Here is a 144,179-nt window from a genome sequence, read left to right on the forward strand (position 1 = left end):
TTTATGAGAGGTGGGATGGGAGAATGTGAGCATGCACTGCTATGGTATGTGTGCTTAAGTCAACTTGTAGGAGTTGATGTCAGCTCTCTGGTGACCCAGCACAGGCCACCAGGCTTCATGACAATCGCCTTTGCTGGCTGAGTCCCCTTGCCAACCTAACAACATACATTTTCTTCATTTCTGTCTTCATTCCACATTTTCCTGTTTTCCTTATATTGTTATACTAAGAACTTCTAATTCGGTGTCTTTTTATTTGCCATTCTAAGAGATTGTACTTAGAATTAAAATTAAATTTAGGTGTAATTTAAGGTGTGACTGGAGAGGCCTACAGGCAAAAGTATCTGCAATTCAACACAAATGGAAAGAAATGATGTCAGCAGGTATACAACAGACGCAGACAATTTAAGGGACCAAATTCCCATCTGTTTAAGGCAGCTGGCCCAACAAGACTGGGACATAAAAATCAAAAGGAAAGAGCTTCAGACATACAGTATAAATCTTCTTTAAACTGGGGAACTCTAGCCAGAAGCTTTTAGCAGGGTGTTTAGGAAGCAGCTGCGGTACAGAGGCTGCAGAAGATACCATAATTATACTATTAGAGACTCTTACCTTTTTAAATGTGTGGTATAAACAATTAAGATGATTAAGTGGTAATTGTTTCAGCTTTCTAACCAGAAAGATGACTTTGGCTCCAAAGGTCAGTGAAATGATTATGGACTTAGTACTGATTTTTCACATCAGCTTGAAAAGCCCTGCTGGAGTTAATGTCTGATCTCGAGCTGTGTGATAGGAAAACTGTTCACCCATATTCCAACAATCAGCAGAAAGAATTAGGGTCCTTTCTACCTTCCCTTCCCTCTGTCCACTTCTCCTCCCTCCACCTTACTTATATTTTATTCTCTCTCTCTCTCTCTCTCTCTCTCTCTCTCTCTCTCTCTCTCTCTCTCTCTCTCTCTCTCTCTCTTTCTCTCCCCCCTCCTCTTTTTTTTTTTTTTTTTCTTTTGAAACAGGGTTTCACTGTATAGAGTCCTGTTTAGCCTGGAACTCTCTCTCTATATATATAGACCAGGCTAACTTTGAACTCACAGAGACCCATCTGCCTCTGTTTCCTATGTTCTGGAATTAAAGACCTGTACTAACATAGTTGACTGATTTTTCTTTCTTTTTTTCTTCTTTTATTTCCTTTCTTCCTTACTTTCTTTCCCTGTGTGTGTGTGTGTGTGTGTGTGTGTGTGTGTGTGTGTGATAGCATCACATTAGTTAACCCAGGACAGCACTGAGTTTGAGCTCCTCCTGCCTCAGCCTCCCAAGGGCTCAAGTATAGCTGTACGTCTCTTTACTTGGTTATAGACAGATTTCTTATTATATGTGGTGGCCATATGGGCTGACAAAGCCAGAGTTATCACTATTAATTTTATTCTCAATGAAATCTTTTATATCGGCCCAGATGAATATAATTTTGTTTTATTTGATTTATTTATCTAACATAGTTTACCAGTTGTTGTAGTTACTTTTCTATTGCTGTGATAAGAAGCCATGATTAAGGCAACTTATAAAAGAATTTATTTGGGTCTTATAGTTTCAGAGGGTGATTTCATAGCCACAATGGCCCGGAGCATGGCAGCAAGCAGACAGATGTGCAATAGAGCAGTAGCTAGAAGCTCACACCTCGATCCATAGGCATGAGGCCGAGAGAGCTAACTGGAAATGGTGGGGAGTTTGAAACCTCCCATCTCAGCCCCAGTGACATACCTCCTCCAACAAAGTCATACTTCCTAGTATTCCCCAAACTGACCTACCGACTGATGACCAAGCAGTAGCATTTGAGTCTACGGGAATTTTTCCCATTTAAACCCTAGCACTGGAGCATCTTCATGACATTTATTTGAAAACCAAATTTACATTACTAATAAAAACTTTAAAGGGAGTAAATGATTTTCAGGCACTCTACAGGATTTGTTCATTTAAATGTCATTGGCTATTTTGCTTACCAAATTGTTATTTTTTTTTTTTTTTACATTTGAAAATATATGTATATTCTGCCAAGAATGAACATGTTTTTCCCATTAGTTAATTTCTCACTCTCCATCCAGATCACAGTCCCCATCTTCTCTCAGCCTTCTCCCTAACTCTTCATCCCATCATCCCTCTCCTTCACCTCTGAGAATGAGGAGGTCCCCCTCTGGATTTTTCTTTTATAAAGTAACTTGTAGCAGACAGTTATGTCCTATGTCCATTTCTCGTGTCAGTTTACTTTTAGTGGAACCCATTTGTGTATGCTTAATAAAAAATGCTCAGTACTATTGGGAATAAATATTAAAAGGCCAATATTCTGTTTAGCAGCCTAAAACTGTTCCTGGTGTTAGTATATTTCAGAAGAGGGTGTCAGATCCCCTGGAACTAGAGTAACAGTCAATTGAGAGCCCCTGTGTGGGTGCTGGGAATGATATCAGGGTCCTTTGGGAGAACACTCATTGCTCTTAACTGACAAACCGTCTCTCAAGTCTCATACAGATATTTTTTAATATAGGAAAGATTTTAACAGTACCGTGGCGTGCCTAAGGATTGTGAAGCTTCAGAGTGGCAGAAGTTAATGCATTGTGAGTTAGTGAAGGGAGACTTAGAAGAGGCTGTCTGTCATAGGGATAATGTTGTGGTCTGGATTATTAAATGTTTCCTGACACTTAGTGTGTTGAAAGCCTTATCCATAACACAAAGACTAAATCAATCAATCAACTAATAAATGAATCCATTCATGAATTCCTAAATTTTTTTCTGTCTTACAACTTTATTTTAAAAAAAGAGGGATACATATACAGATTTTTAAAGGCATTTTGGCATAATGCTATATAAATATTTTTGTCAGTACTTAATTCTTTTAGAGGTTTGATAGCATGTATTGAAATCCCACTACTTACCATAAGCATAAAGTACATGTAGGACAGAGAGAAACATGGAAACAGTTTTCTTGGTGAGTATAGATTAAGCATAATGATCTTTGGATACCAAAAATTGCCACAATGAATTCCTAATTTGATGGTATTGGGAAGTGGTAAAAGCTTGGATGTGGATCTGGGGTGCAGGAAGGAGATAACTGGGTTCAGGTCTCTGAAGGTTATGTCTTGTTTCCAAGCCCTTCCTATGGCTCTCTGCTTTCGGACCACCACGCACTGACCCACTTTGCTCCAAGAGTGCTTGAACACCGCGGTGCTCAGCCTTAGCATGTACAGCAGTAAAGCAAGTTCCTACAGATTAAACCCTGTGAAACCAGGAGCAGAAAGAAGTAAGTCTCCTTCTAAGCTGCTTTTTTGAGTTATTTTGTCACCTGACTAGTAACTAACTACACACAGAAAAGTTTCTCACAAATGTCTGTACCTCCAGTGCCAGGAGATCTGATGTGTTTTCTGAACTTTAAGAGATCCTGACATACCTGGTGCACCTACATATATAACGACAATGCAGGGGATTTTTCTGAAATTATTTTCAATTACTAATTCTGATTTTGTTGTCAGAAACGCAGGTGGACAAGTTTATGTCACTTTATAATTTATTTAACAATAACAATAATAATGATAATGATAATAATAATAATAATAATAATAATAATTTCACAGGTAACATTGAATTTGTTGGCTCCAATATGTTAAGTAACCCTGAATTCAATTGATAGTCTAGCTATTGGCAATTATAGCTACTTCCTTTTTTCCATTTATTTATTCACTTTACATCCCAACTGTAGCCCCTGATCAACCCACTCCTCCCAATCCCATCCTCAAAAATCCATTTTCCTATTACCCCTCTCCCTTTCTTCTCAGAGAAGGGGAATCCTACCTTGGGTACCACTCTGCCTTGGGACATCAAGTCGTAGCAGGACTAAGCATATCCTTTCCCTCTAAGGCCTGGCCAGCAAGTCCAGCTAGGGAAAAGAGATACAATGGAAGGCAACAGTCAGGGACAGCCCTGGCTTCCATTGTTAGGGGACCCACATGAAGACCAAGCTGTACATCTGTAATAAATGTGTAGGCGACCTAGGCCCAGCCCATGCATGCTCTTCTGGTTGCCCACGGTCTCTGTGAGCTCTCATGGCCCAGGTTGGTTGATTTTGTAGTTCTTCTTGTGGTGTCCTTGACCCCTCTGGCTTGTTCAATCTTATTCTCAACTTCCCCAAGCTCTGCCAAATATTGACTGCCTCTGTTTCCACCCACTGCTGGATGAAGACTCTCAGGAGACAGTTATGCTAGGTTCCTGTCTGCGAGCATAACAAAGTATAATTAATAGTGCCAGGGATTGGCTCTCTCTCACGAGATGAGCCTCAACTTGGGTCAGTCATTGGTTGGCCATTTCGTCAATCTTTGTTTCATCTTTATCCCTGTACATCTTGTAGGCAGGAAAAAAAATTGGAAGGTTTGTGCATGGATTGATGTCTCCTTCCCTCTACTAGTAGTCCCACTGGGCTACAAGAGGTGGCCATGTCCACCTCCAAATCCCCAGTTTCTGGGGCTCTCAACTATAGGTTCACCCCCTTTGACACCCAGAGCCCTCCCCCTCCCCCATCCCAAGTATGCCCACCACCAATTTCCCTTCTTCCTCTTAGCCCTCTCCCTACCACCACCACCCCTCCCCACACCTAATTCCTATTCCAGATCTCCTCCTCACCCCTCCTCTAACCCAGTTTCTCTCTCCATCCACCTCTGATGACTATTTTATTTCCCTTTCTGTATGAGATTCTTGAATTCTCCCTTGGGCCCTCCTTATCATTTAGTTTCTTTGGACCTGTAGATTGTAGCTTGATATCCTGTACTTCATAGTTAATGTTCACTTATAAGTGTGAGTATATAACACACATGTATTACTGGATCTGTGTTACCTCACTCAGAGTGATATTTTCTAGTTCCTTACATTTGCCTGCAAATTTCATGATGCCTTTGTTTTTAATAGCTGAATAGTAGTCCATTGCAGAGAAGTAGCACATTTTCTTTATCCATTCTTCAGTTGAGGGACATCTAGGTTGTTTCCAGTTTCTATTATGAATAAAGCTGCTATGAACACAGTTAAGCTAGTGTCCTGTGGTACAATGGGGCATCTTTTGGGTATATGCCCAGTTGTGGTAAAGCTAGGTCTTGGGGTAGATCTAGTCCCAAGGTTCTGAGAAACCACCAAATTGATTACCAAAGTAGTTGTACAAGTTTGCACTCCCACCAGCAATGGAAGTGTATTCCTCTCACTCTACACCCTACATCCTCTTCAACAAGTGCTGTCACTACTGAAGTTTTTTTTTATCTTAGCCATTATGACAGGTGTAAGATGGAATCTCAGAGTCATTTTGATTTGCATTCCTCTGATGACTAAGGGTGTTGAACATTTGTTTAAGTGTTTCTTAGCCATTAGAGATTACTTTGCTGACAATTCTCTGTTTGGCTATGTACTCCATTTTTAAATTGGATTATTTGGGTGCAATGTTCCGTAGATATCTGTTAGGTCCATTTGACTCACATACCCTGTTAGTTTCATTATTTCTCTTTTTGGTTTCTGACTCAAGAACCTGTCTATTGGTGAGAGTGGGGTGTTGAAATCCCCCACTATTAATGTGTGGAATGCGTGACTTAAGTTTTAGTAGTGTTTCTTTTATAAATGTGGGTATAGATGTTCAGAATTGAGACATAGTCTTGGTGGATTTTTCCTTTGATGAGAATGAAATGTCCTTCTCTATCTCTTTTGATTAAATTTGGTTGAAAGTCTATTTTATGAGATATTAGAATGGCTACTCCAGCTTGCTTCTTGGGTCTGCTTGTTTGGAAAACCTTTTCTAGACCTTTGCTCTGAGTAATGTTTATCTTTGTTGCTGAAGTTTGTCTCTCATATGCAACAGAATGAAACATTCTGTTTTTTACATCTATTTCTATTAGCCTGAGTCTTTTTATTGGGGAATCGAGTCCACTGATGTTGAAGATATTAATGTCCAATAATTGTTAATTCCTGTTATTTTGATGTTGTTGTTGGTTGTGGTGGTGGTGGTGGTGGTGGTGGTGGTGATGGTGGTGGTGGTGGTGGTGGTGTGTGTGTGTGTGTGTGTGAGTGTGTGTGTGTTGGTTTGATGGTGAGGGTTTATAGGGTTTATTTATTTCTTGTGTTTTCTTGGGTATAGTTAGTCTCCTTTAGTTGGAGTTTTTCTTCTAGTTTCTTCTATAGAGCTGGACTTGTGGATAGATGTTGTTTAAATCTGGTTTTGTCATAAAATATTTTGTTTTCTCTATCTGATTATTGAAAAATTTGCTGGTTATAGAAGTCTGGACTGACATCTGTGGTTTCTTAGGGTCTATAAGATATCTACCCAGGTCCTTCTGGCTTCTAGTTTCTGTTAAGAAGTTGTGTGCAATTCTGATAGGTCTGTCTTTATTTGTTACTTGGCCGTTTCCCTTGTAATTTTTAATATTTTTCTTTGTACTGTACATTTAATGTTTTAATTATGTGGCAGGAGAATTTTCTTTTCTTTTCCAAACTATTTAGTGTTCTATAAGCTTCTGTATGTATATGGGTATATCTTTCTTTAGGTTTGGGGAAATTTTCTTTTATGATTTTTGTTGAAAATATTTTCTGGGCCTAGGAGCTGGGAATCTTCTTCTTTCTCTATTCTTATTATTCTTAGGTTTGGACTTTTCATAGATTTTCTTGGATGTTTCAGGTTATGAACTTTTTAGATTTAATATTTTCTCTGACCGCTGTATTGATTTCCTCAACCACATCTTCTACACCTGAGATTCACTTTTTCATCTCTTATATTCTGTTGGTGATGCTTACATCTGTAGTTCCTGCTTTCTGCCCAAGATTCCCTTAGTTTGCTTTTTCTTTATTGCTTCTATTTCCATTTTCAGTTCTTGTACAGTTTTCTTCACTTTTGTCACCTGTTTGTATTTTCCTGTATTTCTTTAAGGGATTTATGAAGTGGAAACTTAAGGGTTCTTTGGAAAGTCAGTTGTGTCAGATGGTGTTTTGCTGGGGTAAACATGTAAAAGGAATGTTTTCCTGAAGCAGACACAGGTGAAAGGATGTTCTGCAAAAGCAAGCATGTGAAAGGCCACTTGATGCATAATTCTCTGCTAAGAGCACATGTATTGGTCCACCTTACATTGCATAGTTGAGCTCCATTTGTCAGGACTCCATAGAGAGAAACACACCAAATAAGCTCTGGTGGTGTGCTGTAGCTTCTTCCTGTTTCTCGGACTCCATCAGATTGGCAGAGTGTTGTCAGCTGAGACAGACTCACGTGGAGTGTTGCTAAGACAGACTTACTTGCTGAGGCAAGACATATGGTGAGGCAAAGCCCATGGAGGCCGTGTGATGTTTGGAGGGAGTATAAATAGGACTCAGTGAATTGTGGGAGGCTTGCTGGTAGAGCTAGCTGTGCAACACTTCTTGGTCTTGAGTATTTGCTGATCTTCACTTCTTTGAGAGAGGCACAGCCAAGAATTTCTGGCCTTCCTGGTGATTCTGATCCCTCCTGCTGACTCCTGTTGAATCCACTGAGACCAGGCTGTTCCTGCTAGGTCATGCCTGCCACTGCTGCTGGTGTATCCATGAAGTGTTTGCAAGTAGATCGAGTAGTTCAGCGCTGACCTGTGAACTGAACTGCTGATTTCCTAACAACACAGATGGGATTTCCTCCAGAGAACAATTTCTAAACAGGTCCATTTTCCCTGTATTCTTTCTACTACTTCTGGTGGGTGGCGAGCAAGAAGGGAGGTTAGAGTTTAAGAACCATCATTAAAAGTACACTTAGAAAAAAAGAAACCTACAGATGTATTCATTTCCTCTTTAAAAGCCTCTATCATTTTATAAGATTGGATTTAAAGTTATTTTCTTGTGCTTCAGCTATATTAGGATACCCAAGACTTGCTGTAGCAGGACATCTGTCTGAGCTCTGGTAGTGCCATGGTTCCATATTGCTACTGTGTTCAAAGAGGCTGTACTGAAGGCAGAGGCAGAGAGCTGAAGAGAAGCAAAGGAAAGTATCAAAAGTATCAATAGATAGCGAGATATAAAAGCAAGGCAGGGAGTTGTTAGGAGGTGAAGAACTGGTTTAAAGCTCAAGGTAAAGTCAGGCAAGACCTGAGGCACAGGGCTGCAGGGACACCTGGGTATGGGCATATGGCAGTGTGAATGGCACATTCAGTCAAGGTCACCATGCTGAGCTATAGCCTCAGGACAGAGGTGAGAGCTCTGGCCACCTGTCAGTCTGATAGCACATGTACTAGATGGTCTGATGTCAGCATATCCTAGTTTAAGGGGTTGCTGCTTTTATATGGTTCAAGCTGAAGAACTTTCGTGAGTCTGGTATGTCTGAAAAATTTGCTAGCCTATTTTTCTGATGTGTGTATAGGTGCGCGCGCGCGTGCGTGCGCACACACACACACACACACACTCATTTATGTATAGAGTTATGCATTTATTTCAAACACATTTCACACACACAAAAAAATGATGCTTCTAAAAACATGGTCTATGTGTAATGAGGAAGCAAGAATGTTGGCCAGCCAGTGCTATTGACTTACCTTTCCAAGATACTGTTTTTTTTTTTTTTTTTTTTCTGAAAATGTAGTAGAAAATAACCAATGCACAGTTCTGTGCTGAGGGCACACGTGGCTTATTGGGTTTTATTGACTGGCAACTTTGAAGATTCATTTATGTATCTCTGAATTATGTGTATGTGTGTATCTGTGTGTGGGTATATGTCCCTGTGAGTACAGGTGCCCTCAAAAGCTGAGGTGTCAGATCCCCCGGAGCTGGAGCTACAGGAGTCTCTGACCTGCATACTGGCATTCGAGTGCTGAGAACCAAACTCTGGTCCTCTGCAAGAGCACAGCATGTTCTTAATCACCATCTCCCCATCCCTAGTCATCTTTTAAAAATGTTCCATCTTTGGCGCTGGTGAGATAGCTGAGCAGGTAAATGCGTTCACAAGTATCCTCTGGCCTCCATACATATATTATAATATGCATATATCACCCAATAAGACAGATAAAATGTTTTAAAAATTAAAATGTTATGCCTTTGGCCTTCTTTCTCAGAAATGACAGAGATTCAGTTTAAGTAGAACTGATTTTTTTTAATGAACAGAAGTCTAGCTGCTATTTAAAACAGACAGAATGACAATATAGCATCCTCCCAATAGTCACATGCCCAAAAATTGCATCAATACAAAGGCCTAAGCCCATCTTAAGGAGGCAGATTTATAGCTAGAATATCTTGCAAAGATTTCATTTTAGCAAGAACAATACAGGTAAAATAAATAACATAACATTAAATACTGAACTACATGACCATGATTTTTACAAATTCTACAATTTCATAAATAATTGTGCTTTATTTTGGTTTAGTTTTTGTTTGCTTGTTTTGTTTTAAGATGGGGTCTCATGCAGCCCAGGCTTGTTTCAGACTCACTGTGTATGTATGTTAGTTGAGGATAACCTTGATCTCCTGATGCTCCTGCCTCCTAGAGTTCCTCTCTCCGCTGGATGTCCCATCTTACCATAGTCTTTTGCTATAGATCATAGGCTTTTTATTCTAACCACTTAGAAGGTACCTTAGGCAGGCAAGGAAGGACAGAGACACATCTTCACACCATGAACAAAATCATTACCTCAACAGACATCTATCTCTTTTGCCTACTTAGCATTCAACACCCCCTTTTACTTATAACAGAAGCCCCCTGCTAGTCAGTAGAGTAGGCAGGGATTAACTCATGAGGGCCAATTGTTAAGATATCTTGGGAATTTGGATACTCCATTGTCACATTGTCATTCTTTTTTAACTTTAAATTCTGTGTGTCTCAGGGCTTATTGCTGTGAAGAGACACCATGACCAAGGCAACTCTTATAAGGGTAAATATTTAACTGGGGCTGGCTTACAGTTTCAGAGGTTCAGCTCATTATCATCATGGTAATAAGCATGGTAGTGTGCAGGCAGGCATGGTGGTAGAGGAACCAAGAGTTCTATATCTTGATCCAAAGGCATCAGAAAGGGACTGGCTTTGCAGGCAGTCAGGAGGAGGCTCTCTTCCATACTGGGCTAAGCGTGAGCATAGGAGCCTCAAATTCTATCCTTACAGTGACACACTTCCTTCAATAAGGCCACACCTACTCCAATAAGACCACATCTCCTAATAGTGCCACTCTCTGGGCTAAGTATATTCAAACCACCACAGCGTATCTAAACCTATTTTTTAAGACAGGCATGGCACCATATACCCATAATCTCAGCCCTTGGGAGGCAGTAAAGCTGCAGTGAGTTCAATATAGTATGTTAAAAATAAAAGTTATAGGGCCTGAGCTGGGTTGGTAGGATGCTCACCTGTTAGGCACAAAGATCTGTTTTGATCCTCAGCAGGGCATAAACTGTGCATAAAAGCACATGCCTGTAATCTCATTTGAGAGGTAGAGGCAGAGGATCAGGAGATCAAAGATGTTTTCAGCTGTATACAGCGTTTGAGGCCACTCTGGGCTATATGAAAAACCCTGTCTCCAAAAAATTTAAAAAAGAAAAAAGAAAAAGGAAAGGCTAATTTATACTCAAAAGCCATCGCTTTCTAATTATTCTTCTACATTTTCTGATTTCCCATGGTCTCAAAGCTGTAGAAATTTATCAGTAAGCTAGAGCCATAGCAGGGCACACATCCTCTCGGCTCACAAACTACACTGGTAACTTGAAACCTGCCCCCAGTGAAAGTTTACAAGGAAGTTGGCAAACTACAAATGAGGATCTGGTTCCACGGGTTGTTTTAACACATGTCAACATTCCAACAGGCATTTCCCACCACACACTTCTGAGGCCATATGGTTCAGTTTGACCACACGTAACAATTTCAGGGTACACTCATGACCCCTCTGAGGTTGATGTAAGTGTGCAGCTGGTGGTAGTCTTTTTATCATCACAATTCAATGGGTGGCTGGAGATGGAAGCTAAACAGAAGGAAGCAATGTGAACAGATGGAAGCAGACCCTTAATGATGTCACTTAACGTCTACATCCAAACTTGTCTGAAACTATTGTGCCCTAAACTTTTCTGTAAAATGAATTGATCACTTGTCATCTATGTGTGGTTGGTCTATCACTAAAAACGAAAAGATATTTTCTACAATTGAAAGAAAACCGGAGTTGTTATTAAGTGATAAAGAGAATAACAAAGCAATGGATAGCTGGGTGTGGTAAGTGATGCTTATCATCCCAAGGATCTAGAGGCAAGTGGATCTTGGTGAGGACCAGCCTGTCTACATAGTGAGACACTGTCTTAGACAATACTAAAATCAACGACACAAACTTGGAGTGATGGTCTAATAGTTTCCTTGTGGAGCCAAATCCATACACTAAGAAGATTGCTAAATTTATAGGTTTTCCTGATAGTCTTGGCTAGCCGAATCCTTGATTTGATGTCTTTGTTGACGTCTGTGCTTTGTCTGGCATCATCCTAACCCTGTAGGCATGCCAGGAGAAGCCCAAGCTCCCTGGGAAACATCCTTTATGGGAGCACAAGCTGTCACACAAGGTCAGTGTCAAATGTCCTTTAAAAACAATAAGGCTTGAGGCTGAAAGAATACACGAAGTTTGTGTAAGGAGTAGAAGATCAAAGATTGGCTTCCTAACCCAATTTTCCCCATGATTTTGAATTAAGTGCTTTACTTCCACAGATGTCAGTATTCTAGAAAGTAAGGAGGTGATGCTAAATGATATCATGGCTGTTTATTACCATCTCAATGTCTGTAGTTCTGCTCTAGGCTTTTAAATTACACATTCTCCAACATTCAAAGCTTTTCTCTCAAGGAAAATGAAATGGTTGGGTAAATCACTGCATTTCCTCAAGAAAAAAGGGGGGGCTCATTTTCAGTTTTTTCTCCCTCAAAACAGGGTAGCTATGTAGGTAGCACTGCATATTATGTAACTTACTATGTAGATCAGGCTGGCCCTGAACTCACAGAAGTCCTACTACCACACAGGGCACACATCCTCCCCGACCCACGTCCCACCCAGTGCTAGGATTAAGGGTGTGAACTTCATTTTCACCTTGTTAATCTCAGAAGAAGAAGTAACCATGACAAATGACTTCAGGATTGGAGTGGTAAGGGAGGGGAGACTTTTGTAGTCTGTGTTTGGCTTCTCTTGTGTCTGGGATCCAAGGTGCTAATTAAATTAATAAAAAGGCATTTTGTTAAAACAAGTGCCTCACACCTGCTGTGTCACCAGGCACAGGTGAGATGGAACAGTTTCACTACCTAACAAAGAAGGCATACAGAAAGTCACAGCTAACAGGACACAACCAGTATGTTCCTGACTTATTTTTCCTAACAAATGTCTATTAATTTGTGGTGACGTGTCTAGGAAAGTAGACATTTTGGATTTAACATTTTCAACTACTTGGGACATGACAACGTTGCTTAATAGTTATTATCAGTACAAGAAACGACATCTTTCCCTCGACCAGTTAAGAACAAGGATGATGAGCTGAGATGTCACAGCTTTAGACAAAAATGAGGAAGATGCTGCCTTCCCATGAGAATGCTTTTGCTAAATGGACTAGGGGGTAATTTCTGGAATTATCTTATTACTTAATTTGTTTTCTAAAGTTTTGTACATAGCTGAAAACAACTTTATTTCAGTCTTATTCTTTAAAAATATTTTCATTTATTCTTTGACATTTTAGTACATGTAATACAATGTATCTTGACTGTATCTACCTCAACTCTTCCACCTCACTCCCGGTACCCACCCACCCCCACCCCTGAAAAAGTTGCCTCTCCTACCTTCACATTTTTTTTATTAGCCCACTGAGTTAATTAGTGTTACCTATATGATCATGGACAACTTACCAGTGACCACATACTCACTAACACTTTATCATGCTTTAGACACAGGACATGTCTTCAGAAAAGCTAAAAAACTTCTCTCTTCTACATGAAGTATAGAATTAGAGTCAATAAGCCTTTTTTTTTTTCCAAAAAGGACCAGCTGGCAATAGTTTATGCTTTGTGTTTTCTGCCTCTGAATGAACTCACTCTGCTACTGTGGTGGGGGAAGTACTTATGGGCAATAGTTAGTACATCTGACTGTGTTTCAATAAAACTTTATTCATTACAACAGATATTGGGCTGGTAAACCATTTTTCTTTACCTAGTCCTCCATTGGTGGGTAGGTAGGTTGGTCCTGTATCTTATCTGTTGTGACTACAGCAGCAGAAATGACTTTCTCTCTAATAATACATACAATCAGAAAATTTTAAATGTTTTAAGTACATGGAAATGCTAACTAGCTGGTTTGATTATTATATGTATTTAATTATCACATTATAGCCTATCAACTTGTACAAATGAAATAATAATAAAAAGGGAAGTGGATGGGTAAAGAAGACACAAAGGATACCTAGTTGCTTTTGCTACAAATACGATATAAACAGTAGATGGGATGTGGAGATGGCTCAGCGGGTACAGATGCTGACTGTGTAAGCCTGTTGACTGAGTTCAGTCTTTAGAGCCCATGCCCACAGCCAGCACCCCTACTGCAAGATGGGAGGCAGAGACAGAGAGTTGCTCAGAGGCTTGAGGGCCAGCTGGTCTGGCATATGCAGCAAAGCAGCAAAAACAAGAGAGACACTTCCTCAACAAGGTGAAGAATGGCTCTCAGAGTTGTCTTCTGACCACACACACATCTTGTGCCAGTCCTACACACACACACACACACACACACACAGAGAGAGAGAGAGAGAGAGAGAGAGAGAGAGAGTTTACAAAAATGAAAGACTTCACTAGTAGTAATCATTCCTTCTTTATTATAAACGTATCAATAGAAAATCCCAGTAAAGTGATGAGGTAGAAATTTGTCTAAGGCTCTTGAAAGACTAGTAAGTGACTTTCAGTTGTGTTTTGTTTGTCCTGCAGGCCTTTAGTTTGTTCATGTAAATTCTCCTGTCTTGCCTGACCTTGGTGAGACAACGCTGGAAGTTCCATTTATTCTGTAGAGAAGAAATAATCATGTGCTCTCCTCCCCCTTGTCGGCAGTGTGGTACAAGGTTGCAGTATGTTATTGAACTGTAAGACTTTCCCTTTCTTCTTGGTGGACAGGGAGATAGGAAATAGGATTAAACCAGAGGGCAGCCATGAGCAAAATAAACCCTGTGGGAAAATAAGAAATGTGTAGTGGGAGTTTATGTACATTTCCCTTTTTGTGTACATTTATGTATGTCACTAATTTTATGTACGTTTTCCTTTTGAGTGTGAAAGTGGCATATGGTTTCACACATCAAATGCAAAAGAAAAGTAAAGAAACGAGTTTTCCATAATCCATCTTTTTCTCTCTCGCCTAGATTTTATCTTCCTATCCCAACAGAATCTGTGCTGGGGGGACTGCTAGCATAGTTTCTGTTGCTTCCAGACCTCTTAAGTAAGATAAGCTAGTCTGCAAATGGCTTCTCTATTCCACTTCTTCTGCTAAGATTCAGCTAGTAAAAGGATATTACCTGCAAGATCCTGTTTCAAAGGATATTGACTACTGTTAGATCTACTTTTGGATTACCCAGACTCCTATTTTTGTATGTACTAGAAAAGGTATTTAACTTTAATTAAACTTTCAAACATTTTTACTACATGGAATAGACTGGAACTTCAGTGATCTTCTTACATCCACATCTGTAAAAGGGGACTAAGAAATTTAGAAAGCAACCATGGAACTGACAGGAGCTTAGAGATGACTTCATTCAAACCCCTTAGTTAACAAGTGAGGAATCAAGGGGGCTCAGAAAAAGAAAGAGACGTGTAGCTAATTAATTGTACAGCTTGGTAGAAATCCAGGCCTTCTGGTCCATAGAAACACAGCACCCCACATTCCTCATGAGGAGTGACTCAGCCAGGTGTAAGCCTGCTGGCAGCAGGGTGCCCTGGCCTCTTCTGGGAAGGTCACCTGTCCTCTAAGACAAGAGCACAGCACAGTTACCATATAGAGATCTGCCTGGGACATGCAAAAAGCTGGCCTTCAGCAGGATATGTGGGTCTGCTGCTGTCAAATTCTGAGGTGCTTCAATGACGTGTATATATTAATATGTATATTATGTGATATTTTATGTGTGACAGTAGTCGTGAATGTGACATGCATACCTATATATAGTTGTATGCACTCACATTTATCTTTGGAAATTTTATCTACTTATAAAGACAACCTCGGAAGTTAGTAAGAAATATTTTAGAGCTTATTATAAGTATGTATATGTATACACATACATATCTAGATTATATATAAATATGTGAAAATCCTTCTCCATATGTGAAGATACTGTGAGGTTCCTCTTCTCTTTGTGTGTATATCTGTACATACTGTATACTCTTCTTTCCCTTTATTTTTATTTTCTTTACCACTGAGAAGTTTTGGAGGAAAAAGAAATGGGAAGGGGGCAAAGAGCATAACCAGATGGTCCAAAAACTACACAAAAAGGGCTGAAGGCATAGCACAGTGGTGGAGGGCAGCCTAGCATGGATGGGGCTCTGGGTTTGATTCAGAACATCACCCAAGAAAGCCAGAACACCACCCAAGAAAGCCAGAACATTAGTATGAAAAGAATAAATGCTTAATTATGGTGATGCTTTTTGGAATCACATATGTTTTGGATGAAGACAAGTTATTTGGAAAGATAAATGTAATGTAGAAGAAGTGCTTTTTCTTTTTAAATTTTTATTTCATTTTTTGTTGTATGTATATGTTTTTTTTTCTTTCTGCAAGTGTTCGTGTATTATCTGCATGACATACCCATGGTGGTCAAAAATGTACATTAGATACCCGATAGCTGGAGTTACAGAATGTTGTAAGCCACTGTTCAGATGCCGAAATAAAAATCCAGAGCCTCTGCAAAATCATCAAGCATTTTAACTGTTACATCTTTTCTCCAGCCCTCCTTTTTTCTTACTTTCTAAAACCACTGGTATCTATAACACACTGAAAGCTATCATAGCAAAAGCATCAGGAAGGAAGGGTCACTTAATGTCAGAGCTGTCATTAACTTTCTAACTGCTTACTTGAAACTTATAAATAATTTTAAGTGGAAAGAGTTGTCAGATATGATTAAGATCAGAGTCTCATATTTGTGCAACACATGGGTTGTCTGGTAGCCACAAAAAGAAGTCAGGGTCCTCCACTTGAAGAGTCTCAACAGCCTGTTCCATAGAGTTTCCTGAAATAGGGACTCTGGCATGGAAGTCATCCAATAAGAGAAAGCATGAATCTCAAGATGAGAGTCACCGAGAAAAGACAGGAGACATGATTTTAAGATACACTGGGTGTTTGGTTTAAAAAATGAATTGCATTATTTTCTGCTACCTAAAAACACAGACATGTATTCTGAGGAGGAAAGCATGACATCATTAAATTCAGCCAGGAAATATCACTGAACACCTCCCATATTCCAGCTGGTCTTCAAGGTTCTTGGGGGATATAGTGGGGAACCAGAAGTCCCTTCTCCAAAGACCCCCTCTCCCGGTGTGGAGACAGGCAATAAAGCACAAAGCAAAACCATTCTAAAAGAAAGCAGGACCCATCTCTGCAGCAGGAAATGAAGAAGCCTTGATAGGAGCCGAGTGGTATGTGCCGTAAAGGATGGACATTATCCACGAAACCCACTGTTCTCCAGCAGATGAGACTGAGGACTGAAGAATGAGGAGGATGGAGACAGCTTAGGAGCGACAGTTTGAAAACTCAAGGGAAGAGGTGCCTCTGGTCTCAGAAGAGAAACAGCGGGGTGTATACTAGGAATTAAACCAGAAATGAGTAGTGTGGCTTAGGAAGGGATTTAGGAGAGAGGGGAGATCAGTAAGGGAAGTGAAAGGGAGGGGGGATCATGAGAGCTGATTATGTTAGGTCTTATAACCAGAACTTTATTTTAAGAGCAACAGGAGACCATTGGTACATTTTAGAAAGCAAACGACATGGTCAGATTTTACTAAAAAAGGACTTTTTAATGGTAGTGTGAGAACTAGGTTAGAGTTGGGACAAGATCACGCGCAGAGATCATCTTAGAGGTTCTGCAGTGAAGTGGAAACTTAAGGGTTCTTTGGAAAGTTGGTTGGGTGGTGTTTTGCTGGGGCAAACACGTGAAGGAATGTTTAGCTGAAGTGGACACACGTGAGAAGCTAAGCAGACTCTTGAGAGAATGTTTCACTGAAGCAGACACAGAGGAGGAGGTTCTGCTAAAGCAAGCAAGTGACAGGACTCTGCTAACAACCGGCATGTGTTGATTCCCCTTACATTGCATAGAGGAGCTGCATTTGTTGGGATGCCATAGAGAGAAACACACACACACACACACACACACACACACACACAACACAAAACTTCTGGTGGTGTGCTATAGTTTCCTGCTGCTTCCACAGACTTGGGCTGATTGGAAGAGTGATGTCAGCTAAGACAGAATCACATGCTGAGAGAAGACACATGCTGAAGCAAGATATGTGGAGGACATGTCACATTTGCAGGGTATAAATAGGACTCGATGGACAGTGAAGGAGGCTGAGCTAGGTTTGTTGATAGAGGAGCTAGCTGTGCAGTGCTTGTGGGTCTCACATCTTGGCTGATCTTTGCTTCCCTGAGAGAAGCACAGCCAAGAACTTCTGGCATTCCTCTTGGTCCCTTCTCCTAACTCAAGGCAATACTGAGGCCTGGCCGTCTCTGCTGGGTGGTACCACCGCCGCTAATTCCTGTTTGCTATCCCGACACTACCGAACTGGACTGCTGATTTATCTGTGACATGCTTGCAAGTGGATTGAGCTGCCGCTGCTGACCTGTGAACGGAACTGCCGATTTCCAGACAACACAGATGGGAGCTGCTCCAAAGATCATTTCTAAACAGGTCCATTTCCCCCTGCCCCATATCCTTTCTTTTCCACTACCTCTGATGTATGGTGGGTTAGAAGGGAGTTTTAAAAAGCATTTAAGATCAATCATTAAAAATAAGGTTTGAAAAAAATAGTTACACTGTAGGATCGTGGGAAAGAAATGGTGGATGGTGTAGTGGTAGCTACAGGACTGTTGGCTTAAATGGAAACCAACATGCCACAGTGCAGAATGCTCTTTGGGAAATTTTTTGATTGTTTTAGTTTTTTTGTTTTGTTTTTTGTTTTTTGTTTTTTTGTTTTTTGTTTTTTTGTTTTTTGGTTTTTTTTTTTTTTTTTGTTTTTTTTTTTTTTTTTTTTTTTGAGGCAGGTTTGTGCTAAGTAACCCAGACTGGGCATAAAATTGATATCTTCTTGTCTCAGCCTCCCAAGGGCTGGTGCTTTTGACATTCATGAATTCAGAGAAGGCTAGTATCCACATGAGGAAGGTTCTATTATCACCTCTTACATTTTACCAAAGAAGAATTGAGAGAAATGCTAAGCTACTTGGTTTGCCCAAAGGTTTATCTGGGATTAAAACATTAGTGTCTGACTATAAGCTTCACTTTGAGAGTCTTGACATAGAAGAAGAGGTGTGGCTAAAGACTGGCTAGTGGTGCTGCCTTTCCTTGGGAGAAGATAGAGTTTTGTTTTGATTTTAGGAGATTAGAGATGTCACCTGAAGATGCCCAAAAGAATTACAGATCTGTTCTAAAGCTGGTCAAGACTTGAAAAGCAGATTTGAGGACATCCATGTAGATTGTAACTAGAGCCAAGAATGGATGAAATTGCCCAGAGAAATCATTTAGGGTGATTAGGGAAGCGAGACCAATACTCCCAAGGGACATTGATATTTTAAGAGTGGGTATGAGAAAAGCTGCTTGAAACTGAGTCTGACAGGATATGGCTAGAGACTTTAAAGTCACAGAATTCAAGAGAGGGGATTCGTCCATTAAGAGAAAATCTGCAGGTCAGGTCAACTGCTGCCCAGCAAGTCAGGGTTGAGAGGTTTATGTTAGGCTTAGCACCAGCCTCTGAGATGACAGTCAGATTTACATGGGGACTGTGAACAAGGGGGCCATTGACTCACAGTGGGACGAGATGGGAAGGAGGTGGTTGTGGGAAGCAAGTTTGTTTGACTTTAAAGTTATAAGAATAACGTGTCTGTGGAGCTGAGGAGATGGCTTGGTCAATAAAGTTCTTTTGGCGCAAGCATGAGGACCTGAGTTTGAAAGCCCAAGATGCAGGCCCAGGATGCAGGTAGGCCAGGTGTGGTGTCTTGTATCCTTAATCCCAGTGCTGAGGAGGCAGGGACAGGAGAATTCCTGAAAAGACCAGCCAGTTTTAATGAATCAGCTCCATATTCACTGAGAGACACTATCTCAAAAATTAAGAGAGAAAGCGATACAAGAAAATACCTGACATTGACCTCTGACATCTGCCACTCTGATGATGTATGTATGAACAATCTACCACACCCCTCACACAAGTAAAGAATCACATATATGTATCTATTCGAGTGCTGCAGCTGATCAAATCCATGAGGAGATCTAGAAGAAGGAGCAGAGAGAAGGGAAATTTTTTTCCTTTGGAAAAGTGATGGAATTCGGGGCACAGGTGGAGGAATGAGCTTTAGGAAGGATCTGTCCACGGTGAGTGGATGAGGGTTTTATTTAGGTTTGTTGGTGGGAATCTGCATTTCTCATCAAAGGACTTCACTTTAAGGGAGAAGCAGTGGAGCAGAGTTTGAAGAGAGAGGATGAGTTTGTGAAGTAACTAGAGAGGGTATTTAGAGAGCCAGTATAGAGAAGTCATGGAGGGCTGGCATTACCAAGGGTCCAAGCAAAGGGCAGCTATGAACGTGCATGTGGCAGCACCAATCTGTGAGGCTGTCCTTTGATCCCAGAGATTCCAGTCTAGGTGGACAATGTCTGGGAGAGTAGACAGTAGAGACAATAGAACAAGAGAATTGAGGTTCTGCAAGGGATGAGGTAAAAGAGTGGACCACGAATTTCTGCTCGATGGGGAGAGATAGAGACAGCAGATTTACTCAGCCTCTTTCCCATGGCCTCTTTCTTCTCGGCAGATTGCCCTGGGCTTTGTGTTTTCTCTTCATTTGTAAGGAAGCATGTTGGATAGATTCTGATTAACATCCTTTCCAGTTCTCAAATTTCATGGTTCAATTTGGCAAAAGATTAATACTCTCAGGATATAAGTGAGGGACATTGCCAACTTCTAGTCACTAGGACAAAACAACCTTCATTCTGCTGAGGAAGCATAGTCCATTGATCTTCCCAGACCATTGATGAAATTCTTTAATTTTTTCACAGCCATATGCAAAATGTTCAAAGCTCTGCCCAGAAATCAAAAATAAACTTGTAGCTGTCAGTAATCCAACCCTGCCGGAAGTTTCCCAATCTGAACTGGTTCAATCCAACTCAAAACAAGATTATATTACTGTCTGCTTTCTATAAGTTACTGTGATGGCAGTTGTAGGAGATGCAGAGACAAGAGAATGACAGTCTCTGTTCTCTTCAAGCTTAGCCAGAAGGAGAATAGTGGTGCAGAAGTTGGCGTGCAAGGGGTAGAAATCTTTGTATTCAAGCCAGGTAAGAAAGAATAATCTCAGCTTCACAAGCATTTTGCGGGCTGCATCTCCATTAGTGGTGATGGGAATTGAGCAGCTGGCAAGCTAACCAAGGCTTTGTGGAGGAAGCAAATCCAGTGGGAATCTGAGCCATCAGAGCCACCATCATGCCTGTGGGCATGAGCAGCAAGATGCTGCTTTTATTGATTTCCGGATGAAATGCATCCTGCAAGATGGCCGGATCTTCACTGGGACCTTCAAAGCTTTTGACAAACATATGAATTTGATCCTCCGTGACTATGATGGGTTCAGGAAGATTAAACCAAAGAACTCCAAACAGCAGAGAGGAATAGAAGTGAGTCCTTGATCTGGTGTTGCTTCAAGGGTAGACCCTGGTCTCTGTGACACTAGACAGACCTCCTCCTGCACTTACTGGCAGTGCCTGAGTCCCACTTGTTAGGGGCCAGGTATCTGCAGAGCTGCTGGCAGAGGAATCTCAGCTCGTGTTTCCATACTTGAGGCCAGTCCCTGAGGTTGGAAGCCCATCCCAAGCAGTTGGTGGTTCTCTAAGGAAGAGGCACTGTTGCAGCTGCTGCAGCTAGCTGCAATCACAGCCAGTATTGCATGAATCTGAACTCAGTACCCATCTGGTTGTGAGGGTCTTCCTCCAGGTATGACAGACCTGCCTCTTGGCATGGAGGCCTCCTATGGGTCCCCCAGTGGGGATATTTCTGGCTGAAGAACTCCAATGGGCATGCTCCCTCCCAGGATGCAACCTTCTTCTCCAGGGATGTGAGGCCAGCTTTGATCCTTGCACAGCATTGTGGTAGTAGATCCACGGAGGCCTAGGCCCTAGTGCCCAGGGCTGACTTAACACAGACCTGGTTCTTTGTTATGTTTTTCATGGAGTCTCACTGGATTATCTGGTTTGCCTTTCAGTTCCCCTCCCTGGGGAAGGTGCCCTCCAAGGCATGAGGCTCATCTTGGTCCTCTTCTGCTCCTCGCCATTTCCCTAAAGGCTGTACATAGTCCTTTTTAGCTGGTTTATAATAGACTCTTAAGAGACTGTTATGCACACACACACACACACACACACACACACACACACACACACAGAGAGAGAGAGAGAGAGAGAGAGAGAGAGAGAGAGAGAGTTATTCTAGTTCCTTTAATAACATAATGTCTGTTTTTTCAAGCCCTACATTTATTAAATTGAAATGAACTCACTAGGTTTCCCCACCACTTTAGGGGGTGTCATTTCTAATTCTAGGGACTTACATTATCTGAAAGCATTAGGGGATGGCATCCTTCTGATCCTGCTTACCTAGGCACCCCTAACCCACTCCCTGCTCTCTTTCCCTTTATCAGCACATGCAGGCACATGTGGCAGTAAGCTGATCAGTCTAACAGTGTCTGTCAGGGTTGTAACTTTAATTTTTTCAAATTCTATTTTTAATAATGATTCTTAAATGATTTAATCTTCCTTGTAACCCATCACCCATCAGAGGTAGTGGAAAAGGAAGGATGGGGGCGGGGGGGAAGTGGACCTGTTTAGAAAGGTTCTTTGGAGCAACTCCAATTTGGGTTGTCTGGAAATCTGCAGTTCAGTTCACAGGTTAGCAGACAGAATCAGCTCAGTCGACTTGCAAACACTTCACAGATATACCAGCAGTTCTCTTCGGTAGAATCAAGTTAGCAACAGCGGTGACATGACCTAGCAAAGACAGACAGGCCCTAGTCTAGGCTCCAGTCAGCAGAAGGGACCCTGAGGGACTGCAGGAGTTCTTGGCTGTGCCTCTCTCAGGGAAGCAAAGATGTGAGACCCACAAGAATTGCACAGCTAGCTGTACCAGTAAGCCAATCTCTGTCTTTGTCACTCCATCGAGTCCTATCTTTACCCTCCAAACATCACTTGTTGTCCACATGCCTTGCCTCAGCACAGGTCTTGCCTCATGTATCTAATCAGCTTGAGTTCTTGAAAGTGGCAAGGAACTGCAGTAGACCACCACAAGCTTTTTGGTGCATTTTTCTCTATGGAGTTCAGATACATGCAGCTCACCTACACAATGTTAGGTGGACCAATACATGCATGTTGTAGGAAAGAATCTTTCATCACGTGTCCTTCCACATGCTTGCTTTAGCAGAATATCCTCTCTCCTGTGTCTGCTTCAGTGATGTTCCTCCACACATTGGCCTTAGCCTTTCCCACCTGTGTCCACTTTAACCAAATGGTTCCTCACATGTTTGTCCCAGCAAAACTCCATCCAATCAACTTTCTAAAGATCCCTTAAGTTTCCACTTCACAGGGTCTACCCTTTCATTTTCTCAGCTATATTTAACCTTTAGGGGGTGCACGTTAATCAGCCTGCCTCTTCCCCTTTCGCTTAAACACACCACACATTGGTTTATGATTATCATTTTTTAATGAGGTCTTGCTCCCATCTTAAAATTACACCATGGCAAATGCATCTTCCTTTCAGGACCAAGTGGCATTTTAGCTTTTTGCATTTGTTTACATATTTCTTTTTTATGTATCATCTTAGAGCCTCTGGTTTGGGGAACATGGGCATGTGCTATTACAGAGAGTCCTATTACAAATGATGCCTGATGCCCTGTCCTTTATGCCTTGCTGTGAGCTATTTCTTTATTTTAGCAGGAAGCTTCTCTCTCTCTCTCTCTCTCTCTCTCTCTCTCTCTCTCTCTCTCTCTCTCTCTCTCTCTCTCTCATATTCCTCATATTCTTCTTATATAACACACTTCTTATATAACTTCTTACTTGTGAAGAAGTCAATGCAGGGAGGGAGTATGAGGTGTCTGGGGAAAGAATGTGGAAGGAAAGAAAGCCTGGAAGTCATGGCATCTAGGTAGGAACAGGATGTTAAGAGATAAACTTTGCGCTTTGCAGGTTCAAAGTCTATAAATGAAGATGGTTGGATTTACAGAAAGCCGTTTCATTTAAGTCATTTGAGAAGCAACAGGCATACCGAAAGTCTTCTAGGAAGCTCACTGATAAAGAAGAGGAGATGAACTGTGCTTGAGAAGTACAGGAACCAGAGCAGCAGTGGCCGTTGCAGGGAAGAACTCAAGCCATCAGAGACAAAGTGATTAGTGGGTCCGGTCTCACTATCGCCTGCTCTAGTGTGTTTATACACAGCAGTAAGACCTCAGAAGAGAGGCCCAGATCATTTGGATGGGGATCATGTGACTGTACTGGTGGGCAGGCTTTCTGTCCCTAAGAGCTTCGATGAATAGATGCACAATGCAAAGACGATGTTCTCCCAAGGCAAAGGAACATGGTAATGTAGAAAAGGAATGAGGACATGAGTCCCATCAAGGAAACAGGGCAGGTTTGAAAAAGAGGGCAGGCATGAAGGACTTATAAAGGCTGGAGGGTTCTTATGAAAAGAGAAAAGAGAAAGACAGGGAAAGGAATGGGTGCTCCAAGCAGGACCAGGTAGAGCAATGGCTCAGACATAGGAAATATGGTGCTGTTTCAGGAACTGACTGAGAGAAGCTTTTCTGGAGCCTGATTCACAAGAAAAGATATGAGGCAAGACTGATGACAGGACTGACAATCAGACCATAGTAATGAATTAGAATAAAAAATTTTATGGAATAAATTGTATTCCTCCTTGACTTATAAACTGAATTAGTGACCCCTAAGAACTTCAGAATGTGACTACATGTAGGCCTCAGTGTTGATGTGTCCAACCTTTTGACATTGGGACCTGATGCTGTTGTCTACAAGGTCCGTGTCTGAATGTACTGTGCATTCAAGTTACAAAATAATTGCAAAAAAAACCAAAACCAAAAACAAAAACCCCAGCATCATGCTTTACATAAGTCTATGGCTTTTGTTCTCATTCACAGATATGTGGGTGGCTATGGCCTGTGGACAGCAGGTTGGATCCACATGGAGAGTATATAAAGGGGTAATTAAGTTAAACTGATCAGGGTGGGCACAATCAATTACCAGAAGGGAACACTGGGACACATATAGGGATAAGGACCATATGAGAAAGCAGGGCATTGAGACCCCAGAGGGGTCATGCTCCACCGAGGAGCTGTGACACTGAACATAGCTGTCACTTAGGTCATCGACAAATAAGGTTCGGCATCATCCATATATGACTTCCAACAAAAGTGGGCATTTAATTTTACATTTACAAAGATTTATTTTAAATTACATGTATGTATGTTTGTGTGTGGGTGTGTGACTCCACTATCTTCAGAGACCAGAGGTGTGAGATTCCTTGGAGCTGGAGTTACAAATGGCTGTGAGTTGCTGAGTATGGATGCTGGGAACCAAACTTAGGTTCTTTGCGAGAGCAGTAAGTGGTCTTAACCACTGAACCATCTCATCTGTCTAGTACCACATGATTTTTTTTTTTTAAACACAGGACAGCTGGTTAAAAACAAAAACACCACAGGTTAAACTGTATGAGAGCTGGGTATACAAGACAGAAATGAACCTATAATCATTATTTTGCTAAATGGATGTATTATCAAGCTGCCCTCTGAATTAATATCTCTATACCCCCAAATTAATAAAGCTCTCAGATCCCCTTATAGACATTTTTTGTCAGTTAATGCAGACACTCGAAACTGGTGAAAGTGTGTAGAATAATATCTGTGGAGTGACCAGCCACAAATGGCACGTTCGTATCACAGCCCTCTTCCCAAATCTCAGGGACCATGCTGGAAGAGGGGATGCGTATTAATTATTGTTATGTATTAACTATTGCTATGAAGAGACCCCATGAACCAAGGCAACTGTAAAAGAAAGCATTTTACTGGGGCTTGCTTACAGTTTCAAGGAGTTAGTTCATGGTCATCACAATGGGGCTCATTGCAGCTGGCTAGCAGGCACGGCACTGCAGTAGTAACTGAAAGCCACAAGGTAGAAGGAAGGCAGAGGGGTTGGGGAGGAAGAGGGAGGAAGAGGGAGACATGGTGACCGAGCCTGGTATAGACTTAAAATCTCAAAACCCACCTCCAGGCCACACCTCCTAGCCTTTTCCCAAAGTCCCACAAACTATGAACTAAGCATTCAGATATAGGTGGTGGGCAATATTCTCATTCAAACCACTCTAGGGTGGAAATCGTGAGAGAGACAGAGGGTATGGCCCCTGGTAGGTTGTTTCTTAGGGTAGCTCCATACTCTTGAGTATCTGGACAGTTTGCATTCAGTGAGTTATAAACACTAGCAACAGTAGAGACTAGGACACTGGGAGGGAGAAAGGAGATGGGTAGATTTGGGAGGAGTAAGGGGAAACATGGGAATGAGTACGATCAAAATACACCAGGTGTGTGAACGAAATTCTCAAAGAGTTAACAAAAATATTATATCAGACATTGTTAGGCAAAGCAGACCCATGTGCTAAGTTGCCAGTTGATGACTTGAGCTGGGGATTAGAGGAGTTCAGTTCCGAAAGCTTTGCTGGGGAAAGTGTTTTTGTGGCTGTGCTACCAGAGCTGAGTCCATAGACAAGACATGACTCAAGGGATTCCTGGCAAAGCTCTACATTTTAAAAATTTATTTATCTTATGTGTATGGGTATTTGCCTGCATGTCTGTCTGTCTGTGTACCACACAGACAGACATGCAGGTGCCTTCAGAAGCCAGAGGAGAACATTAGATCCTTTAGAACTGCAATTATAACCATTGGGGTGCTGGGGATCTAACCTGGGTCCTCTGAAAGAACAGCCAGTGAAAAGATTTCAAGACATCTACTTGAGGTGAATGGAGATGCCGTTCTGACAGAGAGCATCAGGCCAAGGGGGAAAAGCTGCTAATGGAGGAAGAATTCCTGCCAGAAGGCTCCCTTCTGGCTCTTTCATGCAGAGATAGGATTCAAGCTTGCTGAGGGTGCCCCTCCCTGAGCTAGCTAGTCAGCTCTGGTTGCTAGGATAAGGCAGGATTTCAGGAAAAGGATTGTGGCTTGGATTGATATAAGCAGGAGATACTTGGGGATTTTTTTCTTTCCTTTTTTAAGACAGGAACTCATGTAGGCTAGGTTGGATTTACCAAGTAACTGAGGGATAACTTGAACGTCTCATCCTCTTTGCCCCAACTCCCTAAGCATGTGATTACAGTTGAGTGTCACCATGCCTGGTTTATGCAGTACCAACGATTGAACTCAGGACTTACTCCTGTCCTAGACAAGCTCTCTATTAACTGAACTACATGCCCACCCTTTGTTGCTTCTGAGTCCTGTGCTCCTATTTATACTCATGTTTGTCTTTGCTTTGAAAACACCAACAGCTATGATCCCTGCAGGGCCCCATGCTAGCATCCAATTATTATATCTGCTTTAGGGGGTTCCAACTGTCACAGGCCTGAAAATCAGGGCAGCTCCGGTGCGTTGGCAAAGAGCATCCCTTAACCTTCTATCGCTTGCATCTTAGTTTCCTATAACGTTTTAGGTAGATTTGGAAAACCCTAGCGATTGACATCCTGTCCTTTTCAGAATGAGAAATACTGTGAATCTGGACTAAAATAGTATAGTGTCGCGCGCCCCACGTCCCGCCGGCAGGAATAGGCATGCAACAACAAGATTCTTCTGCGAACAACCTTTATTGTCCAGCACTCTGAGCAGGGGACTCCCTGAGCAGGAGAGTTCTCCTGAGTAGGGGACTTCTCCACGTGGGATTTCCCTCCAGCAGGGGTCTTCTCTTCTGCAGGGGTCTTCTCCTGAGCAGGGGACTTCTCCACATGGGACTTCCCTCCAGCAGGGGTCTTCTCTTCTGCAGGGGTCTTCTCCACGTGGGAGAGAAATGCACTGCTTATATATGCCTAAGAGACTTGTGTTGCTACCTGATTGGTGCATCCTCCAGTAGCTCATTAGTGTGCCCCGAGAGTGGGCTATGACGTATGTGGTGCATGTGCTCTAAGTCTCTTGGCTGGGCAACAGCTCTGTTTGCTGAGTCCTCGGCGGGAAGCCGGCGCCATGTATTGGCACCAACGGCTCCCTACAGTATAGAACTGGAAACATGGTGTTGCACATATGGCTCATACCACAGAATCTCATTCATCCAACCTTTTTTTTTTTTTTTTCTCACTGTGCTGGTTAGATTTATGTCAATTTGACATTAGGTAGATTCATATGAGAGGAGGGGACCTCAATTGAAAAATTGTCTATGTGACAAGATTGGGCTGTGGATATTCTTGTAGGGCATTGTCTTAGTTAGTGATTAATGGGAGAGGGCTGGTGGTCCTGGGTGCTAAAAGAAAGCAGGCTGAGTGATCCAAAAGGAATAAGCCAGCAAGCAGCACCCCTCCATAGTCTCTGCATCCGTTCCTGCCTCCAGGTTCCTTCTCTGAGTTCCTGCCCTGACTTCCTTCAATGATGAACAGTTTAAGTACTGTAGAAGTTTAAAGCCAAATAAATCTTTTCCTTCCCAAGTTGTTTTTTTGGTCATAGTGTTTCATCACAGTAATAGTAACCCTAACTAAGACACCTACTATGTACAATGCAATCCTGCCAGACCTTGTTGGATGTGAATTTGGCAAGAACAATATGTATCCACACTTCAGATTTAGAATTGAGGAATCAGAGAAAAGGATCAACAGAATCTGATGATCAACTCTCTCCCAACTGTCATATCAACTGTGCACATTTGTGGATGCACAGTTCAATGTAGAGAATAGCAGGTAAACAGCTATGCTTGCAATAATGTGGGAAAAGCACTAGGGGAGCAGAAGAGAAAGTAGCTACATTCGACCTGATCTGAAGAGGATTTGTGGAGATATACCATGCTGGGAGAATCTCTATTGATGACCAGAGGGTTGTAGTTCTGGGAAGGAGTTTTGTATGACTTTTCCTGGGGAGTCTACTTCTGTTTACTCCAGACAGAGATCTAGCAGACAGTTCCATCCAGGACCAGCTTGGTGAACCATGGGTGAGGGGTCACTTACATGAATAACTTGGGCAGCTACATCATGGAAAAGCCCCACCCTAACGTGGATGTTAACTCATGAAAACAGCATTATCTGGAGTCTATGACCATCGTGGTTGGGAGCATGGCAGCAGGCAGACAGGTGTGCCACCAGAACAGAAAAGGAGAGCTTACCTCTTGGCCCACAAGCATCCTCTGGAAGAATGTCCTTCTAGCAATTGCTGACCTCTTATATAGTGCCAGCCCTTTTGACCCTTCTCTATCATGCTGGTGACCACGGCTGATTAAAGAGAGCAATAATCACACCTACCCCACCCCCAAGGAAACATTGACAATGGTAAATATGTTTTCTATGTAGAAGGCACAGCATATGCAAAACTCAGAGGCACAAAGAACCCCTGAGTGTGACAAGTACAGAGAATGAGGAAACAGATATGACAAATTCCTCTAGAGAAGTTAAACACAAGTGCTACACAGCTCACCTTTTCCTCGTGTCCTGCTGTTCCAGGAACCAGACTGGATGAGCATCGTAGGCACGGCAAACTTTCCAGGAGTGTCTCACCCCGTCGGTGTACACAGGTCTTTCTTTGCACTCAGACTGGAAAGAAACTTTCAATGCTGCACAGGCTTGAGGATAATACAGCAATGCATACAAACTTCTAAGTATTTATTTCCCAGCCCATATTAAAATTTTTATTATATCTTTACATTTTATTTATATGTATGTTTGCACGTGTGGCACTTGCATGACCACATGTGCCATTGCCTCATGACACATGAGGAGGTTAGAGGACAACTTACTGCACTGATTATCTCCTTCTACAAATGGGTTCAGGAGATTGCACTCTGGTCATCAGGCTTGGCATTAAGCGTCCTCATTGGATGAGGAGATGTGATGTTTTGAAGTATTGCTTATAGTCAGCATTGTAATAATCCATCCTCAGAAAGTGGCCACTGTTAGAGCGGAGCTGCTGAATTTTCTTCATCAGTTGGTGGAGCTGTGTTTTAAATAGGGATTCTCTGTCACCTGTTTACAATGAATTCTGCCATCCATGCAACTATGGCTATTTATAGTATACACAACCAGCTGTATGATTGTGTCAAAAAGAGACGGTGCATTTTACACTTGGCTCAGAGGTATCTATGCCCCTTATGATACCCTAATCTATGAACTCTCTTCCAAGGAAAGCTCTGCTTTCTTTCTTAGCGGACACATATAGAAAAACAGTGCCATTATTCTCTGATGGGTCTCAGGTTGGTGCCCAGGGCTTCCTAGTATGAAGATCATGAACCATGGGCCAGATGACTTGTTTTTACTTAATTGATACTAGTGTGTCTTCCATTAATTACATTATTAACTAGGGGATTTTGCATTTCAAGTTTAGACAAGGTCTTACTGTGTAGCTCTGAGTGGCCTGGAACTTGCTATATAGACAAAGCTGGCCTCCAACTCACAGAAGCTAACTGCCATTGCCTCCTGAGTTCTGAGTTTAAAACCGTGCACTATTATGTAAGAAAATGATTCATTTATTCTTATTCTATATGTGCAAGGTTTTGTCTGCACATATATATCTATACTATGTGTGTGTCTGGTGCATATGGAATCTAGTAAAGGATGTTGAGTTCCCTGGTACTGGAGTTATGGCTGACTATGAGCCACCATATGTTGTTGGGAGCTGAACCTGGGTCCTCTGAAAGAACAGCAAGTGCTCCTAATCACTGAGCAATCTCTCCAGACCCTGGTAATGACAATAATTTAATTTAAATATTATCTGCTTATAGACAAAATATTATACATGAAATCTGTTTAATTGATTCCCTTGGACTTTTGCAAATATGGGATGCCAAGTGTGGTATCAATGTGACTGACAACTGTGGTTTGTGTGTTTGGAGTGTGAATCCCAAAGGTCTTTGTGTTGAGGTGTAATCCCTGTAGTAAGGTAGTAAGAAGGCAGACACTTAATCCAACTATAGTGTTTGGAGACGGGGTTTGGGGATAATTGATTAGATATGTCACCAGAGAGAAGGTGCTATGATTGAATCTGACAGCTTTGTAAGAAGAGGGAGAGAGACCTGGGGACACATTTGTGGTCCCCTATGTCTTGCCAATGAGATGTTCTTTCTGTACTACCTTGGGCTCTGCCAGAAGAAAGCCCATATGCAGACATTCAGCCTTCATTTTCAGAATTATGAGCTATAATAATATTTTTTTCTGGGATAGAGAGATGGTTCTGCCGTTAAGAGCCTCTATTGCTCTTGAGGAGGACCCAGGTTTGATTACCAGCACTCACAAGTTGGTTCACAACCATTTGTAACTTCAGTTCCAAAATATCTGATGCACTCTTCTGCTTCTTTGACTAGCAGGCAGGCATGTGGTACACAGAAGCACATGAAGGCAAAACACCCATGCACATAAAAAAAGTAAATCTTAAAAAAAGTGCCCAGATAAATTTCTCTTTACAAAACATTCTGCTTCTGGTATTTTCTTACAGTTATGGAAAAGAACCAAGTCTCTGATTCACCCCAGTTTTAGCACTGAAAGCCTTGTGCTTCAGGGCTTTAAACCACAAAGTAATTCTGCCTCCAGAATTCCACACTGGTCTTTTTGGGTTGCCATCTGCACCCTGAGTTAATGTTAAGAACTGAATATCCAACTGAAAAAATGCTTGAGTGTTTGTAAAAGACTTACAGTAAGGTCAGTGTGCAACCAAATCCATCAGAGACATGTGACCTTCTAATGCCCCACCCCTCCCTGTCCTAGATGACTCCCTACACCCTCTTTAAGGGGCTATTCTAACTACACATTTTCCTGTATAGCATTTTAATATTTCTATATGCAATGCCCTTTAGTGACCTTTTCCTAAATTACTTGTAATGAAAATTTTAAAGATACAGAAAGTTGAGGGAATGTTGCAGAGAACACCAGTGTGCTAAGACTGGGCAGGTCAGAGTTTCCTATCATGGCTTGTTCTATGTCATTTGTCTCTCTATCTTATATTTTTATATTTTGGATACCTGCTAAAGCAAATTGCTTAGGCCCTAAAGACCCAAACGCTGCCCCCATTGTTAAAATTTACAGACAATAAAATGTAAGTGATCTTAACTATATTTTTTTCAACTAATTCTAACAGAAAAACCCATGCCTGTGACTAAAATTCTCATCAAGTCCTTGAAAAAAAAAAAGCCCCTCATGCCTCCCTTCTACTTAATCTGTACACTACCCACAGTTCCTTCCTGTCATTTATGCAGGGAATGACTATTCTGACCTCTGCCCCCTTATAACAAATTGGTTACATTTGTCTTCCTCTAATGCTTGCTTGGCTGAGTTGGCTGGCCAGCAAACTCCTGGGATTGCCTCTCTCTGGACCTGCCACAAACTTTTGGGTTTATAGGGAATCCACCACATCTGGCTTTGACAGGAATTGTGTGGACCTGAACTCAGTTCCTCCTGCTTGTACAGAAAGGTCTTTATGCACTGAGTCACATCCCCAGACCACTGTACACTCTTTTACATCTGGTTTCTCTCCTGACTCAGCACAATGTCTGTTCATACATTTGATGTGTTGCTGATCAGTCTTTCACTGGACTGAGAATGTTTACTTTATCACCTTTCCTTCTTAGACATATCTGATCTATTTCCAACTTTTAAGCACTATGCAGAAAGTTTTTCTGGACAACTGTTTGAGTGTTCTGTGAGTGAATTTCCATTTCTCTGGGGCAAATGACTAGAATCAAAGAGACTTTGTATCATAGGATGGTGGTATCACCACAGCTCATGTATCCCCCTCCCCACCCAAGTGTTATCTTCTTATCTTTTTCTCTAGTTTCTTCCCTTCATCCATGACTTTCTTTTGTGAGCTATTTATCACTTTTCTCTCCTGACAGGGCTCGAAGTTTTCTTGGCACGGTCTCACTCTCCGAAGCTCCTTCTCGTGAGAGGCAGAATGAGGAGTCCTGGGTCCTGAGACAACATTCCAGTCACGGCAACAGCACCCTGTGGGTTGGAAGACAGGCCTACGGAGTTCCTTTATGCGCTACCATTCTGTGTCATTCTGTGACCCATGCCTTCTGTCAGGAAGCTAAGAGATGAGGAGGGCAGGAGATGGTGACCTTAGGATGAACACGGATAGGGCAAAGCAGAAAGGGAAACGAACAAACGAACTTCTACCCAGCTGCTTGGCTGGCTACACATTGCCAGCGTTTTCCTAGAGTGGGCCAGTTCCACCATGCCTCTGGTTCTTTCCTCACTCATGGTCTCGTGATCGGGTTTTTCACATGGCCTAGGCTCATCCTCCTCTGCTGCTAACATTTACAGTGTGAGATTCCTCCATGTTACTTTCTGTCTCCCCTTTAATCTATTTCTATGCTTCTCAAGTCTTTCAAGATAAGAAGAGGACACCTCAAGAGGACTCTTGTTGCTTAGGTACGTCTTTTGCTATTAATAAGGGCTTTATGGACACCACCTTCTATGTGATCTTTAATGTGATCAAGAAGGAGAGTAAAGATAAGCGTGTTAGGTCCATTCAAAATTTTGTCCAGAATGAAGCCTTAAAAGCCAACCAGAGCCTAGTCCCATAGCGCCCCCGGCATACCTAATTGCAACTGTACTACTTAATCTTCCCATCTCTAATGTGTCTCTGTATTCAAAATGCACTCATATTTCACAACAAATTAATTGTAGTTCAAAAGGAGCAGAGGTAGGCTTCCCATACAGGCTCTAAGCAATCATATAAGTGATTATTTTGTGTCTCTACTATACCAATTAAGCTTATTGGACTTGAGCTAATTAAGTTATTTAACTCAAAGATAAGGGAATTTAATTGTAACAGACTCCAAAGATGGTTTGGGCTCTAGCTTTTAAATGATTGTTTCTCTGAGGTTGGAGTGTTTAGTTTCCTATGCTATGCCAGTATATTGGCTCTCTTGAGTTGAATAAGCTGTTAAGTTATTCTGAGACTGTCAGCTCTAATTAGACTCTGGAGTGTAAGTGTTGTGATTTTAAGGCCACAGGGCATGCACCTGTGGGAGCTGGACCACACAGAAGCTTTGAAGAGAGACCCTGCCACAGATGAATGATATGAACCTCTTAAATCTGTCTTCCAAAAATCCTCTGCCATTGAGGGAGGGAGGACCCTACACTACATTCAGTGTTTAACTCCTGAGAAGAAAGGCTTCGGAAGACACAGCAAAAAAGCAGATCCCAAGTTTGCCAACTGCAGCAACAGTGAGATTCAAGATTCAATAAGTTAGATTAAAGCCAAACCTTTGAATTCTGCTAGGGTAGAAAGGGGGAGGTAGGCAAATATCTTGGGTTGAGGCCAAGATGGAGTGAGCTGCAGATGTAGATTAAAAAGTTAACAAGGGACTGGAGAGATGATGGAGAGCCATTAAGAATACTCACTGCTCTTCCAGAGGACAGGGGCTGATACTCGGCATACACATGGCGGTGTACAAAGGCTGAAACTCCAGTTCCTGGTTGATCTGATGCCTTCTTCTAGTTGATCAGGGCACTGCACATGTGTAGTGTGAAAAAATATGCAAGCAAAACATCCACACCTAAACATGGTTTTCATCTCAAAAATAAAATGAAAAGGCCTAACAGCAACTGGTCCTGTGGATTTCCAATTCAAGCCTGGGTGTATCGTAACACCGCCTAGCCTCCTAGCACACCTCCTAGCACACCTCCTAGCACACCCACTCTAGTTAGTGTCCTCACATCCTTGACAATTTTGAGTCCATTCAGAACTATAGTTGAAAGGGGATTCTTTTAGTTTATTGGAATGATGGGCTTTTAGGTTTTAAAGGTGGTAGTTTCCTCTGACTGACAGCAGTTTCCATAGAAGAGTAAGACTGGAAGCCCTCTGTAGTTGGTATTTTCAGGAGCTGGAGGGAGACACATTTGTCCTGAGTACCACAGTATCTGTTACAGTCTGTCTTTGGAACTGCTCAACTCCAGTTACTCCTTAGAGGAAGTTTTCAGGATTCTGGTTGGTGGTATTTGGGAGAAGTTAAGCAGATGGCCTTCTGATAGTGTAACTGGTCTTCAGGTTAATTCTGGGCATCCACTTCACTCTGTACTTTTCATGTTGGATTTCTTTCCCCTGGTTAGCATTCCTGCTGACCTAAGAGGTTTCACTAATTCAATAATTTGACCCAACTCTCTTGAAAAACACAAGCTTATAGAAACTTTGATCTTAGCCCATGTCCATTCATTTCAAAACTGGCACAGGAGTATTGGTATATACCCATGTGTTTTCTAACTGCCAGACATAGGCCACATACCTTTCACACCAGAACTACCCACTTACTTCCTACTGACAGTTAGAGACAAAGTTAGCCATCTTCCTTATCTGCTGGCCTCTTAGAGTCACTGGTGGCAATAATGGCTTAGCGTTTCAGGTAGAGCCATTGTGTCTTTAGCTGGAAGGTGCTTCCACCTCTGAAATAGGGACTGTGCATCGATAGTGATGAAGTTTTGAAGTAGGAAGCATACATTCTCCTGATCAGTGACTAGAGGTGATAGCAAGTGGATTACTCCTATTTCCAGTCCTTGACCCCTAGAACCATGAATCCCATCTACTGAGAATACAGTGCTATAATGGTGTATGTTTGGGGTACTTTACTACACAGATGACGATTCCTCATGGTGAGTCCCATGAAGATCTCACCCACATCCTTAACAGACTTCTATTGCTCCTCAAGGAAACAGCTTTTGATGAGATGGTATGCATCCACTGATACAGCATCTTTGCAATGAAGTACATCCTTTGGTTCTGCTTTGTGATCCAGAACTGTACTTTGGTGGGTAAGACCCCTTAGACTAAATGTATAAGAGTGCTCCCTGGAGACTGGGGGGACTGAGCATTCATTCAGTTGTCATTCTAACTATGGATGACTTGGGACCAAGCAAATCCTCAAGGCCCTGCTACTGTGACTTCTTCACCATGGTGGACCGTACCTTAAACTGCTAGCTAAAATAAAGTTTAAGTTGCTTTTCTCGGGGTATTTTTTCATGGCAACATGAAAGGACACTAAGACAGTGATTGCTATCAAAGGGGTGGTTGTTACTGAAATCATCATGTTGGGCTTAGGCCTTCAGAGCCAGTTTGTCAGAGGAAATAAAGAAGCTAGGTATGTGACTCAGTGGTGTAAGAGTCTAGATTCTACCCCAGTACCTCCAGAAGCAAATAAGTTCCCCAAGTACTTTCTGTAAAGCATATATGTGTGTATTCTTTAGAGCTATGTTTTGAAGGCACTTGGTGGTAAATCAGTAGTTTGTACTTAATATTGTTTTAAAACCATGCTATTGTTTTTACTCCTTTTAGGTGGGGATACTTTGGGGCCTCAGTTCTCAGCCTAGATTTCAACTCCTTTGAAGGTTTTCCTCCATCTTATTTTTACATGCTATGGATTTGCTATTCAGTGTCCCTATCACAGTGAACCAGAATTACTTGCCTTTTTCCTTCTGAATTCTGTAAGAACATAGACTATATTTAATTTTCTTTATTTTTTGTAACCTTTAAACTTTATTTTATGCATATGGGTGTTTTGCCTGCGTGTGTGCCATGTGAGTGCCCGGTGCCTATAGAGGGCAGAAGAGGGCATTGGATTCTTTGGAACTGGAGTTGCAGATGGTTGTGAGTTACTATGTGGATGTTGGAAACTAAACCAGGGTCTTCTGCAAGAGCAGCCAATACTCTTAATTGGTGAGCCATCTCTCTAGACCCACTTTGTTTAACTTGTATGGTTATAATCACATGGAATTTGCTATTTAAACAAGAATGATGGCATTCGTTAGCAAGTGTATTTCTTGCAGCTCTTTCTTTTGGGGACTGTAGTAATAGTACCTATTGGTGCATGACTGGGTCTCTATCTTATATTAACTGCTCTTGGTCCCTTTGCTAATATTTTCAAAATCCTATTTTTTTTTTTAAACCAATAGGTACCTGTTGCTGAAGAGTTCCTGGGTGTGGCAGAATGTCTGTGCAGATAGAGCCGCATGCACTTCATATGCTTCTTAGCTACTGTATTAGTCAGGGTTCTCTAGAGAAAGTGTGTGTGTGTGTGTGTGTGTGTGTGTGTGTGAGAGAGAGAGAGAGAGAGAGAGAGAGAGAGAGAGAGAGAGAGAGAGAGATTTATTAGAAAGGTTTACAGGCTACGATCCAGCTAACCCAACAATGGCTGCCTATGAACAGAAAATTCAAGAATTCAGAAGTCTCTCAGTCCACAAAGCCCTCAGCTGGTCTTCAGTTCATGCTAAAGTACCATTGAACTATTGAAGTAGGCTCTAACGCCAGTGAACGAATGCACTTGCCAGCAAGGCAGAGCAAGCAGGCAAAGGGCAAAAGCTTCCTTTATCCATATCCTTATATAGGCTTTCAGCAGAAGGTGTGGCTCAGAATAAAGGTGTGTCTTCCTGCCTCTAGATCCTGGGCAAGAGTGTGTCTTTCTACCTCAGAGGTCTGGACTAGAAGTAGATTTACCCACTTTAAACAAGACAAAAAAAAATATCCATTACATTAATGTGCCCCATTAATTCCAAATGTCATCAAGTTGACAACCAAGAATAGCCACCACAGCTAAATCACACCTTTAAAGTGCCATTCAGGAATTCCCTGCCTACTTTGTTATTAGATTGACCCCAAAATAATCTCTGGTTTGGGGGCTTGTCCTGGTTTGAACTTGATGTATCTGGCTATTCATTTTCAGACCTCCACCCATCCTTGAATCTGCTTTTCTGACTTTTTTGCCTGGCTTTTGGCATCTTGAAGCAACTGACCTCAGTTCAACCTGCCTTTGGCTTTGTTTCCCTGCTTGACAGGATGTGAAGGAACTGAGTTCTTCTGAGGAGAGACGGCCCAGCGCAGTTCGCCTGAGGGAAAGCTGGCATCATGGCAGGGAGTAGAACAGGTGTGCTGTATTTTATAAATGTGTATTTTAACCCTACACAGGGTGATGCTTTTGTCAACTTTTACTGTAAAATGTTCCTTTTGCCAAAGTTGAATGAATTGTTCAGGAAATAAGAAAGAAAATGGTTCTCTGTCAGTAATTAAGATCTATTTTGTTTTTAGTGTTTTTTTTTTCTAACTTCCTGTTCAAAGAGAAGACCGTTTTACTGTACAATCTGGAGAAAACCTGTATAGACCGTGCTGTGCTGGTTCTCTTAATTCTGGTTTGTACCTGCTCTCTGTGCTGCCCAGAACACTGTTTGTACCCTACTATCTTTTAACTAATACAGTCGTCAGATATTTGCATAAATTACAGCAATCCTGGCTCTAGATCACTGGAAAGTAGCCATCTTTTCAAACAACCAATGCTAATTGCTAGCTTGTCAATAATGTAGATTTTAGGCCAGTGATTTCTTAGAAAGCCTTCAGGGTGTATGTTGTACAAAATGAAACTAGCCATCCATCCGGAAGGCTTCTTTAGGACTGTCTAGTGACTTTTAAAACATCAGTTTGTTTTGTTTTGTTTTGTTTTCTTGTTATTTTCATACCTATTAGTTGGGAGGGTACGGGATTGTCACCCCACTACTGTTGCTGTAATTCCACACACGCAGACAAAGCTGCAGGACACCCAGCCTTACAGCCTGAGCTGGCTGGCACAGGATCAGATGTGCTGATTCCTCATACTCGGGGAAGTTGGCCTGGCCCAAATAACCACGAAGGGGAACAGATTTCAGACAGGCGGTTTTACAGTTTCCCTTTGTTATTTTTGCCAACTCCTAACCACTTCTTTCTCTAGGACCCAGCAAAAGAGACAAACAAGCTTTCTTAAATGGGCTGAATATACAGGCCAGGGGCTTCTCTCAGTGACCTTTAATCTTCTGTATATCAATTTACCTTGCCACATGCACCCACCCAATTTACATTTAAATAAAGCCTTCAAATTCATTGTGAACTATAAAAATACGCTATTTAGGGAAAGAAGGCTGTTTTAAAAATGGGCTGTCTTTCTTTTTTAAAAAAGCCTTCCCCCCCATCTTTATAAGACTGAAACAACCAGCTTTTTCAAGGCAAACAGCCCTGCTCCTTCTAGCCACAGTCAGTCCTGATTTTTTGTTTTAGAAGCACTCTGATACAACATACCAACTGTACATAATTTGTTTTATGTGATTTTTAAATGAAATAATCTTTTTGCTCTTCTCTTATTTGCTCTACTACAAAACCTGCCTGGAGAGAGTGACCATTCTTTTTCATTAATTTTATCTCTCCTCTGACTGGCTCTGTTTTCCTAGAGCCCATTTGTCAATATAGCCCTGACTCCATACGCTTAGCAAGGACCAGTCTCTCTGCACGGGGACCAGAGAGAGCAGGCTATGGGGACCAGAGAGAGCAGGCTATGGGGACCAGAGAGAGCAGGCTATGGGGACCAGAGAGAGCAGGCTATGGGGACCAGAGAGAGCAGGCTATGGGGCCCAGAGAGAGCAGGCTATGGGGCCCAGAGAGAGCAGGCTATGGGGCCCAGAGAGAGCAGGCTATGGGGACCAGAGAGAGCAGGCTATGGGGCCCAGAGAGAGCAGGCTATGGGGCCCAGAGAGAGCAGGCTATGGGGCCCAGAGAGAGCAGGCTATGGGGACCAGAGAGAGCAGGCTATGGGGACCAGAGAGAGCAGGCTATGGGGACCAGAGAGAGCAGGCTATGGGGACCAGAGAGAGCAGGCTATGGGGCCCAGAGAGAGCAGGCTATGGGGACCAGAGAGAGCAGGCTATGGGGCCCAGAGAGAGCAGGCTATGGGGACCAGAGAGAGCAGGCTATTCCAGTCCCTGCCCAGCTTTGTGAGGAATCAATGTAACACTCTGCAGACCCATGCTGAGGGCTGGAGTCACAATGTTACACACGGATTCATTCCTGAACTGTTTCTTTTGGGTTTTGCTAAGAATTTTTTTTTTTTTTTTTTTTTTTTTTTTGCAGTACTAAACATCATAACACCTGTAGAAAACAGTAATATGTATCACACTTAATATTTCTGTTACGAGGAAAATCTTGTGCTAATGTTATTACTTTAATGAAATAAAATTTTTGTGCGTGTTACTGTGGTGTGTGTGTGTGTGTGTTTGTGTTTGTGTGTGTGTGTGTGTGTGTGTGTGTGTGTGTACATGTGTGGTGTGCATGTGTATTCACATGTGTGTGTAGGCCTCCAAGGGCAATCAATGCCTTAGGTGGTACATATTAATTCATTCAGGTACACACACACACATACACAAACCCTGCCCCCCCCAAAAAAAAAGAAAGAAGAGGAGGAAGGGAAAGAGGATGAGGAGGATGGTATACCAAGTAGGCCCTACCTCTTAATGGTTCCATCATCTCCCAATAGTACCAAACTTAGTGTCAAACCTTCAATACATAGGCCTTTGGGGAACATTCCAGATCCAAATTACAGCAAAGACAAACCCACAAATGTTTTATTTAATGTTGCTTGATTTTTTTGTCATAATTTTTGTGTTAATTAATTTTCTTACTGTGTGACAAAATGTATAGCAAAAGCAACACAAAGAAGGAAAAATTCACTGGGGATAGTACTTTGAGGATACAGTCTATTTTGGCAGGGAAGGTGTGGTGATGAGATAGGCTTTAGCTAGGGTGGCACTAGGCAGCTGGTCACAAAGTAACTACTATCAGAAAGCAAAGGGTGACAAATGTTGGTGCCCAACTGGCTTCTTCCTTTTATTCAGTTTGGGACTCCAGCCTGTGGGATAGTGCTGCCTATATTCCCTGCTCAGTTAAATCTCGAAACAGATAAAAGATACACTAGTGTCTCCTAGGTGACTTCAAATCTATTCAAGTCAACAGGGAAGATTAACTATCATAGCCAAGATGAGATGCCCTTCCCCACTCTAAAGAATTTTATATTTTTCTCTCATTACTTTTACAGTATTTTCCTCCCTCTATGTCTCTTCTCTCTTCTCTCTTCTCTCTTCTTCTTCTTCTTCTTCTTCTTCTTCTTCTTCTTCTTCTTCTTCTTCTTCTTTCATTTCTCTCTTCCCTTTCTTTCTTTCTACTCCGGAATCTTTGTAGCCCAGCATTTAGGAAAGGAGACAGACTGCTCACGGGAGCTCACTGTACAGACAGACTAGTTAAAATGGCTGCTATACATTCACCGAGATACCCTGTCTTAATAAAATGAAGAACAATAGCAAAAGACACAGGATACACTTCTCTGGCCTTTGCCTGTGTATACCTGGGCACACATATGAACCATTTCTTAAACAACAGACAATTGTCATTTCTTTTATTTAACACAATAGTTTTAGTTCAACTACCCTTTGATTGAATCTTCTTAAAGGCTGCAGTGAGTTTCATAAATGTTACCCAATGGAGTTCTAGAATAGTTCCCTATGGCAGCAACCCAAATTGCTGAAGTCAGGGTTGAAGATTACTACTAAAGAAATGATAGAGAGCATTATATCTGAATACCAGGGAGGAAATGAGAACTCAAATCCAAGAAGCAGCCACAAAAAGTATAAGGTAAGCAAAGGGTAAAATGAAGGTGAGGGGGGAGATTAAGAACTGAACCTGAAACCAAGAATGGTGGCACATTTTAAATCCCAGAACTTGAGAGATAGAGGCAAATTGATTTCTGTGAGTTTGAGACTATTCTGGTCTACATAATGAGTTCTAGGTCTGCTGGGGCTACATTGTGAGGTTCTGTTTCAAAACAAAAAGCCAAAATTAAGTGCTGAGTATATTTGAAAGCCCAATGACTGTGTTATATATAGGGCTAGCTTACAGAAGCTGTTCAGGACTGGGTAGTTCTGGTTCTGAGAATTGAACCAGGGCCTCATTCATGTTCCATATATGTTCTACCACTGAACTACAGTCCCAGCTACTGGATAACAGCTAAAATTTGAGAGTAACTAGATGTGTACAACTTGAGAAAATTCTGAGAATAAGGTAGATTCTACCCCTCCCACATTTTTAGCCTTTCTGTTACACCAGCTTCCTGATCTTCTAAGACACAAGTTCTCAAGCCTATCAGACAGAGGGAGCTGACTGTACAGTCATCCAAGATCTAGATTTGTTTTGTTTAGATGTAGTATCTTGGTCTTGGTAAGTATCTGGTCTTAAACCCATGTTCCTCCTGCCTTGGCTTCCCGGGGAATAGTTCTATTTGAGTAAAATGGGTTGGATGTCAGAGGTGAGATTCATGAGGGAAGGTTGTTGAATGTAGGACTAGCTGGTCATAATCTTCTCAGCAATGTTCCTTTAGACAACTAAGGTCCTGGTCATCCTAACAGCTACAGTGCCTTCCTTTCAGCAGGTGACTTTAGAGAAACAAATACATCAGAGAGATATTAGCAAAAAACTCTTAACAAATCCAGCTTTATATGTAATGTAAATGGAGAGTATTCTTTCCTCCCTTCCTTAGCTGCCTCCTTGTCTGCCTTGCCAGGGCACCTGTTCCCAGAATATTAGCAGAAACAGCAATTGTCAGTAACCTGTTATTATATGAGCATATACAGTTAGTGAGTTAAAAATATAACATTCTTATTGTGTCTCCCCTAAATTCATATATTGAAGTCTTTATCCCTAGAACCTCAGGGCTCAACCGTTGTCTGAATCGAGAGTCTATAAAGAAGTAATTAGGTTAAAATGACTTCCCTAAGGTGGACCCAAGTCTGGTGTGACTGATACCCTCCAGGAAGAGGTTATTGAGACATAGATACTCACAGAGGGAAACCCCTGTAAAGATGGATGAGGAGATGGCTGTCTGTAAGGAGAGAGGCCCCAGAGTCAGCCCTGCTGATACACTGATCTGATCTTAGACTTCCATCCTATGGAACCAAGTAGAAATAAATGTCTATAGGTGAAGCCTTGAAGTTGGGGGACTTTATTATTTTTTTTATTAGCACATGTGCATTTTTCCTACATGCCTGTGTACCACTTGCACGCACAGAAGAGGGTGTTGGATCCTTTGGAACTGGAGTTACAAGCAATTATGAACAGTAATGTGAGTACTGAGACATCATTGGAGCTCTAAGGAACTTTAAAAAATATTTCTAGTAATATGTATGTGCGTGGTATTGGGGGTGGGAGGGCAAGATCCGTGCATGTGAATGTTGGTGGTCTTGGAGGTCAGAGGCACTGGGTTCACTGGACTTGGAGCTGTAGGTGTCTGTGAGCCACCTAGCATGGGTGCTGGGAACCGAGCACAGGTTCTTTGCAAGAGCAGTATACACTTTTAACCACTGAAGCATCTCTCCAGCCCCAGGAGTTGGGAACCTGGACACAGTAAGCCCAAGCAAGCGGATTCAATGTAGTAAAGGAAAAGATACAAAGGCCAAAGTGACGTGGGCCTGATTTAGCAAGCAGGAGCCAGGCATTGTTTTGTTCATTCAACATGCTTCTAAGGAAGGGAAAGGGAATGGTCTACACAGTGTGCTTCAAGAAATTTGTCATCACAGCCGTGTGGAAGCAAAGAAATAAACAAACAAAACCAAAACAGTTCCCAGCGTGATGGCCTCTCGGGCAAGCCTTGTGGGGACTGGTGTCAATTTGAGTTCTCATTATGTAGTTGCCAGTGGGGGTATTTTTGAAGAGCGAACTGGGAAAGCACAGTTTCAGGGTCTTTTTTTGTCCTATGAACACACAGAATCTCCCTTTGGGGGAATTCTTACAAGGTTATATCCCATGTAGAAACTTTAGGACAGATTTTGTTTCTCTGCCCTTTCCAAATTCTAGAAGTCTCTTTTATGTGGCTCAGCTTATGGTCCCTTAGCAACAGTTGACATCTTCAAGTGCCACTATAAAATCTTCTTACACTTCCTTTCACATTAAAAGAATTACATTTATGTATTAGTGTATGTGTGTGGGTCCAAGTATGGACAACATCATGGTCTAACTTGTGTTTTGTAAGGACAAGGTCTCATGTAGCCCAGGCTGGCATCAAAGTCACTGTGTAGCCAAGGACAATGAGAATGACTTTGAATTCCTGATCTTCCTGCCTCAGCCTCCCAAGTATTGCGATTACAGGCAAAACAAATTACTTTTTGTTTGGGTTCAGATATCACCTCACAAACCACATGAACACCAATTTCAATTAGATAGGGATGGTTTATTGAATGTACAGCCAGAGACTGGTCAATCAAGGTCCAGCTTAGACTTAGGAGCTAAGGCTGGACCTCAGTCTTTTTTCAGGAACAACTTATAAAGACCCAACCCACAAAAATCAAAATGAACTCATATGCAGGGGCAGGAAGCACTGGCTGGTGGTCGGCTTTGAATCAAGCTATTTTAGACATAATAGCTCATATTGACCTTTGATTTGATAGTTCCTATGTAAAGCTTTGTGGAATTTCTTAAGATTAGCAAACCTCAGAACGTATAGAACATAATACTATGTGGTCAGCATGACTCTGCTCTGAATCAAGTTATTTTCTGTGTCAGTGACTGGTAGGTATGTTACAGAAACATGACAGGCATGAACAAAATGGATATGCTAGAGGAGCAGGCCTTAACACTTTAAGTGAACTATCTAGTGTGGCATTTAATATATTTATCATATTGCTCAACTACTCACTGTTTTTCTCCAAACTTTTCCTTTACCCTATAAAGAAAACTCATGCCTAAAAGGCAGTTGTTCCCCCACTTCTTTTCATTCTTAGACCTAGTAAACATCAGCCTGTGTTCTGTCTGAATGGATTAACCCACTCCATGTAGTTCACATGAATGGAATCACACAATGCAGGCATTGCTAAAAATAAGCATGTGTGGTGGTTAATGTCAGTTTGACAGGATCTAGAATCAACTAGGTTCTGAGCATGCCCGTGAGGAATTATCTATACTAGGTTAGCCTCTGAGCATTCCTATTAGGGATTATCTAGACTAGTCTAGCCTCAGGGCATACCATGCTATTGAGGGATTATTATTTAGATTAGGTTTGTTGAAGGTATCATCCATGGGCTGAGATCCAAGAAAATAACCTAACCCTAACCCTAACCCTAACCCTAACCCTAACCCTAACCCTAACCTTAACCCTAACCCTAACCCTAACCCTACTGTCAAAAAAATAAGCAGTGTGGCACCAGCAGCAGCTTCACCTGCCTTGCTTATTGCATCTCTTAATTGTCTCTAGACATGTAGAGTGATGGATTTAGGGCCTCTAGGATTGTGCAATAGTCTCTCGGGTGTTTACATAAAGATATAAACTCATGAATCACACATTTTTCAGAACCAACCTCATCTCTGAGTATCTAAGAGAGGGATAATTGGAACACATAGAAATTTCATCCCAATTTTATTGTTTAGGAATCTATTAAAATTATAAATTCTTATTAAATTTGCCTCATTCATCTTTATTTTCGGTTTTATCAAAGTACAGTTGCTAAATAAAAGCTGTTCATATTGGGTTGGGAGTTGTAGGTCAGTGGGAGACTGTCTACTTTGTGGACAGCCCTGGAATTGAATCCCAGAACAGCAAGGACAAAGTTGTAGATATTTCCATTGTGCGATGAGACATTTTGAAATATTTACCCACGGTTGAAATGGTTATCTCAAACAATATTATTAATATATCTATTATCTTTCTTTTCTTTAATTGAAGAAGTGATACACATATTAAAAATCCAAATGAGATAAAGAGGGCACAGGAAAAGGATCTCTCCTGCCCCTGTCATTCTGGCTGCTAGTTTCCCTCTCAGAAGCACTTACTGGCTCCGGGGAGTGAGGAGGTCTCTTCCACGCATTTTTTACGTGCATACAAATATCTGTTACCCTTCTCAGGCTTGCACAACATGGAGTGAGGACACTGTTGGGTGTGCATTCTGTTCTGCTAGGAGACAGGCATCTGCGTCATGGTCTGAAGTTAAGGGAGTGCATTGCTTTTCTCACTTCTGTAACCATGTATTAGACAAAAAGAAGGATTTATTTTATTTTGCCTTACCGTTTAAGAAGGGACACAGTTCACCATGCCAGGGAAAGCATAGTGGCAGGAGCATAGGAAGCTGGTCACACTGAGTCTGTAATCAGGAAGGGGAATGCGGCCAGAAGATTCAAACCTCAAGGCAAGCCTCCAGTGAGGTTCAACACACGCACACACACACACACACACACACACACACACACACACACATCATAAATATACTTAAAACATAAGATTCTTTACTCAATTAAAAAATAGTGCCCCCCCCCCAATAAAAACCTTTATCATGTGGTTCATGAGAGTAGTCGTTATAGGGATAATATGTCACCGTGTCAGATGGCTGGGCATATCTGAATCTTTAAACGGTTTAACAGCTCTTCAAAACAGTGTCACCCATCATGGAGACAATTTTACACTCAAAGGATGTACATGGAACAGCTGGAGAGTGTGTGGCTAGGGGTGGGGTCCATTTTCTTGCCGCTTTATTTACCTATTCAGTCCCTGTTGGATCAGAGGTTTCTCTGAATGTTGGACTTGTGGCTTCTGTCCTGCCCTCTGGGAGTGTTGAGAGAGTGGTTCAGCAGTACATGATTGAGCTTTGGAATGCTACAGTTCAGGAAGCACCGCATTCATCTGTTGTCAAATGGGTTGTTTAATGCATTGCTTTGTAGCTGAAGAGCAACATGGAAATTACAGAGGTCATTTATGGTTAGAAAAGCCTCCTTTCTCCAGGAATCTCAAGCCTTTGCCCAACATATTTATTGCTGCTAACCCTTCAAAAGCAGGGCTTTTATTCTTTATGCATTCTTTACACATCTCCTGAAAGTATCTTGGCTCTTAGGTGATGCTTACATTTGTGATGTAGTTAAATGATGTTTACATTACCAATTCCTTTATGCCTCCTGAGGACACAATGAGGTTTCAGGTACACAGATCTGTAAAGGATGGATTCACAGTCTTGTCCTGATGAGAGAAGCAGAACTTAGCTGTAGGGTAATACAGAGTAAAATCTCCCATATTAAATATGAGGTCTTCTTTTCTTAATGAAAGACCCTTTTTCAGAAACACCCAAACCAAGAGAAAAGGCAGAATTCATGTACTTTGCATGATGTGACTTTGGTGGGAGAAACAGGTGTTATTAACCAACATGTTATAATGGATTAAATCTTCCCTCCTGAAAAACCAGTTGCCCATCTTCATTTTCCTTCTTGGAAAAGGCACAAGCATCATCTTCGTGGGAGGAGCCAGATATCTTGGCAGGTACTCCAGATTCTTCTGTCTGGCCTATGTCCAAGTCACACATGTTGTATATCATCAAGGACCTTAAACTCATCTTCCCCTTAAAATTGTTCCTGCTCTGGCTCATGATAATACCATGCTTCTTTTCCTTTAACTATGAATTAATGTCTAGACATGGCCCTGCCCTGTGGTTCCTTTGCGTATCCAGGGCCACTGAGGATCTTATGCAGGAGGAAGTTTGAGACATAGTGTCTCACCTTCTCTGCCAGCATTAAGATCATGGTGTTAGAGGAGTTTCTTGTTTGACAGTCTGACAACGGGGCTGAGAAGGCCTTAGATCTTGTCTGTGCCTTTGCAGCATTCTTTTAATTAATCCCATCCATCTCTGAAGAAATGCTTCTCATACATAATGATGAGATCATATGGTACAGAAACAGTAGAAATACAACCAAGCTCCATATTACAAATAAGCAAGGCTGAGGTGAGCTGGCATTGACGAAAATTGACCAGGCTACTCACTTAAAGGGAACAATAGGTTTTTATGGATTTTTTTTTAGGGTGGACCATCTGATAACATCTGTGATTTCCATTGTTTCAAAAGATTTTTGGAGGGAGACATGAACATGTTGAACTTACATATGGTGGATTCAATCATGTGGACCAATGTATTGGTTCCTTTCTATTTTCAACTTGACTCTAACTGGGAAGAAAGAAGCTCAATTGAGGAATTACCTCCATTGGATTAGCCTATGGACCTGTTTGTGGGGAATTGTTTCCACAGATGATTAGGAAGGCCCAGCTCACTGTGGATGGCAGGAATCCTAGGCTGTATAAGAAAGCTAGCTGGCATGGGTGTGGGGAAAATGGCTCCACCACTCACAGAGGTTGTATGAGTTTGTCCCATCTCTAACTGGCTGCAGAACTTAGGAGAACAGACAATGCGCCTCTCTTGGGCAGTGAGATAGAGCTGACCCTGGTGGCATGGGTGTGGAAAAACCGGCTCTGACGGTGTGAGAACAAGAAAATTGGTCCCTAGTTTGGACAGTGCCGAAGAGTTGGCCTTAGTGGCTTGGGTAAGGGAGAGCTGATGGCATAATCGAGGTAGAACCAATCAGGTCTCTTGCCAGCTGCCACAAATGGGGAGAGCTGGCCCCACCCCTCCCCTAGGAAAGGAGGAGAGCTGGCCCTGATGGTGTAGACAAAAGAGAACTGGTGGGCTGAACAACACAGTCACCACCTAGGCTCAGATTCAGGGCCCTGAGTTGATCCACTCCAACATCTACCTCATCTGTAAACTGCTGGAACACAAGAAGGGGTTGGTCCTGCAGAAACAAAGCTGCATCTCCATGGCACAGAACAACACAGGATATCCTAGAGTAGCCCTGGTAAGAATCCAGTATTGATAGTGTGATAGAAGCTAGAGGCTTTGCAAGTAAAGATGTGTGGACAAAAGAGTGTACTATAGGACATGCTGTAAAACACTATAGCTTCCACAACAAGTTGTGTGTGTTTCTTTTTCCTGTGTCATTTTCTCTCTTTGTTTTTATTTTTATTTTTTGTTTTCTTGGGGGAAGGCATTTCAAAGGTAAAGACCTGATATGGAGGGATGGGGAGATGAGTGAGATTGGGTGCATGATGTGAAATTCAGGAAGAATCAATAAAATGTTAAAAAAAGAAAGCTAGCTGAGAATGACACACACACACACACACACACACACACAGAGAGAGAAAGAGAGAGAGAGAGAGAGAGAGAGAGAGAGAGACAGACAGACAGACAGACAGACAGACAGAGAGGCAGAGACAGAGACAGAGACAGAGGGACAGAGAATATGAATTGTTAAGCAACATCCTCATGGTCTTTCTTCCGTTCTTGCTTCTAGGTTTTTGCCCTGATATCTTAGTGATAGATTGTTACCTGGAAGTGTAAGATGAAATAAACTCTTTCCCCTATAAGTTGCTTGTGATCACGTTTAAGCAATGACAACAGACCAGGTCGATTAGGAACTACTGAGTTTCTTCTGTTGATGTCATCCTCTTGCATAACCATCCTCAGTCCAAGGTCTGGTCTGGTCCTGATGATTGGGTTGAGGAACTGTAAGTGCTTGTGCTACTGAGAAAGCAGAGATCTCTGGTCACCATGCTCAGGTAGGGCAAATGTGAGGACTTGTTGAGTCTTTCAAAGCCAGGTCTCTGCTGGCTCCACTCTTTGATACCCAAAGCAGATGGAGGCATTGGAAAAGAAAACTACAGGTCTGCATGGGAGGTTTATTATGAAAATAACTTGAGATGAAGTAAGACATTTATGGTCAAGAAATGGTAAGAGCTGCTGACTCCTTTCTGTGGCTGACCCATGGAGACCTCTGTAGGTCAGATATCAGAAAGGATGTCTTTCCAAAATAGATGAGATCTCATTTCTCATGTACTTCAAAACAATGCCTTTCTAATGTTTAAACCCTTAGTCTGCCTTCTGCCAACCTTGGAGAACTGGCTTCTCATGTTTTGTTGCCTGCCCCCCCCCCCCAACTCCACTCTGCTCCCAGAACACCGATACTGGCCATTCCCACTCAGATCCATAACCCTTTCTCCTTTCTATGGTCCGGAGTCATGTCACTTCAGTCAGGGGCTCTTGTTTCTGGCCTCAGCAGCCTCAGCTGAGGGAAGGACAGACCTGACCTAGTGAGCAGGAAGAAAGCCCGATGGATGCTGTCTGTGTCAATGTGAGCTTTTCAAATATTCTCTGTCTAGTTGCAGACCCACATTTCTAAAATATTGCCTTCACTTTTTAGAGGAGATTTAGATTTGCCACAAATTGAACATAAGAATGTGTGATAATCCTTAACCATATGCCATTTATAAACCTTTTTAGTGTGCATATATGTTTTACTTGCATTTATGTCTGTGTGATACATGTATGTTATGTAGCTCAGGATGTCAGATCATGTGGAATTAAAGTTATAGAAAGACTAGATGAATATGAGCTATCACATGGGTGTTGGAGGACAGAACCCAGGTACTTTGCAAGAGTAAAAAGTGCTCTTAACCACTGAGGCATCTCTCCAACCTACACACACCATTTCTAAATGGGTCTTTAGAAAATTGAGAAAGAATTGATTAAGAACAATTACATTTAATGGCCTGTCTCAATAAATTATTAAGGTAGACATACCAGATTTGACAAAATGTGCAGGTAACTAACAGTGTGGTTCGGATGTAAACTCACATGTTTCTGGAGATGCACACAGCAAAGACAGGCCAGCATAGCATTCTTACCTAGTCCTGCCGTGGCCAAGATTCCCTTGGAGTCTGTGTCTTTCTACTTTTCTAGGCCTGAAACAGGTTGAATTCTGCCATATCTGACCCTTGGGTTCATGTGAAACTGGGCTCATCTTTGAAGAAAGGTCACTGTGCAACTCTTTTCTCACATTTTGAATTTTATGCTTATATGTGAAGGGGTGTGGTGAAGAAGCTGCTACCATGACTACTCCATGATATTGCTGAAGTTTTTTTTTTTTTTTTTTTTTTTTTTTTTTTAAGCAGCTCTTTCCATTTTAAGGAGATTAAAAGAGAGAAAAAGAGGCATCTGGAAGACTCATGGACAGCAGGTTACATGGCCAGGGTTATCTATGAGAGAGGGAGAGTAGTGGGGAGGGAGGATAGCACAGACAGTGAGAGAGGCAAGAGCAGAGAATAGTGAGAATAGCCAGGCCACAAGAAGCCTGTGAGCTGGAGTGAGTTTAGGATACAGGAGGAGTTAAGAAGGGCCGGGATGCTGCCTGGACTTTGAAATGAGTAGCAGGTACTTGTGATACTGAGGGAACCTGCAAGCCAGCATGCACTTTGATGATAGGTGTCATAGGAAGTCATATGTCCCAGAGGTAAGGGAAATGATTCCTTTTGGCAGATGGGAGCTGGTTTCACAAGTTCCTGAGGAATGCTGGCTTTTACCTTACTGCCAGAAATCCTTCTGTGGTCCTGGTTGAGTTCATTTCTAGTCTAGATATTTAAACTGCTTTTTTGGAATTTGGGGAATTTGAGTTAACTTTGGATTTGACAATATCTAGCTTAAAAAATATTTGTTTTATGTGTGTGGTGTTTTGCCTGTATGTGTGTATGTGTGTCTGTGCACCGTGTGTGTAGTGTGCCTATGAAGATGGAGATGGAGGTGGAGGGTTCTCCCTGGAACGAGAGTAGTAAACAGTTTCTAATTCCATGTGGGTGCTGGAAATTAAAAGGTGAAAGAATTGCAGCTTATAACTCTTGGGGAAGTTGTTTTTCTTTTTGCTTATGAATTGTGCCAAATATTTAAGGAAGAAATAATGTTCACTCTAACCCCAAAAGGCTTCTAGAAAATAAAAATTAAAGAGAAGACTCTTTCATTTTCTTTGAGAGCATTGGCACTCTTTGAAAACAGCATTTACTCTGATACCCAAAGCAGATGGAGGCATTGGAAAAGAAAACTACAGGTCTGCATGGGAGGTTTATTATGAAAATAACTTGAGATGAAGTAAGACATTTATGGTCAAGAAATGGTAAGAGCTTACAAAGAAGTCCTGGGATAGCCTCAGTTGACAAGAGTCTCTGTCAGTCACTAGGAAGCAGATGAGATGCTCAAATGCTCTAACTAGAAAGGAGGTTGGTTGATCAGGGAGTGACTACATAAAGGTGTCAACAATGAGAAGATAACCAGGAAGGGATGAGTTTGGGAACTGCTTCCATGGGGAGAGGGGAGGGAATTCTTGGGAACTGGCCTTGAGTGGAAGAAAGTGTTTACTGCTTAGAGCTGCAGTCTGGCAAGGAGGAAACTAGGTCAATGCCTCCTGAAGTCTTCCCTCCTGTTCTTTGAGGGCCTACCTGAACCCAAGAATGGAGGTTTGGGGTTCTGGAGCTTATCCTTGCTCTTTGTCTTAAGAATGTGAAGATGGTTTATGCCAGAGAGATCTGTCAATCATGAAACACTATGTTTCCTTTCCCTAGAGCCAAGACTCTGGACCTTGGAAGTATTCGCTGTAATGTCTAGGATTGTTCTCATGTGGGTCCTGCCTTTGTTGATTACATTGGCTCAGAGTTTTCTCTTTTAATCTCCTTAAATTGTTAAAGAAGTTTTCCTTTATACATAATTCCTTCACCCCTTTACTTCTTAAAGGTAGAACAAGTCTTACACTCAGACTCCAGAGTGAATCACCATCAATATTTGTTAAGGCAAAGTCATGTTTACGGGCAGAAGGTCCGATTTACCACAATGGGAGGAATTAATGCTAGTAAACAGATCAGTCCCTTCTTTTGCTTCCCCCACCCCCTGCAATTTAGATGGGAAGTGAGAACCAGTTCTTGTGTAAATGAAAAAGGCCACCAATCAAGTTATCACTGGGGGTTGGGCTAGTCCCTGAGAGAATTTCTAGTAACTTTGTTTTTGTTGTTTTACTTTTCTCTATCTCCAAACAGCAATGGACAGAAAGTTTTTGCCAGACATTAAGCAAGTGAGAGATTGTAACATGCATCAGAAGTAAAAGCAAGGGCTAAGGAATAGAAAAAGAAGTCATTCTCAGTTTACGAGGAAAGCAAGAGGATGAAGAGGTTAGGAGCCAGAGAAGGAGAAAGGAAAGCATTAAGAAAGAGTTCAGGAGCAGGACAGCCAAAGAGGGAGATCACTGGGGTCTGGTCAGTGAACCACATTCAAAACCTGAAGGTGTTTACCTGGCAACAGACAGGAAAAAAAGTTATTGGTGGTTCCTAAGTGGAAATGTCTTGCAGAATTTTTTGAGAAGGCAGGCAAGTACTGAGTGATTCACAAACCCCAGAAAGGAGGTTTCTCTAGTTTTATTTGTCTGCAAGCAGTAGTGTTCAGGTTAGTTAGACAATGAATGTTTCTTGTTTAAAAATCAAACAGGAAAGATTTATTCAAAGTCCTACAGTTTCATAAAACTGATCTCTAAAGGAGCTCTTTTGTCTGAGTCTTTTTTTAAAACCCTGTAAATATGCACCCTCTTGAAAATGACTGTTTCTTTCCAACTTGTGTGGGGACCAGTATGTGCCTGTACTGCAGGAAGGACTGCTGGGATGAGGGTAGTTAAGAAACAGCCCAGGGTGCTCTGTCCTCTTCCAACTTGCTCCAAAGCAGGACATACATTGGCGGAGACACAGGGGACCTACCACTCAGCCAGGAAAGCACCATCTGATAAAGGGGGCAGCTAAAGACCTTCATGGGCCCAGAGATGAAACCTGAAGGACCTGCATCACTTGCTTTTGTTGGACACTTATTTAGCTCTCTCATACTTTGCCTCCTAACCTTTGGATTTTGTCCTATGACTCCATTTTTTGAGGTACTTGGGCCTTTCTCACTAAGACCCTGGGAGGACTGAGAAAAAGCAGTTTTTGCCTATATCATACATCCATCTCTTTGTTTCCATGTTTTTCAAAGTGATAGGGGGGCTATGAGAACTATTAATGTTTGTTTAGATGTATACATCCTGAAGCTTTATGCTGGAATTGTAGGACCCCCTTTCGGGAAACTCCCACTCGAGTCTTGGGACATGGGGTTACCCAATGAAACTCAAGAGACCTTCTTGCTGCAAAAGCACGAGGTAGTTTAATGGCGGAGCTCCGGGCCGATAAGTATCTCATGAAGGAGATAGAGGTACCGACCATGAGACTCGAAAGCTGGGGTTTTTATAGGGAGGGGGTTGGGAGAGAGGGTCAGGGGCTGGGAAGAATTAGTACAAAGTTCACCCAACATCCATAGCTTACATGCAGTTAGGAAGTCAGAAGACTGGTGGAGCGGATGCTTATCTAAGTCTGGATACATGAGGTTAACATCTAATTTACTTTTGAATAGACTCAGGAGGGGCTCATTTGACTGACAACTCAGTAGTAAAAGACAGCCTGGACCAGCTTCTGCATTCCTATCTTATCTTTAAGGTCAGTTAACCTAGCCTCAGGGATGTTTTAACAATGGGTTTAGCTGGGCAAGCCAGGATTTGTTTTACAACGTTCTCAGTCCTAGGCCTTTGAGCTTACAGACTACCCCTTTTTGCCCCAACTTACATGAGTTTTTTAGACCTTGAATTTAATTTCCTTTCAGAATGATCCAGACTTTCTAGCCTCAGAGTATTTTAAACAGTATCCAGATTTAAAAAGTAAAAAAGATTCTAATATTGCTCTAGACTTCAGCTTCCTTCCTTCTTCCCTTCCTCCTTCCTTCTTTCTTTCTTTCTTCTGTTCTTTCTTTCTTTCTTTTGTTCTTTCTCTCTTCATTTTTAAGGAGGTTTTTTTTTTTTTTTTTTAAAGATGTACTTATTTAATGTGTATGAGTGTTAGTTGGTGGGGTTGGGGGTTTTCCATCTGTTCTGCCACAGGTCACAACTACTCCGGGAGCCAGGACTCAGGAAGTTTGACTTCGCTTCCCAGCTGGGTGTTGGGCTGGAGGGAATCTCCCCCCCCCACACTGCTCCTGGGATGGGAAAACACAGTCTGAGGCAAGGGACAGCTGCTGGAGTTGGCTAGGGGCGTCCCCTTGCCTGTGACTAGGCCAGAGCTATCTGGTTCTCAGGCTCTTGGACATTTAGGCACTGATGGATGCCCTGGAGAGCTAAGAATGGAGATGGGGGCTGCAGGCTGGTCCCACAGGGAGAGTCCTCTGCTTGACTGCAGGCTTGGCTAGAGCTTAGTGGTGGTCGTGGCTGAAAGTGCAGAGAGGCTTTGTACAGGAGGTTAGACAGCAGCTCTACAGGCAAAAGCCATTTTCGTGGCTCCCACCGGCAGATCCCAGTGAGGCAGTCCATGGTTTTAAGGCATTTATTGTTATGGTGGAAAGTGGATGTATAAAACTGTACCCCACTTTTCAGGGTGTGCCTGAGGTTAAAGTCCTTTTGCAGAGAGGAATGTCTGGGAAGAAAATCTTATTGGCTAAGCCCTCCAGGCCTTTAGGTACCTCATTAGTATGGAGATCTGTCTTGAGCCTATGTGACCACAGGTCATGTCCTCTACATGTGGAGGGGTTTGGGGAATTGCCCTTACATGACTGATGGCCACAAATCCATGGGGGGGGGGCTATGGCTGGTGACAAGGGGCCTGGTGCCTGGGAGGAAGCAAAGTTCCTACCAACCCTTCTGGGTCTCCAGAGCTTCTAGCCCTAGCTCAACCAGGGACCAGGCTACCTTACATGGTCCACATTTGCCTGCATGTATGTACATGTGTGCCATGCCTGCAGAGGCCAGAAGAGTATTGGATCCTCTGGAACTGGAGTTACAGTCAGTTTGGGAGCTGTTTGCTTTGTGAGGATGCTGGTAACCAAGTGGGGTCTTCTGTATGAGCAGTCATTGCTCTTAAGCACCAAGCCATCTTTTCAGTCCCAACTTTAGGCTTTCTGAAATAAGATTTGCATGTCATGTATTTTTTTGTTCTTTTCTAATACTTAGCATATAGAAGATAAACAGCTATTTGAGGGACGAGTAAAAAAGTGAAAGTATCTATACTCTGGGTTTCAAAGTCTCTTCTAGGCCTGTCCCTGCCCTCACAGAGTAAGCCTTTCCTGTTCTCCCTTAACCCTCTGCATCTTGGGAGTCAGGATCCGGTAGTTACATGGGTGCTGGAGGCCTTAGTTGATCAGGCAAGGCAAGTTGGACCATGAATCACCTGTTTCAGACTCAGCCATGTTCAGACTACAAGTGTATCATTATGCCTTATGTTTTACATGGGCACTCACAACCGCATGCTTAGAAAGCACTTTACTGTCTGAGCTGCCTCCCTCACCCAGTGGCCGAGTTTTATAACTTAGTACCTGGAGTGGGGAGAGACAAACTGTGGGCTAGAAAAAGTATGTAGATAATGCTGCTTATATGAAGTTAAAAACCTAAAAAAATACTGTGTTGTTTAGGAATATGTAAGCAACAAAAGTAAGATATGCAAAGGGAAGGAACAGATTCAGAATGACAACTATTTTCAGGGAGGAAGAAAGACTGAGAAATACTATGCAAATCTGCTGGGTGGTGAACACTGACACACTTGTTATTCCTAATGCTGTTTTGATTGAAATAACTTAAAAATATTTAGAAAATATTTCATCTTCAATTTTTTTATTAAAATTATTTTATTATCATATAATCTGACAAACTTGCTTTTGATATTTACCCAAACGAATTGTGGATGTGTGCCCCCACTAACTCTTCAAATGGACATATATTCATAATTGCCCAACTTTGAATAGTTATGGCATCTTTAGTAGGTAACTAAGGATAGGTGGGTAGATGAACTGTACCTCTTACTATAGAATATTATTCTGTGCTAAAAAGAGATGAGCTATTGAGCCATGGAAAGACCTGGAGGAGACATCACTGCATACTACAAATCAAAGAAACCAATCTGAAAAGGCCTGTGTGATCTCAAGTGTATGTGTCTCAGTTCTTCAGAGGGAAGGACTAATAGAATAGTGGAGGAAAGACACAAACACATGAAAAAAGAATTAACACACAGCATTATGGAGGCTGAGAAGTCTTATGACCTACAAGCTAGAGACTCTGGGATGCTGGCAACATATGAGGCCTCAGATCCAGGGAAGCCAATGCTGTAATTCTTATTTTAGAGGCTGATGGTGTGAGTCCTGGGGTCCAAAAGCTAGAGAGTCTGGGGTTCTAATATTCCTGGGCAAGATAAAAACAGTGTCTGAGTAATAGAAGAGAGCCCTTACCTTCATATGCTATGTGGACCCTCAGCTGATTGGATGCAGCCCCTCCTCATGAAGGGCCAATCTTCCCCACTCAGTCCACAGACTCATGTACTATCCTCTTGAGAAACGCCTGAAGACACACCCATAAATAGCTAAGTCCTCTCTGGAGTGCTTAATTCAGTCAAGTTGACCCATAAAATTAACCATGTTGTACAAATCCTATTATAATCTGAAAAAGGCAAAACCGTAGAATCAGAAAAAACAAACAAACAAACAACAACAACAAAAACACAGTAGAAGTGAGGGAGGAGGGGGAAGGGCCTAAATATGTGGGAAATGGAAGAGTTTTAGGTTGTGGAAACTATTCTGCATGTTTGCTAACAGCACATGCCATTAGGCATTTGTCTAACCCAGAGGTCATAAACACCAGGAGTAAAGCCTATGGTAGTACTCTGCAGTCCTTGGGGAACAATGATAACACTAGTGTTGGTTTACTGCTTGTATCAAATGTACCACCCAGGGCCGGATGGGGCTGGAGGGAAAGCTATACATGTAATGAAGGAAGTGACTGAAGCTTAATACCTTCTACTCAGATTTGATATGAACCTAAGATCGTTCTAAAAATGAAACTTGTTAATATATTGTGATGGGTGTTCTTGGTTGTCAACTTGACTACATCTGGAATAAACTAAAACCCAAATGTGTGGGCACACCTATAAAGAATTTTCTCCTTATTAAACCTTTTGAAGTAGGAAGACCTCCTTTTAATCAGGATCTTTGAGGCAGGAAGATCCACCTTTAATCTAAGCCACACCTTCTGCTGGAAGCCTTTGTAAGGACATAGATAAAGGAAGCTCTCTTTGCCTGCTTGCTTTTGCTGGCGAGTCTATTCCTTCACTTTCATTAGAGCCTCTGTCTTCAGGACTCCAGAATATACTGGAGACCAGCTAAGGCTCCCAGCTTGGTGGACTGAACAACTACTGGATTCTTGGATTTTCTGTTGGTGGACTAGCTGTGCCACAGCTTGTAAGCCATTCTTATAAATCCTCTAGAGAACCTGATTACTACCAGAAGTGGTTCTAGAGCAAGCCAGTAAGCAGCATGGCCTCTGTATCAGCTCCTGCCCTGTCTTTGAGTTTCCATCCTGACTTTCTTCAGTGATGAATGATGATGTGGAAGAATAAGTCAAATATACTCTTTTCATTCCCAAGTTTCTTTGGTGTTTTGCCACAACAACAGTTACCCTAAGATTATGTGTGTGTGTGTGTGTGTGTGTGTGTGTGTGTGTGTGTGTGTGTGTGAACAATGGTTTTCTTTCCCAGGTTTCTGAGTGCTTGGACTACAGGGCAGTCTGAAATGATAGATGTTAATATAGGAACTAGAGAGATTGCTCAGTGGTTAAAGCACATACTGCTCTTGCTTCTTAGAGTCCTACATGCTTGGTCCTGGGGCAAAACAGTATACAGATGGAAAAGCTTTCTAGTTGCTCATGGTTATCTCACATGAATAGGTATGACCATGATGGAGGCTGCCCTTGTCATTTAGGTTCTGGAACCATAAAGTTGCACAGATGCCATCCATGTTTTGAATATGAGATGAGTGATTTTCAGCAGTTGCATGCTACCCCGACTGCTACGGTAGGTTATGGTTTGCTCCCTCAAAGTTCATGTACTGGAATCTTGGAAACTAAAGCCTCTAAGACAGTGGTTCTCAATCTTTCTAATGCTGTGATGACCCCTAACCATAAAATTACCTTTGTTGCTACTTCTTATGTATTTTTGTAATTATGTAATTATGTAATTACAAAATTATGTAATTTTGCTACTCTTATGTATCATAATATAAATATCTGTGTTTTCTGATGATTTAGGAGAAACCTGTGATAGGTTGAGAACTGCTGTTCTATGAAGTGGGACAGAGTAGAAGATAGTAAGGTTAGGGGACCTCATCTTCATAAGTAGATGAGTTCAGATCTTGGAGTGAGGGTTTGTGTCTGATAGGAATGGACTGGTTCCTGTGACAGTGGGTTGGAATGAAATGAGGCAATCTGTCTCTCCCATTCCCAACTACCATTGCTCCAGTCTCACCAGGTAATCTCAACGGTATGAACTCTTGTCATTGGGATATCATCTTTCTTTTCTACTGTTCCATGGTCAATGTATTAGACACTGAGCTAGAGAAGAAATACTTCATTTAGTTTTAAGTTAACATTTTAAATAAAAATAACAAAGTTTTTTTATTATGAAGGCAATGTAATCTCTATTTTTGAAAATCCCAGAATGTTCTAGATTAAAAAAACTCATAGTGCTACCTCAAATCAAGGACTCTGAAGATTGGTCTATACTGTAGAACCGGCTACAGTCATTTAATATGAATCCCACCAGCACATACTCCACTTGTTTACCTTTAAAAGGTGGTTTTAGGCAGTGATAATCTTTTTTTACTTTCTTTTAAATAGAGAGGCATCATGAATTATTATTGGTATCCATATATCAAAGTTCTCTTGCATAGGAGCTATAATCTTTATAGTCTTTGCAAGATGAGTAGGCTACCCCGAAACAAAGAGTAGATTAGAGCTTACCTGCAGCTGAGTTCTTGTCACAGGCAGATCTTACCTTCTTGCTAGTTCAAAACTATATGTGCAATTATGTGGTTCCATGAAAAATACATACTGGAGACCAGAAACAAAGTTAACTCATTGGAGGAAGTGTAGGTAGTTCGGTTTGGTAAAACTTAAGGGATGAGTGGGTATCAAAGGTCAAAGATAAGCAATGAGTTGAAGAGCTGGGGTTTTAATAGGAAATGAGGACCAGGCTGAACATAAGAAACAGTATAGGGTCTACTATAGTAAAGGTTGACCAGATGGAGGCTACATAGAGAAGCCTAATGTCCTATATAAAGTATAGTATAGAATAAGATAACTTCTACTTTGGTGGATAAAATTAAACTGTGTGTGTTGTGTGTTTACATGTCTATATGCATGTGTGTGTGTGTTCATGTGTTTGTGGGTATGCATACTTGTGTAGATGCAACATGCCCTTAAACCTTAACACAGTTTACCATGAAAGAATTACCGTTCAGGCCTTGAAACACAGCACATAGGCAGTGGCACTCACCAAAATGAGAACAAAGACGTAATTTCACCAAGGTCCACAGTTCTGGGAAAATGCACTAACCTTGCTTTTTGGCTTCTGTTCTTGGAGGAATGTCAACCCAGGATGTGATTTTTCTGCTTAAAGACTCATCCTGAGAAGAGCTCAGGATCGCACTAAGGTCATGTGAAAGACCCTCGTCCAGAGGACCTTTATCTGAGGGGACCCCAGGACCCAAGAATCAGCCGAGACCACTGGCTGCAATCAGCATGAGGGTTTATTTGATCAAAGTACACAGGTACCTGCGGGCACACAGTCTCTTGGAGGACTTGCGCGCCGGACAAAGGGGCAGTCCCCTTTTTATAGGGCTTAGGGGGCAGAAGCAAGGTACAGAAGCAGAAGCATAGCAACAGGGTTCTAATTGGTTAGTTTAAGTGTGGCCAGGGAGTGAGCCCAAGGACATGGCTCCAAAGAAACAGCTCCTGGTACCAGCAGCTCCCGAGAATAGTTGCCTTGGGCTTATCTAGGTGTGGGAACTATGGCAGAAATATGGCTCCAAGGACACAACTCCTGGTACCAGCCAGGGCTGCAGCTTTCGAGGATAGCTGCTTTGGGCTCTTCTGAGAGCAGCTGCCTTATAGGGCTTGTTTAGGAGCTTTCTGTTTTCTGTCTGTTGCAAGCTAGCTGCCCACTGACTTGTTTGGCCACCTGGGTCCCTGACCTGGCCCGCGCAGCCTTACAGAAATGGCATTTATTGTTGCTAAGTGGGGGTCTTTCAATGAACACCCCGTGTAATTGCTGGCCAGCTAATAAAGACTCTATTGGCTTGAACCTGTGTTAGAGCGGTCTTCTCTGGTGGATACCTCACAGCCAGAGGTCAAACTTGTCTGTCATTCTCCAGGAGCCATCCACCTTGGTTTTATTTATTTATTTTATTTTTTTTAAGATTTATTTATTTCATTTTGTGAGTACACTGTCTTCAGACACACCAGAAGAGGGCATCAGATCCCATTACAGATGGTTGTGAGCCACCGTGTGGTTGCTGGGAATTGAACTCAGGACCTCTGGAAGAGCAGCCAGTGCTCTTAACCACTGAGCCATCTCAGTGAGGTTCATGGCTCTCTGGGTTAGGTTGACAAGTGAGCTCTGGGGATCCTCTGTGTCTGCCTTCCCAGAGCTGGGATTACAAGTGTATGTTCCTACAAGTAGCTTTTTAGGATGAGTGTTAGGGGGAGAAGGCAGGTCCTCATGTTTGCTTGGCAAGCATTTTGCTGACTGAGCTATCTATCACTTCAGTTCCCCAACTATACTATTTTTAAGCTGGAAAATTCCAAGTCAGTGTGACTCAGGTTGAGCACAAGCATACTGAGGAGGTTTCCCACAAGGACTTGTCTCTCCAAGGGAGAATGTCAGTTTCTTGGAGGTTATGGACCCTTTTCTATCTAACCTCCTCTTCTTTTAAATGTTCTCAAGCCTGGTTCTCTGACACACACACTAGATAGCCAAAACAAGGTGAATAAGTGAATAGATTCTCAAGAGAACTGATTGACTAAAATAGAAGTTGGTCTGTTTTAAAAGTCTTAATTTACCTCGTCTTCCTGCGATGTGTGATATTTGAAGTTCACCTCACTGCCTTGGGATAGACCCAGACATCACAGCCCTCCCACACAGGCAAAGCTTGCTAGATACTTTTTTCTACCAAGCAGGAGGGCCTCTCATTTCCATTCATAATCTGAATATTTCTGGGGACGTTCTTCAGGGCTGAGACTTGTGAGCACCCTCATGCATCTTGGAAAGTCAATTACCTTCCCTGGATGCTGAGGAGAACAACTCACTAGTAATCAGTAAAACTAGATCACACATATCCCCAGAGGCAGCAGCAGCATTCAGAACCAGGAAGGAGGCTCATTGCTGACCACCAGATTGGCATGCCTGCCAGTGAGGTCACAGCTAAGTATAAAATGCCTGGAGCAAATTGGAGGTGAGAGAGGGGCCAGGCAGCAGGGTAATGAGCAGCTCCCCTCAGCCCTTCATTATCCCCACCTGCTCTGGTCCATCCGGAATGGAATCCTTATTGACTGCAGGATTTCAGCTGGGGCATGTTCTCATTGTAATTCAGATCACATTTCCTGCAGCTCCTGGAAACTCAAATAAACAGAAGGACAGATATTAGTACTAAAAATGCAATTAAGGCATCCATTGTAAAGCAAAAATGAATTACTTCACCCTCACCATATGGTCACAACTGATTAACACCTAGAAGAAATTGTCTAAAGCCTGTGAAATCAGGATTATCATCTTAGATCATTGTGACAGACTTTCTGGAGGGTGGGGGTGGGGAGAAGAAGTGGCTGGAAGTTTACTAGCCGTCCAAAAAAATCTCATTCAGATCAGGTGAAAGAGACTGTCAATTACTGTGAGCTATATTACAGAGTTGTTGAGTTGGGTGATTATTTCCATTGCTTTTTTTTGTTGTAATTATGAGGAATTAACAAGAGATTCTCCACTAAGAGAGGCAGTTTTCAACCATACTTGGGAATGGACTTAGTCCATGGGGGGGGGATCCTTTTTTTTTTTCATAAGTTATTTGTTGTACAGCTGTTCCTTGGGTGGGAGATCATTCTGTGTGACCTACTCTGCTCCCTTAGGGGTAGTTAAACTGGTGGGAATCTGTGACTTCCTGAGCTGGAGCTAAACAGGTTATTGTCACGAAGGAGTCTAGAAAGATGCAGATTCATTGAGAAGACAGGTTTGCTGTTGAAGATGCCACAAAGAGGAAGGAGCTGTGGAATATGCAGGACTGTTTCTGACATTTGATGAGCATGTGTCTTGCTGTGTGCAGAAGCATACAGAATTGAATTGGGGTCACCTGTCCTCTCAGAATTTCCTAGATGACTTTGTGTAGGGCTGAAGAAAGTTTAATTAGCTCAGTGCTACCCTAAATTCCTCCCTTGTTTCCCTTATAGATGCTTCCATGGGTGGTGGGGACATGGTTACTTGCCAATGGGAGGAGTGGTCGTCACTTCAGAGGGGAAGGCTGAACCTGTGGCCTTTGGTGTGTGTTGCTGGGCAGTCTCATTTCTTCAGCTGTTTCTCAGACAGTCTGAGACACTAAGTTAGGGACATCCTGTCATTTGGACCAAGACTAGGTGAGAGTGAAATAGAATTCCCAGGGTGGAAGCTTATTTCAAGGCAAGGAAGCCTGGATTGGGCTGAGGAGCCAGCTGGCCACCCTGAGGGCAAACAGTATGCTGGGTATAAGGTCAACTGTAGTTTTCTGAATCTCAAGCTGGAGTCAGAGACCATACACAGCTGTTGTCAGTATGGGGACACAGAATCCCTCATGGCATAGTTGAGAGAGGGACTGCTTACAGGTTGACCCCTTAGGGAAAAATGACATGCCTGCCTCTGGAACAGAAAAGTCTGTGTTTTTCTTCTTTTCCTGATTCTGAACTCAGAGAGATCTTTTACCCCCCCCCCCCCACACTCCCTGGACAATTTCTATAAGGTTGTACTAATTGTGGTGACACATGGTCTCATCTGGGAACAGTATTTATTAGTCTCAAAATTGGTTCAGTCACAAAGCCCTATTAGAGACCTTATGAAATCCATAAACAAAGAGAGGGATCCCCCTACACTGTCATTTAAAATGCCTGGCACTGTCACTTCTGTTTTGTGACAGATGGCCCCACTTTCAGTGTGACCCTATCAGTGGCCCTCAGCAGGCCACTGCCTCTGTTTGAAAAATTTAAATATCTGAACAATGAGGAAGGATGCTCGTGAGGTTACACTTTTAATCCTGAGCTAATCAGATTTTAGTTGTCCTGGGACAGACATGGCAGTAAATGGTTTTATTTATAGAGGATGTTTGGGGTTCCCTAGGTTCTTTAGCTACAGAATGCATGGGACTGAGCTGTGAGTGGGGGCAGAGTGGAAACATCACTTCTACCAGGAAGTGACATATTCCCTGTGCACAGTAAAAAGATGGAAGTGAAGGCAGAGACCAAGACTGTGCAGAGAGGAGCCGAGGCTGGGAAAAGTGCTTTCTCCCTCTGAGAGAGGTCAGGACAAGCTATTAAAAAGAAGTTTATTTTTTTTACAGAAGTCTTGCTATTTGATATGGGAGGCTACAAGAAAAAAGCCACATTTCAGCTGGTAGTTAATACTGAACCCTATAGTCAGCACTGGAGTCGCTTGGTGTCCAAAATCCATCTAATAAGCACAGTGCTGAGAACTCTCCAGATTGCTACTTCTGCAAATCTGAAGCTTCATGAAAGGAGCAGGGCCACATGATGACTGCCCATCATGGAGAGAAGGATTGGGGATGGTTTAGATGTCAGGATGCTATTACTTGTGAGATCAGATGTGCTTTAAGTGTTTATACAAAGACACTATTGTAACTGAGCTATTTAAATAAAAATAAAAACCAAGACTTGCTTTAAAACAACTCTTAGTTTTTTTTCTCACTTGAAACCCTTTTATCATCAATTATACATGCCTTTGACCTTTTTCTTGTGCTAAAAACATTTAATGCCTGTCTGGGGAATAACTTCAAAAGCAAGGTTTTGGATGGCCCCAAAGATGTGAATACCTGACTTAGAAACATCCAGATGTACAGGCAAAGCTGCAAGAGACTGTTGGCCTTTTCCTTCTGCGTGGATGGCACCAGACATGGTAAAAAGATCTGTGAGCTCTGCAGCATTAAGGTTAAAGCCCTCTGTGGGATTACATGGCTGATAGCAGCTCAGCTTCTATTCTGGACTCTGGCCCTGCAAGTCTCCCAGGGCTGCTGACAGCTGCCTTCAAGCATTCAGAGCGGGGTCCTCCGAGGGGCAGCTGGGCACCTGTTGTGTTCCATCCCTCTCTCATCCATATCCATCTTCAGAGGGCCTCTTCTTCTCCCCTCCTTTATGTCCAGTCTGGGTAAGAGACCATTATGTGGACTACAGACTTTCTGTTTTTACCCTCAACACTACATTTGTCTCTATCAGAGCAGCAGCAGCCCCCACCTGGAAGATTTGATTGTAATTACAAATTGATATTTAGTGTTCCTTGGGTTCTGTGATATTCAGTGCTTCAAATAAAATAATCTCTGTGAACCACTATATCTGGACAACAGGTATTTGATCTTAGAGTGATTTGGCTTTTTCTTTTTTTTTTTTTTCAAGTACCTGCTAAGAAATGGCCCTGGAGAAGTTTTTAAGAATACATGAGAACCATCTGTATCTAAAGAAGAGGAATGAGCTTTGGCTCAGCTAAGCCCCTTGTGGCCTGAGATGCTGGTGCCCCACGATGCTGTTATTTCAGATGGACTAAGCCAGATGTGGGGAAATCTAATACATGTGGAGTTATTGTTTTCAGATGAATGGCTTGTTGGAATTGTACGGCTGACCACACTGTTGGCAGGGACTGAATTTTCCCCAAAGGAAGCAGATATCCCCACCATCTCTAATTCTGGGAAGGTGGTGAGAGAGTACGTTTTCTGACTTGGAAGAGAGCTCTGAGAAAATACTGTGTCTCTGGTCTCATGGGTAAACAGACACTCAAGATGCTGTGAAGGCAGTTATTCCTAGAACTAGTTTTAAAAGATTTCTATATCTGATTCTTTTCTGTTATTCTCTGTGGCAGTGGTAGCAGACATTTTTTTTTTTTTTTTTTTGCCCTTTCTAATATTTCCATGTTCTCTAGGCGATAGGATTCCACATACTCTACATTCAGACAGTCCAGTTCAGAAAGAGAGATGCTCTGCCCACAACTTCATAGGCGTGCATATGACACATGACACAGACCTGGCCAAGGAGAGTAGATACATTCCTTTCATAGTGAGTGGTTTATGGCCTCACATATCACCCCATTTGGGCCAATCGGATAATCTGAGGACTTCACTAAGTGGGAAAGAGTCACTCTTGGTCTGAACACACCTCACACTGTTAGGGAGCTGCCGCTTGAAAAATAAAATACATAGAGCTGGACAGAATAATAATAATTTTGAATCCCTAGAATAGTCTAGAGCATCTGTATCCAGCTATTTTTAAGCATCTGCCTTTTTAGTTGCATGAACCAAAACAACAAAAATCACACACAAAACCCTTCCTTTATGAGCTCAGGTGGATTTTAATTGTGGTTTCTGCCATGTCTTCCTAAAGGCATCTTGTTAAATTAAAACCTGTGTGTTACCTATATGCTGTAGAATCCAGGAATGTGCTATACCCTTGTTTGGTGAAAAGTACATTGTGAGAAAGACAGCCACAGCTTCAGGAGCCAACCTTCACTCCACAGGAGGTCATCTGCAGAGCAAAAAGTAGGTACCAGCAAGTACTGGTAAAGACCTTGCAGATATGGAACAAACTGCTGTTCTTGGTAGATTCCCATGTATGTATCCCATGTAGTAAAGGGTTCTACATATTAGAGTAATTTGATTACCATCAATGTTTATTTTTCTATTCATACCAGCGGTTTTCAACATAGCTAAGGGATCAAAATAGTCCAAATGCCAATTGAAGGATGAATACCTAAACCATGGTATTCTGTGGGGCATTAACACACACATGGAATATACTCTTAGAAGTGAAATTAAAAATTAAAAACATAAAATGAATAAATCTTGAGGAAAATAGCCAACCATATAAATAAAATGACTCTGTTTGTATGAAGTATGTAAAGGTGTCAAATTTATAGAGGCAGAAAGTACAATGGCTCTGGAGCCTTGAGGAATGATAAGTGGGGAGTTATTTAATGGATATGGAGGTTCCGTTTTATAAGATAAAAAGAAGTGGAGTGTGTACTGGATGGTTTTGTGTCAACTTGACACAAGCTGGAGTTATCACAGAGAAAGGAGCTTCAGTTGGGGAAAGGCCTCCATGAGATCCAGCTGTAAGGCATTTTCTCAACTAGTGATCAAGGGGGAGGACCCAGCCCATTGTGGGTGGTGCCATCCCTGGGCTGGTAGACCTGGGTTTTATAAGAAAGCAAGCTGAGCAAGCCAGTAAGTAACATCCCTCCATGGCCTCAGCATCAGCTCCTGCTTCCTGACCTGCTTGAGTTCCAGTCCTGACTTCCTTTGGTGATGAACAGCAATGTGGAAATGTAAGCTGAATAAACCTCTTCCTCCCCAACTTGCTTCCTGGTCATGATGTTTGTGCAGGAATAGAAACTCTGACTAAGTCAGAGTATATCAACGCTCTGATTGCTGTGACCTGCCATCTCATCAGTGAGAGTCCACACTGAGACTCCCTTAATGAAGTTTTCCCATGACTTTACCAATCATGGGTACCTTAACCATCACAGGCTCTGCTGAGCTATAGACTCTAGGCACAGAGCCCTAGGTGCAGGTTCCACAGCCTGGACCTGTGGCAGAGCCGTTTTTTCTCATTAATTTATTTATTTATTCACTTTACAGCCTGATCACAGCCCCTTTCCCTCCTCTCTTCCCAGTCCTACCCTCACACCCCTCTCCTATCCACTTTTTCTCAGAGAAGGGAGGTCCCCCCTGGATACTAACCTACTCTTGGGACATCAAGTTGCAGCAAGACTAAGTGCATCTTCTCCCACTGAGTCCTGACAAGGCAGTCTAGCTATGGGAAAGGGTCAAAGGCAGACAGTGAAGTAAGAGAACAGCCCCTGCTTTAATCATTAGGGGACCCACAAGCTGTGTATCTGCTTCATCTATATAGGGAACCTAGGTTCAGCTCCTGCATGCTCTTTGGTTAGTGGTTCATTCTTTATGAGCCCCCATGGTCTCAGGTTAGTTTACTTTACAGGTCTTCTTGTGGTGTCCGTGATCCATCCTGCTCCCCCAATCTTTCCCTCACTCTTCCACAAGACTCCCCAAGCTCTGCCTGATGTTTGCCTGTGGGGCTCTGTATCTGTTTCCATCAGCTGCTGAATAAAGCCTCTCAGGAGACAGTTATGCTAGGCTCCTGTCTGAAAGCATAGTAAGGTATTATTAATAGTGTCAGGGGTTGGCTTTCTCACATGGAGTGGGTCTCAAGTTGGGCGAGTCATTGGTTGCCAGTCCCTCTATCACAGAGCCTCTTTTTACTCCAGAATCCATTCAAGAATGGTTGCCCTCCATAAGCAGGTACCTCCTGGCTTTCAGAGTCAAAGTCAGCAACACTCCTTGAAGATGTTGAAGTATAGACTGGAAGTGTTGGCTACAAAGGAAAAGACTCCTTGTACTCTTAAGTCATTTCTGTAAATATAATGAGACATAATTCAATCATAGGGTCTTTCTTAGTTAGGGTTTTACTGATGTGAACAGACATCATGAAAAATGCAAGTTTTATAAAGGGCATTTAATTGAGGCAGGCTTACAGGTTCAGAAATTCAGTCCAGTATCATCAAGGTAGAAGCATGGCAGCATCCAGGCAGGAATGGTGCTGGAGGAGCTGAGAGTTCTACATCTTCATGTGAAGGAAGCCAGGAACAGACTGGGCATCCTCAGGCAGCTAGGAGGAGGGTCTCCAAGCCTATCCCCACAATGACACACTTCCTATAACAATGGCACAACTTCTAATAGTGCTACTCCCTGGGTCAAGCTCCCTGGGTCAAGTATATGCAAACCATCACAGTGCCTTAAATTTTCTTAGATACTTCAGTCATTACTAAAAATCAAAAGAAAATGTAAGATCACAAGCATTCTCTCTCTCCCTCCTCCCTCCCTCCCTCCCCCCCCTCTTTCTCTCTCTCTCTCTCTCTCTCTCTCTCTCTCTCTCTCTCTCTCTCTCACACACACACACACACACACATTTAAGATTTCTCTTCTTGAGGAAAAGAAAACATTTTTCCCAGGAGCATAATGAATATGTGAAGCTTTGGGTAACTGATTGAAAACACAGGACCTGGGGCTGCAAAGATGGTTCAGCAGTTAAGAGAGCTTACTGTTCTTGCAGAGGACCTGGGTCAAGTTTCCAGCATCTACATTGTGGCTCCCAACTGCCTTAACTCTAGTTCCAGAGTATCTGATACCTCTTCTGATCTCCACAGGCTCCTGCATGCATATACTATACATACATACCCTCAGGCATACATTTTTATGCAAAATAAAACAAAACAAAACCTCCTAAAACCCAAAACTCCAGACAACACACCAGGAGTGCTATCATTTCTTTGCTGCATTACCAGGTGACCTAGTTTAATTTCTGTTGCTATGATAAAATAATATCCTGATACAAACAACCTTAAGGAGGTAAAGGTTTATTTGGCTTCCAGGTCACAATCCATCATTTCAGGGAAGGCAAGGCAGGAGCCTGCAGCACCCAGTCATATCTGCAGTCAAGAGAAGAGAGAGAATGAATGCATGCATGCCTCTAGTGCTAAGCTTACTTTCTCCACCCTGGTAACACTTCAAGCCCAGGGAATGGTACCACCCACTGTGGACAGGATCTTTAAACATCCATTATCATAATCAAGATGATCTCCTACTGGCATGTTGTCACACTAACCTGATTTAGACAGTTCTCAAGTGAGACTCTTCTTTTTGTCAGGAAATTCTAGATTGTGGCATATTGACAATTAAAACTAACCATCACAATGAGGTATTTTTTTTGTTTTTTGTTTTTTCAATTTGTATCTGTGTTTTAAGCAATTACATAAACTTTACTTTCCTGCAACCCAATTTCTTTCTCTAGTGTGACCTATTTGTTAAAATAATGACAGTTAAAATTCTTGAGTTTAACTCCCTCTTGTGAATAAAACCTTGTATAAATTTGTGATGAGTAGCCATCATGGGTGGGATGCTGTCAAATGTGGTCAGTTAGAGTTAAGTGAGAATGGTAGTAGTTGGTGATCAAATGGAAATGGTTCCACCAGGACTGAGTATGAGCAGAAGGAACTTCAACAGAAGGGAATGAAGAACCATGTCGCTACCTAACTCTTGGATTTGTTCTCCCTTTAAGCTCATATCCATGGTCCTCAGTGGGGTGGGAGTGGGGGAGCACATTATACCATCCAATAGAGGAGTTTAACCCAATTTATGAAAGATTGCCTTAAACATTGTGAGCCAAGCCAGCAATGAGTTCTTACTTCAGTTTAACTTAACTTAGAAATGATCCCACCGTTAGCTATTGGGGAGCCCACCTCTTGCCTTCACAGAGCTACTGCTGCCTGTGGAGCAGGGTGGGGGTGGGGTCGTAAGTAAAAATGTAGCTGCCTTAATAGCGGCTAAGATGGTCTGTCTTGTCAGGATCTGGGGGCAAGTCATTAGCAAAGAGTTCTGGGAACAAGGTGTGTGAGTGGACCTATGGGAACAATCCAAAGTGCAAGACCTTGTATCCTATGTTGAGATTCAACACTCTAAAGGAGGCTCTAAACAACCGAGTAGATAATCCGAGTCGTTGTCCAAGCTGCCTGTCCTTGCCATCCAGTTGTTTGTGCAGTGGACAGCTGAGTGGGGTTGCTATGGTGGTGGGAGAGATGGAGCCAAGTGAACTCCGTTTCTCTCACTAAGGCTAATCTAGCAACAGCAAGTGCTTGTCAGAGGCAAAGAATCACACTGGGTTCCCAGGCAGTCAAACAGTGGCAAGTTGATTATATTGGGTAAACTCTCCACCTTGGAAATATATGGCAGTGACTTCTGTGTGGCTTATCTAGTGTATCTTTCAGGCATGAGTCCTGCTACCAGCACCCAAGGGCTCATACAGTGCTCACTTATTGGTAAAAAAAAAAGATCTTTCAAAACATGTCTTCAAGTGAGGGCCTCACTTTAAAGCTAAGTGTGTACCAAAGCAGACACAGATCTGAAGTGGAAACTTAAAGGTTCTTTGGAAAAATGGTGATTTTCTGGGGGCAGGCATGTGAAGAGACACTTTGCAGAAGCAGATGCAGAAGAAAGGTTTTGGTAAAGCAAGCATGTGAAAGGACACATGATAAAGAATTCTTTGTTAACAACACACATGTTCTAGTCCACCTTATAGTGTGTAGGTGAGCTCCATTTGTTGGGACTTCATAGAGAGAAATGCACCCTAAACCTTCTGGTGATGTGTTGCAGTGTGTGTGTGTACTGTTCGTGAGAAGTAGCACATGAGTCTGGAAGCAAAGGGAGGCCTTTGTCACTCTTCCTACGAATTGCTTCCTACAACTTGCAAGTTTTTGTCTTCTGGGTTAGTCAGGGGCCTATGAAGGCTACTTTAATTATAGTAAAAGACAACGTTCCCATTATAGTTGTAGCTCTAGGTGCCACCTAGTCAGGACATTTTGGTGTCTTTCTGTAAGAGTAAGCAGCCTGAGGTGATACCACTGTTGAGAACCAAGAGAAGTATTTACAGATCGACTGATGCATCTTTTAGAGCTCTGAATTTTTACCTGTGAATAGGTGATTACAGCAAGTAGCATGTGACAAGGGCTAGGTAGCTAAGGCAACCCAGAGATGACTGGCTGCCACACCCTCATAGACAGATAACGGTCTAGGATGAAGGAAGTTTAGAATGGAGTATGGGAGGAGCCTGAACCTGAGCGACAGCCGAACACCAACCAGAAAAAACTGGTTGTTTCGTTTGCATATTCTTAGATCTTCGTGTCATTTTTTGGACACAGGGATTTCCTGTGTGTTCCTTCCCAGGACCCTATATGTGTTCTTTTGTTGGAGGACTGCCCCCAGGTGGTCACAACTGGAACTGCTTGGGAATGTTTATTTACTGATTGATTTTTAGTGGCTGCCTGTGGTGGCCAGTTGAAAGGATACTAGGGCATAAATACTACCAACTTTTTTTTTCCTGCTGCTAATTGGGGCGATTCTAAACCGTGACCTACATTGTTTCTAGAGTCCCATTGTAGGAATAGTCAAAGTTACCCGAAGAGGAAATTTGATATCCGGTTCTTACTAAGCTTTTTTCTGATTTGATGAGTCTTCATTAAGTTAAGATTTTTTCCCCCTAAAGAATTCTAGTCTCCAAGTGTGCTGTGAATTTAACATAAGACCTTTCTTTAGGTGTCTGAAATATGACAGCCAGAGGCATTGCAATCATAATTAGAGCTTAAATGTCTGAGGGAACTGAATTAATTTTCTAAGTAACTGTCAATGTTGAATGATGATTTGGGCAGACAAGTGATTATTTGGAAAATTAATGAGGGACAAAGTGTTGTTTTTATATAAATTCTATTGAGATTTTTATTGTTCAAACTGTTTATTCATGGTGGAAAGAGGATATATACAACTTACTTTGGTCGACCAGAAATTAAATACATTTTGCAGGAAGAAATGCCAGGAAAAGGATGCTCATTGACTAAAAAAATCTAAACCTATCTACATAACTCATTAGCACAGAGATAGGCTCTATGCTACATGACTAGTTGTTATGGTCCTCTTAGTAGGGTGTCATGGTCACGTACCCCAGGAAAGGAACTGGGTCGGGAGCAGATTCAAAAGCCCGGCCATTCTCAATTATGAAATGGTCGGGATTCCTAAATCTGCTTGATCTTATAAGTTCTTCTGTCTGGTGAAACAATTCCACTTTCCTCACATAATAGTAACAGGCTATCCACTCAGTTGTTAGGAGGGTGAAATAAGTCTAGAAGAGTTTGTGCCACAGGGCATACATAAAATAAATGATTATTATTTTTGTCACTGTCTTAGTTAGGGTTTTACTGCTGTGAACAGACACCAAGACCAAGAAAGTTTTATAAAAAACATTCAGTTGGGGCTGGCTTACAGGTTCAGAGAGGTTCAGTCCGTTATCATCAAGGCAGAAACATAGCAGCATCCAGGCAGGCATGGTGCAGGAGGAGCTAAGAGTTCTACATCTTCATCTGAAGGCTGCTAGTGGAAGACTGACTTGCAGGAAGCTAGGGGGAGGGCCTTAAAGCCCACACCCACAGTGACACCCATATTCGAACAAGGCCATACCTTCCCATAGGGCCACTCCCTAGACCAAGCATATTTAAACCATGACATTTCATTCCCTGGTCCCCATAGTCTTGTTCAAACATATAAATCTATGAGGGGCATACCTAAACACAGCATAATGCAAAATGTATTTAGTACAACTTCAAAAGTCCACATAGTCTCTAGCCGTCTCAATAAGATTAAAAGTCCAAATTTCAAAGTCTCTTCTGAGTTTCATCCAATCACTTATCTGTAATTCCCAAAGCAAGACAGGAAGCCAGCTGGGCAAACTACAAACTCTGCATCTCCATGTCTGATGTGAAAGCTGTCTTCAGATCTCCAACGCCTTTTTCACCTTTGTTGGCAGCAACAAACTTGTTTCTCCTGGGCTGGCTCTACTCCCTGTTAGCAGCTTTCCTCAGCACATATCTCACGCATCTTTAATATCTTGGGGTCTCCAAGTCAACTTCAATGTTATAGCTTCTTGTTTCAATGTCTGAGATCCACACAGGATCTTCTGGGCTCCTCCAAAGGCTGGTGTCACTTCACCAGCTCTGCCCTCTGTAGCACTCGAAGCTCAGATTGATCCATTCCATTGCTGCGGCTGCTCTTGGTTATCATCCCATGGTACTGGTATCCCCAATACCCTGGGGTTGTCCACTGCAACTAGGCTTCACCAACAGCCCCTCAAAAGCTTTCTTCATGGTGCCAAACCTCAAATCCTTTGCACAACCCCTTTAGTCCAGGGCTGTCAAGTGCAACTGAACCTGTACTTTCACCAGTGGCCTTCCATGACCTCTCACAGTGCCAAGTCTCAGCTGTTCTTTATGACCCCTTCATGCCTTCAAAACCAACCAGTACTACCTGGGTGACTCTTAGATATTACCAAGTTAGCTGCTACAGGAGGTGCAACCTTGGCTATCTCTGGAACACAGCTTCTTTGTGCTCTCAGAAAATACTTCCTAGAAGATTTCACGTCAGTGATGCTGGTGTCTTCTTAATCACCACCAATTTCTTAGTTCCAGCTAACCAGCATCAATTGTCCAATAGTCCCTTCTATTCTAGATTTTAAAGCCAGAGCCATATGGTCAAAGCTGCTGAGTTCTGTTGCTTGCAGGAGCTGGAATATGACCCCTTGTTCTATTACATTATCACCAGATTTCTGTTTTCCAACTCCTTCATTGCCTAAGCTTGGCTGTCCTGCAATTTGCTCTGTAGACTGACTTTGAACTCATTGATCTGCATGCCTGTCTCCTAAACCCTGGGATTAAAGGTGCGGCCCACCAAACCTGAATTTAAGCGTTTCTTCACCTAGAATTTGCTCAGTTTTAGGCTGTCCTTGAACTCAGAGATTTGTTTGTCTTTGCCTCCTAGGATGAAAAATGTATACTACCACTTCTGGATCTAAAGTTGGCTGGGTAAGATCTTGCCCCATAATTTAATTTAATATCCTTGAATGTAGGACTCGGCTTCATTTTCACTTCCTGGTATCCTTTTAATACTCAAACCATTATTTTGTATTTTTCCTTACTCAACTTGCTCCTTTTCATTAAAACACTCTTCATAAGAGTGTCGTATAGTAACCACACAACAGAATTTACATCAAGCATTTTGAGATTTCTTTCTTCAAAACAATTCATCTAAATCTCTTCACCTTAGCCTCAGGCAGACTCTTTGGACAATGGCAAAAAGGAGCCACATTTCCCCCCAAAATAATACAAAAACAGTCTCTAGGCCACATATTGAAATTCTCCACTGAAACTGAAAGAGTTAAAAATTTTAAGTTAGCCCCACTAACCCTGCCTTGAGGACAAGTATGTCTCAAGGCTGAGAACAAAAACCACAGACCACCTGGTCTCGATAAGATCTGGCTCTGCAGTCTTGAGAAAAACAAGTATGAAGATCAGTGTGCCCTAAAACAGGGTGGCCTAGAGTTGAACCATGTCCAAAATAGGCAGAGTATGCCAATTTGAATGAACCAATAAAATTGCTATTTGCCTGTTGCTAACTGCTTATGTGATTTTCCCTATAAATACTTCTCCCCATTTGAGTTCAGGGTCGACTCCTCTATCTCCTGCGTGAGATATGTGTTGTCCCCAGAGATCTTTGCCCCCCCAATAAACCTCTTGCCTGATTGCAGCAAGATTGGCTCTCTGTGAGTTCTTGGGTTTGAGTTCTCCCAGTACTTGAGTGAGGGGCTTCCCCAATTCAGGGGTCTTTCAAAACCTTTTGGACCAGGTCTGCACAATTTAAATCACTCTCAGCACAAAAGTCTTCCATATTCCTACTAGGACAGCTCATTAAGCAGCATTTTAAGCATTCCACTGCTTTCCAAATCTAAAGTGCCAAAAATCCACATTCTTCCAAACAAAATTGTGGTCAGGCTTAACACAGCAATACCCTAGTCCCTGGTCCCAAGTTCTGTTTTAGGGTTTGACTGCTGTGAACAGACACCGTGATCAAGGCAACTCTTATAAAAGACATTTAATTAGGGTTGGCTTACACGTTCAGAGGTTCAGTCCAATATCATCAAGGCAGGAACATAGCAGCACCTAGGCAGGCATGATGCAGGAAAAGCTGAGAGTTCTATATCTTCATCTGAAGCTTTCTAGTGGAAGACTGTTTTTTTTTTTTTTAACTGAGTAGAGAGGTTCATTAGATTTCTAACATAACTTTAATGCATTTGACTTGATGTAAACAAAAATATATTTTTAGACATTCCTTTCCAGACATTTTATTTTTTGCATTGGAAGTTTATTAGAACTTGAAGGAAATATATTGAATGAACCAACTCAAGGCATTCCTGTGTGTTTATAAATTTCTGTAGCTATATTCTCCATTGTGATGTGAGTTAGCAAGACACATCCAGTAAGATATGTAAAGTGCTCAAGTCAATATCAAAATGTCAAGCCTGCACAAAAAAATTAGAGATGCTCGTAAATCATCCCAGATACTCATTTGCTAAACAGACAACTAATTAGAGTTACGCTCATCAATGCATATAAACTAGGTAGTTCAATATAAAAATAAAGCTATAAAAAGGCACATCAATAATCATAAATGCAAGATATCATCGAGCCCCATCCTGGTAATCACTGGAGGTGACTCTAATTTGAAAACCTGAAAGTGCACCTTGAAAGTACAAAGTGGGACAAAGAGTGCTGAATGTCTGTTTTTCCCAGGGCTGCATGCATCCAATCTAAACAAGGGAAGTGTGGGCAGAGTTTAGATAATGAAATGTGGCAGTTTTAAAAATGTTATTCTACTACGGGGTGGTAGTAGACATTTTTTTTTCCTGTCTTTCTTTAAACTATACAATACAGAGCCTTAAGAGACAATGTTGGTAAGAATTTGGGGCTACATGCTTATCTTTGGTAACTTGCTTTAAATGTCTGATTATGATGACAGGCCTCTCATCATCTACCAGAGTTAGTCTGTTTACCAGATTTCTGATTTTATAATGAAGCAGGTGCCAGATAGCAGCAGGCTTCTATGCTCCCCCTTTTTTCTGGAGGAGGCAAAGGAAAATGAATTATAGGGGAGAAACACTTTAATCCACTTGATAAGCACACTATTGAATCGTTTTTGAAAAACCACAAGATAATTTTAATATTCAAATTTGTTCTTCAGAACATGAATTTTGAAGTAAGAATTACAAACAGTTCGCCCTCACCCCATACACCCCAGAACTGTATCTGTTAAAATTCCTTTTTTCTTTTGAGAAAATCTTATTGTGGCTGCTCTGGAGCTTGCTGTGTAGACTAGACTAGCCTCAGACTCATAGAGATCCACCAGCCTTTGCCCCCTGAATGGTGGGATTAAAGGCATAAAATACACAGTTTTATGTATATCTTCTGAAATATCTTTACCACTTTCCTCTCCCTTCTCCTCCTTCCTCTTTTCCCTTTCCCTCTTTTCTTTTTCTTCTCTTCTCTCCTCCCCACCCTCATCCTTTCCCTATGTTTTAAATAGCAGATGTCTACCACAGGTTCATGCATTTGATCATCTGCTCTCTAGAGAGTGGCAGGGTTTGGGGAGGTCATAGGGCTTGACTAGTGGAAGCAGCTCACTGGGCCGGGTGGGTCTGTCTCTGATAGGTGAGACTGCAAAAAGATTTGAAAATGGACTGAATATACTTTGCATTATAAGTATGCATATGTTTATGGGGCAGAGAGAGGAAGGCTATGTGTATATATTTATTAGTTTAATTTATTCTTTGAAAAATTCATGCATATATAGAATGTATTTTGATACACCCCTTTCAATGTGTTTAACTTTGTAATGTTTAAAAGCTGGGCAGAAAGAAGTCAGTTGCTTGGGGAGGGTCTTAAGTATTGGTCCTGTTCCCTCCAGAAGGGAGGGGGCAAGCTGGCTAAGAGTTAGGAAGCAAATGACACTTACAAGGCTCAGGAAACTCCTAAAACTTAAAAAGACTCACAACATCTTCTTATATAAGCAATAACAACAGCTGAGGAGGAAGACTCTTTGACCTTCCAGTTGCCTGCAAGGCATGCTGGGAAGCCCATGGGTGCAGCCTTCCTAAGTCATTACCTGTGCTAGGATGGGCTTTTATGTGATGCAGCTGCCACTGAGTCATCCCTACTCCTGTAAGCAACCCTTCACTTATACTACTGTAACTACTAAACCCATTGGTTCATGAAGTCGGACCATGGCATAATTGTTACTGTTCTGTCAATCTCCACTGGAGTGCGTAGGTATGTATTTGTTCCTGGCTCCCTAAGGAAAATCACACAGTAGAAGTCATGCTGTGGACTTAATGCCACCATAGACCTAGTTCCTTTAGCTACCTGAGCTGCCACACCTTCCCTGTGATAAAGGACTATATTCCTTTGAATTGTGAGCCAAAAAGAAATTCTTTCTTTGCTAAGTTGCTTCTGACAGGTGCTTTGGTCACAGTGATACAAATCTAACTAATGTACCTAGTTTATATCCTTAAGCAGGTTATAGAGGTGAACTAAGTGTTAACAATTTCATTGGCCTTAATGCTACTTTCTGAGATGTCTTGTTTATTTTGCTGTATATTATATCTATTCAAGTTCTGCTTTCAGCATAGAGAAACGGTTTTGGCCACTCTAATTGAAAAGAGGAATTGTTCCAAATTACTCCCACCCCCAGGCGGTGGGGGAAACAAAATGGAAGGACAATTTATTTTATCTAAAATGATTAGGAAAATTTCTGACTAGTACGAAGGACCAGGAGATGAAATAACAAAAATCAACTAGCGGTGGAAACTCCATTACCTGGAGGTAAACTGAAAAGAATTTCTGAATTAGGTCAGGATGAACAATAGGGGTCATTCAGGTCTGGTCAGAGCACAGACTCATCTCAGGAAGATCAGAACCACAGGTGCTGGGAGCTGCGAAGCTACCTCATTGTCTTCCCTATAGTGGCTGGCCCTGGGACTCTCTGTGGCATTTGGAATTACTTGTTTTTCAGCAAACTAGGCGGCGGACAGTGCTCACACAGAGCATATTTTTAGAAAATGATAAGCTGAAAGTATGAATGTGTTGGTGCTGCATTTAGGGGGAACATATTTGCTGAATTCATGATTATTGTTAAGTGACTGTTTCCACAGAGCATTAGAATAGAAAGGTCTCAGAGAAACAAGGTATAGCCACTTGGTACTTGGATTGGCTTGTGCTATGGTTGTTTACTGTTATATGCTTATTTTATTAGAACTTATTTATTGTTTATTTGAATTCAGATTAAACTGGAGCCCCTACTTTAATGCCTCCTTTCTAGGTACCAGCAAGCTTTCACTATGTAGAAAAACTTAGGTTACTGTTATAAAACAAACTTATTTGCAATTACAAAATCTTTAAATATATTCAGAAGAGAAACAACCTTTACATTCAGAACTTGCTAAGGAGGAGGACACAGCCTTTCAAAGTCATTTTAGAGCATTGTTTAACTAGTCCCAGATTATTTAAATATTTAGGAAAACATGTTTGTCTTGAAATCTGTTCTTGATGGGAGGGCCAGAACCTGTGGTGTTGCATGCTGTCTTTCCTGGAAGAGATGCAGAGGTAGAGAAAGGCAACTTGAAAAGCTATCTCTGCTTTTTTGCTTTGCAGGGCTTGACTCATTTTGTGTAACTACAAGAAATTATATTATTAGTTTCCATTTAAAAAACCTTTTTGCTTGACATTTATGAAATCAGGGCAACCAGAACACTATGCCTCAATCCCATCCCCCAACCCCTTATTGTAAGGAAAAGATGACAGGGCACCAATGAAAGGAAAAGTCACTGAAAGGAAAAGTCACAGGGCACCAATGTTGTGAAAAGATAAAGATCCGAGTCACAGCACCAATGTTAGGGGAAGGATGAAGAGAGTAGGGGGCATATGGCCCTTGGAGGTGCGGCAAGGCCTGGGGGTAAGGGTGCCTCTGGGGGGTCCATGTTGAATAGAGTTTATTCAGGTCATGGGAGAGTTAAGAAGGTGGTAGAGGCAGAGAGAGAGAGAGAGAGAGAGAGAGAGAGAGAGAGAGAGAGAGTAGAGGAGTAGAGGCTGGCCATGAGCATGTGGAGGGAGAGGGGGGGAAGGGAAGGGAAGAGGAGGGGTAGGGGTGGAAGAGCAAGGCTGCAAGAGCACAAGAGCAAGAGAGAGAGGAGGGGTCAAGCAGCTCCTTTTATAGTGTCAGGTCACTGGGGCGGAGCATACCTGGCTACTGCTGGGTAATTGAGGGGTGGGGTATACCTGGCTGTTGCTAGGTAACTGAGGGGTGGGGTTTACAGAATCCCAACACTTAGGCCTACCGTCAGCACTTGTATATGCACCACAGTTAATGACAGGGCTAAGCTGTTATTAACCGAAGGCCATACTTAATGACTTGGTGTTAAACAGATGTGCCTGAGACACTTCCCTGCTTTTCAATTCTTTAACTGCCAGAGAAAACAAACCCAATCAAGACCCCTAAATTGCAACAATACTTATTCAGATTTCTTTTTTCTCTCTTTTTTTAAATTTAAAATAATTCTCTCTCTCTCTCTCTCTCTCTCTCTCTCTCTCTCTCTCTCTCTCTCTCTTCAGTTGTGCATTTGTGTCTGTGCTGTGGTGGGGGTAGGAGTAGGGTATGTGCAAAACCGAGTCCCTGGAGCTGGACTTCTGGTGCTGGTGCGATACTTAATGTGGGTGCTGGGAACCAAACTCAGATCTACACAGTAGCAGGTGAGCTATTTATTTCTCTATCCCCGATTTGCTTTTGTTTTGTTTTGACAGGGCCTCCCTGTGTAAGCCCTGGATGACCTGAACTCATGGTTATCAGCCTGTTCCTGCCTTTGCTCCCAGAGTGGTAAGATTAAAGGTGTGTACCGCATACAGCCTTATTTTATTTTTAGTCAGATTTCCTAATATTCTTTTTCTATCCCGGAGCCCTATCTAGGAAAACACATTGCAATTAGTAGTTGCTACCATTCTTTACCCGAGTCTCTCCATCAGCATAGAGCTTTGGTGTTGTTCAGTCTCTATGTATGACTGCATTTCTGGCTTTTGGAAAAGTCATCTTTAATGGCTCCTTTTGAGACAGAGCACTTGAAAAGCATAAGGGTAAGCCTTGGAAATATATTGTGTGTGACTTTCCCAGCGATTGCTGCTCTAATGGAGAAGGACTGTGTAGATGAAATCCCATTTTTCTCGCAGAAAAATGCAGCTGAGCAGTCAGAGTGGAGAAGTAACCACACACAGCTGAGCAGAAAGATAGGAGTCTGAGGCAGTGTGGTGGCAGGTACGAACCATTCAAGCCTGTGTTACATGCTTTCAGTTGATACAGTGTTCACACATTACGCTTATAACCAAATATACATGGTTCAAAATTAATAGCTGTAGAAAGTCTTTCAATGACTGTGCTCAAGACAGATTTTTTTCAAACAACAAAACAGTAGTAAGTAAGAGGAAGGGCTCTAAGCTTGTCCTTTTACCTAAAGGGAAACCAGGTAATAAGAGGAAGGTTTGTCAGAAAGTACTAGCATATACCTAAGCATTCATATAGTTTTACATTTTAACATAAGTAATAGTTACTTCTTATTGGCAAAGTAACATTAGTTAACTTGGGGCTGTTCTATCTTTGAAAATATTTTGATGTAATCATGACACCTTTTATTTATTTCCACCTCTGAAAAGCTTAATGATTTAAATCACAAAACCCATAGAAAGAGAGTTGTTTTTTTTAGTAACATATATCATAAATAGCTTCTAAATCACGAAGGAAGAGTAGCCTCTGAAGGGGCAACTGGAGGGAAAGCAGTCAGATTCCATAACAAACACACAAACAAACAAGTAAAAACATTTAAAAAGATTATTTTATTTTCTGAATATGTGTGCATGTCGAAATATATGTAGTGTACCACGGAAGACAGAAGAGGGCATTGGATCTCCAGGAACTAAAGTTACAGGTGGTTGTGAGCTGTCTGATGTGGGTGCTAAGCACCAAACTCAGGTCCTCTGCACAGCAGTAGGTGCTATTAACCTCTGGGCCCTATCTCCAGCCCCCACAGCCAGATTCAAAACCATTAGAGTTTGACCTTTGGAGTCAGTGCCGCTCACAACTTGCCATAGAATTTGATCATCTTTCCTGTTTGGCTCCATCTGTGAGTTAGGAAATGAGAAAAATGGCAGCCACAGTTCACACTCACTTTCAACGTGTACTGTGTAAGCTGGATTGATATAGGTGATGGGTGTCATTCTTATACTACCGTGAGCGTTTCAAATTGCTCAGGGAATTCTCTAACTTCCCACGGCGGAAAAGCAGAAGCCAATTAAGTATCTGCCTGAGTTCACACAGATAGTAGAATTGGGGTTCAAACTCAGGCAGATGCTTCCAGAACCCATGGGTTTTGGGTTTTTTGTTTGTGTTTTGAGAGCGTGTTTCTCTGTATAGAGCCGGCTGTCTTGGAACTTACTCTGTAGACCATGCTGCTCAAAAACCCAGAGATCCACCTGCCTCTGCCTCCTGAGTGGGTACCTGGATTAAAGGCATGAGCCCCCACAGCCCACTTAAAATCCTTTGCTATGTGCCGTCCCCTGGGGCCTCTGCACACTAACTCTTGAGAGATTTCGTTCACAAGAGAGACATGTGCATGCTATTCTAAGTTCTTAGTTTGAGGCTTACAAAATTTCAGTCCAATCTGAGTATGCCTCTCAGTCTACCTTGCCTTTCATGCTATTTCCTGTGGGTTAACATTCCTTGTCACAAATGACAAATTTGTTTCAGTGATGATCAGATATGTTGTACTGGGTGAAAGGAACCAAACTAAACAGGATGTTAGTACAGGTTTTATGAGATTTTAAGAAACTCTGACTGGAAGTTGAACTGTTGTAGCTGTGGGTGTACAGAGGGTAGAATTCCTTCAGATGCTCTTGTTTGTGTTAGGTTTAGGGTGGTGCTTGTTTGTTTGTTTGTTTGTTTGAAACAAATAGGGTTTGTGTCTCACAATCCTTTTAACAACCTTTACACAGGAACCCCGCTGCTGGACTGCTGAGGGTCTGTGTGGAGAGGGGTGAGCGTGCCTTGTGGTCCTGTTACTGAGCCTTAGACCTTTAGCCTTCCTATCTTCTGAGCTTCAGCTCCCCTTTTCTCTCCTTTAGGTGAGACAGGAAGGTCAGAGGGGTTGGAGCTGGGTACAGTGGCTCCCTGTGTCCTAGGTTTCGCTTTTGGCAGTGTCAACTGACTATGGTCACTTGCAGTCCAAAACCATGAAAAATTTGAGAGATAAAATACTCTTGTGTTTTCTGTCACGCGCCCACGCTTCCCGCCGCTAGGAACAGGCGTGCAACAAAACAAACTCTTCTGTGGATAACCTTTATTGAACAGCAGTTTGAGCAGGGGCTTCATGAGCAGGAAACTTGTCTCTGAGTCGGGGACTCCCTACCGAGTTCTACTGTCTAGATGGCCTCTCACGCGCAGTTCCCCACGAACGTTCTCTCTGTCCAGTCTCTGTTCACGCGGGACCTCCCGCAATCACTATTACCGAGTCTCTCTCCACGTGGGATCTCCCGCAACCTCTCCTATCGGGCTTCTCTCCACGTGGTATCTCTCCGCCATCCCTCCACGTGGTCTCTCTCTCTCCGTCTTCCTCTTCTTCTCACGTGGGGGAGAAATGCACTGCTATACATGCCTCAGAGACTTGTCTTGCTACCTGATTGGTGCATCCTCCTGTAGCTCAATCACGTGCCCCGGGGGTGGGCTGTGACTTATGTGGTGCATGTGCATTAAGTCTCTTGGCTGGGCAACAGCTCTGTTTGCTGAGTTCTCGGCAGGAAGCCGGCACCATGTTTGGGTGCAGCACAAACGGCTCCCTACAGTTTTCAGTCGTTGTCCTTGAAACAATTCAAATGAAACATCAGAGACTGCACGATCTGCCTTAAAACCACAGGCAGCTTCTCTGTGGCAGGTCAGCATTTAAATTTAGGCCAGTAACCTGGAAGGGCCCAGTCTCCTGAATGCTGCTCAGGCATCCTCTGTTGGTTAGGACTGGGAGTGTGCATTTGGTATTGATTTGTTTTGTTATTGAATGCTGAAATCACGCACGTGCTGTATCAAGTGGTTTCACCCAATTTTTTTTAGGATTTCTTGAAATACCTTTAAAAAATATTTTATGTGTCTTTTTTCCTTCTGGCCCTCCCATTATTAAGGTGTTTGATGATGTGAATAGACCCCCCCCCCCAAAGGCTCATATGTGGAACTGGTGGCTCTGTTTTGGGAGATGCTAGAAACATCAGGGAGTAGGCACTTGTTTGGGGGACTAGATCCTGCCTTAGACCAGTCTCTCTCTGCTTCCTGGCTGCCATGTTTTTTTACCACATGCCTACTGTGTGTCCCACCTCACCACAGCCCAGAAACAACAGAGTTGCACGCCGTAGACAGAAACCCCCTGAATTTGAGCCAAAAGAAGTAAGTTGCATCCTCAGATATCTGTGACAAATAGTCTAAGAAAGATGCCACCGCTCCAGTTGCTTTGATGGTTCAAGTGGTTCGATTCCCCTTTGTGTAAACTTGACACAGGCTAGAGTCATCTGAGAGAAGGAAACCCCGACTGAGGAAACGCCTCCTCCATAAGACTGAAATGTAGACAGACCTAGAGAGCATTTTCTTAATTAGTGATTGACGTGGGAGGGCCCAAGCCATTGTGGATGGTGCCACCCCGGGCTGGGGTCCTGGGTTCTGTGGGAAAGCAGGCTGAGCAAGCCATCAGAAGCACTGCAGTAGCAGCACTTCTCCATGACCTCTGCATCAGCTCCTGCCTTCAGGTTTCTGCCCTGTTGGTGTGTCTGTCTTAACTTCCTGTAGTGATGACCAAGGCAAATCAAACCGTTTGCTCTCCAACTTGATTTTGTTTTTCATGGTGTTTTACCATAGCAATAGTAACCAAGAGCAATTGAGTTTTGAGAACCCAGTGGGCTGTTTTGTCAAAGCTTGGAAGATAAGAATGTTGAGAGTAGTTCAGAAAATGGAGGCTTATGAAGTTACAGTGGGAAACGAAGACTCTATTGGGCCATTTATGTGAAGAATCTGTGGTGTCTGGTCAGCTGGAGCCGAAGTATTTGCTGTGAATAACAGGAGACCAGATCACTAAAGTAAAATCTTTATTTTGCTGGGACAGTGGATGTTGGTCACCTAAGGCTGACAAATCTGTTGTAATTAAGAAGAAGCCAGAGTCACTGAGGTAAAATCTTCTGAGAAATACTTCCTCAGAGTCAGTATGTGCAAACTGTGTTCAAAGGCAGCCAAGGTTGTACCACGTGCTGACAGCCAAACTTGGTCATGTGTAAGAGTCTCCCAGGTGGTACTGGTTTTGAAGGCATGAAAGTGGTCATGGAGAACATCTGAGGCTTGGCACTGTGAGAGGCCAGGAGAGGTCACTGGTATAGGTGTAGCCAGAGTAGCAGTGCAAGTCCTGTGACTGAAGGGGTCATGGAGAAAATTTGAGACCTTGCACCATGAAGAGAGCCCAAGAGAGGCTACTAGTGAAGTGCAGTTCAGGTACAATAGAAAACACCATTATTTTTTGGATTCCAGTACCATGGGATGATTGCTGAGGACAGCCACAGTAATGGAGTAGACCCTGCCTGAGCTTAGAAGACAAGTTGAGTGTGCTGCAGAAGGTGGAGCTGGAGAAGTGACCCAAGCTTTTTGGAAGCACCCAAAAGATTGTGAGTGAATCCCAGATATTAGGTATTCAATCATTTATACTGTTGAAATGTGGTTTGTCTTTGTTCAGATTGTGACCATGTCCTGGTTCTTTCCTCTTGACCTAGTAAAATATTTAACATGTTTTTGATTTTATAGAAATTTATAGTTGAAAGACTGAGTTTTAAAGAGATTTTGGGTTTTAAAAGAGACCTTGGATTTTTTTTACAGAGACTCAACTTGTAAAGTGTTTGAATTAATAAAGACCATGGTACATAAATTGTAGTATGCTTTACATTTGTGGTATTTATTTACCTTAGAGTGTGGAGATGAACCAACAAAAAAAAAATAAGGTTTGTCTTAAAAATGTTATGTGTCAAGTTGACAGGAAGTCAGTAGTGCTCAATAATTTTATGTAAATTCGACATAGGTTTGATTCATCTGAGAGGAGGGAGCCCAAATTGAGAAAATGCCTCCATAAGATTGGGCTGTTGGCAGGTCTGTAGAGCATTTTCTTAGGGATTGATGTGGGAGGGCCCATCCCGCTGAGAGTGGTGATGCTCCTGGGCTGGCAGTTCTGGGTTCTATAGAAAACAGGCTGAGCAAGCCACAGGGAGCAAACCAGTAAGCACTACTCTCAATGGTCTCTATATCAACTCCTGCTGCCAGGTTTCTACCCTGTTTGAGTTCTTGTCCTAACTTCTTTCACTGATGAACTATGGATATGGAAATGTAAGCCAAATAAACCCTTTTCTCCCTAACTTGGTTTTGATTTTTATCATATCAATAGTAACCCAAACGTATATGTGTATGTATGTATGTATGTATGTATGTATATGTATGTATGTATATGTATGTATGTATATGTATGTATGTATATGTATGTATATGTATGTATATGTATGTATATGTATCTGTATCTGTATCTGTATGTGTATGTGTATGTGTATGTGTATGTGTATATGATGTATATGTATATGTATATGTATATATATGTATATGTATACGTATATCACAGCTTATTTATGTGTTTATCTGATGATATTCTATTCAATGATTCTCTTTGTGCCTGTAGGTTTTATGGGGATGGATACTTGTGATGGAAGAGATATCAGAATTGCAGTTCATGGTAATGACAAGAGCTAAGTATATGTATATGGTATGACAATATATGTGGCTGCCTGAGTCGTGTGAGGGATTTCAGTGGAGAAAACTACTGGAAGAGAAAAGGCCAAGAAGCTAGAGATTAGACTACATATACATTCACCAATATTTTACTACTAGAGAGTAACAGCAAGAAGCCAAGCTGAGGATCATGACCTCAAGGTGGGGGAGTAACAGCAGCAACAGAGCGACAACTTGAAATGATTGCTGCGGTGTATTACATGCGGCTGTTTCCATGCAAGTACACCCAGTTACCCTCCCCTTCCTGCCTTCACCTCATTAGTCCCCTTTGATCCTCTAGGAAGTTTCACTTCTGTCTTCCTGACATCTTTACGTTTCGTGTGATGATCTCCAGTTATATTTATTTTTCTGAAAATGACATCACTTCATTCTTCCTTATGGCTAAACACATTCCTCTGTGTGCGTAAATCACATGTTTTCCCCGACCCATTCCTCCATTCTTGACACTTAGCTTCATCCCATAATTCAGCTGCTGTGGATAGTAAACACTATGTGCATGTATGGCTGTGATTTGTTGGCTTGAAGTCTTGGGCCCTAAATTTGTGGGTGAATAGTTTGGGGTGATATGGCTGGATCATATGGAAGTTCTACTTTTATTTTTTGAGGAACCTCCAGTTTTGCCATGTCCTGGAACTTGGATCTGACTGAGAGTTGAGAAAATGAAGAAGAGACAGATACATGGATATACAGAAAAGCTGTGATCAAGTGGACTGGATCTCTAATGGGAACGGCAGCACCCCAGAAGCTCAGTGTGTTGTGTATGGCTGAACAGAGAAATGGGGTATTGCGTATAGCCGAGAACAGAGAGGTGGAGGTGTTGTATACAGTTGAACAGAGATGCAGGCTTATTGCATGTGCTTAAACAAATAGGCAGGGTTTATGGTATACATCTGGATCAAAGAGGCAGCTTTAGCTAATCTTGACAGCAGCAGTCACTATAGGAAAGCAATCTTCGGACTATAAACCCCCAGAGGGAGAAAGCTCTGGTAGACATTTTCTGCATACACTTTCAATATCCACATAAGGGGCAGAGAGGACGGCTTTGTCTTTTACCCATGGGTGTGAGACTAGAGTCCTTGACATGGCTGTGCCCATGTCAAGATACACATTCACTCCGGACTGCACTCACTCTGGGATTCCTACGTAATACTGACAACTTTCTTTTTTTACTTAGTGGAAGAAGAATATAGAATAATCTGGAATTTTCCATGGAAAAGAGAGAAGAGAATTGATTTACTTCTGAGCACCTTGAGTAGGGCTGTGGCTCATAACTGAGAGAAAGCCAGGAAAGCCCTGTTCTCACAGGAGAGTGGCATTTGCTGCTAAAAGGGGAAATGACAGATTGCATTTATGTGCCAGGCACAGGGAAGGAAATTGGTAATTGGAGACGTTATCAGGAGACTTTATTATTTTAGCTGTGCTTTTATGTTGCTATAAGAATTATTTTTTAAATATAATTTGTGAAATTAGAAATGTGTTTGAAGGAGGAACTTGGGGCTGTTGATGGCTCACTGGGAAAGGCTGTCAGACTGCACTGCCCTGGACTACTGTATTTTGGTGAAACCGGTGTACTGAGAGTAGCAGGTTGCTATTACAGTCTACTCTTTATGGCTGTGATAAACACAGTGACCAAAAGCAACCTGGGGAGGAAAGGGTTTGTATCAGCTTACAGGGAGCTTAGAGTTCCTCATAAAGGAAGTCAGGACAGGGACACAAGGCAGGGACTGAAGCAGAGGCCTTGGAGGTACACTACAAAACTGGTTTACTCCTTGCAGCTTGCTCAGACTGCTTTTTCTTTTCTTTTCTTTTCTTTTCTTTTTAAAATAAAACCCAGGAGTGGCACTGCCCATGGTGGGCTGGGCACTTCCATAACAATCATTAATCAAGAAAATGCCCCACAGTCTTGTCTACAGATCAGTCTTCTGAATAAGAGAACTGAGACCCTCAGGACACAGACCCAAGATCCCAGTAGGGAAGAACACCTTATAAGGTAGGTGAAGAGGTATTCTGGGAGGAGTTCCATGGAGAGGTCTAGTGCTGTGCTGTCTACTATGGTACCCTAAATTTAAACTCACCAAAATGAAGAAAAGTTAGAATTCGGTGCCTTGGTCATAGTAGCCGTAGTGTGACTACTCAGTAGCCACACAGGGTTAGTGGCTCTTATACTCAGCAGGATGGCTGGGGAGCTCTTCCATCACTGTCAGAAGTTTGGTTGGCTGCACTGTGCTGGAACCAGGGGCCTTCAGAGTGCCCGTGCCATATGTTCTTCGAATCCTAGAGCTCTCAGTAGTTTTAAGGGCGACTACATTGCTGAGTTGGGGGATTTAGGAGGGGAGTGCTGTTTTTATATATCTTAGGGTAGAATTTAAAGAGAAAGACAATGACATCTCTCTTGGCAGGGGCTTAGGTTCTAGAACTGCAGGAAGAGAAATATGATCAAAGCATAAAGTCAAAGTAATACCAACACTGTACTACTGACACATGCTGCCGTAACTTGATTTCATGCAGGTTTTGTGACTCAGGCCCTCACGGTTATGTAGCACCAATCCAAGCATTTTGTGTGTGTGTGTGTGTGTGTGTGTGTGTGTGTGTGTAAGTATCTCTCTGTGTGCCACATGGGTTCAAGTGAGAGACATGAAGCTAGGGTTATAGTCAGTGTGAACTGCTTGACATGGGTCACATGGTGCTGGGAACTAAACTTGGGCCCCTAGAAGAACAACAGATGCTCTTAACCATTGAGCCATTTCTCTAGACCCCAAGTTTTTAGGCAAATTATTCTTTCAATGTTATGAAGACTTTAGTATATGACTCATGACGATCCAAGCAACTTTGCTACTTGAGGGTAACCTTTAATCCAGGAGGAAAATTGCTGGTTTAGAGCCTACCCCCCACCATGGTCAACACCAGTCTAGTTTTGTCTGTGGCTTACACTGTGAGGGAAAAATACTTGGAAATGCTATGATGAAAATAATAAGAGTGAGCCTTGTGGTTACTATGGTGACAAGAATTGAATTCATTGCTCTGAAAAATTGCCTGGAACTGTGCTTTAGCGTTCCTTGGTGTGTGTATTTGTTAGGAATTTTAATCTGTCAGTGTCCATAAAAATGGCGCAGCACTCAGAAATATTTCACAGCTGTACTTTTAGCTATTTTTTATTATTATGAAAGGAAATGGAGTAGAAACAGTTATCATTATATTGAAAATGTAAGTAATCTTTTCAAAGTGTCTCAGCAGGTACGAGCCTAAAAGCACATTTCACTTTTTCCTCCCCATGGTCACAGAAAATGTCATTGTCATACTAGCTGAGCTTAGGGTCATTTTGTAAGTTGTTGATAATCATTAGTACAACCGAGACTCAAAAGCTCTAGTGTAAATTGACTTGCTAACATGGGTAGGAAAATCTTCCAGGACTACACCTCTAGATGAAGAACCACAGGCAATTAGTGGATGCCGAGAGAGGAAGAATCAGGTTTTCTCAGGGGACAAAGCCTAGATAGGTAATTCAATCCCTGGTCAGGTGCACTTGAGTATACATATGTATGCACATACCTGTGGAGGATAAGGACACTCTTTAATATTCCTCCTCAGGTGCCACCCACTTTGTTTTTTAAAATGTGGTCTCTCTTGGCCTGGGGCTTATGTGACTAGGCTAGACTGGATGGCCTGTAAGCCCTAAGAACCAGGTACCATTATATTTGGCTCTTTTACATGGGTTCTGGGGATTGAACTCAGGTTCTTGTGATTGTGTGGGAGGCACTTTACCCACTGCGCCAGCAGAATATAGTAATAACAATATCTAGCATGCATAGAGCATGCTGCTGAGGCATTTTTGTGGATGCTACAGAAGCTCTTTGATGCTGCAATCAAGTTAAAAGCACTCCCACGTCTATTTTACAACGTTTTAAGTGAGCATAGGATTCCATGTTGGGTTGCATTTGTAACCAGCTGCTGTAGCCCAGAATTCTGTAGACTGCAAACAAGGAGAGAACTGAATTGCAGAGAAGTAGAGTGACCTGTCTAAGGTCATGCAGCAAAGTGAAGAGCTGGAGATTAAGTTTAAGAGCATCTTGGCTTTAGACGCTTCCACCCCTCCGTGCGCATTGCCCCTATCTTTTCTAACTTGTGCTAAGAGTGTGGGTTTTTTTTTTTTTTTTTAAATTGGAACATCTACAATGAGAAATATATTGAAGAGAGTTAGTGCTTGCTTGGAGGATTTTGGCAAGATTGGAGAGAGAAACATTTAAAACTTTTTTGTTTTAATAATTTATGATTTAGAGTCCTGTCCCCCTCAAACCCCCCAACCCCCCTAGAAAAGCTCTTGGGTACACCGGGAGCATGATTCTACCCTTTGTATGTAAGAGACGCAGGTCCTGCACCAGCTCTGGGAGAGGGGAACTCTTTTACCTGTTTTCAAAGTCAAACCTCCTAGAGAGTGCATGACTGTACTCACAAATTCTGCTTCAGTGGACTGTGAAAACCTTGAATGAATTAAATCTAGCAGAATATATTTGCATAAATCCAAGATCTGTGAGTCAAACAGCTGGGCGGGGTCCTGAGCACCGCTTAATCAAAGGAACACACAGGAAGCAGTGTGGGTTAAATCATCACTAACCTGATGTGGACTCCTGGGGGTAGCTTTTCATCCTGTGACTGGCTGAAAGTTTAGCTGCTACAATCAGCGGACAATTGATTACTTGTTACTAGTAATACATTTTAAAGTTTAGGCTGCAGTTTGGTTACACATTAAGGGAACATAGTTCACTTTGTGTGGACGCAGCATTAGGTAGGAGTTAATAGGAACCTTCATAACTCACATACCTTGGTGTGGCTATTCTTAAACTTTGGTTGTTTGTTTGAGAGTGTCTCACGCTGTAGTTCATGCTGGCCTGGAACTTAAATAGCCTAGGTTGGTCTCAAATTCATAGCAATCCTCCTGCCTCGACTGAATGGCCATGTGAGAAATATTATTTATTTTATTTTTTTCCTAGCAAAGCTAGTCATCCCAAGAAGGGCTTTCTTTTTGGACAGTGTAGCCAATTGCATCAGATTAGAAAGCTGAGCTCCCACCAACAACTACCACTTATGTCAGTGAAAAGACAGTAACTATTTTGGCCAATGTGTTTGCTAGCTGGGTTTAGGGACTGTTTTAGCCTTTTTCAAAAAAGATTGCCTTGCTGGGTGTCTTCATCAGTGTTGTTTTGCTGTGAAGAGACACATGACCAAGGCATATCTTATTTAAAAAGCATTTAATTGGAGCTTTCTTAGAGTTCAGAAATATAGTCCATTATCCTCATTGCAAGAAGCTGGGCAGGGTGCAGGCAGACATGGTGTTGGAGAGATAGCTTAGAGTTTTATATCTGGATCCACAGACAGCAGGAAGAGAGAGAGCTACTGGACCTGGCTTGGATTTTTGAAACCTCAGAGCTCACCCCAGCGACACACTTCCCCAACAAGGCTGTAGTACCTCCTGATCCCTCCCAAGTAGTGCCATTCCCTGATGACTAACCTTTCAAATATATGAGCTGATGTAGGCCTTTCTTATTCAAACCACCACACTCGGCAACTTCAGCTTTGGCCATATGTTTCTTTATGAGACAACAAGACTGTTCCTTGTTTGTTTCCAACAACCATATTCGGCCTAGTTACACCTTTTACTAAAATTGTGTAAATGTAGATAATTTTAAAAGTACAGCAAAATAGGTCTGTCAACAGCTTTTGTCTATGAATAGCTGCCTGTGAATCTTCTCAGCTATGCACCTGTGGCTGCTGTTTCTTATCTTATTCACTTTTTATATCACCTGTTCACTCTTATTACATAGCTAAGTGCTCAGCTCATGCTCCCCCTGCCCCATTCTCGTTATACCAGCAGCCACTGCTGTCTGCTGAGGATAACAGCTGCCTGCAGTTTCATTGTCAGTCTTTCATTGCTGTAACATGGTTTTTCCTTCCTTGTATACCAGTTTTTCTTGGGGGTTCAAACTAGGTTAACTTCTAAAATTCTGCTAATTTTCTTTGAACACTCCATCAAATCTGTAAAAAGTCCTGTTAGCATTCCCTTGCAGAAACTGTAGTTAGTCAGATAGTGTTTCCACGCAGTGGAGATGTTCTCTCCTAACTCCTCCACGTTCTTGCTGATCCGTGCTATGGTTCTCTGGGGGATGGAATGCTCTTCTCTTTGCTGCTTTTCCATAGACATCCCTTCTGTGTATTTTCTTGGCCCTCTGTTGTGTATTCTTCAGAAACTTCCAATAAAATCCAGACAAAGGTGCAGTCTGAAGAATATGTAGGTCTTAAGCAAAACTGTGCATCTCACTGATGGGTGGATATGGAATTTGTTTGAAAATGCTTTTCATCCCAACTTCAAGCCATTTCTTTCTTCCTTCTCAGTAGTTCCATTTCCACGGGGGAAGGTCTATTTTACATGTGGATGTCCAGGCCAGTGTGGTAGAACCTCTTTGTTTCCTATGTTGGTAAACTTTAAAGGACCTGTTCTATTTCTTTATGCAGACATGGCTTGCAGTGCCTTATTTGTCTGTTTATTTGTTGTTCTGGGCATGTAGGTTTTCAATCCGTGATGCCTTTCTGGTAAATTTGCTTTTTTAAAAAAATTGTTTTTATGTGTTTGTGTCTGTGTGTGAGTATGTGCATTTTGAATGTGGTGCATGTGCCCACAGAGGCCAAAGGGCACTGGATCTCTTGGAGTTGCAGTTATACTGACATGGATTCTGGGAGCCCAACTCAGGACCTCTGCAAGGGCACTGTTGGCTCTTTCCTTCCATATTTTTCTGTATATTTGGTTTCAGGAACTCCTATTTGTTGTTGATCTTGTAGATTAAATTTATTTTTGTTAACCCTTTCACTCATTATTTTGTCAAAATGTTGGTGATGGCTAATCTTGGTTGTTAACTTGATTATACCTGGAATTAACTACAACCCAAGCAGCTGGGCACATATTAGGAATGTTCTTGATTAGATCATTTCACATGGGGTAGACTCACCCCAAATCTGGGCAACATCTTCTGGTGGCAGACATATAAAAGAATATGGGAGGAAACTTCTGTCCTCGTTTTTGCTAGTAAATTCATTTATCCTACTGCTGAGGCGTTCCTTCACTGGGGTCAGGACCTGCTTCTTGGGGGGTTCTAAAGAAGACTGAATATGAGCACCCCTCTAGGAATCCTCTGGGACTTCAATACCAGATTGTAAGTGCTGAGACATCCAATGGACGGAACGACTGCTGGATTATTGGCTTTTCCATAGGAAGCAGCCATTGTTGGCCTATCCGTAAGTCACTCTAGTACATCCCACTCCATTAATTTTTTAAAAGAATTTTTACTATTTTAAAGTATGTGTTTGTCTGTGTGTATGTATGCCTGTAGAGGCCAGTAGTACCAGAGTTACAGACAGTTGTGAGCTGCTGATGTGGGTGTTGGGATTTGAGCTCAGGTCCTCTGGAATTATGTGCTCTTAACTAGTGAGCCATTGGCAGTCCCATAATCCCCATAAATTCTGTCAATTCTTTTCCTTTAGAGAACTCACATATATAATGTTCTCACATGAAGAAAGCTTCAGAATGAGGAAAGGTAACTTCATTTTCTAGTTAAAAGTGCATGCCTTTGGTAGCAACAGTAAACAACAAATTCCTTTGCGATCGCACACATAATCCAAGGGTCGGGTTCACCCAGATCTTAACAAGGAATCCAAAAAAAAAAAAAAGAATGAATAAAAGTTCTTTTTTTAAAGTCTTGAAAACGAAAGAAGAGTCAGAAAACCAGTTCAAGCGTGCTGTTCTTCTAGGCCACAGCACCTCCCCACATACTGTTCTTTCTGCTTGGAATTCCTTTCTTATCACCCTATTTCTGGTGTTTCTCTGGGAGTCTCAGTCCTCCTTTAAAGCACAGATCAAAGCTCGGTGATGTGGAGCTTATCAGTATTCCCAGGACTTGGCAAGCTGAGATATCAGGATAGAAAATTTAAAACCAACCACTCATTCATGCGGGTACGGACGCACCAAGCACTTCCTCCGGGCCAAGGTAGAGCTGGCATTGGATTGCCTTAGCTCTGTGGACATAGGCTCCTTCACAGTGGCTTCTGGCTAGCTCCTTTTGTGGTGTTTATACAGTGCCAGCACAGCTTTGCTGCCCACCTGTGCAGCCATTGTCCTCCTGTGGCTACCAGGTGGTGGCATCATTGTCCTTGTACCAGCTGCTAGGTATATTCTATTTGTAAGTCAGGGTGGCATCTCCTTCACCTGTTGGCAATTTCTGAGCCAGCTCAAGTCCTCAACCGGCCCTGGGCAGATCCCCTCTGTCTCGTGTTAGGTGGAGCAGACGTCAGGATGAGACTCAACATGTCAAGCTTTTATTAGTGAGAGGTGCCTGTGTGGGAGGTGATGACCGAGGCTAAGGTGAGTATTACACAAAATGTTAAGTCTACTCATGAGAAAGAGTTCAGAAGCCCTGTGCTAGTTAGCTCATACCAGCCCATGGAAGCTGGCCACTTAAATGTTTAGAAATTCTGCAAACAGTTACTAAGCATAGATATTATTCAAAACCAAATCTCATAAACTTGCACCACAACATGTTCATAGTAAAAGATGGTTTCTTATTATTTTGTAAACTTTATTGCTACATGTGCTCTTGAGGTCACCTGGATCCATTGGCACTCTTTGGTAGAAATGCTGTACGGTAGCGGGGTAAGGACCTGTGTTTCCTACTCTCTTCTTTTACTAGGTGCTGTTAGCTTGAAGTCAACGAGGATGGGGCCATCTGTACCGCAGAGATTGAGAGGCACCTCTGATAAGGGTCTGATTTATTGTTTTGTTGATTGCCAGGCTGGAGGAAATGAGTCACTGTGTGTGAGGGGGTGGGGTAGGGGAGGGGGAGGGGAGGGTGGAGTGGGATTACTGGACTTTCGACATTTATTAACTTGGCCTCACTTCCTATCCACTCTCTGTTTTATGACGTGTGACCAGCTGCCTCATGCTCCTGCTGACATGCTTTTCCTACCACAATGGACTCTATACCTTTGAACCATAAAACAAAATAAACCCTTTCTCCCAGAAAATAAAACCTACAAAAACCCACTCAGGATTATTCTTCCAGTGTTTGAAAATCCTTATTGATTGAGCAAAGAATCCACTCATGTCCTTGTCCAACAGCTCATGTTCTAGTAACAGTCTTGTTTCATTTTTGCCTTGTCCATTAACATAAACTGAATTGGCGCCAAGTACTCACACTGAAGCTGCGCCCAGTGTCCCCTATGACTATAGGCTGAGTGCAGAGGAAGGAGGCAGCAGAAATGAGCCAGAGCACTGTCACGTCCCCAGCTGTGCAGACTGTCCTGCATGCAGTGGACACTGTGCTATTGGGTATACATACCCTTTGCATGTGTAAGGTAGGTTGCTCACACCTCTGTGAGGCTGAGGTAGGCTGACAGAAGCACCCGAGGCTGCCATCAACCCAGAGTTCACTAGTGCAGGAGCTTTGTACCCCAAGGAAAGGGTGTGGCTCAGTACAGCTCCACACTCAGGGCAGGAGACTGAGAAATGTGGCCTCAGAATAAGTTTCAAGTAAGAGCTTTTTGTCAACCATATTTTTTATATGTATTATTTTTTGAGAGTTTTTTTTTAAAAAAGATTCAACTGTGTTTATTATTTTTTGTGTATGAATGTTTTGCCTGAATATGTGTATGTATGTACATCACATAAAGGTCTGGTACCTGGAAAGGTCAGAAGGGCATTGGATCCCCTGCAGATGGAGTTGCAGACAGTTTAAAGCCACTATGTGGGTGCTGGGAATTGAACCTGGGGCCTCCTCAAGAGCAATAAGTACTCTTAACTACTGAGCCAACTCTGGCTCTGAGGATTTCATGTGCTGTATTTTGATTCCAGGCACTTCCCCTTCCCAGCTCCTCTCAGATCCATTCCTTGTTCCACACCTAGTCAACTCTGTGTGCTCCACTTTGTTTTGTTTTAAAACCCATCCATCCCAATTACTGCTAGCTACATACTCTTGGGTGTGTGGCCATCCGCTATCCCTTCTCTCATCACTCAACCCTTTTTGCTGTTTCTTACTGGCCACCTTAGTCCCTTAATAGTCTCTCTCCTGCTTTCAGAGTTCACTAGACAAGAGACCCTGTGCTACACCCATCCCCATATACCCTGTATGTAAGAGAAAAAGTGGTCTGTCTAAAAAGTATAGACTGCTTCACAAATTTGTATATCATCTTTGAAGCGGAGCTGTGCTAATGTCTCTATTGTTCTGAGTTTAGTATATGAGAAAACAGAAGCATGAAGTGCAAACCGTTTAAGCTGAAATAAAGCTACTTTACACATTCAATATCTTGCTCTTTGGAGAATATAATGTGGACCTTGATTTTCCTATATTTCTATCTGCAGAGGGAAACACCAGGTTAGGGCTGGCAAGTCCATGGAAGGTGTTTGTGGTTTCTTTTTGCTGTGTTCCACATTCAGAGAGCAAGGAAAGCTAGCCGTGTCCTGCCTCACTGCCCATTAGATGAGAACACAGAGAAAGCTGTGAGGGCAATGCAGCGAAGCCTGGCACTGCCTGGCCCTTTCTCCAGGCAAGCAAGTGAACTCCAAGCTGCTCTTATCATTTGATGTTGGTGTGAGCTCGAAAGAGCCCAGGCAGCTGCTAAAGGATCAGGCAGACTTCGTCAGTGGAAGCCATTTATAAATAGCTGAAAGCTATTTGCTGAGCAATGAGTCATCAGGATCCTCAGCTTTCTTGGACCAACTAGTCCTGAAGCGAAAGCAAAGCTGGCTTGTGGCATTGAGGGTGGGGGTGGGGCTGCTGAAATGATGCTTGAGAATAACTATGAAGGATGATGGGACTATGGACACTTGGTTCTGAGGATGCTGTCACTAAGCCAGAATGTTCTGGGCTCTGTCTGGAGATACAAAATTCGAGTTCAAATGACCAGTATCATGGATGGAGTTGTCACAGGCCTTTTGGATTCCTGTACTGGTCTAGCAGGTCCTCTCTACCCATTCCCAGATTCTAAGAACCTGATGCTCTGAACCAAGACAGTTGAATTGGTACCAGGGCTTAAAGTTCTTTGGTACATGCTGCCTCACAGAGATCTAGGAGTTATTTGCAACACTTTATGAACAAAAGATTAGGACCCAAAATATTTAAAGATAATTTCTACAGATGGATAAGAAAAAGACAAGTCAGTGAAAAAAATCAGTAGAAAAAAAAACATAAGAAAAATGGGGTAAAAAAAAAATAAATGAGCATTTCATAGAAAAACAAGTGGCCAGTAAACTTAGAAAAAAATACTTATCTCTATTAGCAAACAAAGAAATAAAATTTGAGAAACCTCAAGTGGATATCAGTTTATATTCATTTAATTGGCAGAAGTAAATACCCCATGGTGTGGCTGAAGCTATGATGTAGAGAAAACATTCACACAATGCTGTAAGCAAAAGAAATTGATCTCCAAGTGCATCAGAGACCAGTTTAGCATCCTCTAGCAAAGCTGAACGGTTCTGAAGCTCAGTAATTATGCTAGAAGGAATAAAACATCGTTATTTGCAAATAGTAAAAATTTAGGCTTACCCCGTATAGTCATCAGCAGCAGATTAGGCAAATAAATCTCAACATACTTCTAAAACAGAATACATGCAGTGAAACCACAGAGTGTAGTGCCATGTGTCAGTGTTGATGGATCTTAATGAAGGAAGTTAGGAAAGAATGCACTTAGTGTGGTCCTAGTCGTACAAGATGGAACAACAAGCTAAAATCAACAATACCCTGTTAAAAGATATGGGGTAGAATGGAACAGAAAATAAGAAATTAAATAACATGAAATTTAGGATAATAGTTTCCTTTGGTGGTTAATTGTCACCTTGACAGAATCCGGACAGGTTTGTGAGATTATCTACCAGAAAGATTAACTGAGAGGACCCTTTCCCAGAGTGATGGAACCTTCCAGCATGTTCCAGATATAAAGAGCTATGAGGAAAAAATAATGCTTCCTGTTTGCCTGAATTTGCTTCTTGCTGATAACTGTTGCCATTGGCACCATCAGACTTCAGCGTCCTCAGTCTTCCAGTGTGGACTAAAGGCTGGAGACTCTCTGGGAATCTTCTCAGACTTCAGTGCAAGTTGAGACTGCAGAGGAATCCAGCTTCACAGACTGAGAAGCTGCTGAGTTCTTAGTCTCTCTAATATGTAGATGACTCTTATTGGACTACCAAACCTCTATTGTATAAGCCATGCTAGTAAACTCTCTTTTATAATGTGTAAGTGTGTGAGAGTATGCATACTTATACATATACACATATATGAAAACATACATTCATTCCAGTTCTCTAAAGAGCCCTGCTTGATAACGCTGTCTGTGGTGGATGGAAAGTTGAGGGAATTGTAGAGATGGATGAGTAGGAGTCCCTTCACTGATGATTGGCTGTTGGCTAAGCTAGGTAGTGGTCACAGATGTTTGCTTCATTATGATTTAAACTATATGTTAGACTATGTGGCATTTAAGCTATATGTGCATAAACATGTGTGTGTGTGTGTTTGTATACATATGCACATCTATTACTTTTCAAATGGAAGAGGACGGAAAGGAAAAGATGACAGGCAGTGTCTTGAGTTCCAGCTGAGGTCTTTAGCACTGTGAATGGCAATCAGTGGGGAGCAATGAGGTGAAGTCTGCTCTGACTGCAGTGTTTCCAGGCTCACACTGGGGCTCTGTGTCTGTGTCTTGATAATGTATTATTCTCCTAGCTGTGTGCTCAGGGATTGCTTCCTGGGGCAGGCAATGCTGGAGCTGTTTTTCGAAATGTGAAAGACAGCGTGCTCAAGAGCACAGAGGCTTATAGTATGATATATTACAGTTTACTAAATATGTTTTGAGGCCTTATTGAAAAAGAATCTGTAAAAGAAAAAGACTAAAGAATAGGTATACATAAAGCTAAACGTAAAATGTCTTAGTTTGCATAAATAGAAAAATTGATGTTGGGATGACTTGTTTGGTCTGAAGAGTCAAGCTGATATTAGAGTCAGTATTTCAGAGCTGGGGAGAGAAAGAACCATCCATTGAACTATAGTGTGGCCTCCAGATGGGTCCTTACTTATTCAAGTTGGGGGAGGGTCATGCTGTGTAAGAAGGATGCTGGGCAAAGGACAGAGAGGAAATGGCCAGGTTGATCAGGGAACGCTGCTGGCGCTGAATAACAGTTTAGTGAGCAAACCTTTATTGCAGGGCATGGAAGGTTTTCCATTAAAGGCTATTGTGGTCTCTGCTGTCATTTCCATCTCTGCATCAGTGCAGGAAAAGGAGCAGTGAAAGATAAGAGAGTGCCTGCACTTCATGACGGTTTCTTTTTTTTTTTTTTTTTTTTTTTTTAAGCCAATAGTGGGCTTGATCTGGCTCACAGGGCAGAGTGCACAAATGTTCTACTCGATGTTTTCCGTGTGGTAGGGTCTGTGCTAAGCACTTTATACGTATTATCTCAGCTCTGGAAAGGGACAGTGGGCAGCGTGCAGCTGTCAGCAATCCCTTCTGTTTACGGATGTGGAAACTGAAACTCAGATTGAAGCCACCCAGGAAGAGCTGATAAGAGGCACAGTCTGAGTCCTGCGGCTCCATTGTTCTCACCCAACCCTTCTGTGTCAGTGACTGTGAAGGTCACTCAGGAGGACCCGCCATAATAGGAGTCCTTGATGGGTCATCTTAGACAATGGAGTGCAAAGGAACATTCTGAGTGCTAAAATCTCTTGTGCTGAGGTGTAATTTGTTGCTCTGCCTGGAACGCAGTCTTTCACAGGTAGGGAGGATATATCAAGGATAGATTCCAAGCTGACCTGAGGTTGGCCCTGTTGAAATGCCAGCACTATGGCTGACGGGCTGTGAGAAGCAAGGCCATCATTCCTTAAGAACAAACTTGGAAGGGCGGCTGTTCCAAGTACTGAGAACAAGGCAGAGTTTTCTTTTCGGGTCTGTGACAGTGGGTGTAATGCTGCACTAAAGGTATTGTGACTGGTGTACCGATTTGGCACAAAGAGTAGTTTTATATTCTTAGTCACACCTCTCCCTCCTTTTGTCTTTACTGGCTGACTTCTTCAGGGAGGTACAATCTACCTGCTGTCTAGTATTGAACCTTTTCCAAATCCCCAGTCTTGTTGGTTCAGGATAAGAAACCCTATCTAGTGTATATCTTGGGGCTCAAGGTCCTCCCTCTCCTCTCCCTTTTCTAATACAGGGGCTCATATATTAGTCATATAAGTTAGGTTAAGTAGCAGACTTGTGACCCTAAGACAGTTTCTTCCTTCCTTCCTTTCTTTCTTTCTCTCTCTCTTTCTTTCTTTCTTTTGCAACCCTAAGACAAAGTTTCTACAGGCAGCAGGCCTTCACTGCCTTCTGGGGAAGACAAGGACTTGTGCACCTCCCCCTCATCATGACTCACTGACGACCTGCAAAGTCACCTCATAAGACAGTAATAATATATTCCCTACAGTAGAATATCCCCTGGAAGTAGAAGTGGGTGGTGTCCTGCTGCAGGAGGGCCTCTTTCTGTGACAAGCCTGTGCTGAGAACCTGAGGAAAAAGCTGAAATAATTTCAGATGATTGGCTAAAGCTGGTGAGAGCACAGGACACCTTTTGTTGCTTCCTGATGGTTGGCCTAGGCCAGTGTTCATACTGTGACTGCTGCCTGTCCCATGGCTCCTCTCTTGCTTCCGTGAGCAGCTGGGAGAGCCTGAGTTTTCCATTTTCAAAGTCTTCTCAAACCTGGTATCATGTCACTTCCATTAAGGAAAAAAAAGACATTCCTTCTGTTTTACTGGAAGGCACACAGAAGGTAAGACCTTCTGGTGAGAAGGGGACCCTACAACCATATTTGAAAATGGCCTGGGTAGAGCCAGGCGGTAGTGGTGGTGGACACCTTTAATCCTGGTACTCAGGAGGCAGAGGCAAGTGGATCTCTGTGAGTTTGAGGCTAGCCTGGTCTATAGAGTGAGTTCCAGGACAGCCAGTGCTATACAAAGACACTCTGTCTAAGAAAAGGAAGAGTCTGTACTCAGGATATATCTCTTCAAGATTTGCTTTATGTGTTCGGGTGTTTTGCCAGGGCTGTCTATCACAAGTGTGCAGTGCCTACAGAGGCCAGAAGGCATTGGGTCCATTAGCATTCCTCCTAGGTTCCGCCCAACAGTTTGTGGTCAACAGGTAGACCTAACTTGCTATAAAAGGGGTTGTTTGGCCCCTCCTTGCTCTCTTTGCCCCTTCTTCCCCCTCTCTCCATGTGTTCCTGGCTGGCCTTTTCTCTCCCTCTCTCTCCCTCTACACCCCCCCAGTGTGTGTGTGTGTGTGTGTGTGTGTGTGTGTGTGTGTGTGTGTGTGTAAGGGGGAGACTCACTCAACTCCAGCACTGACCTATTCCCTTCTCAACTTCCCTTCTCATGTCCCTAAATAAACTCTATTCTATACAATACCCATTCTCCTCATATGCCTGGTACCTCAGGGGTAAGGGATGTTTCAGCAGGGGCCTGCTGAGGCACCCCTGCTCCCTTACTATACCTGGCTCAACAAAACATATTCTGGCTCTTTTTATAAAATACAGCAGGAGGCAGGGCTGGAGATATTGCTCTGTGGTTAAGAGCACTGACTGTCCCCTCTGCCCCCCACAGAGGTTCTGAGTTCAATTCCCAGCAACTACATGGTAGCTCACAACCATCTGTAATGGGATCTAATACCCCTTCTGGAAGAATTGAGCCATTTGTCCAGCCCTGTATACAGTATATCTTAATTCGTATCACCATGTCTTAAAAGAGAGTGTATTATATACTTCAGCCTCATTTCTTGCGAATATTTTCAAGTATTCTCCAAATACTCCTACAATATATTCCTAATCATTTATTTATTTATTATGACAGGACTTTGCTGTGTAGCCCAGGTCAGCCTCTAACTCACATTTCTGTGGCCTTAGATTGCTAAGTGTTGGGATTCTAAGCATGTACCTCGCGCTCAGATCTACCCCTTGGAGCCAGATGGTTCAGCCATGATGGAGCCATCGTGAAGCATGAGGGTGGCCCTGGGAAACTTTACAATAAAGAGCAGCAAAGACATCTTTCAACTTGACAATTCTTAAAGCTAGGTGGCCATACAAAAAGCCCTTCAAGGAACATCTAGTATACTCCACATCATCCAGAATCCCTGGGTCTCATTTTGGGAAATGGGATTGTGGGTAATTAGGACCATGGGGGTATTTTGGAAAAAGTGGGATCATTAGATGATCTATGATCCAGAAAAAATGACTTGGGCGATAAGTTGAGTTCAACTCAGGGTAGACAAAAGGCTCTAACTAAAACCCAGGCAAAATTAGTTCAGGAAAAATGAAGTCTCAAGATATTGACAACTGTGGTAAAGATGGAGAAATATTTCTTCCAAGCCCTTTCCCCGGGATCAAATTGAAAACGGATGGTGAGGAGAGGGCACGCCAAAGTTCCCCCTTTGACCGACTACAGAAAGGATGTTCGCTTAGGCTGGCGAGTCAGAGGGAAAGCTTCTGCTCTTGGAGACAGCTCATCCCTTCGCTGCTTTAGCAGTTTCCTGGTCCCATAAAGCTGAGGTTCGGTAAGAAGACGGGCGGACAGCAGTGAATGAAGTCCCTGGCTCTGGGATCGGAACAGAGCTTTATGGGCTTGTGTCCCATAGATGTCACTGTTTCTTTCATTCTCTGTTCCTTTCCATCCGCAGCTCAGAGTGTGAAACCTGGCAGGACACATTGCCTGGGAATAAACAAGTCCCTCTCCTGCTTAATTCTGGCACTCTATTATGACATAATTGGCCAGCCTGGTCTGTCAGATAGGCAGGCGAACAGGAACGATTGTTTTAGAGAGGGAGTTTCTAGGCTGTTTGTCAGGGTTTGGGGAAGTCACAGTGGCAAAATTTGTCAGTCTCAGTAATTAAAAATCGCCCCCATGTGTCTTGGATCTAAAGACCCTTAAGGCCAGCATGAACCGTTTATCCCAGCACATGAGCAAAATATAACGTGAAAATCATGACATCGTCCTGATGTTTCCCATTGCAAAGAAATAACTGAAAATTAACGGAGAAGCGTAGAGTGCAATATAGAACACCAGCTCTGAAAACTGCCTTTCTGAGAGTGTCTTGAGGGTCCTGGCTTTATCTGGCTTGTAAACATTTGTTCTGTTGGCAGGAAATGAAGGTTCATGTTTGTAAACAGCTGTACTTTTTCTGTTGTAAGAACAGCATGATCAAGGCAACTTGTGGAAGGAAGAGTTGACTTGGGCCATGGCTCCGGAGGGATGAGGCCCTCTCGCGGCAGCGAAGCACCGCGCGTGGCTGCGGACTGGGAAGCTGAGAGCTCGCATCGTCAACAACAAACATAAAGAAGAAAAGAAACAGAGAACAAACTGGAACCGGGATGAGGCTTTACATTTCTACAGCCTGTCCCTGGTGACATATTTCCTCCAGCTGTTTCTCCTAAATCTTCCCAAACTGGGGACTCCGTATTCCATCCACCATATGAGCCTATGGGCTCATTATCACTGAAACTTTAACCGCCTCGTTCTTTAACTTGGAGCTTCGCTTCTGTCAAATTCTCCTGTAGGAGCTCACAGCACACAGATACCTTTTCTAAGTTGCTTGTTCATATTTTAGATTTGACATTGGTTTAGGGTCAGTATAAGAACAAGATACCTAGTCAGGTGTGGTGGTGAAAACTTTTAATCCAGTGCTTTGGAGGCAAAGGCAGGCAGATCTCTGTGAGTTCAAAGTTACCCTGGTCTGTGAAGTAAGACCCTATCTCTCTTACACACAAAGCTATCAAAAGAATACTTTTGTACTTTCTGGAAAAATCTTGTAAATATGTACTTTGCTTCTTTTCTTTATAGGAAGATTTACATAACTGCATCTTTTGGCCCTGAGTGCCTGCTAGGAATCGAACTCAGGGCTCTTCCACAAGAGCCTATATCCCTAGACCTCCAGTGGTTCTTTTAAGAATTTAGCACAAGAAAAGCAGAAAACTGTTTCTTGTCTGAGTTGTAACCATGGATTACTTTTTAGTTGTTCAGAAGTGACAGTAAATTTAGTAATCCAGGTTTCTTCCATTTCTTACAATACTAGTGTCTTTAGTGAGGGACACACAAGAGAGACCCTCACAAGGGACTGGTGCCTAGATACAATTGGGAAAAGGTGGAAACCATAGTTTTCTTGGGGGTTTATAGCACCTATAGTTATAAATGGGTTCAGAGATCTGCAGAAAATAAATCAATCATTTCTCTGGTTTGAGGATATAATTCCAATATACAGAATATTCATGGCACATAATAGACCATTCACACTTGTTAAATGAATAAATGGCATTATACTTTATATTAAAATTTAGTACTCAGAATATCTATGACACATAACAGAATCTCAATAAACACTTGGTAAATGAATGGATATATTATACTTTATATTAATTTAAATAATACATGTATAAATGATATGTTAATATTATAAATAATATACATAAATTAACATATAGAATATTTATATTAAAATAAATGGTATTATACTTTAAAAAAGTTTATATAATCTTTTGTTTTACACTCCAGATTTTACCCCCTCTTCCTCCACCCCCATCTCCATGAGGAAATCTCCACCCCAGCAGACTTCCCACTCTCTGAGGCCTCCAGTTTCTTGAGGGTTAGGTGGATCTTTTCTGACTGAACCCAGACCCAGCCTCTGCTGTATATTTGTTGTGGGCCTCATATCAGCTGGTGTGTATTGCCTGGTTGGTGGTCCAGTGTCTGAAATATCTCGGGGGTTCAGGTTAGTTGAGACTGCTGGTCCTCCTATAGGGTCACCCTCCTCAGCTTCTTCCAGCTTTTCCCTAATTTAACCACAGCTTCTGTCCATTGGTTGGGTGTAAATATCTGCATCTGACTCTTCCAGTTGCTTGTTGGGTCTTTCAGAGGGCAGCCATGATAGGCCCGTTTTCCATAGCCTCAGTAATAGTGTCAGGCCTTGGGGCTTTCCCTTGAGCTGGATCCCATTTGGGGCCTGTCACTAGACCTCCTTTTCCTCAGGCTCTTCTCCATTTTTGTCCCTGTAGTTCTTCCAGACAGGTACAATTATGGGTCAGAGTTTTTGACTGTGGGATGGCAACCCCACCCCTCACTGATGCCCTGCTTTCTATCAGAGGTAGATTCTACAAGTTCCCTCCCCACTGCAGGGCATTTCATCCAAGGTCCCTCCCTTTGAGTCCCGAGAGTCTCTCACCTTCCAGGTCTCTGGTACATTCTGGAGTCTTCCCACCTCCTACCTTCTGAGGTTGCCTGTTTCCATTCTTTCTGCTGGCCCTCAGGGCTTCAGTCCTTTTTCCCCACCTAATACCTGATCATGTCCCCTCTTCCCCTCTTTATCCACTTTCCCACGGAGGTCTCTTCCTCACTCTTCCTGTGATTGCTTTCTTTTCCTTCCCAAGTAGGACTGAAGCATCCTCACTTGGGCCCTTCAGCTTGTTAACATTTTAGAGTTCTGTGGATTGTATCCTGGGTATTCTGTGTTTTGTTTTTGTTTTTGGCTAATATTCATTTATTAGTGGGCACATACCATGCATATTCTTTTCTAGATGAATTTGAGAATTGCTCTTTCCGTGTATTTGAAGAATTGTGTTGGGATTTTGATGGGAATTTCATTGAATCTGAGTATTTATATTAAAATGAATGGTATTATACTTTATATTAAAAGTGATCTGTTGCAAGTATTTTACACAGTATTAACATAGTATTTTAGTGAATGCATAAGAGATTTTATAATTAATACAGGAGAGGAGAAAAATTGTATTATTATTTATAGATATAAGTAATATCTACTTATCTGAAAAATATCTAGATAAAACCCATGATAATTAACATATGCAATCCAGAGTTATAAGGTTTAGTAGTATATGCAAATATTTGTTATGGGGATATAGGTTAGTGGTAGAATACTTGCCTGTGCAAGGCCCAGGGTTTGACCTCCAGCCCTTCTAAATTCTGAATTCTTAAAAGCAGCTATATTGATGTATGGTTTATCTGAATAGAACAGGATTTTTAAAATGTATACTTCTGATTGAGTGTTAGGTACAAAGCTGGCCCTCCAAATGGCAGGGGTGCTGACAATATCTGGGCTCAGCTCAGGTTGAACTCCGACCTTGTAAACAGGATTGCTAGTAAATAAAACCCAAATAAGCATCCCCCAGAAACTGTGTGAAGAAGGTTTCTGTTTGTCAAGAAAAGCTATTACTTAAAAAATCAAGTACTGACAAAAATGTATTCATATACTTTTATGCAAAAATGCTTTTAAAATCTGTACATTTATCTTTGTTTTTTAAAATAAAGTTGTTCAAGTAAAAAAAAAAAGAAAGAAAGAAAGAAAGAAAAGCTGTTACTTCCTGTATCCACCTCAACAGCTAATGACCTCTAGCAAGGGCATCTAGGTTCTGATGAACACAAAGAGGCCTGTAATAGCATACCATGGCCCAGGCTCTTTTGACACACATATCTCCAAACCCCTAACCCCCCACTACCTGCCACCTTTAAAACTAGAAAAGCTTCTCTTACTTTCTTGCTGTTCTCTCTGCCCCATGGGAAACAGCCTGGCAGTTTGAATCCCCAATAAACCTTTCTTTCTACCCACAGAGTGATCTAGTTTACTGGTTTCATTGTACCCTCGCAGTGAGCTTAGAGCACCATGAGCAATATTAAAAGTAAATGAAGAATATTTCTGATACAAATGGCATATGATTTATGTCCTTGTTACATAATTAATTCATATGATAAATGCCAATAGAGGGCCATAATAAGATACAATTGTACAGAAATAAATTAGCCCCTCATTTCTTGAAAACATGGCGTCTAAGTTTGGGTTTTATTGCCGTGAAGAGACACCAGGACCATGGCAACTCTTATAAAGGAAAACATTTAATTGGGGCTGGCCTGCAGTTCAGAGGTTTAGTCCATTGTCATCATGGTGGGAAGCATGGCAGTGTGCAGGCAGACATGGTGCTGGAGAGGCAGCTGAGAGGTCTACATCTAGATTGACAGGCAGCAGGAAGAGAGTGACACTGGGCCTGGTTTGAGCATCTGAGACCTCCAAGCCCATCTTCAGTGATACACTTCCAGAAAGGCCACTTAAACGTATGGGCCAATATGGGTCATGTCTTTCAAACCATCAGACATGCTCAACCTCACTAGTAGTGAAAAGGACTTCTGGGTAAAATGATGAGATGGTTCTTTTCTGGAAAGTAGACAAATAAAAAAGAATATCCCTACTCTCCAGGACTGATGATTTGGGGAGGACAAGACCAGTGGCCTAGCTGTGACAGATGACCTACTATGTCTATTTATACAGGCAGCAGGTTCTAGAATTATTTGTGTAACAGCGACAACAACAAAAAGAATAACCATAGACTATGAACATATGCTTAAGAAGGAGATGTTTACATACATTGAAATGATATTCTTAAAGTATATTGAAGCATCTAAAAAATAAAACATCATACATATTAAGTAAATAAAGTACTCTATGTATTTAGGAATATCATATGATTATTTAAAAATTACATTTATTTACTCTAGTATGTGGCAGGATATATGTGCCACAGTGTACATATAGGAGTTAGAGTACAATTTTCAGGATATATATCATATATATATATACATATATATATGATGTGTATATATGCAGATGTATGGATGGAGAGCAGATGGCAAACAGAGCCTGTCTTTCCATCACAGCACTATAGATGGCTGGATAGTTTTATTGCTAAACTTAAGTTTTGTTTCATTTTTTAAACAGGCATTTATTGCTTTCATAACCATAAGTGGATATATTATAGTTGCTATAAATGTCATTACAGTGCTCTCTGGTTTTCGTTATTGTAGAGACTTATCTTTTATAAAGCCTCCATGCTGCGTTCAGGAGTGACTGTCCCTTTCTTGTCACATTTCCCAGACTGGACAATCCCCCAGCACTGAGGTGTGCAGGCCGTGAGGCAAAACATTGAGAGCAATGTCTATGTCCTTCCTTTGGTCGTTCAAATCAGTGGTTCTCAACTGGTGGGTCGCCTAAGATATCATAAAACACAGTGTGTACAAAACAATTTATAGTTCTAAAGTAACGACAAAGATAATTCTATGGTTGGGGGTCACCACAACATGAGGAACTGTATTCAATGGTCGCAGCATTAGGAAGGTTGGGAACCACCGCTCGAAAGCCTCCCCTTGTAGTTTTCACACACAGTTGGGATACAGGTCATACAGTACTCAGAATTCCAGGATGTATCCCATCAGCTTACTTCATCACGATGACTTTGCATTTCTGAGGAGGAAGGTCATGCTCTGGTTAACCTAAGAACAGACAAGAATGTCCCTCAGGCCTCCTCTCTGCATGTGGTCTCTCACATCTCTAAATGCTAAGTCTTGCCTGCCTTTAGGGAATGCAGCTTGGTTTGTCAGTCAGGATGTGTGCTCTTTTGCCCAGTTTGCTTAAGATTTTTGTTCTCGGTGTTAATTATTTATTTTGGTTGAGAACCCGGGTTGCTATGACATTTACTTATGGGGATGGATACTGGTACATACAAGGGAAATCTCTTTGTATTAACATTTTCCTAGGTAGGACAAAACTGTAGAAGTGAGTGTTGTGTGTGTGTGTGTGTGTGTGTGTGTGTTGGAGGGGTGGGGAGGGGTAAACACAGGACTTGCACTGGAGGAAATGAGGGGGGCGGGGCTTGTGCAGTAAAGCTGAGAAGGGTATGGAAATCTGTTGCTTTGTTTCCTCAAAGTTTCCTTCTGAGAATCTAACCCTGAAACCCACCAGAATAAACAAATCATGGCTTAAGTATTTTATTTCTGTAATTGTTCTATTTTATTTACAGTTACTATAAGTTCTACATTAAAGATGGTCATAGATCTAGGTGTATTTAGAAAACATGTTTTTGTAGAGTTTGGACTTATTGGAGGTTTAAGGCATTTACAGGGGATCCTGGACATATCTCCTGTCCACTGTAGCTAAGGAGGAGACTATTATTGGGCAACTTTTCTGCCTCTTTAATCTGCATGAGTTTCTTTTTTTTTTTTTTTTTTTTTTTTTATTGCAGTATTACCCTGGGGAAAGCAGAGAACCCTCTGCTTAGCAGTTGAAAGCTCAGCCTCATCAGCAGACAGAAGCCTTTCTCTCCTTTCAGTAAAGAAAACAACGCACATGGGTAGCTTGACGTCAGCCATCCATTCTGTTCCCTTGCCTTTCCTTGTTCTTTAAAGAGCCCGTAACAGACAGCTTGTGTTTTACAGTTTCTGAACACTGTTTTCATTACAATTATAACCACTTCTGTTGCTAAGTCACTGTGTGCCAGGCAGGCCCTTCTTCCCAAGTGGCACTTCTGACCCTCCAAAGGAACTTGTTTGTTTGCAGAGCAGGGACTGAACTCAGGCTGAGCTTAAAGTGCAGGGAATCTTCTGGTGGTTCCTGTCCAAACACCACACAGCAGGAAGGAAGCAGTTTGTCTCCGACACAGTTCACATCACCATTGCTATTTGTTAAAAAAATGCAACTTCAAAAATAACCTTCATGGCATATGTTCCATAAACAATAAGGAATCAATGATTCAAAAGAATAGATATAGAACATTAAATAATTAAACATAAATGTATGTAAACGTCATGTGATAACCCACAATAACAACACATATGTGGATAGTGTCTTAGTTAGGATTTCTATTTCTGTGAAGAGATACCATAACCAAGGTAACTTGTATAAAGGAAAGCATTTAGTTGGGACTGGCTTACATACTCAAAAGTTTAGTCTATTATCATCATGGTGGGAAGCATGGAAGTATGCAGGCAGACATGGTGCTGGAGAGGCAGCTGAGAGTTCTACATCTGGATCCATAGGAAGAAAGTGACACTGGGCCTGGTTGGAGCTTTGGAAACCTCAAAGCCCATGCCCAGTGACACATTTCCTCTAACAAGAAGACACCTACTCCAACAAAGTTACCCCTCCAATAGCACCACTTCTAACGAGTCAGTGAGAAACATTTTTATTCAAACTACCACAGATAGATACATAACCAGATATGAAAGAACTGGGAAATATATATGTCAATGGATGATTCTCAAACCCCAGCCTCAAAAGAGAATTTCAGTGGGAAAAAATATAAGCAAAAACAAAACATAGCAAACTCATCTATTTTATTAGCCTGGTTGTGGTTGAAATTAAAGGGGAAGGCAGGCACAAAATAAAACAATGCCTGTGATTAGATAAGAAAAAAGGATAGGCAGGAGCAGAGTTTTGGAAAGAGGAAGAAGCTGGAGAGGGGGAGAGAGGCAAGATGGAAGATGAAGATATTCCATTTCCACGTGCCTCTGTACAGCCACAGGTAGTTATGAATATCTTATAAGGGATGGATTGGTATAGGATGATTTGTCTTGTCTAGGTGGGCAGACTGTATCATATCACTTGGCTCGGAGTTTATAGTGTGGACATTTGGTGGAGTGTAAAATTTACTGAGATAATTACTGAGATAAAGCCATTGCTAAATTACAAGTTTCTGGAGCTTTGATTTGGTTGGGCTGGTGTGGGCAGCAGGGAATCGCAACAGGGGAGAGCTTCAGGGGACCAGGAATATTTTCCTTCAAAACTTTTCAAACTGCAATGCAAGTATTAAAGTATTTGTATTACATTTTACAGGCACATAGCAACCATTCTAACAAACCAAAGTTTAATGTTCACACCCCAAAGGACAAAATGATTGCATTGCCATAAATGAATTTTTATCCTGAGGAGTGGAGGGGTCAAAACTGACTCAAGACTTACTTGAGTTTGTTCATATTGTGCTACCCATGGTAAGAATACCATCATGACAGTAACACAGGCGTGAGGGGGTGACTGTGGGTCAGCACTGGTTGTGAGCACTACACAGCATCCACTCAGACAGCCACAACAGCCACAGCAGATCAAGAGCTGGCAACATCCTCTATCCAGTGACACTGGAGGATGTCACATGGCTTATATGGGGCAAAGTACAAAAGGCAACATAAGAATGTTTACTTTTATATTCTTGCACCAAATTATACTCAAAGCAGGAGCCAATTTTTGAGCAAGATGCAGAACACAGAACAGTTGATGGCCCTTTGTCTGCCCATCACTAAAGACTGGTACAAACAAGGCCTTTCCCTCTTCTTCTGTTGTTACATGTGTACCGGTATACTTTTCTTCCTTCCTTCAATCTCTCTTTCCCTCCTTCCCTCCCTTTGAGGTGGAAGGATGTAGCCTGTCTCTATCTCACTATGTAGGTAAGGATGGCCTTAGTCTCCTGACCCGTCTGCTTCTTTCTCTGCCGAGTCCTAGGATTACAGATGGGAACCATGCCTAACACATCTGTCTTTCTTGGTTCCAGTGGCAGCTCCAGGGATGGATCTGAGGATCATATTTAGCATATTGCAGTGCCTGTATCTATTCCTTAAGAGAGAAGCATCATTATTTACAGTGTTGAGTAACATATCAACAAGAAGTGGACAAATAGGAGAGCCACATATGACCCAGCTGCTGAATTCGAGTGTCTTAAGATTGTTTTTCTTTGTGGGAAACACAAATGACATTGTGGAATGTGTCTAATTGTCCAAATGCTGAGTAAGCAAGAAGAAATACTTCCTAGTGTTGATAGAAAAAAGGCGAGCGTAACAGGATAGTTAGAGAGAACCTTATTCCTTGCTTTTGAAAGTGACATGGTCAACAGCTTTTCATTAGTACAGGCAGATAGATATTAAGGTTTGGTGAAGAATCTCCAGAATTTTTTTCTCATCTGCTCATCAAAATGACCTTGACTTGATCAGTGCCATGGTTTTGATATTGATACATGGGTTGTGCTTTTGTAGAACTTGGAACAAAGAATATGTGGAATCTCTCTGTATTACTGCTTCCAACTGCATAGGTTAGATTTTTCAAAACCTACTTTAATAAGGGTTCTTAAATGCTTCAATCTCCCTTCTAGCCTGCTGATCAAAGGTAATAACCATCAAAAGATGGTTAATAGGACAAGGGGGATGTGGACCAGTTTAGAAGTAGTTCTTTGTGTGTAGGGGGGTGATTCCAATCTTTGTTTTCAGGATATCAGCAGTCCAGTTCAAAACAAGAAACACAAGTCAGTAGTGACAGTTCAGTCCAATTAGCAGAAACCACACGCAAACTAGAGGCAGCCACTCGATGCAGAAGAAACTGTGAGGCTCTGCCGAATATGAGGAAGCAGCAAGAAGCAGCAGGAATCCCACAAGAAGTTCTTGGCACATTTCTCTCTATGAAGTCATGACAATAAAAGATCAGTGAAGACCAGCAAAGCATTTCGAGGCAAACCGGTGCAAAAGTGTCCTCTCACTGTTTATTAGGGTCCATTTATACTTTCCCCAAACATCATATGTCCTCCCACATGTCTGCTTCAGCAAAACATCCTCTCATAAGACGGTTTCCAGAAAAATAGCACATGACACAACCTGAGTCTCCAAAGACACCAGAAATTTCTACTTCACAACTGCACGTCACTCTAGAAGGTTCCTCAAATTAAATGTTTAATTTGAGAAGATGTCAAAGAATCTCCCAAAGTGGTACAGTGGCTGTCCCAGGGTTTAAGTCATCACACGGCAGAGATCAGACCACTTAGTAGGCAGAGTCAATCACAAAAGCCATTCTTTCCCTCTTATGCTTTGTGGAGTTTTTGGTGTAAAAGCTATGCTGACCTCATATGTAAAAAATGAGCAGGATTTAAAGCAAGCAAAAAAATGGACAAAATAAGTTTTAGGACTTGAGAAACGGCTTAACCATTAAAGGCTAGGCTAACATCCTTATCCTAAACACCGTTTATTCTCTTCTATAACAAATAACAACATATTGATGTCTGTATTTCTTTTCTAAAGAATCTGGATTTAGGGTCATTTAGATAAGGAGAGTTCCAGGGCTTTTCATCTGTCCATCTCCATCCTTTTACATCTTTGCACTTTCCACCCGTCATCCTCTTTCTGGTCTTGGCAGAAGGCAGAAGGGAGTGAATTCCAGGTGTGCTTTATTTTTTGTTACTATTTATCCACATTTCTGGTTTTCACTTGTGACTATATATATCTTCTAGTCACAAATCTTCCCCAGTTCTTTAAAATGGTGCTTCTTTTTGCTTAATGGGTATGAGTAACTTTGAAGAAATGCCTGTTGTAAGCAGATAGTTCTCTTTATTAGTGGTTAAGAAAATAATGCACACATGCACACACACACATGCATGTAAACATGCACACACACACACACACACACACACACACACACATCTGATCTTTTATCCAAGGCCCCGGGTCGGGGGTGCTAATCCAAGAGCTCATATCCACACTACAGCCAGCATGGCTGAGCTTCCTTTTCCTATCGTAGGTCTTCCGCTTGGTTCACATCCAGGTCCTGTTCTCCCTCTGCACCTACCCCTCTGCTTGCACAGGAGACTCCGTGCACAGGACACCCCTTGCACAGAACAAACACCCCTTGGACAGAACATTGCTTGCACAGCACCCAGCTTGAGTTTGACTTGAAGAATTTCTTGCTCATTTGTACAGACCTGGTGAATTTTCCTTCTCTTTCCTTGACAGCTAGCTACTCGAGTCTACTTTCTTTACAACTCTAATCTTATTGTGCTATCTCCCAGAGCCACTTTTCTGCTCCTAATTTCTCAGTGACACATCCCTGCCTTTTCCTGACCCTTTGTAACGGCCACAGCTAACCCTTATGATGATGTTGTGTCTACATAATTCTCCATCCTCCCATCTGTTTGTCTTTAAACCCCATTTGTGATAGGCACTGGGTATTAAAAGATGTACAATAAATTTATAGGTAAAAAGCATTATTCTTCTTACCAGAAACATGTAGGGCCCTAGATATTGCTTATGAGTTTTTTAAATTGTAGCTTCACTATGTTTTGACCAGTTCTCAGATGTTTTTGACGCTTCATCTCAATTAAGCTATGTGGGGTGGGGAGTGGTTAGCCATGTCTCTCCCCCCTCCCGCCCCCGTCAGCATGAGTCTGTACATCTTCTAAACTGGTTTCTTTAACTCATTACCACTTCCTCAAATTCAAATTCTCCCAAAGTTCATTGTTTCAGTCCTAAAGCCAGTAGACTTCTCTGGAATTTTAAAATTAAATATTTAATGTAATATTTGTACAACCATCCCTTTTCGTTTGGCCTCTATCCTTCCTTTCCTACCCAACTTCATCTGCTCTGCCTCTGCCACTCTCTCTGTCTCAGTCTCTGTCTTTGTTTCTGTGTCTCTCTCTTTTTAAGTATCCACGGAGTCTATTGGTGCTGACTGTACATGCATGGGTATAGAACCATCTCCTGGAACATGGGTAGCCTCTCAGGGGCTGTGTCTCTGAAAAAAACCTTCCCCTTCCCAGTATCCATCAACTACCAATAAGTTCCTCAGATAGGGGCGGGGCATCCATGGTGAGATTTTGGTTGGCTTGATTTGTGCATAAAGCCCCAGCTATTGGCATATGTTATTCCTTTTGTTGCCTTTTAAGTCCTAATGGGAAAAGGACCAGCACTGAATGAAAGGGAGAAAGTGAGCTGTGTGCTAGCATTCCTTACTCTCCGTTCCCTGACTGTAGCAGCATGTGAGCAGGCATCCTCAAGCTCCTGCTGCTGTGTCTTCCCATCACTATGGACTAACACTTCCTTCCTAAGTTGCTTTTGTCAGGCATTTTATCACAGCCGTGAGACAGGTAACTCATGCACATAGAAAAACCAATGTCTTTGCTAGTCAGATCAGTCATCAGTGTGTACTTCGAGTCGATGCCAACTTATTTGTCAGCTTCCTTCATCTTCTGTGAATAGGCCCTTTTCTGAGGTCACGGCTCCTCTTGTGGAGAAGTAGAGCAGGTGCACTTTGCGTTGCCTGCCTTTGAATCTATGTGACCTGAAATGGCATGGAGCATGGTGGCCATTTTAAATATGTATGGAATGAGCAAATCAAGGAACTGATGAAACTCCACAGTCCCTAGGTTATTCCTTCCTCAGGTACCTGCCACTTCCTTCCTCAGGTACCTGCCACTTCCTGGTCATTAATGAGGAAGAGCAAATGAATAGCAGGTGAGCCAGCTTCTTTCATTCTCTAAGATGGTTCCTAACTCTCTAAGATGGCTTCTACAGTTTGCCTTAGCTCTTGTGCCTAGGAAACTTTTATTTTTTGTTGCTTATCCCATCTCTTATTCTCAGTCCACCTAGGTGTGGTTCTGAGTGTCCAGAACATTGTTGTTGTTGTTGTTGTTGTTGTTGTTGTTGTTGTTGTGGGGGGGGGAGGTTAGTTCGAGAGAGGGTTTCTCTGTGTAGGCCTGGCTGTCCTGAAACTCTCTATAGACCAGGCTTGCCTCAAACTCAAAGATAATGCCTCCCTCTGCCTGAATTTCTGAGATTAAAGGTGTGAGCCGTCACTGCCAGCTTACAACACAGACTATTAAAAGGCAGAAACCATATCCTGGCATCTTGCTAGGCAGCTGCAGGGGGTGTTGCAAAAGCAAAGAGTTTTAACAGAAGCAAAGATAAGTAGTTAGCTGGAGGGAGTTTCTGTATAAACAGGAAGTTTAACAGAAGCTAAGTTAGCTAGGACCTCCTGACCTGTGGTTCCTAGAATAGAGTTGGGTTGTTTTCCATGGGATTCTCCATCAAAGAGATCCGATTCTACTTAAGCCTGAAATGGCCTCAGCAAGAATACAAGATGGAGGAACCTCTGCACTGCATTACTCCATCACATGGTGGTTCAAACTTAAGTTCTCATGCTTGCTAGGCAACTGCTCTACCCACCAAGAGGTCTCTGCAGCACCCAGGAAAATATTTGTATTCTATCTTTAAAGGGCATATGAATTGAATTTTGGAAAGGAGGGTGATTGGTCTCATATCTTGCAATTGTTGGAGAATAAGTTTAAGAAGACCATGGTGACCCTTCTGAGAAAAGAGCCTTACTCACAATGTGCATAGGAGAGTCAACTTGAGTGGGAGAGGCAAAGATGGCAGCATACAAGCCTGGCCTTAAGTTCGTAATAATGCTGCAAGACAGAACCGGCAATTGTTGTTGTTAAAGACCAAGGGATGAATATTTTAGGCATTGTGGGTACATTCTCATCACTCAGCTGTGAAAAAGGGAACAAATCAGAATATGGCTGAAAGCGTGAGACTGGAGCATCGAGAGGAAGCTCGGGGATGCAGGGATTAGAAGACAGAGGGAGGTAGCAGGAGGGACATTCTGTCTGAACAGAACATGCATGGACATTTTTCTTTGTCACTACTTTCTCGATACTGCCTTTACCTTGTGTTAGGTATTATAAATAATAATAAAGGAAAATGGGCACAGGGCATACACAGATAATTTCACTGAAATAGATACAAATGGCAAATAAGTGCCTGGAGAAGGTGTTTGATATCACCAGCCAGAAGTATTATATCACCTAGAAAGAGAGTTTACTATAGACCCATCATAATGGCCAAAAGAGTAACAACAGACACCCCAACCAACAACCAACCGAACAGACAAATATGGTGGTTTAGACATGGGGAAAGAGACACTTTCAAACATTCCTCAGAGCAACATAAATGTCACAGCTACTCTGGAAAACATTGGCAACTCCCCATAAAACTAAACACATGTTTACCATATGGCCACAAGGAATTGCACTCGCTCTCTTTGTCCCCCCAAGATAAAATGAAACTTATTTTCACACACACACACACACACACACACACACACACACACAACTTTATGTGAAACTTAAAAGCAGATATAATTATACTTGTCCCACATTGCAAACAACACATAAATCTCTTGTATGTATAGCTAACTAAACACACTATGACACATCCATCTGTGGAATACTACTTAGCAATAAAATTGAGTAAGCTAGTGGAACATACAATAATTCAGATGAATCTCAAGAGGATCATTCTGAATAAAACCCATCCATTTCCAGACAATATATACCCAGTTGTCTCCACTGATAAAACCTTGAAAAGGTGAAGTTACAGAGTTTATACACTAACGATCTTCACGATTCTCAGAGGTTAAGGGCAAAGAGGAAGGTGACAGTGGTTATAAAGGATTCATTGGAATGCTCTGCATCCTGGATGAGGTAATGCTTACATAGATCTACACATGTAATAAAATTGCAGAAATCAAATACACACAAGCAAATGAGTGCTAATAAAACTGGTGAACTCTGCATGACTTGGATGCCAGTTTCCTGGTTGTGATATGTGCTGTAGTTGCTAAAGACGATCTGAGTGTGTGTGCAGTGAAGGGCACATGGAGTCTATTAAATCTCACAACTGCACGCGAGCAGCTAGCTAGAACAGTTTAAAAATATTCCACATTAACCCACAATTAAACACAGAAACAAAAGTCAGACTCAGCCTTCCTGGCTTCAGAGCAAATTCCTTTGTTTTGATAAAGCCAAACCAAACCAAACTAAATAAAAGTCAGATACAATGCCAAATGTAAAATCAGGTTACAGAGAAAGATGCTTGTAAGGATGTGAGGCCCAAGCTTTCATGATGGGAAAGAAAGAGGGCCAAAGGAGGCTGGGAATTTAAAAATATTGTGAGGAGTTGTGGGCAGATAAGTCACCCCTTATCTGCCCACAACTTTCCCAGACCAGCCCAGCCCACAGGCTGTTAGTCAGACATCCGCTGACACAGACACACAGCACAAAAGCTAGCAGACCTCAAGCCTTAGACAGGTCAGGGCTATGTGCCTCAGGCCAAAGGCAGAGGCAGGGTCTCAACCCAGGCTTCCATGCAGGCCCTGATCTGTAGCTGATAAAGTCTGTCCAGCAGCCATCTAGTGGCAGAGGTTTGAGGTCAGGTATCTAGAGCATAAGAGAGGACAAGCTGGGGATGTTATAAAAGCACATTTTCTCTTGGGAGAGACTCAGCCAAAAACACGTACAGAACATTTTTTAAATCATATTTCCCCATTTGGACTCATGTTGCAGACACTTTTTTCTAGTACATATGGAGGAAGTATTTGATTTTTAACACATATAAAAAAAAAAGTTCCGATTCACCCCCCCATCCGTTTGTCCCTCAGACTGTATGAATCTGCCATCTAGTGGCTGAATACTGGAATTGTTTTGTCCTTTCTGTTCCATAGCTGGTAGAGAATTTCACATGAATTCTCTTTATTTAAAATCAGAAATCTATCAGCCTGGTAAACATAAAGGAAATCTTTCCTATTAAAAATGAAGCCTTGAACAGAACTCCTATCTGCCCTCAGACATAGTTTTTTTTGAGAATTAGCAACAATATAAGAACACATTTCCAGATGTTATTTGCCTCTAATGATGTGACTATTCAGGCTTCACTTAAAGCATCTAAATGACTGTAAGACTAAACAGAGCAGCAAAGCAGCTGGTGTCTAGTAGCTTCCAACCACGAACAGGTTATTATGGCACTCCTAGTTTTAAGTGCCTTAGATCATGTAGCTATGGTAGTAAAATGGGGTCTTACCACGTAGCCACACACTGTCAGCGGTCAGTCTTTTGGGGTGGATTCATTTCACTTCACACGTATGAGCTTTATTTTCTTGCCTGTACGTCTGTGTACTACTCGTGGGGTGTGAACTCCCTATAACTGGAGTTATGAATGGTTGTGAGCCTCTATATGGGTGTTAGGAACTGATCCTAGATCTTCTGTGAGAACACGTGCTCCTAAGCATTGTGTCTCTCTAGCCCCCAAAATTCTCTTGTTGTAACAATGGCGTCTACAGCTCTCAGGTCGGAATTCTAGAGATTTGCTTTCCTGCTTCATTGTCTTCCTTCCTGGCTTTGTTCCTGTCTTCTGCTCCTCAGCCATTTGCATACAGTCACACCATTTCCCTACATTTACACAAGTATATTAAATATATTTTCTCTCCTGCCTGCACATGTATGATAAACCCACGTAAGTACCAGTTCTTGGCTTTTTGTATTTCTACTTTCAGTGATATTTAATGATATCAAATATTTCAACACTAAAGCTAAATTATCTGTATTTCCCCATGAAAAGGGGGGAAAGTCACTATTATGCTTCTACCTTAAGAAAAAGAAGCAAAAATTTTTTTTGACAGTTACCCCATAGTTAAAGAGCATCTTAAAAACACAACAAAACAAAGACCTCATGATTACATTTCTTCACATTTTAAAAATGGCCTCAAAGTGAAACTGTGTAACAGTGGTTGTGTCTGCTCTGGCCTATGGTATTGCTGTATAGATTCACTGAGAAAAGCTGACTGATGTGGCCCAGTACCTCGTGTTACACTGTGCACAGGGTAAATGTCATCCTAGAGGATCACTGAAGACCCTATCGTGAGGGAGCATGGAGTGGCCACTTGCAGGGCAGTGTCTCTGTATGGGGTGGAGGAGGGAGACACTCAGGCTGCAGCTGGCAAAGGGTTATGTCATCACAAAGAATGATCCAGTCAATCAATAAGCCTGCAACACTCAGGCCACAGTAAAAGAGGCAGCCAGAAGGTGTCTTAATGGAACAAACTAGATGTATTCAACAGAAAGCAAGGGCTCCAAGGGGGCAGGCAGAGACTTCAAAGGGGGCTACTTTACTGTCCCTCCTGTCCCTCCATCACTAAGTGTTGGGCCTGATGCTGTGATATCCATCAGGCTGAAAGGAGGGTGAGAACTGGCTTGGGTATGACTGGATCTGTTACTCTGAGGTAATAATTTTAGACACATGGGAATGGATGGCTTCAGCAATGTATGTAGCTGTTTGGAGAGGGTGAGATCTGGGGGAAGCTGGGTCACTGCAGGCACTTGGGGCTAGAAATGCACAATATAGAACTTACTCCTGACATCAGCGTTCCATGTAAATGGGAAACACTATGGTCTACAGAACCACATATAACAACAAGGGGGGAGCTGGTGGGAAACTTCCAGAAGGTTTCGTCAGCAGAAGCACATTTCTCTTCATTCCACACTTTAATGACACATGGAGTCATTTTGTTGTTTCTTTTGATTAAGTTGGTCTGCTTCCTAGCCTCCTCAATTAAATCTGAGAAACACTTTGAACACTATATGTAAAGAAGAAACTTTTTGTTTCATCAGGATTATGAAGTAGAGACTCCCAGTTAAGAAACAATTTAAAGGGGAAAAATTCATTAAAAAAATTTTCCCCAAATCTCTATGTAACACTGCAGAATAATTCTCCCCCGAAAAACTGAAGGGCTCTTCAATACCCCTAAATGCCTTCTCTATAATAACAATAAAGATAGAGATCCATACTTTTGTTACATTCCGTTGTCCAGATCCATTGAGAGAAACGGAGACCTCACTAGCAGTCTGGAGATATTACATTTGGAATTCTCATGTTTAGCCAAAGCTAGATATTGGCTATTGGTGAGAACTTAGCTTTTATTGACCATTTACTGTATGATTGACATGGGACATACCACAAGCATTTTTATTTATTTATTTTTCTTTATTTCTTTATGCTTACCTTTGAAATAGGTGCTATTAGTTTTGCTATTTTATGGTGAAGAAAACCAAGACTTTAGATAACTAGTCCAAGATCACGAAGCTAACAAGGATTGTGACCAAGATCAAACCTGGATATTTCTGTCTTTGGATTCTGGAATTTATTTATTTATTTATTTATTTATTTATTTATTTATTTATTTATTTATTAGTTTTTGAGACAAGATCTCACTCTGCACTCCAGGCTAGTTTTGAACTCAAGGAAAATTTTCTGTCTCAGCTCACGAGTGCTGGGATTACAGGTGTGAGCCACCATTTCTAGCTCAGATCCTGGGTTTTGAAATGACACTCCTTTGTGACCATAGGTGATATTGCCAAACACCTTTTCTCCTGCAGACCCTCCTTTCACTGGGCTCAACTGCCCTGTTGATGAATGTGCTTGATTCCGTCTCTGTCCTTGTCCACTTCTCTCTTGTCATGGGCTATCAGCCTTGCTTCCTTTGAGGATCTTGTTTTATTGATTTTATTTTTCCATAAGACACAGCTTTTTCTTGATATTTTCTTTTTTACTGCTCTTTGGCCAGTTGTCTTAGATTTAAGGGAAGAAAATATCATGTAAAGGCTGGCAGTTAGTTGGAACCCAGTCATACACTGATATAATTATAACTACTCAGGAGGCTGATAGAAAGATTATTAAGTTCAAGACCTGGTTCATGGGTCCAAGGTTGGACAATTTAACTTGACCCCATCTCCCTCACCCACACCTCTCTCTGTCTCTCTCGGTCTCTCTCTCTGTCTCTGTCTCTCTCTCTGTCTCTCTCTGTCTCTGTCTTTCTCTCTGTGTCTCTCTGTGTCTCTCTGTCTGTCTCTCTGTCTCTGTCTCTCTCTGTCTCTCTCTCTCTCTCTCTCTCTCTCTCTCTCTCTCTCTCTCTGTCTCTCTCTCTTTTTCTCTCTCTCTTTCTCACTCACTCAGTGGAAGAATTCTTACCTAGCTTGCCTGTGGAGCCTAGTTCCATCCTTAGCACTATAAACACACACCCATAAAAGGGGGCTAGAAGTTCACTCAGTCAATCACTCAGCATTTAAAGAGCACCTATCATGTTGCTTCCCTTGTGTTAGGAGGAGACAGGTGACTCAACTGAGTTCCTGGAGGAACTCAGGTCTCTGTGGAGAAAACAGATACAGGGATGAAAACTAGTCTGTTTCAAATACAGTGCTTCAGATATGCTTCTGATATGGCTTCTTAAATCAGAAGGACAGCAAGCCTGGCTGGTGGAGGGGTTGGAGGAGGTGACAGATCATGAGGAAAGGTAAAAATGCATTTCTTCTTCTTGGCTAGGACTGTACTTCCTCATCATAACAGAACTGTAAGAACCCTTCACACATTCACACACACACACACACACACACACACACACACACGTATACACATGAATATGTACGCTCACATACATATACACTTGCACACCCATATACACACATGCATACACATATAAATATACATACACCAAACATATACATAAGTATACATTTACAAACAGATACACACATATATACTCATACTCATACTCACACACACACACACATATACATATACACACACAAACATTTCAACACACACATAGAGCTCAGTATTCAGTCATATCGTTAATTGGTCACTTCCTTTACTTTAGCCACTAAACACTTTCTCACAGCTCTGAGTATCTCTTCTGTTGTTGTTTCATTTTGTTTTCCATTCTGTTTCTCCATATACATTGGTGAAGTTTCTATTCACTTCCCTTGAGGCTCACTACTTCTTTCCTTAGTCATGTCCCATCTTTCCCCCGATGCTATCAAGGCAAATTCTTTCCTCTTATGGTGTGTTTGCTAGTCTGGGTAACTTATAAATGGAGTTTGCTGCTCACAGGTTTGGGGGTGGGGCAGGCCATGATCAGTGGGTTCCACTTGTGACGAGTTAGAACGGGATCCCCTCCAATGGCACTTACTATGTGTCCCTAAGAAAGAGGGAAAAGCTTTTATCTATCGTAGGGCGTTAATCTCATTCATGAAGTCTCCACCCCTGTGGTCCTCTCATGTCCCAGATGCCTCATCTCCTAACACCACGCACTGGTAATTAAATTCCACTATGTGAATTTGGGGAGACATAGATGTTCATACTATAGCACAGATCTTAAGGGTTTAGTCTTGTTAATCTGACTAGAAACTGGGCTACATTTATTGTTAGAAATTGCATAAATGACCAAAAAGTGACTTTTGTATTTTTGCTTATAGGTTAATTACATCTTCATAGTAGGTTAGAGCCATTGTTCACAAACCCAGTGACACCAATCTTATAGTCTGTTGTTTCACATCTGTAGCTCAATGGAGTGTGTTTTCAGTCATTTGGAACTTGGCTGCTCTAACAGTCAGTGAAATCACTCACTGTGGGCTAGCCTTAGGTAAGACAACCTACACACGCCAGGCCACTTCCATCATTCAGAGGTCTGCTGAAGGAAGTCAAGCAGATAGGCAGTCCCCCATCGTCCCCCATCACTTAGTGTCTTTTCCCTGGGGACCACTCCTGCCTGTCTCACTACTTTCCTTGAAATTCCCTTTTCTGTTGTTTCAGAAACATTTAGATCGGAAAGGACTTCTGTGTGGTAACAAGTCATTGCTCCAACAAATCAGCACATACCAGCGCCTTGATGTGCCTTCATTTTTACTCTGTTATTACAAAGTCCCCACACTGATTATTCTGTGACTTGAGATGCCAGATGTCTTAAATTCCTTTAGTGACCTTGTGTTTTGCCAATTGACTTTGTGCTTTCCCAAAGAGTTCATCCTAAGACAGAGTGAGTGTCTGCTGCTTCATCTTCGGCTGTTATATTTGGGGTTTGTGTGTGTGTGTGTGTGTGTGTGTGTGTGTGTGTGTGTGTGTGTGTGGTGTGTGTGTGTGTGTGTGTGTGTGTGTGTGTGTGTGTGTGGTGTGTGTGTGTGTGTGTGTGTGTGGTGTGTGGTGTGTGTGTGTGTATGTGGGGTGTGTGTGTGTGTGTGTGTGTGTGTGTGTGGTGTGTGTGGTGTCAGTGTGATGTTTAATTATGATTGACAATTTGATTAGATTGAGAAATGGGTAGGGCAGTAATAAAACAGCCCTGCTTTGTTTTGAGGTGGTGGTTTTCCCAGCAAGCATTTCTATCAATATTGCTATGTGCCTGAATGTGAGTTTGCTCAGATTCTTTCTCTTTTACTTTTTTTTTTTTTTTTGTTATTGTGGATCAGAAATGAGAGCCTCTAACTGCTTTATGTGTTTTACTTTAGCCTGGAAATTTTTCCTGTGAGAAATGAATCCTATCATTCAGATTCTTGCTTCTGGCAGTATGATAGCATGGATACCCTGGGAAGGCTTTGGTCTGAAGAATACCTTAAAATGTAGCTAAGAGTCTGGCTTTGGGAAATAGCTCTGAGCTAAAAATGAAGATGCAGGGATTCAGAGCATAGGGCTCTGGCAATACTCAGTACCTGGAACTAGAAAGTCTGGATTTTAGTGGATCTGTGAGAAACTGGAGGCCTTGTCCTGATTCTGAGTCAGGTGAGGAGGTGGAGGAAACCCTTGCTACATTGTCAAGGAACAGATGAGATAGAAAAAAGAGCTACAATCCAGCAAGGAAGATGGCCAATAACCTGCTTGCTTGGATTTTAGATCTGGATTTGGGGGAGAGCTGATCCCAGGTTTTATAAGCAACCCCCTCCCCCTTATGGATTCTTACTGCGTATGAGCATCAAGGTCTGGAGAACACTGAGTGGGGGAGACTCAGGGGATCCCTAAAGAAATCAAAACAACATTTTTTTTGGAACAATCTACTTTGCTCTAAACTCTTTGGATTCTTGTAATTGAACTGAGTCTAACATAAAGTCATGGCCAAATGCAGAGCAGATGTGAGAGTCAAGGGGCAACAGAAGCAAGAGGACACCTAAGAAGTCAGGTGCTGGAGGTACCATGTGGATTTGTAGGATATAACATAGAGCAGGAAACAGCATTTTCAGAGGGAACCCATCATGTTATGCCCGCTCCTCCCCTGTGTACCTTCAATTCTCTCTTAACTGTGCTAGAGTTTAGCTTCTATCAGTACTGTGCTGGGGACATTCCCATTGTCATCTGCCTGCCCTCACCGACCAGGTCCTCCACACTGTCCTGTATCATGTTCTTGCCAACAAGCATGGAATCTCAAACAACATGTGGAAAATGGGACTCTTGCCTGCAGTTCCCACTGCGTCCCACAAATTGTTCCTTCCTGCCTTCTATCACTTAAGCCTCAAGTTCTTAAGACAGCTCGATTTCAGATAAAATATAACTTAGTTAATACTTCTTCTAACTCTGAGGGTGTTAACTAACCCTAAGTTATAACTCTTAACAATGATGAGTTTGGGGAGGGGGGGTTAGAAAATACAGTTTAAGTATCATTTTTGTGCAAAAACCTTCATGATTCTGATTATGTCCTTAGAATGTAAAAGTATCAGCCTCCTGCCCCTGCTGATTTTATGGGGGCAGGAGGGAATCACAAGTGTCTGAAAATACTTAAAAGTTATAAATGAAGAAAATAAACTTGGATAAAATGAGTTCTAGACTGCAGCCTTGACAGGTAGACCTTGATAATGGCCTAAAACACCAGCTTCAAATTCAGAATTTTTAGAGTCTTTAGTGAGGTTTTTAAACATTTATTATTATTACTTTTATATGTTGTTCTTTGTTTGGTAGGTTTGGTTTGGATTTGCTTTTGTGAGACAGGGTCTCACTTTGTGGGCCACGAGCCCAAGCAATTGTCCTGCATCAGCTTCTGAGTGATGATTTTCTCTAACGCCAGCCTCCTCCTGATGGAGGTAAACAATCAGAATAGGTTTTCATTTTCTTACCAGCTCATGGGGTCACACTACCACCAGACCATGCTATTGTGTAGTTGTGGTCTCCCAAGGCTCCCATCCAAATGCACGCATGTTTCTCACTGGTGAACACCAAAGCTCACCAGTACAAAGTTCCAGTAGCCCAGTAGCCAGTGTTTTGAACTATGTAACTAACTTGGCTAGCTTTAACCGTCCATAGAAGGGTCAGGAAAGGGGGGCTGCTCCTGCATCCAGCAATACACACAGCTTTGATTCCTCCTTTAAAAAGTTCCCCTTCTGATAGCCATCTGGAGTAAAACAATGACGTCACATCCTCTCTGGTTTCAATAACACTGAGTTGTCAGCATGTCTGTGGTTATCTGGGGATTTAATTACAGTTCACTACAGAAAGCTTCCTCCTGCTTGTCCTCTGCCTCACCTCTGCTTTTCCTCACTTGAAGGAAAACTTTGTCTTCAGATCCAGACACATATTTGGATGACCTGGTCCTATGCATGTAGTTCTTCATCAAGAAAGACTTTCTGTTTCCTGAAGATGGCACTATCATTTTACTTCTGTTCATCTGGACACTTCATCACATTCAGAAATGGGCCTTCTGTCTAGTCTGCAGGCCTTAGACTTGTTAAGATGGAAAAGGCCAATATAAGTGAATCATCAGTGAATGGCTTCTATATTAAGAATTATGATTAAAGTGTGTGTTTGTGTGTGTATGTGTCTGTCTCTATGTGTGCCTGTGTGTATGTGTGTATATGTGTGTCTGTGTGTGTTTTTATGTCTGTATGTTTGTTCCTGTTTCTGTGGGTGTCTGTGTTTCTGTGTGTATGTCTGTATTGAGTGTATCTATGTTTTCTGTGTGGTGAGTGTGTGTGTGCATGCACACGAATTTGTGTGTAAGTGTGCATGCAGAGGTCAGAGGACAAATCTCAGGGTCTGGCTCTCTCCTCCCACCATGGGTTCTGGATCAAACACAAGTCACCAGGCATGCACACAGTTGTCATTAACTGAGCCACTTCTCTAGTCCCAGTTAACAACTTATAAAGTGTTAGTTTAACCCCCCCTTCCAAATGGACATAGAGTTTTTTTTTTTTTTTTTTTTGGTTTTGGGGCTTTTGTTGTTGTTGTTGTTGTTGTTTTAGAAAATCTAAAATTACAACTAATCTAATGATCAATCTGTGCTGGCTATTATGTTTTCAGTTTTCTTGTTGATTATCTTAACTACACTAAATTTAACTTTAAATCAAACAGATAACATAACCAGTGAGTGTTGGTTGAATATTGATTACTCTCAGATTTAGTGACTGAGGTATAATTCAACTTGAGTGCACGTATAATCCCTATCCAAGGGAAGTGGACACCTCTTCCCTGGGGACCATGTTTTTCCTCACCAAGGCTCCTCAGAGACAAGTACATTTTTTTTTCAGACTGTGGCTGCTGCTTCCAGATGGAGATGGAGGTCAGCCCTGTTCCAGGAGAGCAGTTCAACAGTGGACCTTGTCTTCAACTCTCACAGGACATAAGGGTGCAAGTCAGAGAGCATCCAGCATGCCCCTTTAATAAAGGAGGCCTATGAAAGAAAATCATTTCCCAGTAACTTTGTGTGTGTGTGTGTGTGTGTGTGTGTGTGTGTGTGTGTGTGTGGTGTGTGTGTGTATGTGGTGGGTGTGTGTGTGATGTGTGTATGTGGTGTGTGTGTGTGTGTGTGGTGTGTGTATGTGGTGTGTGTGTGTGTGTGATATGTGTATGTGGTATGTGTGTGGTGTGTGTGGTGTGTGTATGTATGTGGTATGTATGTGGTGTGTGTGTGTGTGTGTGTGTGTGTGTGTGTGGTGTGTGTGTATGTGGTGTGTGTGTATGTGGTGTGTGTGTGTGGTATGTGTGTATGTGTGGTGTGTGTGTGTGGTGTGTGTGTGTATGTGGTGTGTGTGTATGTGTGTGTGTATGTGGTGTATGTGGGTGTGTGGTGTGTGGGGTGTGTGTGTGTATGTGGTGTGTGTGTTTATGTGGTGTGTGTGTGTGTGTGTGTGTGTGTGTGTGGTGTGTGGTATGTGTGTGTGGTGTGTGTGTTTTGAGACAGACTCTTATTGTGTAGCTCTAGCTAGTCTGGAACTTACTGTATAGACCAGGCTGGCCTCCAACTCAACAGTGATCTTCTTGCTTCTGTATCCTGAATGCTGAGGTTAAAGACACACACAACTCACCATGTCTGGCCCCTTCTCAATACTTTTTAATCTTACTTCGGTGACAGCACAACCAGGAAGTTAAGAGCTCTTTGGGGAACATCATTATTACACTGATGTATTTAAAACAGAATAGTTAAACAGATGAACATGGGTATCAGCGGAGAGTATTTTGCCTTCCATTTCTGACTGGGTCTATGATGGCTAGTTTTGGGTGTGAACTTGATTGGAATAAGGGATTCCTGCATGGCTGGATAAAAGACATATCTGGGCATGTCTCTGAGTTTGTTTCTAAAAGATTTCTAAAGCATTTGGTTCAGTAAATTGCATGATGAAGACCTGTGGGTGGACATTGTCCTAATCACTGAGGGCCAGGGGAGAACGAAAGAGTGGAGCCGACTGTTGTACTGATGTTGTTGTGTACCTCAGCCGACTGTTGTACTGATGTTGTTGTGTACCTCAGCCGACTGTTGTACTGATGTTGTTGTGTACCTCAGACACCAGCACTGCTGCCTATCGGGTCTCTGGTTTAAACTGTGTCTTCTGCATAGACCTCTGGCTTCTGAGTTTGGACTTACTGGGCCTCCAGCCTTCAAACAGTAGTTTGTGAAACTTCTCAGCTTCCACAGTTACGTGACCCTCATAATGGATGTCTTTGTATGTATCTGTACATTCTGTTGGCCCTGTTGCTCTGGCAAATGCAGGCAGAGACATAACCAATCATGAAAAAGTGATTGCTGCTGCCAGCAAGGGGATTAGAAGCACAGTCCCATGTGCCACAGGAAAGGCATAATATGGCCGATGCAGTCATGAGTGAAGGAGCTGGCGGTGGCAAGCTGCATCCAGCCCAGGACCTGCACAAAGCCGGTGGGTGCTGCCTGCACAAAGCTCCTGTGGCACAGTCTCTTCTGGCCTCACTTCCACACACTTGCTTGCCTAGTGGAGCCTCTTAGACAGGACATTCTGGTCTGTCACTAGCATCTGCATTTTTCATATTGTTGACCATCTTGCTGGTTGAGCATTTTCTACAAGCTTCAAATTGTCAAATGCCCAGAAACAAGAGAAATACTCAAAATGTAATCTTTGAGTTGATTGAGGTGATTAATTTCACGTTTAGGCAAGGTATTTCTGGGATCTGATTTTTGTTTACTCAGAACATTGATTTATGTTAAATCCTGAAATGACAGGATCCTGAAAGGAAGGAGAATGTATTAGTGACCTCTGGGGTTTTGTTTGTTTGCTTGTTTGTTTTGTTTTAAATGACAAAATACCTGAAAGAAGCAGCTTAGAGGACAAAGGATTTGCTTTGACTGGTGGTACAGGTAATTACAATCTATCCTGATAGGAGAGGCATGGTGGTAGGAACCATTCTAAGCAGAAATCAGTGGTGGCCCTTATACCACAGTGGACCAGAACACAGTAGGTCAGAATGAGAGATGGGTACAGCCTTCAAAGTTCTTCCCCTAGAGGCCTACATCTACTGTATTCCAAAGGTTTCATAGTATTTCCAGACAGAACCACCAGCTGGAGTCAATTGTTCCAATACAAGAGAAAACCATTTCACATTCAAGCCATAAAGGGGGGGATTGGAGAATGAGATCTACTACATCCAGGACCGGGGCACATCTGAGACAAGAGAGGAGCCAGAGTTAGCACCAGGGTCAGAACCCAGAGTCAGCACGTAGGGTAGAAGCACCCGGCCCTCAGGGTAGAAGCACCTGGCCCTCAGGGTAGAAGCATCTGGCCCTCAGGGTAGAAGCACCTGGCCCTCAGGGTAGAAGCACCTGGCCCTCAGGGTAGAAGCACCTGGCCCTCAGGGTAGAAGCACCTGGCCCTCAGGGTAGAAGCACCTGGCCCTCAGGCACCATTTGGATAACCCTGAGTGCTGGTCCCCAGATGCTTGCACATTCTGTCATTTAGAGGGTAACACAGAGTAGGAAGACTCACAGTCACATCTCTTGGGTGTTTGACCCTTTCCCATAACATTGACACCTTCCCACCACCCCTTCCCCGCCACAGCCTCTGCAGTTCCTCTGAGAGGTGTCCAAGGATGAAGATTTGGCTTGATTTTCTTTCTGTCCAGTTGCCTTAACCTACCCCAGATGATCTTTCCTCTCCCATTTGTGGGTTAAACACTTTCAAAGAATATCTTTCCAGGGCAATTGTAATTACCTCCTGCCTTTTGATCTAACCTATAGAAGGAAACATAAAGTTTGTGTTGACCTCTGAAAGGATTCCTTGAGAAATATATGAATTTCAGGACTCAAGAGTTATAGATCAATTACCAGCTCTGAGATCTACACAGCTGGACTGGTGGGAGAGGACAGTGGAAGGCAGGTGGTGGCTCTGGAAGATGCTACTGTCCTTGAGGTCTAGACTGTGAAGTGAGTGTCATAGATTAATAATTCTTTTATGATCTTCTTAAATGCCTTATCATTTCTTATTTTTTGATACTAACACAAGCTTTAAATCTTCTCATAGGTAAATTTCTGCCGTACTTGTAACTGTCACACAGAAAATGCATTCTGTGTACCCAGTGTTTTGGGGATCTCCCCACGCCACATGTAATAAGCTGAATGTAATGTCTTAAAAAGCAGATCTGAATCCCGTGTCTACATTATTGAACATCTTGTTGATTGAGCATTTTCTATAAGCTTCATTCTGCCAAATACCCAGGGAGACATGCAGGGGCCCACTAGTGCCTGCCATGCTAAGTGAGACAAACAGGCAGTTATTCAAATCATATTAAATATTAATACCAATATTTTCTGAAGCCATATCTGTCATAGATCATGTAGATACATCTGTCATCCTGAATCCCTTCAGACCATGTGAGAATCAGAAACATCGTGTGTTTACAAAGCCAGCTGATGTCAGATGATGGCTCCTTTGGATGTGTTGGGACCTATGGAAAGGGGAGGAGGGACCTCTGCTCTCCAGATGGCTTCATGTTTATACAGGTTGGAGAAAGTCCCGGGGTAAGGGGGAAAGGCTGAGTATTTACAAGTGTCTGGATTGCGTGAATGCCAGGAGACATTAGAACAGATAGCTCCATTAAAAAGAAAAAAGAAAAACAAATCCTAAATTGTATTTTCTGGTGCAATGCTGATGAAACCTCAACTAGGACCCAAGTTGGTGAGACTTCTTTGGCATTTATAGACAAAACCATAGGACAATATAATATTTTTGTATTATTGTGCATATTAATATGCTGTGAATATTAATGTAACATTTAATTAGGTCTGAGAATGATGCCTTTGCACTCAAAGTTTCTCTATTCTGTGTTCAGAAAAGTCTTTAATTTTCTGCCCTGTCTGGAAAAGTTTAAGTCTCTCTCATGGAGCTAGACATGGCTCTCCTGAGTGGGCTTTCTTGGACCTTCCTTATTGGAATCAATGCCATGTCCATCTTGCCTAACTAGTTTATCTACCCTTGTCAGCAGCTTGCTTCTTTGAAGGCTTTATTGCAATTCACATAAAAGTGTAACGTACTTGCACATGGGTGTGTGCATCCTATATACTCTACTGTCTTTTGTACCAGAAAGACGGGCAGCACACAAGAGGATGCCATTCTCCTCGGAAGTTAAAGTGTATCTACTCGCTCTCACAGGACAGACAACTCTGTCTGGGGAATGGTCTATTGTCCTCACAGGAGACAGAATAAGTGTGTATGAGAATGTGGTCTCTCAGGTTCTTGATCAGGCCTTGGCTACCATGCCTCCCCCTAACCCCCATCATTATGGACAATACCATCTCTGGAACTGTAAGCCAAAATAAACTCTTTTTTCCTTAAATTTCTTCTGCTCCTGATGCTTTAACACAGACACAGAGAAGTAACTAATACCCTTCCTATCAGCTCCCCTTATCCCTGCACCCCTGACACTACTGCCCAAGTATAACTTATATTGCAATAGAACTCTTCTGTGCTATATTTCCTTAGCAGTACCCTTACCTGGGTTAGCCTACTCTACCATCCTCATATATTTCAAAGCATTGACCATAAAGAGTTCTTCCTTATACAGGGGATCAAAGTGACATCTGAGAAGTCACCATGTCCTCAGAGCCATTCATTCTCTAAGGGCTTTCTTTCTGTTGTCAACAAATGTACATTCTGGGGGGCACAAGGCATATTAAGCACCTACTGGAGAAGAGACTAGTACAAAGCTGGGAGAAGCAAAACAAAGAAGGGGAATAAACAAACCCACAGAGCGTGGTTTAAACTAGTAGCTTCCACTAAGGGGGTTGTGCCTGTGAAAAATATTTAGCAATGGCTTAGTTTTTTTTATCATGATGGCTGGAGCATGGCATGCTATTGGTCAGTGGTAGTCAGAGGCCAGGGCTGCAGATGAACAGCCACCCTATCCGTAGCTACCCCTATCCTCAGCTACCATTTGTCAACGAAGACTTGCCAAGTTAAGACATTAGAAGTTGAGAAATTCTGACCTATGGTTGTAACAGAAAAGGAAGAATCCATGGCTCAGACCTGTACTTGCGGAACTTGAAAGGCTTTGTTAGGAACATTTCCTCATGTTCAGGGCCAGCCTGGACTATATTATGAGTTATGCCTGGGCTAGTATCAGATTACCCATAAACACTTTTTCTGTGAGAGATGAAGCAGAAGCCCCTGGAGTGCTATTTATCTCTTTGAAGATCAACTCATGGTTTCAGTATTAGTTTGGCTGTTATACCTAGTGCAGAATATTCAGTCTAAGCTAGCAGCCTTCTAAAATCCCGCTGAACACCCAGAAACATTTAACAGGGTCTGGCATGTGCCAAAACATGTACTTAGTGCTTATCTGAAAGCCCATTTCTTGATATTTCTTACTTTAAATTAATTTTAACGATGCAGGGACACTTTTATTTCGTTGTTCAGAGAGATTAGCGTTCTAGAATTTTCTTCAGGGATTCCTAGGTAGTATTTTTGATAGGTGGGGTCTTGAGCCAGCATAACTCTGGAGATGTCAGCGAACTGAGAGCCTTTAGCCCAGGGTTGGGTCTGAGCTGCAGTGGAAGAAGAAAGTACAGGGAAGAAGCTGTTCTTAAGTTTTTATTTATTTATTTTCATTTTATGTGTAGAAGTGTTTTGGCTTCCTGTCTGTATGTTCACACATGAGTGACTGATACTCAGAGGCTCCCCTGGAACTAGAATTACAGACAGTTATGAGAAGCCAGAAACCAGGTCCTCCACAGAAGTCGCAAGTGCCTTTAACTAAGGAGTCTTCTCTCCAGCCCCCAAACTGTTCTTAAAGCACTCACCAAAAGGAGAGGGATATGGTTTCCCTGAAGGAAGAGTCAGCTAGAAGGAGGCCTGTAGCTAGTGTTCAAGACCATGGGGAGGGGCTACAGGCAAGAGTACAAGGGAGAGGCTGCCAAAAGGGGGAAAGGACAGCAATCCTGGGTCCTTCACCACAGGGTTGATAGGCTGTGAGTTTTACATTGAGCACTGGCTTCTTCCTCAGTGACAGGGTTCAGGGAACCCCCATAGCTGAAGCTGCTAAGCAAAGTAGAGGGAGAGGTGTGACACTAGAGGGGCCAAGGAATTGGGAAGTAAGGGAGTTGTGGCAGCCTTCAAGGTTATTTGGTTATTTTCCTGCACCAGAGGGATGGGGTTGCCAGGCTTGCCTCTTGAAATTGGCATTGTGTTTGCCTGTGTATTTGTGAGTGAGGTTTCCAGGCAGAGAAGCATGCACCAGGCCTGGAGTCTTGATGCTTGTACAGTTAGTTATTTTGCGTAATATCATGGATGGATCTCAGTTGTCCCCGTGCAGGGACCTGACTCTGCTCCTCTGTCCTCAAGTCTTTGAATTGAAGTTGCCTTTTTCCAGAGTCTGAGACAAGTTGTTCTGAGATTTGGGAGTGGTGTCTGTGTTCTTCTCTGACCCTGTACCTCATGGGAGTCTGGGTACAGAGGATATTACAGCGAGGCAAAGGGCAACATCTCCCAGTAAAGCTAACTGACACCTCCAATCCACACTCCCATCCCTGGCTTCTTTTCAATAGTGAGCTACACTAGGGCCTCTTTCCTACTTTAATTTAGGTACTCAATATGGCTGGCGTAGAGGTTTGTAACAAATTGGAGTTTTCTGTCTATGTGGGTTGTGGTGGAAGGCTCTGGGAAAAGGAGATCAATTTCTCTTTCCTTGACGAACCCAGGTCTTTATTTTGAAATAGTTCCCACAAATTCTCTAGTTATGCCTTCTCAGCAGCACTCTTCCTAAATTGGGGCTCCAGTGAAGGAGAAACTCGGGCTGTGGGAGGAGGAAGTTCGGTCATGTTGAAATTCCTTAGAGATGAGGCTGGGGAGAGGACATTTTCCACAGGAGAGGACAGGGAGAGGAAGAAGATGGCTGCTGCAGGCTCCAGGCTCTTTGCATATTGTCTGGTAATTAAAGGGCTACTTCTGGGCACTTCTAGAACTCGGGAAAGCCACCAACATGCATCAGGTAGAATAAATCAAGTGAGCAGGAGAGGGATCCAGGACCAGAAGATGGCCGGGACTTTCCACGCACCTTGAAGCTCTGGCTCCAGTTGACGAGGCAGAGAGTACATCCATGATGGTTGGTTTTGTTAATTTAAAACAAACTAGGTCACCTGGGAAAGGAGTTTCCATGAAGGATTGTACAGATCCAGTTGGCCTTGTGGGCACACCTAGAGGGGATTATCTTGATTACATATTGAAGTGGGAATATAGAAATACAGAAATCCATGTTCCCACATAACCTTGCCACAGAAGCCAATGCCTGTTGTTTGTCCCTTCTCCATCACTCTAGATTGTCTTTTTGAGAAGAACAAATAAACATTTCCCCTCAAATCAGTCACATACCATGTCCAGGTGCAATGGCATGTCACTCTGAATTGGGACCACTTCAGCTCTTTGCTCCTGCTCTCGGCAGGCTCCGTGGCTTTCACATTCACATTAGCTCATTTTTCTTTCTCATGTGTCCCAGGCTCGTATTTTACAACACCAGACGGGGATACTAATTAAACTTCAGAGCTTGCTTCGGCAGTCGGCAGTGCTTAAACTGAGATTCCTAATGACAGGCCTGGCAGTGATCAATATATCTGTTACACTGGCAGTGATTTAGAGAACGCCATGGTTACTGCTTGGAATAAACGTGAACGAGCTCTGTAAATTTAATTTAGAGGAGTGATAACTTGATCAGCCAGAAATATATGGCAGAAGCATCTTTTTTTTTTTTAAATAAAACAAAGCCCAGGGCATGCTTCCAGCCAGATCTGTGATTTAGCCAAGAACATTTTATTTACAACGGGATGAATTACAAAGAGACATCTGCCCAGTGGGCCAGCTTCAGAAGTATCACTTTACTCACAGGAGTGTTCTTTTGGTTCTATGCGATGCTAGTTCAGATATAAAATTTCATATCAGATGTATATTTCTTCATCCATGATCAAAAGCGGAGTTATTTGCTAAGTTCTGCTCAGGCCAGCGCAGACTATGAAGTTTTCTGCAGCTGCAGGCAGAGGAGAGAACAGTCTTCTGTTTTGCCTCCTTGCAGGGTTCTGTGTGTTAATCTGCGGGGAGGAAGCATCTCAGACCTGTCCTTTGGTGCCCTTCAGGTCTGTAATCCACACTGTTCTCAAGAGCGCCTTTTGCGTGACATTTGCATATGTACTATTGCTAGCATGGATTGTTAACTGGCTGTATTATCTGCGCCGTCCTCGCCCCGAGCCCATGCAAAAGCTCACAGTTTCTACTTTGTACTTACAGTACTCTGAAAGAGAAAACGGGAACTCTTGTTTCTCTGTCTCTTCAATCTCTTCCCCTCCCTGTTCTTTCTCTCCCCAACCTTCTGACTCTACTTCCCTGGAGAACAGTGACCGACACATGTAAAACTCTAGTTATCTGGAGTCTGTTGTACTCTGAGTCTGCCTTTAGAACAGTTTTCTGGAGCTGCTGGCTCCTCCTCCTTTTGTTCTTTCCGACTTGAGCACTGACCTCTGGGGCCTGGGCCTCTAAGCTCCTCCCCTCAGTTCCTCGTGCTGGCGACTCCCCTGGTCTCTAAGGAGTCTTTCGCTCATCTCTGTCAGGTTCACTTCCCTTCAGCTGTCAATCACACCGCCTTCCCTGAGAAGGTCCCTCTGCACCCCATCATCCTCTGTGTTTTAGGGCCTTGGGTACAAATTACTTAGTGCTTTATTGCACATTAATTTGTATGCTTCTGTTCTTTCTCCTCTCTCAAGATGCAGGTTTTGTAAGACCAGGGCTGTGCCCATCCTCTAAGCTTAGCCCTGTGTGAATTGTGCTAAGTACATGGGAAGTGTTTCATAAGTATTAATAGACTTCCTGCCATTATTATTATTATTATTACTACTATTATTATTATTGTTATATTAATCTATCATTTTGAAATTACATATTATATTGAAATAATTTGGAAGACATCATGAGTATATGGTTATGTGAATATTTATCCACAATAACTTTTAGTAGCTGTGGCATGAAGTATTTTCCCTTTTATTTCCTCAAACATGCTTCTTCTGACTTTAGTTTGTACCTGATTTGACTATGTTAGGTTGGAGAGCAACCAGAACCTTTGTGATATAAAGGATTGTCCTTGAACCCTATTTTTAGCCCATGCTTTTCTACACTTAAAACTTGCAGTTTCCATCTTTCCTTTATTGATGCCAAAATAAGTTCATGTCTCAGTTCCCATCTGATCACTCATCACTAATCTTATAATTTTGAGTTTCTGGTTATGGAAGGAGTGGCCGTGCCTTCTCGTTTCTCTCCTTTGGCGATGGTCTAGCATGGATGACAGCTTACTGTTCCAGGTCCACTTACTGTACACCCAGATGCTGAGTGGGATGAGCAGATGCGCCAGGGAATGTACTATGTAATGTAATTTTTATACAAAGCCTCTTTTGAGAGGACACAGACCCTCTCCACACACAACATCACATTCTCCTCGTTCTGCTCTGGTAAGTGCAGCATGTGGAAATCATAACTGGCAAAAGTAGCTTTGTCATATATATTCCTCAAAATGAAGTCCTTCCTCCCATTTCTTCCATCCCTGCTTTACTCCAGCGCTTTAGCAAATATTGTCTTATGAAAAATAGAGTCAATGCCCTACTGCAATTTCCTGGTGTACATTCAGAGCAGGTTTGCCATTGGTGGGACTGGAAGGGAAGCCAGCACACTGTGGCTCCAAAGCTCTGACTGGGGCTGGCAAACCTTGAAGCTGCTAGTTCAGCATTCTCAGAATTTTTACTCAACTCTAGAGTGTAGATGTCCTTTTCGTTAGAAACTTTATGACATTCCTTCTGCACCTGCTCCTGTTGGATCATGGTTGAAAAGTGGAATCTCTACAAATCATCATGTACCATGACGGTTTCCCAACACACTGAGGGCTCTTGTTGATTGGTCTTGGGATCAGTACAGAACAGTAGAGCTGATTGTATTTAACATTTCCTTAGTGCACATATAAAGTCACAGGGAGTTGAGTAGAAGGAAATTCTTCCCCAATGGCAACAGGGGACTAGCACTTTAGCTTTTAATGTACATGGGGTAAACTTGCCAGATTAGAAGCTATAGATGCAGCCTAAGCCCTTTAGCCAGGTTATTGGCCTGGATCATTCTGTCCCCTGTCCAGTAATACTTTTCAGATAAGGGTCAGAATATATTTTGGAGATAAGTTGACTCTAACCACATTTTATCAAGCTGCATGTAAATTAATCCCAAATATGAAGTCAATATCCATTTAGATACTCAATGCAAAATGACAGAGGATATACTTGCAAGAGAAGGTTAACCATGGATCCAAATAAGACCTCCATTTTAGGGGTGTCTGCATCTCTCCAGCTTTCAGGACACCCATAGTCTCGGTAGACATCTACTTCTGCATATGTACAGAAGGATGGAGATTAATTCTAAGATAACCAATCGGTATAAAACACAAAGAATTGCTTTTAGGATAATTAAAACTATTTCGAATCTTTTATTTATCAATGTTTCTAATATAATTTTAGGTAAATGAAGGACATTCACAAAAGAATAATAGGCATACATACATAGTTTCCTTCTTCCATTCTAGTTTACATGCTGTTGCTTTTAGAGAGTGAAGTTTCGTGTTGTTTCACAGGGATGGAGTCCTACCTGACTCACAGAAAGAATACTGGGCCCAGCTTTCCTCAGCGCCAACCTCCACAGTCACCATGGGCTTAAGAAACCAAACATAAACTAACAAAGCAAACCTGAGAACTGGCAACATTGAGAACAGCTTCTTTGCCTCCTCAGGAGGAACGGCCACACCTTCACAGCCATCTCAGAAGCCAGCACCGTGTCCTGGAAGTCATCCGAGCCTGGGAAATGGGGCAAACTGTCTTAGCAGATTTCTCCTACAGTACATTTCCATCTAGAACAGAAACGTGTGAACGGGTGTTGGATGGGAACACACGTGTGCACATTTCTATCTTTCTTCTTCCAGTCTTTACTCAGCTTTGGACATCACTTCTCTGCCTTATTGACAGTGATTTTATAGACTATTCTAAATGAGAGGGAGAAAATGAAAACACTGTGGTGAAAGAAATTCCCTTGAAAGTTCCTGACATTATCATGGAGAGTGACTGTAGTTTTGAGGCACAGGACCTCCAGCCTAGAGAATACCTTTTTTTTTTGGGGGGGGGGTGTGAGGCTAATTTATAATCCAGTCTAATTGTATTTACTGTCTGTCTGAAACTGTGTGTATACTGTGAGCCACAGGTCATGCCCAGGTGAGGATTCAGAGAATTATAATTACATTTCCAGTTCTCTAGGTTTCCACTGGGTTCTGCTTCCCTGTGTTGGCAGCCTAGCTCCCTGGAGGTCTCTGTGATTCATAACTCAGCAGTGGTTCAGCACTGCCCTATAAGCCTCCATGTTCATGTGCATTGGTTGCAGGGTCCTTTTTTAATGCAACTTACAGCCGCAAGCCAAGCCAGTCTTTTGTGAGGTTTCTTTGATTTTGGACTTTATATTTGGGCTTAAAAGTGTTCCACAGCCAAGAGTCCATTGTGCTAATAATTGTCTTTTGAAGTAGGTAAAGCAGCTCCAGAAGAAAGACAGGCAGAAATTCCAGGGCATGGCCAATGTCACAAAGAAAGTCTAGGAGTGAGAAAGGGTGGGGGATTCATTCTAATTTTTATTTATGGTGTGTGTGTGTGTGTGTGTGTGTGTGTGTGTGTGTGTGTGTGTATGTGTGTGTGTGTGTGTTGGGGATCAGAGGACTTATTTTGGGAGTCAGTTCTTTTCTTCCACTATAGGTAGGATCCATAGATTGAGCTACATGGTTTATTTATGGTGTGTGTGTGTGTGTGTGTGTGTGTGTGTGTGTGTGTGTGTGTGTTGGGGATCAGAGGGCCAGAGGGCTTCTTTGGGGAGTCAGTTATTTTCTTCCACTATAGGTAGGATCCATAGGTTGAGTTTACATGGTCAGGTTTGCATGGCAAGTACTTTTACCTGTGGGATCATCTTGATGGCCTGAGATTCTTTTTCCTTGTTCTTTTGAGATGGAGTCTTATAGTTGCCCAGTCTGGCTTTGAAGTCATATGCAGCTGAGGCTGGCCTTAAATTCCTGATTTCTTGGCTATAAATGCTGGAATTATAGATGTGTGTCTCCATGCCTATATACATGTTGAGATCTATCAGCTAACTCTTAGAGATCATACTCACTAAAACACCATCTAAAAAAGATGCCCTTTGTTTTTAGACAAAAACTAGTGGGATGCTTTTCTTCATTTATTTCAGGATCAGATGGCTCACCAGGAAGAGCACTACAGAAACTATTATTGGTTGAATAAGTCAAACTCATCGTGGTTACATGTTTCTTTCCTTTTTGTATTTTTAAGTGCTTGAAATCACAGGAAAAGGAAAAAAAAGTGTTCAAATCAGACATTGTTTATAAGCATGAGATATAATAGGGCTATTCACATTCTCCTGTGAAGAGAAGGTTTCAGCAAGGAGAGGAGAAAAAAAAGAACAAATGGAGAAATCAAAGAGAACAGAACTTACTGTAGAAGTTAGTATGCCTTCCAACACTACCTTAACTCTGGTACAGTCAGAGCTAGTACCTGTTGGCTTTCTCTTCAGTGTGTTTTGCTGTCTAAGGCTTTTGTCTGTGCCTGGCTCACAGGGCACACTTGGTGCTCTCCGAAGCAGTCCTACCACTCAGCCTACTGGTTCTGCCTCTGCTGCCTTTGAACTCTGGCTTCTTTGGGGAGGGGTGCCTTCTCATCTGATGCAGAGCAATGGGGAGATTTCTTACAAAAGTCCTCTAAACTCTTATTCCCAGATTTTCAATGAAAAAAATTCATAAACTTCCCCATTTTTTGATCGGTTGGTATACAGCAGCGAGGAAATACACTCTTACATATTAAAAAGGCCCAGGCAAAAATCAGCCATGAAATGATTTTGATGTCCTGGATTAGCTTCTATGAGATCCAGAGAATATGCTATTTTGGGAATATAGAATGCCACTAATTTTGCATTCATTTGAAGTCTTTCATTTTTAGCTTTTTAAAAAGCACAGATATTTGTTTTATATGCAGAGCAAGTCTCATGCACGCACAAGCCTCAGTAAGCCACCAAATGTTCTCTGAAGCTTCATCTATTTATTTAGAACTTTTTTTGAGAATTATCTCAGTTAGGCAGCTCAAGGCTAGCTGGAACTTGCTAAGTAGCCCAGGTTGACCTTGAACTCATTATCCTCCTGCCCCATTCTCCAAAACGCTGGGATTATAGGTATGCACCAGTGTGTCTTATTCCTTTGGTACAGTGTCTTGGGTCTTGTTTGGTTTATATATTGTTATTGCTTACAGGACTTTCCATTAGCCTGTGTTTGGTGGGTGACATACTGGGTATAGGATGTTGAGATGGTAGTGGAGAAGATCAACAGAACAGGAACAGGCAGGTCTGGGTTACATCATGACCATCGAAACAGTGTCATGCCAAACTGTCAAAGGAAGAACTGAAACAGAGAATTACTTTCTTTTTCTTCACGATTTACCATTCAGAACAGACTGGTCATGTCTGTTATACACAGATGTGATTATTTTGGTTAAGCGTGTCTTTCCAAGAAGAGGTCAAGACTTCTGAACTCACTCAGCAATTAGTGTATTACTTACTACTGTACCTGCCTTTCTGTGTCCTGTCTGTCAGCCATATTGTAACTGCTTAGGAGAGACTGTGTCAGCAGATCTCTTGTGTGTCTTAACTGATGACATCATTCAGGATAATATGCAAGAGACAGGCTGGCCCTCAGTCTTTGTCTTTTGTGGCAGTAGTGAGGGAAGGAAAGAGTGAGAAGGACAGGGTGAGAACACTTTAATACTGGAGCTGTCCTTGATGGTTTTTCTTGGCAATTATTTGGGGGAAGAGAAGTGCTGAGATAATAAATACAGCTATCTCAGGAAATGCCAGAAGGCATACATTTTCATCTGACAGTATTTGTTAAGTGTAAAAGTAATGCCTATAAAGTAAATTATTTTTTAAACCCAAAGCAATTTCAAGCCATAATGGTAAACATTTGCTTTTTCAATGTGAAATTATGGGAAAGAATGCACTGTGGTCAAGTGTCTTGATGAAATACAATGACCTTTGGTCTCAAATGTGCTCTCATAAGTAAATGTTACAATTGTTCTCACAGTTTGTCCCGTTAAATACCTTTCCATTTAATATGTTTTATGAAAGAATGAACAGGGCTTGACAATTCAGGGTATTTATGGGACTGTTTGAGGTCTGCTTGCAATTAAAAAGAGTCTCAGGATTTCCTTTCATTCTGTTTCCTTGATGCAGGGGTGGGGGGCACTTGCCTCCCCCTGTCTTCTTTTCCAGCCCATTATAAACTGGTGCAAAGAGCAGCTTAGGATAAAGTTTTCTGTTATTCAAAAAATTGAGATCCTCCAATAAGTTAAGCATTTGGAGAACCTTGAAAGTGTCTGAGTAAAATCCCAACTAACTAGAATACACAGGTATAAGACAGATCATGAGACAAATAACATCTATACTACTTGAACCCCACTGTCCTTCTAAGAGGAGAAAGAAAGAATCATCACATTTAATTCCTCAAAATGTTGGAGCCTACAAAATTTTTAAAAAGAGGTTTTTAAGTATAAGAGGCCCGACATATTACAGTTATAAATGGCAACCATTCAAGAGAGAACTTTTGTGTGATTAAAAAAATAAATTGATTAAATTCTTTTTGGGTGCTCCAATAGGAAGAATTGCTCCCGTTTACTTACACAAAGCCTATTATTTTTACATAAAATCAAGAAGTTATTGTTTTGGAGCAAATTGCCCAAGAATCCCGATTACCCTAAGATGTGTTATTTACTAGACAATTGTGTTCTTTGAAGAAAAGCCGAAATCGGTGATCAGGTTGGTGGTAACTTCTAATGTGTCTGTCACAGGTCTCTGTGTCATGATAGTGTCCTGTGTTCAGGTTGGTTTAAAATATGGCAGTGTCTCCCCCATGATTCCAGAATAATGGCAGCTGCAAGTTGGCTTTATTGTGTTGTGCCATCCAGAGGATGCTATCTGCTAGGATTTTATCACAGCAGCGTAAAAACTTTAAAGCAAAAAATAAGAAAAAGCACACTAACTTATGCATTCACTAGAAAGTGTCCATATTTTTGTTATAAATATAAAAGAAACAGAGCAAAGGAGACATTCCCTCCGGCTCTAATTCCCCATGGAGGCGCATATACACATAGAATCCAATATGTTGTAGTTAAAGCAGAGGAGAAGTCTTATAGCAGTTGGTCACCATGGTATTACAGCTGATAGTTACAGATATTAAACAGGTCTAAGATTACATACATAGGTCATCAGCGTGTAGAAATCAATGGCAACAAAAGCAACAAGCCCAACATGCATTTCTTTCCCGGATTCTTGGGTGCTTGTCTCCACTTGTGCTGGTTACATTGCTGCAGGACAGGTCGCTCACTCTCCCTTCCCTGGCTGAGGTCAGACAGGAACCTTCAGAAAACTGGCCTAGACTGAGGTGTCATCGAGAAGACTGGGCAAATAGGCTCTTTACCCCTTTCCTTATTTCCATTTTATGGGACACCAAAATAAATATTATTTGGACACAAACTAGCTGCTACAACAGCCCATTAAAAGTCGACTAGATGCAAAAGAAAGAGAATGGCAGAAGCTGCATGGATGTATATCAGTTTTTCTTGAGGAAAAAAAAAATCCACATTCTAAGGGCTCTTAAAAATGTAGAAAACTTGCCCTGTTACCACGGGTTTTTAGAACACCTCTAAACACACACAAAATAAGACAGATAGTACCTACAAAGTTCAACTGTTGCTTAAACTCTAAAAGCATTTTTGTATTATTTTGTTTTGATACAGAAGGGGGAACTCAGCTATAAAGAAATATTAAAAAGTATATTTTGTGTGGCCATCAGTCTTAAGAGTATTGGGTTGCTTGCCTTCCCCAGCTTGTGCTGATAGTATAAGCGTGTGCTCAGGGGTATGTCGTGGGGTGCTCTTGTCCCTCCCCTTCCTCCCTTAGCTCCTCCCTCCCTATCCCATGGCTGAAAAGCCACCCCTCAAATGAGCCACTCCTTTTTGCTCTCGTCAATGGTCTCTGTGAAGTTGGGGTCATTGTTCACGATGGCAGCATCTGCACTCTCGGCTGACTCAGCCCCCTTGGCCTCGTTGGTGTGGTAGGTGCCCTTGTGACGGAACATGTACCGGATGAGGAAGACCAGGGTGCAGAGGATGGTGAAAATTACCACAGCGATGACCCCTAGGGAGACCAGAGAAGTACCAGAGGTTAGACAAGCCTTGCCCACATCCCAGATCTCACCGCTGCATCCATCCCAGCTCCCTTGGTTGAGACTCTTTCCAGCAACAGTCATGTGAACAGCAGAAGTAACATATGGCTTCTGCTTCCAGACACAAAGGGGTTAACAGGAATCAGAAAGCGATTTGTCCTCTTGTCAAAAGTAACTAAAACAAAATGAACCAAGCTTCTGCTTTCAGGCAGTGGACAGCAGGTCAATCAGATACATGATGCCTGAGGAAAGAGTCTGGAGTGATGAATTTCCATACTTCGCTCTGTTTTCTTGCTGTTCCTACTGCTGTGCAGGGAGAACCAGGAGAACCCAGTGGGCTTCTTGAACTGGGAGTGGGCCTTCAGGACCAGTGCATGTGATCTGCACAGACGGATCTGCTAATTTGTGAAGTTGATGAATCTCCAGCTAAATACTGATGCGTGCATATCAGCGTGTCCATGACCTTCCGCAGAACTAGGAGCCATTTCCAGAGCTCACACCGGGCTGGAAGATGCTCAAGTTCTACTGTAGAAAATCCCCAGGCATTTAGTACAGACAGAAAAGGGTCCTCATAAAGGTATGTTTGGTCTGTCAAGATTGGCCATGAAAAAGCTTAACTAACATGACTAAAAGATATCAAGTTGTGAGTACTGTAATGGAACCTCAGCGCTCAGTAGAAGAAAATTAAACCCCCATACTCAGTCATGTTAGTAACTAGTCATTTTAGTCTAATGGCAAATATAAAAATAGTCAAACAGGCAAAGGAAACAACAGCAACAGCAGTAACAACAACAACAAACAACAAAACAAACAGTGAGGAATATTTCATTCCAGCAGGAGAAAAATCAATTAGTGAAGAACTAGCAGAGATAACGGACAAGCACTGAAGGACTGTGCAAACCAACGCAGTCTGACTAACGGAGGCAAAGGGTCTATCATCAGAAGGAATAAGGAGCCTTTCACAATGACAGAATATCCAAGAAAAAGTAAGGATTACAAACGTGGACCCATCTGATAGAAGTACAAAGCAGTGAGGTGAGAACTGTCAGAATCAGGAAGAATCAGACCCATCCATAACCACAGCTAGACGCTGCAGCCCTCTTCTGCTTTGCAATAGAAAGAACTCCTAAACAGAAAATCAATAAGAATGTACAAGACCCTTACAACAGAGTCAGGCTTGTTAACAAGCTGTAGGTTGTAAAAAAAAATATTTATGATGTCTGTCTGACAAAGGACTTGTATACGGAATACAAATTCTTTTTAATCAATAGTAAGAAGCCAAACAACCAATTAAGGAGGTGGAGAAAGATTCCAAGATAGCTCATGAAATATATACACGTGACTCAGCATCACTAGTGATGAGATTATCACCCATCACAAAGCACAGTGACATTGTGACTCATCTACCAGAGTGGCTAAATAAGAAGTCTGACAGCAGCGAGAATTGGTGAGATTGTGGGGCAACTG

The 144,179-nt window shown here is 42.2% G+C and overlaps 1 protein-coding gene across 1 annotated transcript in view; it reads right to left on the reverse strand.

Moving 5' to 3' along the window:
* Window positions 1-142,484: 142,484 nt before the first annotated feature.
* The window catches only part of CNTNAP2 (contactin associated protein 2), a gene marked incomplete at its 3' end in the record, with an annotated part of 2,047,702 nt that continues 2,046,007 nt past the window's right edge, over window positions 142,485-144,179 (reverse strand). Inside the window, exon 24 of the mRNA XM_080931878.1 lies at window positions 142,485-142,684. Within this exon, the coding sequence (XP_080788004.1) occupies window positions 142,485-142,684 (200 nt within the window). The remainder of the gene's footprint in view (window positions 142,685-144,179) is intronic.

This window comes from Micromys minutus, assembly GCF_963924665.1.
Source record: "Micromys minutus genome assembly, chromosome: 18".
In the NCBI taxonomy this organism is placed as follows: Eukaryota; Metazoa; Chordata; class Mammalia; order Rodentia; family Muridae; genus Micromys; species Micromys minutus.